The sequence below is a fragment of the Dermacentor andersoni genome, chromosome 9, assembly GCF_023375885.2.
Source record: "Dermacentor andersoni chromosome 9, qqDerAnde1_hic_scaffold, whole genome shotgun sequence".
NCBI lineage: Eukaryota > Metazoa > Arthropoda > Arachnida > Ixodida > Ixodidae > Dermacentor > Dermacentor andersoni.
In genome coordinates this window covers 62,213,820-62,357,998 of record NC_092822.1, presented here as the reverse complement: position 1 = coordinate 62,357,998, position 144,179 = coordinate 62,213,820, and the positions used below count along the sequence as shown (strand labels likewise).

Sequence of the window (144,179 nt, the reverse complement as noted above, 5' to 3'; positions counted from 1 at the left end):
ATCTTAATCATTGCAGGTCAATCACTGCAATAATCATTTTTCTTTATAATTTCAGAACAATGACAGGGCAGCAAGCAAATTTACGATTACACTTGTTCCACACAAGAAAAGCATTGGTGGCAGTCGGTAAGCAATCATATCACTATCACAATGGTAAATCAAGAACATATCAAACTGCTGTCACGAAACATAGCTAACAAATGGATGCTTTCTGAGAAGAGCCTGGTGAGCTGGTTTCCTGGAAAAGCCCAAACAATGCAACTCCTTAGTCATCTTGTAGGAGGCGTGGACACATATCTGTAACATCACCGAGATCAATGTCAAAACCAGCACAAGTGCTAACAACACACCCATACAAAGTTTTTTTTCCTTTGCATCATAAACATATTTAAGTTGGGGGCATGGTACTACACTTCACAACTTATTATTTGGGCCGGGTGTCAATAATTTCAACCCAATTAATCTGTACTTTTTAAGTCGAAGCTTGTGATTTGTCAATACAGATACACTTTCAAGAAAAAAAACTTGCTATTTGAATTCACAGATGGCTTTAATACTATATGTGAATAACACTCTGCGCAAATGGACATATAAGCATGTCTAACTCTGTCAGCAAACCGCGATGTTTTTCTCACAAGTGATAGTTAAGCGTAGCCACACTCCTGTTGTACAAAAATGCATTTTTGCATACAAGGCAGTAAAGTTGCCTAGCATTACTCATTTCAACCCTTCAATTTACTTTGAATCCAAACTTTCTTGCAAGATTTTCCTTCATGCAAGTCCATGCTTGAGCCTTGCTGGAAATTTATAGCACAGGAACAAAAAACAAGGTGTCGGGACGAGTTCTCTTTCGCTTCTTGCCAGTGCCTTCAATGCAACCAGCTGTCGACTCTGTAAAAAAAAAAGTAAAAAAAAGGCAGTGTATGTTTTTGTTCTGCGTCACGCCTACCCCCTTGTTCAAGCACTGAAGGAAAGTAAGATGCCTCTGGTTAGACAGAATGCTGCACACACGTGTGTTAAGTCGCACAAAGCGGAATAGGCAAACAAAACATTTAGAGCGATTTCGTCACAAGTGCAGCACACATGTGCGGCCACAGTCGAAGCATGTTTCCTTTCTAGCTGTTGAGATAGTGTCAGTGCCAGCACTTGGCCAAGCTTGGTCATGTGAACTTAATTGAATAATCGTGACAAAAAAATGTATTGCAATTAAGCCTTTAATTGAATCAGAAGGCCAATCAATCAACCAATTGCCCAGCCTTACTTAGTATGATCTCATATTTATCACTAACCATTATTCATGTATTGATGTCAAGCCTACTTCATAAGATTGAAATACATACATACATACATACATACATACATACATTTTTTTTAATGCATGAGCGTTGCTGCTTTGAACCAAAATTTATACCTGACAATAGTCATAATCCCAATGGCTCCTTCTGCAAACACCTATGGTGTCACAATGCTCCTGCCAATAGTCATTCAGCAGCTCAAAATTTCATTGGCAAGTACTGATGAAGGCTCTTCTACAGTCCCTGAACATGACATCAATAAACCCATACATGACCCCTCTCTATAAGAAAAGTAGTCTCCAAAAGAACAAACTCCTGTCACAGAGCTTGCAGACTGGAGAGAAACTCTCAATGCCACTGTTGTTCAAATTATTTCTGTTATGTCCACTCTGCATTTTTAATATGTCAAAAATGTGCCAAAAGCTTGCATTTGTGAAAAAGACTACAGAACAAACTATACAGCTGATGCTAAAGCTCCCTGTACCAGTTGGAATGAACTTCTACAGCGTGTTGTGGTGTGGTGTTGTGGTGTGTTGGCATTGTGGTGTTGTCTCCGTTCCATCCTTGTTTGCTGGCACTAAATATGCTTTCAGTTTACCAACACGCCCAACAAATGGCAATGCTCTAGCCTTGGGATGACAAGTCTAGCAAGCTTGGTAGAAAAGATAAACAAATGCCTTCCCAGTGACTGCACTTTGCGAACTGCGATGTTTCTTCTAGAGGATAGACTGGGCCCTGATAATCAGCTGGATTGCAGGTGAAACCACTTTCAATCTGAGTCCAACATTTGAGATCGGTCACACATGTGCGTGGCCTCTTGTGTGGTTTACCCTCAATGCCAAGAATACACACGCCTGCACGTGTTAAGAACTGTCTTTCCTGACATAAGCATGGCAGCAGCATATATGCTGTGTTGGAAGGGTACTGGTGAAAAATTCTGCCCTGGTGTTTTTCTCATGTCTGATCTGCATCAGGTATTACCAGATAATTCAAGAAAGTAATCTACAATAACAGTGAAGCTAGGTTGACAGCCCTGTATACAGCTTCATGTTGCACAAAAAAAAATACTCGACATTGTTTAGGGTAGATAAAGTCACTGCAAACGAGACAATCGTAAGACAAAAATCAGAGAATTCAAAGACTGATGTCAGATACAGAAATGCCGGAGAGTCGATAGACACAGATCAGTAGACTTGGTAACACTGTGTATAAAATCATTGAAGTGCAAATTTTTAACACTTTATTCAGACGTATTATCCTCCATATATTGAGCTATTAAAATCATCAGGTTAAAGAGTGTTAGCGAGTCTAAACTGCTTGTCTAATTGTTTTTCTTAAACGAGGCATAGCAGCTAAATGAGAGACACTGAGCTTGCCTGAAGACCTTTTTTTTTTCCCCTTTGTGTTTATATCATGATCATAAGAAAAAGTTGCCTTCAAGTAGGTTATGTGCAATGCAAAAAAAAAAATCCACAAAGATATAGACTCAAAGAATTTGTTACACGTGTTTCATTCTAAATTTAATGTTGGAGAGTGATATAAAACACTCAAGAAATTGTTCTCATGCAATAAAATGTCCTCAAGAAATTATGCAGCAGATATAGGAGCTTAATCAAGTGTGAATGTGACTTCCTTGAAGATGACCCCAGATCATGGAGCACCATAACACCACCTTTACTCAGAATACTCAGGCACTTGTTTGGTAACCTGCCACAGAATACACATATCTCCCACCTAGGTCCTTGACTGGCTGCTACCTGGATGGTACTTAATGAATGAGGTGCTGTTAGTACACATGGGGGACCTAGTTGTATGACTGAAAGAGCACACTCACATGTAACCTACAGCTCCTGATTCACTAAAATGCACTAAACAATAGTACAGTTGATGTATGGCATAAAAAACATCTAAAAAGGCACATTTGTGGTGGCACTTCAAAGTTGTAAACAGAGGCGAAAATGAAACACATCAATTTTGTGATGATCACAACAATAAGAACCATTCATTCATGGCATCTCCAAAGAACAATATATGAAACATGTTTGCTGAAATAACGAAAACCATGTTGGCTTTTCAAACTGGGGGAAAGAAAAAGAAAAAAAAAAAAGATTGTAGGATGATTGGGCAGTACTACAGTAGTGACAATCAAAACCAGTAAGGCAAAAAGTGAAAACAAAAGCAGCTTAAAGAACAAAGTTCACAATTGTCACATAATATACAATACATGCCAGATAGCACTGTATTTTGTTAGATTCGGAACTGTCCAATCTTTGTACGGTAGCTGCAACCCCTTGGGTTGATCGCATTGCTGCATTGCTTTCTCTGAACACCATAAAATTCAATATTAACATGTGCAAAACCATGCATTGCTAACATGCCTGCACAATCATGTAACAATAATCGCAAGGCTAAATGATTCATAATAGAAGCACTATATCAGGCCACATTTGCCATAAATCACTCCAACTTCTCTCCCTTCAGAATAATTCTAAATAACCCCTATAATTTCAGGCAATGCCATAAAACCTAATTAAAGAAAATGCACGCGATTGTATGACTATTGCAAGTGGGAGCAAAACGCATCTTCAGTGTTTCTTGCACATGTGTTACTTTGGGCACATAAGTATCAAGCGTAGTGGCCCAATATATTCTGCTAAACCTGTATGAGAACAAAATGAGAGCCAACGTTTAAATAAGCAAAGCTTCTGTACATCACCACCTGACATTTGTTGCATGACATCCACTAGTAGAAGAATTTTGTTCCAAGAGGCAAGGGCAAGATTTCCTCTCAGGGACAATTATTTATTAATTTTTTTATTTATACAAATACCTGCAGTGCCCAAATTAGGCATTATCGTAGGGTGGGGTGACAATATGGGTAAGGTACAAAGTTAAGTGCAATCAAAAGAGGCATACGACAGGTGGTGGGTTTTCAAAAAAGAAACCCACGCTGTTGCACTGGCGTCAAAAAAAAAAAAAAAAAAAGAGTAACAGTGACGATACACTCTGAGCCCAGAAAAAAAAAAGTATAATTCAACAAAAGCTCATTATGGTATTTGGTCAGCTGTAAGATTATGCAAGACACTAAGCGAGTAATGTGTGATTGCATCAAGTGGGCGGGCACAGTGGTATACAAGGCGCAACTTGAGTTTGTGTTCACACTGCAACCCCGGGCAATGTGAATTGCTACTGACAGAACATACAAGGTATGCATATAGTACCTCAAGTCATGGCACAATAATGATGTTGTGTGATAAAGCAAATCTAATTCATTCATTCTGCTCCACAGGGAAAAAAAATGGGTTTACAAGAAAAGTTGGGCCAATACACAATGAAGAAAGGTCACTCTGTTGGGTTTGACTAAATTCAGGCTGTGAGCACATGCACTGGTGTCAAGTGTCACCACTAACAATGCATGGCCCATACATAGTGGTGACACAGGTGACACATACAAAGGTGACAGAGGGCTTGAGCTAAGTATAAGTACAATACACAAGACAAGTGATATGAGACGCCTTCTCTGCTCCTGCCATAGACATAGTGGCGCAGCATTGTTTTCATAAGTAGTAAGTAAAGATATGATTAAATAATACGTAAGTCGAACCCGGATATATTGAACCTGCATAAAATAATTATTGTGTGCATCAACCAGATGTAAAATCCCCTTAAAAATTTTTTATATTTTTATTTATTATCACTAAAATATTGGAAAACAAGAGAGGACGAAATTGAATGCGCAAAAGTGCATTATGTCAGTGTCATGTGCAACAAGCTTGCTTCTACTGCAAACAACAAACTTGCTCAAGTTGCCACACTTATTAGATTAACTCACATCTGGAGCAATGCATGTTTCTTTAAATATGTTCCGATATCAAGCTCATTAAATGACATAGATATGAAAACATTGCTCAAAGAGTGAATAATTCACATTGCGCAGAACCACTGACATTATCTGTCAACAACGCACAATCTAACTGTTACAATGTTGGCAAACAGTGAAAGAAAGGACTGTGGCAATGACACTCGCTGCAACTGCAGAGACTCCTGGTCTAGAGCCTGCAGCGAGAATAAGAGTCACATCATGTCAGGCAAGATGTTCCTGCTAGCTTCTGAAACTCTGGCTGTGGCTTCGGCTGTGGCCCCGGCTTTCATTTTCACTAAAGCTGTGCTTAGGTGTCCTTGGGTTTTCTTCAGGGCCAGGTTACAGTTATATGAATATAACCTGGCCCTCTACTTCAACAGAAAGAAATCTAACATATTCGTTTCTTTATTGCGATGATATTCATAGATGTAGCTCATAAGTGAAATCAGATGCAAGCTGGTAATAAAGATCTCACCCCAACTCATGATTACAACCTGGGTCCGTAATAGCTGTATCACAGAGAAATGTCGGATGCTTCAGGTGAAACACGTAAAACAGCATCGCACAAATACATGTGAGAGTCTCACGCTATGCTGGAGCTCTCATTTCAGTTTCTTTTTTTTTTTTTTTTTCAGCTCCTCGTTTCAGTTTCACTTGTTTCTCATGCTATGCGTACAAGATGGCAGGTTAATCGACAGCAGCAGAATATTCCTGGTGCAAAGCCGGGCCTTCAGTCTCAGCGATTAAACATCACTAGTGTGAAAATGTATAGAAAAAGTAAAGTGAACAGACTAGAAAGGAAATGTGGTCGGTTAAACTTTTTTACATGTGCAAGCCATCTGCTTCAGGCACACAGCATTCTCCAAATATTGAAGGCAAGTAAACACAATTAAGTCGAAGTGAGGGGAAAAAGACTGGAGGCTCCACAGCTGTGTCATCAAGTGCAATGCCTACAAACACCAGTCATACGAATGATTGAATGTTTACGGAAGCAATGCTTAAAACGTGGTATTCACTGCTCAGAATGCACAGGATCGGTGAATTCTGATTTCTGTTTGCTCTTTCTATAGCACTGTTAAAGTAAGTTCCACAACTGTTATCTTGTGGCAGGCATGGTAGATATCAAATGTAAATGCAATGCAACGTGTGTAGGAGCTTAACATTTGTTTAGAATATGATAATAGATGATTATAAAATAAAAGTTGCCGTCCAAAACTCTCATTCGAATAGGCAGCAACTCATATGCATGGTTCATTGAACCAGTAATCCGCAGTTCTTGTTTCTCGCGTTACCTTACCCATACTCAACACCGGAGTTTGCACAGCTTCGGAAATGAAGGCAGATGCCACGAGCATGCTTCAAGGCAGCAGAAACTGCTGCCGCGCTCCATCAAGGCTGTGAGCCAGCAAACGGACCTACAGTAGCATACTTCCGAATGGTGTGAGAACTCATTTGTGCAGCTTTGCTGTCTTTCATGTGTAAGTTGTCAGATTGGCATACATATGTGGTCTTTCTTTTTATGAGCAGGTCTGATTCATACATAAACAAGTTTGATATGTTACATGGTGTTGTAGGAGCAAGCTAGCACCCAATTTTAGCTGAATCATTCCCAGGGTGCCTACTAAATTGACATTTCCAAATTCCCCGAGTTTCCCAGCTTTTCCCTGAGTGCCTTTGCAAAATTTCCTGAGTGGCACAGAATTTTGTTTTATGTCAAGGCGGGCTGACATCATGTGCCCGATGCTGTCACTCTCTAGTAAGCATGTTAAAAAAAAAAAAACGACTTAATCCAGTTTCTATAACAAGGAGTAGTGCTTATTTTATTCAATAAGAAAACAGAAAGGGGGGGGGGGGGGGGGGCCTAGTGAAATGCTCAGCAAATAAAATACCTGCGAAAAAAAATTTTTAAACCTTTTGTGAATCGAGTCTAACGTTCTCAAATACGAATAAAAAAGGAGACTCATACAGAAGCAAATATTTTCGAATACGAGCTATTTCTTTCAATTGATTACAAGCTCATTGGTATGATGGCCGAACTCTGTCACAAGTGAGATTCTCTCTCAACAGCTGATAAGTCACCGTCAACTGCCCAGACATACTCTCAGCCTGTGCATAACGCCTCAGTGTTACATTTTGCTGCTCGAAAGAGTTTATTTTGGTTTGGATGAGGGACACCTGCATCTCGGCATTAGCCAACACTTGTTTTTTGAGCTCAAGCTCCTTTAGAACGGCGGCAGCATGCTTCCTCTCCCGTTCATTCCACAATGCGTAGGTCCTTTCTGTTCCTGTCTTCCTTCCAACGAACGTTCGCTTCACGAACCGTTTTAACCATCCTCTTTGTCAGTTGCGCAGTCAATGTACGATGTTTAGTACTCCCTAGGCACCGCAAAAACATCCGAAAGATCAGGCAGTTCGACAAAATGAATGCATGTCTTTTACTGCCCTTAAGGGCTAAATACGCCACAAACACATCCGAAAAAGCTCTGAATGCCTGCTAGTACACTTATTATGCATAACGGTGCACATACTGTGACTAGAGATGGAGAGTGCACGGGTGTATAATTTAAGAATACAGACCACCTCCCGTGCGTGACAATTGCCCCTTCCCACGCTTACGCTTCACCACAATACTTTTGCGCATGCTTCACCATGTAACATTACTGTACTAAGGCGAAGATAACTTTCAAAAACCTGCATTGTGTAATGCGCCGTGCTTTCCGAGCTTCGAAGTAATAGTGAGGACGACAAAGGCGGAGTCGCATTGCTGACAGTGGCGAATTCTTTCAATGAAAGACATGGTACCGAACAGCAAGAAGCTTAACAGCGAATGTCGAAGCAGCTAGGCCTAGCGCTGCCGTGGTGGTGGCACCTACGGCGGCAAGCAGATCTGCGCGCGAGAGCGCTGTTAGAGGTGACGAGGTAATCAAAATGGCGGCGGTGGTGGCTTTGTTTGATTAATACCATTTCAGACCTGCAGTCACGGCAAAACGTCCGCAGCATCGGACGGCGAAAAGTTTTTGCGCTCGAAATTTCAGATGTTCTTATAGATTGACTCTATGGGTTACATCGTGATGCCAGGAAGCTGTCCGAATTATCGGGCATCTGGAAAGTCTGTCGTTGACTGTACACTGGCAACTTCTCCAGCCGACGACACCGCGTCAACGTACATTTGTTACGCTTCCTCTTTGTTAATTCCGCCAGCATTACCGCGAATTTCATTACCTTTCAATAAAATTACACCTAATTTTCTCTGATAGAAGCACAAATTCCCTGAGTTTTTCCTGAGTATTTCCAGACTATTCAAAATCCCTGAGAATTCCCGCTTTTCCCAGTTGGTAGACACGTTGCTTCCACAACTACACGAAACTGGCCCTAGATGCTTTTGTTAAATTTTTTCCTTGATGAGGTTGTTTGGTATCTGGTGTGACAAAAATAAAAGATATATATTACCTTCAAAACAAAGATAGAGGCTAAAACAGTGATGCATGAGTCTCAGTAGTGTGGAATCAACAGGGCAGCCCCGATAGCTATGGCATACTGTTCAGAGCATCCATGTTTATCATTCTCCTGTCACCGGCTAACAGATGCTGAAACGTTATTGCCCTGTTGAAGACGCACCCTGCATTTTTCAAATCATTCTCGATTGTTGTAGCCGATTCTATCTTTTGTCTATGTTGTCACAAAAGCTTGTGCAATCAGATTTTATGCGTGACATGCATAGTGTTGTACTTTCTGGAAGGTACGCAAGCACCAACAATTACACTGGAACCTTCAACGAGTCCCGTACAAATAGCCAGCGCATCTGACCCATAGATAAAACTTGAGCAATCAATGGGTTTACTTGTCACTATTGTTCTCCTTGAGTGCAACTTGTTTTTGTGGGCACAGGCGATCAAAGGGTTTACTCATCACTGTTGTTTTGCTTGAGTGTAACTTGTTTTTGTAGGCACAGGTTTGCCCAACAAAGCATAAGTTCTGGTAACTCGCCGTTGCGACAAGGTCCAATTCATCGCCGTCATGACATGACACTATTACCTTGCAAGAGCCTTTGTTTCTCTTGCAGTAAATCTGAGGGAAACATGATACTGTCACTAATTCATGTGAGCCATTTGACACTCACATACCCTGCGTACCACCTTGTTTATCAGTCCACAAGTCTGAATATCTTGACAGCTGATACCGGCTAGAGGCAACACTGATATAAGCTTATATCAGAACATGACACCGCCAAACATCCCTGATGGCCTCTAAAGAGTTCCAGTGCCCACTTGCTTTTCGTTGCCTTGGTGTGAAAATGTCAACCAGTATTATGGGGTTTGCTTATGCTTAACCACAAGTCCAATGCTGTACATGTTAAGCTTGAGAACAAAGTCTGCATAAACTATGCATTTCAACTTTACGACATTCAGTTGCCACAACGATATCATCTGTAATATTCATTTATTTATTTCACGTTCTGTCAACCCCTCATGCGATTATAACAGGAAGGGCAAGTACGTAAGGTTTCACGTAAGGTTTAGAAGGTTCAGTACTCCAGCCTCCATGACGATAAGGGGGTTTAGTATGCTATTAATGGTGATGTTGACTTGAGGTAGTTTCGCATCATCAGTTGTGAAGATAGAACAAAAATAGTAGTGAATTAGTGATATCTCTGTTAGTTTTGGGCGACACCAGGATTCACTCAATGCCTTAGGTTTAAGGTAGTTCAAGAATTTGCTCGGTGAATTTCTTAGAATTCCTTGATATGTTTGAGCAAAACTTTGACTTTGCTGTGTGTATATTTTAAATTTCGTGAGCCATGGATAGCTAGGGTAAGATTACTTCGAGATGAAGGCTTAGGTGCAACTTTCATCGATTTTCTTAAGTGTGCGACCTTACGGTTGGCATGAATGATGTCACTTGAGATCCAATTAAGGGTTGTGCTTCCTTGTTTTTTTTTTAACATGAGAAGGTACACGTCTGGTCACACAATGAAACACAATAACTTTGAAACTATGCCACAACATTTCAATGTTTGTGGTGGGACGTATGGAAAGTTCTTCAAAGGTGGTAAATTCGTAAGATGGGTGGTCGATTATACTGGTATCATCTGCTCTACTGAAGTCCAGGTAAGTGATGCGTGGCTGGGAAGAAAATCTAGTATTCTGAGCAGACACATAAATTTTATGATCAGGCATGCCATTGATGAATTCACGCTACGTTTGGTCTAATGGGAAATGATGGCTCAGAAAAACTAAATCAAGTGAGTCTGAAGTAGTTCCTTGAACACATGTGGGCTCTGTTACAATTTGGCTGAGATTCAATGAAAGCATGAGATCGAAAAGCAGAACGACACTTGGTGAGTGGTGTTAAAATGTTTGTCAGTTAACTCCAGGAGGGTTCAAATCCCAGAGAAGTATTAGTCTATCGCCATCAACATCACATGAACATCAGATGAGGGACTGCGATAGAAACATTGTGTAACATGGTAGTTTTGTTGTATTAATAAGTTCGTAAATAAGTCATTAAAAAATAAGCACTTGAGCTAAATTATTTTTACAATTTTTTGTTCACTTTTTTTCTTTGCTAAATTATTATCTTATGTGTAGTCTCTAACATTATTTGCACAGTCGTGAACACATTTTAGGCGAATAAACGTTCAGTGCAAGCCAAACCTTTATTACAGTACCATAGACGTGAAGTAACATCAAGGTACCTTTAATTAAGGTAATTCTCACATACTGTGGTGACAGACTTTCATTTAGGTAATAGTACAAGAAAAGCCATGGTTGAGGGAGCTGGAAACCTCTCATGCAGCTTAGAAGTCAGCCACTGCCATAAAAAGCGATTATTTAGTCGATGTACAAAAAAAAAAAAAACAGGCATGCCTCTGACCTTTTAAGACCTCTTCCCTGTGTGACAAGACATGTGGTACAAGAGACTAGACTTGCATAAAAAGGATGCACTGCAGTGCATGCAGGGAAAGGGACGCTTTCCTCTGTGACATTGTACATGTTTTTTTAAGTAGCAATTCTGAGAGAATGCATCCGGACATAGGTGGCATTGGTAGGGGCGCTCGCCTGCATGGCTGAGGGCGTGCCGTTTGAAGTGGGAAATGTTGGCGAATCTGCTCGAGCATTGGTGGCACCGGAAGGGGCGCTCACCCGTGTGGATGCGTACATGCACTTTCAGGTGGCAATCCTGAGTGAATGCGCTTGGGCAGAGGTGGCACTTGAAGGGGCGCTCTCCTGTGTGTGTGCGCAGGTGTTGCTTCATGTGCGACATGTATTCAGTCACGTAGGGGCACAGCTGGCAGGAATACCCCCCATCACGCACGGACGCAAGTGACTGGTACTGCTCCTGGGCTCCCAAAGGCAACAAACCTGCAAATTCAGAACCAGCAGATGAAGGCGACGCAAACAATGTTCACCACACTTGACAAAACTGGACTGCTACACTTGGCAATTGAAATTGGTTAAGGCACTTAATAGGAAAATGCATGAAAACCTTGGACTACCCAATCCACATACTATGGTTATGGCAAGAGCGCAGTGATGCAATAGATATTTCACAATCTCCTACCTCTATGACATATATTACTACCCGAATAATACAAATCTTTCTATCAATACAGTCAGATCTGGCATGCAATTTTGATATGTTATGCTTAAATAGTCATACTACTTTGCTTACGTATAACACTACATTACACACATATTAAACTAATAAATAGATGTTTTTTCATACAAAATAAATACAATACAGCATAACAAGAGCATTAGTGATATTTGAACACATAATAAAGCATACAAAATGAAATATGAATAAAATAATTTAGCATGATATGAAGAAAAGCAAACAAACAAAAAGAATAAACACAGAATTTATACAGCTTAGTAGAATGGCACCCCATTTGCTGGTGGTGGAGAATATAGCTGCATTTCTGTGCGTTAAACAAATGATTGTTTCTGCAGTGAAAACAAATGCTGCTGCCATGCTGGAGATAACTTATCTACAAATTAGTTTTTCTCAACATCACTGTGCTAGCAGATCTGTGTGGGCAGGCACAATTTCGTCCCACGTGTTACCTTGATGAAGCTACATTCTCTACCAGTACATTGCAGTGCCTTCTTTCTTTACCCCGATGATTATAATGTGGTGACTGCAGTAAAACATGTTCATTTCTTCCAGAATTCCAATAGTTGAACAGGGCAGGAGGAGGACTGGAAATTTCACTTGATGCAAACAGTCACATCATCATTGCATTGTTAAATCAATAATAAATCAAACTGCTATGTCATGTAACAACAGGACAAACTGGCAAATGCTTTCCAAGAAGCTCGCATAATCTTGAACACACTGTAGGAGGAATCGACAAACCCTGTAACAACACAGAGATCATTGTTAAAGCCAGCATGAATGCAAACCGCACACTCACACAAGCTTGTTCTTTTGTATCCGTAAACTTATTCAGGCTAGGGAAAGAGTGTTACACTTACCGATATAATGAGGTCACATTCAAGTATTATAATTATTCACTCATGCAAAACATACTTAATCGAACCAACTTCCCAGGCTTTATTTATCTAAAGCTGCAGAGGAAAAATTTTAAAGTTGATAAATTTGCAGGAATGAGAGAGTTGGCACATATGGCGCCGCAGTTTCAAGAGTGCATTTTGTTATTTACTTGTTACATCACAGATTAGCAAACAAAAATATAATGTGTATTTTAGGAGAACCAACACTTATTAAATGTTTCTTTGTGCAGCTGTGATCCCATTTTCAGCAGAGCCCCATAGAAAGAGCGCCAAAGCTCCCATCATCCGCACAGCCATGAAGTCACAGCACCCTTTAAAAAAATTATCAGACAGTGGCATCAAGTTTCCCTCATACTATCCGGAACTCTAATGTGAAGAAACTAGAAACCTATCAGTGCATTGTTACTGTACAGTAAAAGCTCGTTAATTCGAACCGCAAGGCGAAGCCGCTTCAGTTCGAACTAACGAAAGTGAAGGAGAACAACAGTAACACAGCGATTTGGAAAGAGTAGGGCATGCCAGAAATTTGGCATGCCCTACTGTAGGGAAATTGGCATGCCCTACTGCCCTGTGTCAGAAAGTAATGGTGTGTGCCGTGGGGACACGCCATCTTCAAGTTGGAGCTCTGGGTCCGACTGTGCCACACTACTGTTGTCCACCGAAACAAACGTTAGCCGAGGCTTAACACCATCACAAATAATCGCGATGGCCGGTACCTCCTAAGCTTAAAACAGACGTACGCAACCGATGAAGACTGCCGAGACAAAGACTCTGAACATGTGAAGTGATAGTGATCTAAAGAAAGGAAGGCGAAGGCCCTGATTCGTCGGTTCTTGATTGCAAGCGCAGCTGCGACGCACTTGATTCGCTGTTTTTTGGTGCTTGCCGCGCCATCTGCCGCACAACACTAGCAGCTACACAAGATTTGCAACGCCTCCAAGGGTCGCGACGGGCAAGAAATCTCGGAGGTCACGTAGAATGTAGAGGAGGCAGCCGTGGCTGCCTTCTGGCCGACCCCACCATGGATAGATTTTTCCCGATTTTGCCTTCTCTAGGCGTACTCTACGTTCCGGAGGTGACGCAGCCTTGTGCGGAGGCAGTAGGCGCATTTCTCTGGCTGTGTGCCAGGCGCCAAGCCACCGGCACGGTGGCGTGTAGTTCGAATTATCCGTGGCGGAACCTTCTCGCGTTCGAATTAACCGGCTTTGTCATACAGACTTCTGTGGAGCGTGGCTGGACAAAATCGTACAGTGTGAATTATCCATAAATTCGAATTATTGAAGTTCGAATTAACGAGCTTTCACTGTACATAATATGATCACAAATGAGACATAAGAGACTGGCAATCCTCAAGGGACCCACAATGAGAAAACCACAAAGCACAGACAGAACAGGAACGCGACGCAAACAATATGTCACAGGCTTGAGGGAACTACAGTGATGCACCTGGACATCAAGAAGAATTGCCACATTACTCTGGTTACTTGGGCACAAACGGGAGTAGCTTCTTCCTGTGGCTTGGGGTCAGTGGAGAAAGTGGACGTTTTGCACGCTTCACAGGAGTGTCCTGCGAAATGGCTTCATAGCGGGACATGGGGATGGACAAACACAATCGTTCAAACACACCCAAGCTTATGTGACTGTACACGCATGCGATTAGACGTTCATTAGGATTAGATCTAGCATGGAGGTGAACTTATTCGCTTGATGTTCTGTCGCGATGAGGCAGACTTCCTCGATTTGTTGTGCACCCATCTGCGTATTACATTGGTAGTACTTCAGCTAGCTGACATTGATGTATGAAAGGTGCAATAAATGCCCTTGTGAGTGTTTGCACTACTGTGTCGTCTTTCCTTTGTCCCAGGAGCACGCTCAAGACCCCACATGTCACTTGGGCCGATTATCCACTTGAATTGCCGAGTACTGTATACTTCACACAAGTTCCTAATCTCTATACATAATTGACTGTACTGAATACATACAAACTCCTGCTGGCAATACATAGAGGCTGCATTTAACATGCCATTTTGATATTGTGCGTCAATGGACAAAATTACTTTGTAATGTACTGCTGCAATGTGCAATTGCATTTATAACTACATATACTATTTTACTGGGATGGCACTATTTATGAAACGCAGCAAAATATACACATTCCAAATATATGAGTGAACATGAAATATGAATATGAAAGAGCAAGAATATAAATGAACACAAATAATATTAAAGAAATGAATTCAAATATGAACACAATATAATGGTACCACATTTGCTGATGGAGTAGAATACTGCCATATTTATATGCATTACAGAAAGAACTGTCTCTCCTTTAGTGCACTTTATATTTCTGCATTTTTCTCTTGTAGTAACGAAAGCCAAATGCCACTACAGAATACCAAACGTAACCCATTCATCAATTGGTTTTAATTCCACTGTCACTACCACACACACATGTAAAACTGTTGAACAGATCTCTGAATACAAGCACAATCGTGCCCTGTGTATGACCTTGACATTGCAATATTTTTCTTTACCCTGATGATTACAACGAATTGCAAAAAAAAAAAGGCTACTTTTTTTTTTCGCAATCAGAATGGACTAAGAGAGCAGCAAGAGAATCAGCTTGACACTTGTTCCAGACAACAAACGCGTAGGTGGCAGTCAGCCAGCACAGTCACATTACCATCATAAATGGAAATTAATGGTGAATCAAACATCTGCGATGTAACAAGGAATCCAAATGGGGGCTTTCCGAGAAGAATTCAGTGAGCTGGATTCTCGGCAAATTCTGAACAATGCCGCTTCTTGGATGCTCTGTATAGACATGGACACATCTGTAACACCACAGAGAACAATGTTAAGGCCAGCACAGGCACTAAAGAGACACATTAATTGTGGATGGATTGATCAGTCCTGCTCGATATAAGCTCATTCAGGTTTGTCACTTTGTTGAGTAGCCTATCCAGCTTTCACGTCACTTTTTAGTTTTGTTAGCTTGTAGACCTTAGATATATTTAAACTATAAATTTGATGCATAACCATGCAGTCGAGAGTCAAATAGACAATACACAAAAGTCTGTAAACAAGCTTTCCCACAGAGCCAACTTTTACTGACTAAGATGGCCGTGTTCCTGCTAGTTGCTCTGTTAAAGCCAAAACAGGGGTTTTGAAACATTAGACGATGTGCAGAATGGGCAGTGGTAGGAATGATGCCGCTAACGAGCATGTTGATACTTCAATTACAATTCTAGCCCGAGGTCCACCATCTTGGTTACGTCAAAGAAGGTGCATGAATTGCACCTACAGGTTTTGCATATTACCTATTGCATGGCAATATATTCTGTTGCCTGTAAGAGAGAATCCATTTGAATATGTAACAGTGTTCGTAACAACCAAATGTCACTGCCTGGCAGTGCTGCCAATTCTAGGGAAGTTTCCCAACATTTTTCTAGATTCTTGCAAAATGTGGCTGTCAGTTTGCCAATATTTCTGTAATGATAAAATTTTGTTTATGCTATGTAAACAGACTGAAAATTTTAAACCTAACTTATTTTTAAGGTTATCTTTAAATAATCAAATAATGTAGTCACTGGACTCAAGCTGCAAAGATGTTGCAGTGCAAGTTATGTTAACAGGACGATGAGCCCTGGACCTCCCAAGAGATTGTAACAGTGCCAAAACAGTGTACACTTCGCAACACCAATATGAAAGGTGCGACTATTTTTTTTTAATACCTTGTAGTGATGTAGCATCACCACACCTGCACACTTGCATGTAATTTGCAGCAACGCACAAGATACACGGCTAATTTTTACTTTTCTTCAAAAGAAGAACATGCCCAAGCACAAGACCACTGGGCCTCTATCCAAGATTGATCAGCCTAGAGTAATTTCAGGTAAATTTTAGTACATGCAAGTGTACCTGGCTGCCTAGCACAAAAATCACATTGTCGTGCCCTGCACCAGGTATATCCTGTCTGCTTACGCCAAGATCTGCCCGCGCCCCTTGGTATGGTGTTACAGCATACGTTTGTTTCACCAGTTAGATAAATATTCCATTTAGAATGCACAGACATCGACAGCCCATCTAGAGGTACAAAAGCAAAATCTCTGTAGCACTACTTCGTTAAAAGGCCCAAGGCACCCACAAACTGTTGTTCACTGGATGAAATGCGTTCATTACACTGCTGTACGATAAAGAGTCAGTTCACATGCTGATGCGAAGGTAATTTGCAAGTGGCTGAAACCAAACAGGCCGTCAAATCAGCACTTTCAATGTTTCAATGTCATAGCACGAAATTTTCCTTCATTTGGACAAATTTCCCTATTTTTCTAAACAATGCATAATATCCCTAGATATAGGAACATTTTTCCACAGCTTGCAGCATTGCATATTCTGGAGAATACAAGCCATACTGAAGTCCCGAACTCATCGAATATTATTACAGATAACATTTTTACCATTTGTGAAACAAATGAGCGCACTCACACTGGAAACAAGCTTCACTTTGCTTGCATACACATACCAGTGTCACCTAGCAGTTCTTAGAACCAAATTGTAGTTGACATAAAACAAGTGAATAAGTATATTCATTGCAGTTCACTTGCAAGTGCTGCTATGTGCATGCGAAATACAGCATATGTTTAAAGGGGCCATGACGTGGTTGTCCAACAGTTCTGTTTGTATTTGTAAAGAAGAGTAGAGGGCCCAATATGGTTATACATGCAAAGAAACTGCGCTCCCTGCACACATTTTAACCAGAAATTTCAATTTGAAATCGCTGCTTGTCAACTCCTCCCATTGATAGCAACTGCCATTTTGGCAAGGCTTTGTGACATCAGGAACTGAGGGGCCATCTCTATGTCATCCACTTTGAAGCAGTTCGAGACATCAGGCATCTTTCTCTGCATGTTATAGCACCCAACGGCATAGCAACATCACTGTTGAAATTGTACCCACAATTCCTTCACTTGCGCAATAAGAAAGCAGTAGCAAACCAGAGATGCGCTGAGACACAACACACATGCTAAAATGAAATAATGCATGGCAATCACTTCCGGTGTTTACAGTTCACAAAAGCATGACCTTCGAGACCGGCTCCTGTTATGCGAGGGAGCCGTATCTGGGGGTGCCCATTCATTTCGTAACCACTCAGTGTAAATTCAAATACAAATGTTCTATTACACTGAATGCACAAAAGTTTTGCCAGCTTGCTGTGGGATGCATATGGTTTAACACGCAATGCATAATTTAAGCACAAAAATTTGGTGTCACAGACCCTATAACGTAGAGTGTCACACTCCTCATCCAAGTTCTGCACCAGTTGGAACTTGGAGCACAAAACAATGCAAACCCAAGGTCTCATACTTCAAGTGTTTGTTTGTCCAAAGCACATGTGACAAAAATGGGACATTGTAGTGATCAGCATGGTTTCCAGTTTGCCATCCTGTCTTCTGCAGATTTTTCTATGTGAATATGTGCCAAGAAAAAACCTGGCCAACTTGACATCACTAAACGTCACTGATGGTTTTTTGAGGGTTTGATTGCTCACTAGTGCATGTTGTTGCCAGTTTTGCAAATGCTAACCACTGCTTTGGGGTTTGCTTATGCCCAGCCACAACTCTCATAAGAGATATTTTAGGCTGGAGAACAAGCTTTGCTCAAAGGAGTACTGGCACAAAATTTTTGAGGCTCTGTTTTTTGAACTTAATTAGTAACTACTGACCAAGTAATGTCAAAGAAGCTCATTTGCTTAAGTTGTGGGAGATACGTGGTTCTCCTCCGTACTCTTGGGACAAAGGAACGACAACACAGTAGTGCAAACAATCACAAGGGCATTTATTGCACCTTTCATATGACCAATGGCTGCTAGCCGAGTGGCTATCCACAAAACATGCCGATGGGCGCGCGACAAATCTAGAAGTCCGACTCACCACGACCGCAAAGCGAGCAAATATGTTCGCCCCATGCTGGATCCCAACGCCTGGTCGTTCGCGTGTAGTCACGCCAACGGTGTCCAAGGCGGCGACGCGAGACGGTCTCGCAGAACCATGGATTGGCGCGCGCGCGCGGTACGTCCGGCGCTGTTCGCCGACCCGCCGGGAAAGAGGGTCGCTCCACCCGCGGCACGGCACGTCCGTGCTGCTTGCTGTCTCCAACCCAAGAGGCCAAGCGCCTTCCCTTTCGGCGCCCGAGTAACCCCGCCGCGACAGTCGCGCCATCTCTCGCACCGCGCTTGTACCACGCCGCGGGCGCCAGGCCACGCGAGCCGTGCGGGAAAACAGCATATCAGGGGATGCGCTATGCGGGAAAAACATCAGGGGAGGCGCGAGGGTCGCGCAACCCCACATCCCCCCAACCTTAAATCACTTCTTATTCCGGCGAAACATGTGACACGGTCTAACATCAACACGTGCTTCGCGAACAAGGTGGTACATGCAACAGTGGCCGCGCCGGGGAAATGTCCACACGCTGTCCATAACATGCGAGCCGACTGTCCTTGGGTACACCGCTGGCGTCCGCCGGTCACAGCAGCAGCTTTGCGACTCGACGGCACGATCCCAGGCCAGGACTCCGGAGACGACGACGCAGCAGTCGGTACGAGCAAGCGTCGCTCGCGCCGACGCGCCCTGCTGGCAAGAGCCGCCGTAGCTGTCGGTGACCGCTGGCTCCTTTGTCCGCCGCCGAGGGTTGTGAGCTGGATGCAGGAGGCCGCCGAAGTCGCTGCGCCGAACTGGCCACAGCATCACCATCGCCCGGGGTGACTCCAATGACGCTGCGTAGACTCAACACACTCGGCAAACACTACAGTAGTGCAAGGGAGAGGAATTCTGCATGCGCATCGCCCACGTGGTACGATGTTCAACTCTGCTAGTAAATGATCGGGCAGCTACTCAGATGCTAAGTTCACGTGAACGAAGCTCGCTTTCTTGAGTCGAACGAGTAATTTCAATTCGTGCGAGGCTAAATAGAATGAGGGGAGCAAATTGCAACGCCTCAACGCCACGGTCCACCAGGTTGTGTCCCTCCACGTGCGACAGGCAGCTTCGTAAAGCCTTAGGCCTAAAGCGTCGCTACTCTGACAACAACCGGCATCCAAAAACAACACCAAAAATGGGCGCAAAACAGGCAGCCGCGAGGAGACGTCAGCTCTGTGAGGTGGTCCTACTCCGCTCGGTGCACACAGCATCCGAGTTGACGGCGCCCACCGTCCCAGACGGTGTCGGAGCGCCCGGTGCCAGGCCGCAATACCAGTCAGCCCGTCGTGGCACCCGTGGCCCGCGGCCACCCGGCTCCCAGAGCCGCGACTTCATCCGAGTCAAAGAGATAGAAGAAGCTATTTACATAAGAAATTCGGACCACCCACGAGGCTTCCGTACTCACTCGCTTCAGGCTTGCCACTGCTCCGCGGGCACTCAGCCTCGCTCTCCCAGGATGCAGACCACGTGGCTCTCGTACCGACGAATGTCATTAAAAAAAAAAAAAACACTTGCGAAAAGGCTTAGCATGCTGATAAGTTCAAACACACTACAGCCACCGTCGCCTCGCTCAAGAAAGCACGCCGCCGACGCTAGCGATCAAAATCCACGCTAGGCCTACGCTTCGGTTCAAACAAAGGTCTTGAACGAAGCAACACTTAAAATTATCGTCCGATGCCCCAAGAGGTCCACGTTGGGCAGCCAGATGTGGGAGATACGTGGTTCTCCTCCGTACTCTTGGGACAAAGGAACGACAACACAGTAGTGCAAACAATCACAAGGGCATTTATTGCACCTTTCATATGACCAATGGCTGCTAGCCGAGTGGCTATCCACAAAACATGCCGATGGGCGCGCGACAAATCTAGAAGTCCGACTCACCACGACCGCAAAGCGAGCAGATATGTTCGCCCCATGCTGGATCCCAACGCCTGGTCGTTCGCGTGTAGTCACGCCAACGGTGTCCAAGGCGGCGACGCGAGACGGTCTCGCAGAACCATGGATTGGCGCGCGCGCGCGGTACGTCCGGCGCTGTTCGCCGACCCGCCGGGAAAGAGGGTCGCTCCACCCGCGGCACGGCACGTCCGTGCTGCTTGCTGTCTCCAACCCAAGAGGCCAAGCGCCTTCCCTTTCGGCGCCCGAGTAACCCCGCCGCGACAGTCGCGCCATCTCTCGCACCGCGCTTGTACCTCGCCGCGGGCGCCAGGCCACGCGAGCCGTGCGGGAAAACAGCATATCAGGGGATGCGCTATGCGGGAAAAACATCAGGGGAGGCGCGAGGGTCGCGCAACCCCACAAAGTGCATGAACGTTGTTTAGTTATAAGCTTGTATGTCACGCGACCAGTCGTGGTTTCAATTTAGAAGAACACCTCATGCCCCGTGACATGCGAGGCACGCCTGGAGACATCAACGACCATGTGAGCATGCAGACCTGTGACACACGCAGGCACACCATCTACCATGTCATCTGTACTCCTGTTTTGACTGCTAGTGTGGTGCTAGTTCGGCGGGAACCCTGTGCAACTGCTTACTCTTGGCAGTTTACCGGGTAACCGGACAGGCATATGGAAGAAACAATGCTGGTAGCAACACCTGGTGATCCTGTGTCTGACCAGAGAGCATGCAAAATTATTATTCCAGCTTACATATTCTAACTGTTGGTATAAAGCATTGGTAGTGACATTACACAAATCCTTTAAATAATGCCACATGTAAATACCCGAAAAAACACATAGAGAATAAGCACAGTCAAAGAAAAAGAAAACAAGATATTGGCATAAACTTTTTCAGATATAGGGGTGCAACACCAGACAGAAACCTGGAAGTGAGCTTTGCCCCAAGCCACCTATGGCTTTGTTTGGAATTTGTAAAGGTAGCGCTTATCATCTGTGAACCATAGCTGTACATTCAACTTGTTTTACATCACATGTGTGACACCAATGCAGCTGGAAATCTTGCATCGGTCGGTCTCCCCTGATTGGGCTTTCAAAAGAGAGTCCCATGCCAAACTTCTTCCTCATTCTGCATTCCTGCTCTAAATGAACAAATGATGCTTGCTGCCAGTCATGCGGTGTTGGCCAAAGACATTTAGTCAGAAACTTTGTACTCAATACCAAAACTCGGCAAGAAATAAAAAAATTTTTCAATATGCTGTCTGTAGGCAACACGCATCAATAAAGGATTAACATATACTTTTATGATTTCCTTTCAAAAACAACACTGATGCAACAAATCAATTTTTCGTATGCATTGTAGTTGGACAAATCATCACAAGATGTCGCTACTATGAGCTTTGCTACTGCTGCCAAGAGCTCAGTAACCTGTAATGAAAACAGTGCTGAAATGTCTTCCGAATGGCAAGACAAGCCAGTGACGTCGGAATCACTGAAATCAATCACCGAAACTCATGACTTAATATTGTTTACAATGAGGACTTATGCTAATGAGCACATCGATTGGAGCTGCACTTTCCAATTCATCACTCGCACATACTTCAAAATTAAATAAAAGGCGTTCTAAGCTGCACTTGCTGTTGATACTTTACAGATGATACCTATGAGCTCACAGGAATGGAACCAACTAATTATTTAGAATTAGAATTTTTGTGTCAGTACCCCTTTACGCTTTGCATTTAAGCTTGTGAGCAGCTCAAGAACATTTCAACTGCCACATTGGTTTAGTGTGTACTACTAGAACAGTGTGTAACACGCATAGGTCGGATGACTAAGTGGATACTCACTCACTAATATTTTTGTAGGCTATGTATTCACTCGCATTTATTGGCACTGACTCACATTCCTACTCGTACGTACAGACACTCACTCGCATTCATGATGACTTCCATTCACACTTACCAGCACCCACTCACATTCATACTCGCATCAGTTCTCACTGGCACTCGCCCACAAGCTAACGTTAACTCACATGTGCCGACAGTGACACTAACTGGCATTCACATCTACTCAAACCCGCCAGTCCTCGCTACTATCCATACTCACATTCTGTGAAATCAGTGCAGAGAGAGAAACAGTCAGTGAGCTCACAAGTGAGTATGCCGACCTATGGTAGCAAGACTCTTGCTGTATGAAGAATTGAACAAAACAAGCACTTGAGCTAGGACACACAATTATATCAAATATGACTATCAAAGTTCCCTATCACCATTGTGCTGATAGATTTGTGCGAAAGATGAGCATGTTAGAGACATACTATCATACATATCACCTCTATGCTTGTTATATGACCTGTGATCAATAAACATGGTGAATTCTTTGATGGTGAATGGAGTAATTGGTAATTCTGGTTTGTGGCCAAGCTAGTGAAGCCCGAGGCCTGTCAGTCATTGTTAATAAATTTGGTGGCTTTCCAGACGTGCAAGCATCAAGACATGTAGACGTGCAGTAACAAGTAGTGCAATGACATGGTTATGGGTAAAATGCAGCAATGTACAAACGTGACATTTTGCTTTAAACTTGAGAGAAATTCATGCGAATGTCATAACATTTTGCACCAAGTGTACTGAAACAGTGCTCAATCTAAACAGTGAGTGTACAAGTGGCACAAGCACTTTCGTCAAGGTCGGGACAACATGAAAGGCATGCAACAGCCAAGGCAACGTGAATGCTGAACAGCATCCCACAGGCTGTCTTCCCCTAAAGTATGTGAGAACACTACACGCATTCACAAGAGTGCTTAACTATGGGAAGTGGTTATCTTGTATGACGATAAGCTGTATGTTTACATACATGTAATGCCTTTCCAATAAATAAATCATAAAGTCAACCAATCACTGTATTTATTGATCACAGGTTGTATTATGATGGAGCAAATGTAAGTACAAGGTGTACTTCAATATAAATTATACTTGCAATGAAGATTTAGTTCCAAGAAAGAATTATTTACACCACTGTGGCCACAGTTTAGCCGAATCAACATTAAAAATAAGCCAAACCTTGAAGTTCTCAGCCCAGCTATGAAGTCACAGCAGCATATAACGGACAGTTGGGTCGCATTTCCCTTTAAGCAACATTCTATGAAGCTCTGTGGGTGAAAGGGCCAGAACCCTCTCTATGCAGTATGGACACCACATAAATCATTAATTGGTTTTTCAACAGGAAACTGTGTGCTCTCAACAATTAGAGCTCCCTGTCTGTCTGACAAGCATGCAGTGTAAGAGACACTCCTTCCATGAATAGGAAGCAGTGCAGTGGGCACAGGGATATGGCCACTCTCCCGTATGAGTGAAGACACGTTGCTTGAGGTTGGAACTGAGCAAATGTGTTTGGTACGGGTGGCACTGGAAGGGACACACAAAATCCAACTCCTACAATGTTGGCAACACTGAAAAAGGGGACTGTGGCAGTGACAATAGCTGCGACTGGTGTTGAATATTATGCTCCCCAAAAGAAGAGAAGACGACGAAGTGAGAAACGAGCGTGGAGCCGAGCGCGCCTGCATTTTTTTTAGTTGTTTTTGCAAGCGTCGAATAAAGAAGACGTTCTCTACTTCGCCTCCGCTTCCTGCTTTTCAACATATGGTGCCGTGACCAGGATATCAGATCTACAGTTGAAGACCCCTGACGATGAAGCGAGCTAACTGAAGAGGACGACCGAGCGACGCGATCAACGCGACGACGCTGCGACGGAATCGAAGAACGATCCACGTCATCACGAGGCCTACCATTCCCGACGTGACGACATGGAAAGACTACGACGGAAGCGTGCTACCGTGCGAGCGGCGGTCACCAGGATCATCAACGACATGACAACTCTTATGCAGACGGAACCAACGCCATATGGTGAGCTGACCGACCATCTTAACCTATTGAAGATAAAGAAAACTATGCTTACGGACCTTGATAACCAAGTAGAAGAGCATGTTACGGATGATAACCTTGAGGATGAGCTTCAAAGCGTCGGACAGTATCAAGAATCTATCGTCCTCGCGAAATCCCGCGCTGAACGCATTTTATCCGCTCAGCAAACAACGGCTGCGCACGCATCTCACGATGACTTTCATCAAGCACGCGCACACGTTAAGCTACCGAAGCTCGATGTGCCGAAGTTTCATGGTGACCCCATTAAATGGCCAGAATTTTGGGATCAATTTGAGTCTACTATTCACCAGAACCGATATATTACCGACGTAGACAAATTGAAATATCTTCGGAGCTACTTGATGGGTAAAGCAGAAGGTGTCATCAGCGGCCTGTCGACAACTAACGAGAGCTATAGCACAGCTATAGAACTTCTCAAAGAAAGATTCGGTCAGAAGTCACTGATTGTTAACGACCACATGCGTCGCCTTCTAAACCTACGTAAAGTTCGTTCTTGCAAAGATTTCGAAGGGCTTCAAAGGTTGCATGAAGAAGCGCAGACTCGCGTGAGATCCCTGCATAACCTTGGCGTCGAAGAAAAAGAATATGGAGTGCTTCTGAAAACTGCTATAATACAAAATCTTCCGCAAGAAATGGTACTCCGTTATAATCAGCGCATCTTGTCTTCGACGAATACAGGCGTTACTAGTGACAGGCTAAATGAAATGTCTGTTCTTCTAGACTTCTTGAGTCTTGAAGTAAGAAGCCGGGAACAGACTATAATGATGACTTCTGACAAGAGAGAACAAGCTTCAACCGCAAAACGACAATCCAATGAGCATTTCCAAGGTTCTGCATCTATGCCAACTGTGAAACTGACTCCAGAGAGTTGTATATTATGCGGAGACAAAAATCACTCGGTGGATGTTTGCACGACGGAACTAACATTAGACGAAAAGAAAGACAAACTACGCAAACTAGGGTGTTGTTTCCGCTGCGCTCGACAATTTCACAAAGCTAAGGAATGCCGAAACTGGAAGAGATTAAGCTGTGCAAAATGCAGGGGGCGACATATCACCACAATGTGCGACCCAAAATGGAAGCAGAAGAATACGGAAACGCAGACAACTGTTTCCAGCTCGTCAACAGATTCACCAAAGTGCACAGTTCTTCTGCAGACCGCACAAGTTTGGGCTCTGGGCACTGGAAGCAAATACTTTGTAAGAATGTTGATTGATGGTGCCAGTCAACGCAGCTTCATCACGGAAGAATTGTCTAGGAAGCTGAAAGCCACTGTGTTAGCCGAAGAGCAGCTCACAATCTCGGGATTTGGAAACGTTTCGGCACCGCGGAAATATTATCGAAAAGTACGAGTCACGCTGCATAGCCAGTACGACTCAAACTCACTAGAAGTAGAGGCGATAGAAGTTCCCAAAATATGCAATGACTTGTCAGCATTGACAGATACAAATGTGCTTGCAAAGTTGAAAAGCAAGAACTTACGTTTGGCTGACGTCAACGCAGTTCAGGTCTCGCCTGAGCCTGGAATAAGCATCCTTATAGGTGCCGACTATTACTGGCAGCTTGTCAGCGGAAGAATTCATCGACTGGACGACTCCTTGACCGCCATCGAAACTATCATAGGATGGACACTTCATGGAGATACCAGAAGTCCACCTAAGTTCTACAAGCCGGAAACCGTAAGGAACTTCAACATATGCCTAACGGAAGCCGATGTTTCCCAGCAACCGAGGTCTTCCTGGGAAATAGAACATCTGGGACTGACTAACAAAGACAGACTTTCGAAAGATGACGAACACGTCCTGAAGAACTTCGTGGAAACAACTATTAGAAACAATGGTCGCGATCAAGTTGAACTGCCGTGGCGCAGCAATTGTTCCCAGCCTAAAAATAACTGGGATATCACGTTAAAGAGGCTGGAGTCCTTGCAGAGAACGCTACATCGAGAACCAGAGTTTCAGAAGGAATATGACACTGCCATTAGGAGCTACTATAACAAAGACTACGCTGAGAAGGTCACAATGGACAGTACGAGTGAACATATCACGTACTATATGCCACACCGAGCAGTAGTGCGACGCGATAGAACTACGACTGAAGTACGGGTGGTATCCGACGCCTCTTCTCATGCTTCGTACTCGCCTTCACTTAACGACGTCTTGTGGACAGGGCCGAATTTGAACCCCAACATCCTCGACACACTGCTGAAGTTTCGCAGCTTCAAGATTGGAATTTCCGCCGACATCGAAAAAGCGTTTCTTCAAATATCGCTGGCTGAACAAGACCGAGACGCGTTTCGTTACTTCTGGTTTGAAGAAGGGTCTTCCAATATTGAAGAATTGCACATGACAAGGGTTCCTTTTGGCGCCTGCAGCAGTCCCTTTCTCCTTGCTGCAACTCTGCGACACCGCTTCCAACTAGTAGAAGTCAAATACCCTTCTACTGCCAAACTATTGAAAGATCTTCACAGACTGGCGGCCACCAATAGTACGTCGGCTACTGAAGGACAGTCATGGAATTCTTGGACCGAAACTATCTTCTTCAGGAGTCCAGAAAATAAAGAAGCCGATACAGAGACAGAGACAGCGAAAAGAGAAAGCGATGCCATGAAATTAAGAAAGGAGGATACGGAACTTTTCAGATTTTGTCTAGCGTGGTATGATTTGTATTTAGTTGTGTGTGAAATATGTAACCAAGTCACAAAACCATGGGCTCTACGAAATCACTTGGAGCAGCGGCATGGGAGCATTGACACCTTTGGTCGGGGTGACCACACTGCTGACACGTCCGTGCTCCACCAGGCGGGTGGAGGGAAGTCGTCGAGGCACAGCTCCTTGTCATTGTCGTCATCATCGTCGTCTTCAACGTCATCGTCTTCCGCTCCGCGATACTCGAGCGGGCCTGCCGGGCGCCCGTCGTCAACAGAAAAGGCTCCATCTGGGTCATCACTGTCAGGGAGGCACAGCAGTACTGTGGAAAGGCTAAAACGCAACGACCACACACTGGCCCTGGTTGTCCGGGTGCAGCGAATGCCACTTCCAACACAGCCTGAAGCCATGGCCGCCCTAAACAGCTCGCCAGGCCATCAAAAGGAATTACCTTCACCCCAGCAGCCACCACCTTACACCCCTGGAGGGCTAGGACTGCTGCCTGGGCCGGGGCCAGTGCAGGCCAATCACATGCACCCGACGCATGCACCAGCAGCACGTCAGCAATGGTGGCTGCGATGGCTTCCACTGCGGCACCTACGCCCATTAGGAAGACACCTGCCAGCAAGGGTTCTACCACGAGCACAGAAAAGTGCTCATGGTGCCAACGGCAAAGTTCGCTCATGCAAAGTGCGCACTTCTAGTGGCAACACGTTGAGGAGACTGGCACAGATGCGGTACCACCTAGAATCTGCTGGACAAGCTCCGTCTTGAAAAGAAACAAGCACACGCTAATTGTTCGGCCGGGAGCTGTTGAATATTATGCTCCCAAAAAGAAGAGAAGACGACGAAGTGAGAAACGAGCGTGGAGCCGAGCGCGCCTGCATTTTTTTTAGTTGTTTTTGCAAGCGTCGAATAAAGAAGACGTTCTCTACTTCGGCTCCGCTTCCTGGTTTTCAACAACTGGGGAGACTCCTGGTCTAGAGGCTGCAGCGAGAATATGAGCAACATCATGGCGGGCAGGATGTCCCTACTAGCTGTTGTAACACTGGCTGTGGCTTCGGCATGGCTCCAGTAATCATTTTCACTAAACCTGTGCATGGAGGCTTGATGGGCAGACACTTGCATTCCTTGAAGTCGCCAGACTTCTCTGAGAGAGTTTCCGAGCTGAAGAAACACTGGCTGCACCTGCGAGAACAATCCAATTGGTGGCATGTGTAACATGCCAACACCTTAACACCAGCAGAAACTTTAGGTGCCAGACAAAGTACAGACAACCTTTCCAAAGCTGCTGCAACCTTCTCTTTTTCTTTTACTAAAAATGAAAACAGGCGTCATTATAACACACTTACTCCTGGAAAACACACCCACACATTCTTCATAAATGCGCTCTTCTGCGAACAGACTTAACAATCAATATATAGTAGCTAATTATTTGCCCATATCCACGAAACTTCTTTTAAAGGCTGTCTGCACGTGCCATCAACAGGGCAATCGTCTGATTACCATGCTGATCACTATAGTGATTAGTGGGTGCCAAAATGCCAGCAAAAAGAATGCTCCAAGTAAAGTATTTGTAATAAAAGGCTTTTATCTCCCAGAAACGTCTTTTAATACATGTTAAGCTCCTGAGTTATACAAGCAGAAATGTTTTAAAAAAACCTTCCCGCAGTTATATATGAGCAGCAAGTGAGGTGCTGACTTTGAAATAAATAATCACCCTTTCATCAAGCATATAAGTTATTCATGATGAAAGTGAAACCATAGAAACCACTTCCAAATGTTCTTTGCAAAATTCCACTGCACATATTAAACTGTACAGTGCAGGAGTTCTCAAACTTTCTGGCATTGGGGAACCCTACCAGCTTTCCCATAGTGCTGCAAAACCTTTCCTTTCTCCCTCTTTCCTACAATACGCTTATACAGTACACAGGCTTACGCACCTGTTACACAGAAGCTTTCACTGCCATTGAGTTTAATGGCAGTTGACACCAAAACTGCCATTCCACTAAACAGCACCCTGCTTGCAGGGGCTCCTGAGAAACGGCCTTGGATGAAATTGCCAATGCAATGGCCCCAGAAGCCAGATGAAATTTCTGTGCCTACGAATACGAAGCACACTTCCGATTTTCGCAGTCATGAAAAAAAAAAATTACATGTGCACACGTTACCTTCAAAGAATGGAAATTTGCTGTCGCCCACGCCTCAGCTAACCACCTCGAGAGTTCGTCCTACGGCGCGCCGAAGTCTCGGGAAAGCCACAAACATGCCCTCACCAGCTGTACTGCCATGCGGAGTTGTGTTATTGTCATGCTTTCTCTATGTTATTGTGTTGCGCCGCCTCGTGATGCACTGACGGTAGGCTGTTAACAAAGCAGCATGTGCGGTTTTGGTTTCGTATCTGATTTCAAACAATGACTCCTCGTTGTTTCAACGCGCAGGCAATTTTCTAAGCCATTTTCTTGAATAAAACAAAAAAAGTTTATTGCTATAGGGTGAATACGGCAGGTGAGCTGCCATGCATAATCTGGGCCTTCCTGCTATATGCAATAATTTCATTTGTCTGCAGATATTTTGTTATCATATCCAGTTTGATCCAGCATCAGTCATAGACATGGAGGAAGAAAAATACTTCCTCCATGGTTAACTCTATCCATGATCATAAAGGTAGTCAAAACATGCTCTCAGTGGAAAGTACTTGCATTGGTGTTCTGTGGTGGTACGTGGTACACCACTCTATGTTACCACCACAGAACACGAACTGGTACCACTGTGGTGCAGTCTTCCCATATGCCTGTTCCAGGAGCTGGCAACACGTTCGCGGTTGCCATGGCGGTTGCCTTGTCGACGGCGACGCGCCGGCGCACCTTTGAAACTCGTTCATGGAAGTGATGTTCTTTATTCTTTGGAAGTCATTTGAGATACTCAGGTGGTGACATGTGTTTGACGTTCCGTGACTTGCATGCGCCGCCGGACGAACTCGCGAAGTGGCTGTAGAGGCGTGGGTGACAACTTCAGTGGCTGTCTTTGCGGAATTGTTGCAGAAAGTGTGGCATGTCAAATGCAATCGGCGGCGCACGGACGACATGTGCACCGACGGTGAAGTAGCTGAGTCGGGTGGACATTGTGTGAATAAATCTCCATTCTGTGAAGGTAATGTATTTACGCTTCATTTTAAAGCGAAGTTCATTTTGCCTTCTTTGCCTGGTTTGGCGTGGCTGCCTGTATGCTGGGTGCTCTTTGGTAATGAAAGTACCGTATGAAGGTACCAGTAAACTGGCTGGCAAAGTTCTGTTTTCAAGCTGGCGGCTGGACGTAATTATATTTATTCAGTCGTGTTTTTTACTAGTTGTAACAACGTGTCATTATTTATCACTATTGGCGGCGCCTCCATGACACCAAAGCGGCAACGGGGACATCAAAGCTAGAACGTAGGTTGGGGCTCGCCGAGGCCTGCGCGTGCCAGGGGTGTACGCAACGGTAGAAAACGGTTGCATCACCTTGCTTTGCGTAGGCAGTCTCCTGGGGCTAATGCTGCTCGCAATAAATACTTTTCTGAATCTGAGACGCGTTGCATAACACTAGGGGCACTTTCTATCGCTGCAACGTTAGAAAACCGTTGCACAGCCTTGCTTTGCATAGGCGTTGCCGCTTTGGTGTCCTGGAGGCGCCGCCAATAATGCGAAATAATGACACGTTGTTACAAAGGTACTCAGGTTTTTCCTGAGTGCCTTTGCAAGATTCCCTGAGTGATGCAGAACTGTTTTATGTCAAGACGAGCTGAAACCATATTGCCCGATGCTGTCACTCTCTAGTAGGCATATGAAAAAAATTGGAAAAGAACGACTTAATCCTATTTGAATACTAAGGAGTAGTGTTCATGTTATGCAAAAGGAGAATAGAAGGGAGGGGTTAGTAAAATGCACAGCAAATAAAATGTCTTCTAAAAAAATTGCAAATCGAGTCGGACATCCTCAAATACGAATAAAAAATAGATGCATACAGAAGCAGATATTTTCGAATATGAGCTATTTCTATCAACTGATAGCAAGCTCAGTGGCGTGAGGCCCAAACTTTGTCACAACTGAGATTCTCTCTCAACAGCTCGTAGGTCAACCTCATCTGTCCTGTCATACTCTCAGCCCGCGCATGACGTCTGAGTGTTGTGTTTCACTGCTATAAAGAGTTTATTTTGGTTTGAATGAGGGACACCTGCATCTCAATATCAGCCAACACTTCTTTTTCTTTTTTAACTCAAGCTCCTTCAAAACGGCGGCAGCACGCTTCCTTTCCTGTTCATTCCTCAATGTCTAGGTTCTTTCTGTTCTTGTTCTCCTTCTGCCACTCGTTCGCCCCACGAAACATTTGAAGCATCTTCTTGGTCCGTTGCACAGTCCATGTCTGATTTTTCGAACTCCCTAGGGGCCGCGAAAACGTCCGAAAAATCGGCCAGCTGGAAAAAATAAATGCATGTTATTTACTGCCCTTGAGGGCTCAAACTGCCTCAGGCACATTCGAAAACACTCGGAAGGCCTATTGGTACACGTATTAGGCATATCAGTGCTTGTACAGTAACAGGAGATACCGGATGCACGCGTGTATAATTAAGGAATGCATACTGTGTCCCATGGCAATAGCCGCTTCCCACTCTTGTTATGCTTCATTGCAATGCTTTTGCGTGTGCCTCACCAAGTAACATTTCTGTAAAGAGACGAAGCTGACTTTCGGGAACCGGCATTATGTAACACACCGTGATTTCCAAGCTTCTAAGCCAATTGCGAGGACCACAAAGGTACAGTCGATGCCATTGCTGACAGCAGTGAATTCTTCCAATGAAAAACACGACACCCAACGGCAAGAAGCTTAATAGCGAACATTGAAGCAGCTGTAAGGTCTAGCGTTGCCACAGTGGTGGCTACGACTGCCAGCGGATCTGCGTGCGAGAGCGCTGGTTCGAGTTGGCGAGGTAATCAAAATGGCTGCGGTGGTGGCTTTAATTAATGCTGTTTCGGACCTGTGGTCACGAATCCTGTGGTCATAATCGAGCATCATAATCGGACCTGTGGTCATAATCGAGCATCCGGAAAGTCGGTCGTTGACTGTACACTGGAAACTCCTCCAGCCGATGACAGGGCGTCAAAGACGATTCATTACGATTCCTGTCTGTTACTCGAGCCAGCATTACCGCAACTTTCGACCCTTTCAACAAAATTATCGCTAATTTTCCCTGATAGAGGCACATTTCCCTGAGTTTTTCCAGACTACTCAAAATCCCTGAGAATTCCCAGTTTTCCCGGTTGGTAGACACCCTGATACATCGCCTTTGTCCTTGTGAAATAGCTTTGCATAGTCTCGCATGGTGCAGCCATCTGATTTGTAGTGCACAGCTTGCGACTAATACCGTGCATAAACATCAAACTTGCATGGCAATAAAGTTGTGGCCATTGTGGAGTATAAGCATACACATTACATGAGTTTATACATGTTGAATGGGATAAAAGTGTACAAAACAGTTCACATTGCTGTTATTTGTAAAGCATTGCATTAACCGCTTTATAAAGCTTCAAATCACATAGATTCCAAATTCTGTATTGGATCTGCACTATTTTTTCTTTTTCATGATTGCAAAAATCTGAAACCTGCTTTGCAGTGGAAACCTACATGGTAGGCATCCACCATGAAGGTTTTTGATTGTCTTTAATATAGTAGTCTCTATGACAATTTAGTCATGTAGCACTTTTACCTTTTGTGCTACAACCTGTGATGTTTTTATTCCAAGATTCCCCTTTATGTCACAAGTACTTCAGCAGCTTTTTAAAGGCAGTGTCTTGCATATTAAGTTACCCCCACTTTTCCATATCGAGTCATGTAGAGCCTTGTCATGGGCTAATCCCAAAGATAGCACAGTCTAAAAATGTAGGCCTGTTCTTAAAGGCGCAACTGCACCCACATGATTGTCGAGTCAAGGTGACAAGCAACAGGTTTTGCCATCGCGGAGGGCCCACTGTTGCTGTCGCTTGTCACATTGCTGGTTTTTGGCCAGCCAGAAAATTTCGCTTGTTGCCTGGAAATCCACTTGGTGACTTCCCCCATGGACAGCGAGCACCCAGTCTGCCTACTTCAATCTGAATTTGCTCTTGAAACTTGCGTTCTGCCGTGACAGCAAAAATTAAATAATAAGATCGGCCATCGCTTCATCTCATCTCACACTGAGGACAGGGTATTGGCACTGTCTTGTCAGTATTATCGAGATAGATGGTTTGTTTTGATGCTGTTAGGCTTGAGATTCCACCAAGAGTGGCAAGTGCTTAAGTTAATATTGCTCACGAGATGGCAGCCATGGCATGTCACGCTGTTTGCATGGAACGGATTTCCATTGGCAATGACAGCAAATTAAAAGTGGATCTTTTACAGCATGGTTATACCACCGGCCTCGCGGTACATTTGAAATCTCTTTTCGAGCACACTATACTAGTTATTTGAACAACAATGTAAATTTGTTGCTGCTTCTTTCTCGATGTTGCATGTAACGTGGTTGCTCCGCACTGTGATGCGACAGGGTCTGCCTGTTGCATCGCTTCTATATTACATGCATGTGGTTGCTGCTTGAGGCAGTGCACTCTAATGCTGTGCTCATGTCTTTGTGCAGTCTAATTGTGCAGTCTACAAATGTGGGTCTTTCCTGTGGGTATGTGCAGTTTAAAAAATGTGGCTTGGTCTCATGAGTATGGGCACTCTAAAAACGTAAGCCAAACCCTAGGAAAGTACAGTAAAAAAAAAAATTGAGCACTTGAGCGCTCCTCCTACTCCCTTCACGCAAGGGGTGACATGATATGATGCTGTGCGCATTGACGCCACCAAGTAATCGCCCCCTACTCACTCAGGAAGACTGTCTTTGATCACCATCAACTAGAGGTTGAAACACTTCCTTTTTCCACGTCTACCAAACTTTTTTTGGTAACCATTTATTTTGCGTTTTTAGATATTTAGTCATACAGCAGGCATTCTTTCTTGAAAGCTTGTTTGAAACTAGATCCTAAAGTTGTTGAGAGGGTAGTCATGCTGCTGTGTTTAAAACTGATCCTTTGTCCATGATAGTTACGCGACTTTCTTGCATAGTTGGCATAGGCATGGCACCTAAATATGCCTAAATAAATATTCCTGCTGTAAAATATGTGTGACTGTGTCTAAATAATCAATATTTAATTTGTATTTGATTTGTATATAGGGAGTTCGATATTCATCTACCTTTTTAGTAAAATGTTTGGAGGCTTTATTATGCTCATTTGATTTTGCTTTTTCACAACAGAACTTGGCAGAATCTTTGGAATTTGCTTCAGTGGGTAGCGATGCTAGCGTTTTAGTAATAAATGGTTTAGTACATTGTTTGGTAGTGCTCTACTGGATACAAGCTTGCCACATACATTTATTGAGCCGCAGTCATTTCGAAACAGTGGATGCAGCAATGCTTCCATCTTTTGTGAGCATCTGTGGAGCAGCTCATTCACCTGGCGATATTTTTTTTTATATGCTTGCTTTGTGGAGCATTACACCAGGTGCATTTCCTGGCAGAATTTAATAGCCTGTGGCATAACAGGAAAAATAAAATTATTGATCTGGATTACTCAAACAGGCAGGCATAACTGTCACAAAATATCCAAATGCATCATAACTAGCAGAATTTTACTTCGGCATGCATAATGCAATTTATGAATTGAAGCCAGTGACTTCCCAAGTACATGCACTTGGAAATTAAATTCAAAACTATTATAAGCTTTCAGATGAGCACTGTCAGTTCTGGGATATAAATGCACTGTTGTTCCATTTATATTTTTCACAAAATGCCTTTTGTGCATTGAAACCCAAAAATTACTGGAACACCAATGTATTTATTGGCACAATTCAAAAACACATATATCAAAGCTGGTGCCAACCTCAAAGTTTGTTTGAAGCAGATATGCTTTCCAAACCCACTGGCTACAATTTGTAAATTGCAGTGTACACCATAAAGTAATTAGGTTGAAAGATAAATGGGAAAGGAGGGCAAACATTTATTAATTTCAATTGCTCATGTAAATAATGTCTGCGTCTTACAACAGCCAAACTCAAGAAACAGAATTCTGCTACATGCCATAGGCAATGTTAAAATAAAGCAGAGGGATTGAAGTGCTGCGCCAATAGCACCAAAACACTAACTTCGAATGAAGTTGCTAAATTTTGCACAATGTTCGTGTTCAGAGACAATCACACAGCCATGTGTTGGCTAGCATTTAGCCCTAGAAGCCAAGCTGACGCAATCCGTTTCAGCGTCGGCATCATTGGAATGTAGGTGTGTTTGGTGGCACATTGTAACTTGGCCACAGGAAAACAAAGGTTCTTTGTGCTATACAATGCATTACGAACGTTCTATATGAGTCTTAAGCGTTTGCGTAATATTTGGACCAGTGGAAGATTATTTGAACTGTTGTGCCTTTTATAGGACAATCGGGAAAGAAAGCTGCACTATTAGCTGAATGAAAAGTTGTGCGGTCTGTTATTATACATATTAGGGCTCGCTTACACATCCTATTGGTAAATCTACGTCGATTAATGGCAGACACCCTGCGTGTAACGTTAAAATATATTTCTCACATGCACCGTGTCTGGTTACCGGTAGGTATGGTAGTGCAGCATACTGAAAAACGAGCTGCTTGCTTTCATGTAATTTCTTGACCAGAAATGGAAACCATATTCATCAGTCAGATTTGCACTCCGGGTGCTCTGTATTCTCCACAACGACATAAAATCAGGCTTTTGTAGCTGAAAAAGGCAAACCGAGGATGAATAATTTCAGTTTCAGTCTACTGTAGCTGCCAAATGTTGGTCATATAACCAAAATGTATGCAACAACAGTCTGTATGACTGAATAAATAAATAAATGGCCAGAGAGTCAGAAATTGAGTCAGAAGATTTGAAGAAACCATTGTTTGGCATTCAATATATTGGTCGCCATTTTATATTGACTTTATGGCACAGCCATAATAAGCGAGCTTGCGCAAAATATTGGTCGAAGACGCTGATTGGAAAGCCAGTGAATACATTTTTTCCCTTTATTCTTTTCATAAGTGTCCAAGTTTTCTTTTTCTTTTATTTCTTCTTGCGAAGGTATGTGGAATACTGGCAAACATGTAATGACCAACAAAGTAACTTCACATTTATTCTGTGGTACTCTGCTATGCCAACTGAATGTCGCGAAAGATTAAAAATTTAAATGAGGGACTTAGGCAAACGGCGTTCATTATATGTTGATGGGTGTTGTTCGTGGTTTTCACAGTCAGTATTTATTGTTAATTGTGCATGAATACGTCTAATTAGCTAACTGTATAAACTAATGTAATTGACAAGATGTCAAAGAAAAAGTTGTGGAGGATATTGAAACAAAAGTGATAACTGCATTTATAGCAACGTAGGATTTGCACTATCCAACATCCTTATCCACTGAGTTTGGTACGTAATGTTAGCTAATTAAAATTAAATGTTAGTTTGCTTGTGCACATTGAAAAAAGAAGGAACTCTTGTCTAGCATTAACAAAATCCTATCAACATGCAATTATTGCAGTTGCGTAAGTGCCTTGGTTGTTTTTTAATGCAGAAGCATTATATGGCCCATTACGCGAACATCAGCAGTGGCGGCGTGACCGAGCAATGGTACCAGAAATGGCCGACGGTGCAAAGAGTAAAAACATGTCAAAGACATTCTTATTGACATCAAATTTTTAAGGGAGGTTCCTGTAAACAAAATAAATTGATGCCTTTGAAAAGAAAATTTGGTATGCTTCGGTCTAGGTGGGAATCGAACCCGGGCATTCGTGGTGTAAGACAAGCATGCTTCCCCTACGCTAGGGTGACTCCACGGTTCTGGCTGACTTAAGGTATGGACCAGTGTGTGCATCATTGCACATGTCATGTTGCAGCCATCCGGCTGACTAAAGGCGTGCTTTGCTTAGTTCATGCATCATTGGGCACTTGACAGCGCAGCCAATGGGAAGAAGCTGGCACCATGTTGTGAGTGTATAAAATGAGTGCACTGCCTCCCTCTTGTCACTTGCCTTTCGGAGTTCATCGGTAATGTGCCTACTGCAATGGACTCTTGCCGCTATGTCATGAGTGCATAAAATGAGCCGGTCTGTGGCCAATGTATATGCAAGTACACATGCCGAATCAGCAGAAAGAACTTTAATGCATGTCGAAAACATTTCACCAAAGGGACTGTAATGCATCCACATTCCAACACGTAAGCAGTCTGAAGTGTCTCTGCCAAATTTTTTTTTTTTTTTCTTGGCCACATTTAGTTGGCAGATCTGATATGAAACTTAATGGGGGTTTCTGATGAACTCACATAGGTTTTCTTTGTTGGGTGTATCACATTTTACAGCGAAACTGTTAGCCTCTCGTTGGTCGGCATTTCTTGTGTCCTTGTCCGTCAGCGAAAATGTGGGCCGATCTTGGAAGTAGTGCAATACCGGGATGACCCACAGTGGAGGTGGAGCATGCATCAAGCAGGGACTGCACAAGCTAGGCACGTTGGATTCCTCTCTTTCAGTTTCTCTTATAACATCAATGAACCTTTATGCGTGAACAGTACACCAAGGGCACAGAGGTCGTGTGTGGCCAAAATTTCGGCACGCACTTGCACCATTCACTGTACATTCTGTTTTCTACTGCATGTCATAATATGCATAAAGCTGCACTGCCTTCCTTGCTGTTAAAGCCCTGTCTGCTTTTTTTTGCAGTGTCAAGGGAAACCAGTGCCACATTGCTGTTCATCATTGTGAGAAAGAGGTGTTTGTGCAAGCGGTGCAGCTATGCTGTGAAGAGCTGTTTCAACATGCCGGGACGTCTACAGATGCACGCAGGTGAGAAGCCGTACCGTTGTCAGCACTGTCCATGAGCCTTTGCGCATGCGAGCAATGTTTGCCACCACACACTTGGTCATCAGTACTGATAGACATTCAGTCCCAGTTACAAATTTAAAAGGCAAGATGAACTGCTGCAATTCATGTACTCACAAAATTAGATGGTGAGCCAGCACGGTGCATTATAATAAGAAGGTAACCTGTGCTTTTTACAAAAGGGACATGTAATAGGTGTACTCTGTTGTGGACTAGTATTACTGGTACTAGGATTAGTATTTACTAGTATTACTTGTTCAGGTTCTGTAAGTTAATTCTATTTTAAGGGACACTAAACAGAAAGCTATGTTGAGCTGCACTAGCAAACTAGTTTTCTAGAACGAGATAAAAAGCCACTCTTTCTTTAAGAAGATGCTTCGTAAGTAAGGAAAGATGGACAAAAATAGAGAGACAGGTGGCGATGTCATCTTGAAACCTTGAATTTACCGAACCAGCAGACCGTGGCGTTGCAGATTTTGATTTTGTCTTCTCGTGTATTTTTTGCAAGAAATATGGACTGCATTGTGTTTGAAAGGAGTCGAACAATGAAATTCGCTAGTTTTGAGGATGCCTTGTTTTGCCACAGTGCCCAAAATATAAGAAACTACTTTGTAACCAGTGATATCACACTGATGTGTTTGTGCTGAGCTTTTATCACAAAAGTTTTAAAATTGCAGTTTGGCCTTTCTTTATGCTGTAAACAAATTCTTACTGCATAATTAATGAAAATAAGAAGAGGTCTAACAGACCACTTTCTAACTCCAAATTGGTCTAGTGTTTATCTTTAATGCCACTTTAAGGTAACACCACAAAACAAGCATTCTGGGTTGGTCACAAAGTGTTAGGTGCCATAGTATGTCCAAGTGAGACTGCCCCTCCTTTTGCCGCAGCAGCTGCATGTGCTCTCTTCACAACTTTTTTGATACTCAAAACATGCTTAAAGAGTAAGCACTAGTTAGTGCATATATAGCTATGCTGTGCATTTTTGGAATTGAGCAGCATGTTACATAGCAAAACGTCATTAATACAGCATAGAATTCTTATAAATGTTGCAAATTCCTGCTCTATAAGTGGTACTGCAGTATAACCAATCAGCCCCATGTCCGGCAATCGAAACATATGACTGGGATGTGCTCTTACTTTCTATGGCGAGGTGTTTCCTCTGCTTTGCAAGGGCCACAAAGCCACCGGGAAGCACTTTCTTGGCTCCGTACCAAACCGTAACCTTGGCCACTGCCGAGACGGCATGGTTACGTTGTGGGAAGCGTGCCCTTAATATATGTTCGTACCCGTAGGCGAATACTTGGAAATCTGGCACGAGATCACAGGCTCAACTGACAGCAGTATGTGTGAAGCGCGGTCCGCGGACAATCAGCCAGCAACTACTGCGAACATGTATAGCAAAACCTTGATGCGCGTGTACTGGTAGAAAGTGCGAAAGCTCGCTTGTGGACAACGTTTCGAACTGAATTTGCGAAATGCAGTTTAAACTGACAGCATTGGGGAGTCAGTGTTGCATACAATATCTGCACTTTTTAAAAACACACATTGCGAACCGGCAACATAATAGACACTCGTGACCTCAACCAATTTTTGTGCAGAGCTGGAGTGGGGAAAAAAAAAGGAATTGATATTACAAGCGGCTGAAGCAAAAGGTTTCTCCGTCACCTAGGCTGTCCAGGCAACCTGTTGCCTAGGCGCCTGCTGAGCCAGCATGTTGCTGCCGCATTCTAAATTTTTTAATGTTTGTTAATTCGCTTGCTTCGCGCCTCCTCTTCCCCCTATGCATTGCCCTCGGCCGGTGCACCTCTTCGAGAAATGCACTCATTGCGTTCCTTGTCTGTGGGATCTTCCAGCGATCTTGTTATCGCTGGTATTTTGTATTATGCGGCTCTGCTCTAAGTGGTATGCATATACATTGAGTTCAGTGGGAAGATAAACAGAAGTTGGAAAAGACCACTGTATATCTACTCCTGCACTATAAGCGGTTACATTATAAGTGGTCTGAGCTTAAAACATACTAACAGTTAAAACATTTTTGCGATGAATCCCTGACCCAATCTTTTTAGAGCCTAATGCATTGGCTGACCGTTAAAAGGAACACTAGGGAGAAAAATGATTTCTTCGGTATTAGTAAATCACCCTTCCACAATGCCAAAAACACCACTCTTACTGCGAGAAAATGTTTTGTAGGCCAGAAAAGGGGTAAAAAAAAGAAAGGTAGTGACACCACTATGAAGTTCTCACACCAGCCCGCCGTGATGTCATAAATTTTGACATCTGCTAGGGCCTAGGTAATTAAGATTGACTAGACTGTCTTCTAAAGGAGCCAAAGACTGAATACGGCAGGATTTGGGGATTTTCACTGAGTGAACACCGCCAAGATATGAAAAATTACTTTGAAATCCGTGGCATCACACTAACTTACTACCATTCAGGTTTTGGCATGAAATTCAGAAAATGAAACTGCGTCCTTCATTTTCTCTTCTCATAACCCATCATCGTGAAATTAACAACAACAGAGTTTTCAAAGGCTACTTTATCAGTCTAAACTGATTTTTTGTTTCACTTTAGTGTCCCTTTAAGCTGTAGTGCCTTCTTGTGTGACTACCGGTTAGTGGGTCCCACAGTCACTTTTTGTCGCATAAAGGTTGACTGTGCCACCTCAACTTGCGGTGTGACCAACACTATGCTGTACCGTTGGTACAGAGCTCGGTCAACCAATGATTGCCAGTTTGGCGTGACTGCGCCAATGTGTATACAGATAAGCATTTGGAATGAACAAAGGTGTGGTTGCGGTCTCGGCAAACAATATAGCCACCGAAGGGTGCACCAGCAAACAATATAACCACTGATGGATGCGCCAGTATGACTTATTGCCACCAACCTTATTGCGATAAGCATCTTCAACTATATGCTTAGCAGCGCGTGTGGCGCAGTCTGTAGCGCCGTTGTAAGCCTACTGCATGCTTTAAATAGGCTATTGGCGGCGAGGAGTTATGGAGTCGCCATCTATTGGAAGCGCCTCGCTGGCGTAGTATGAGGGATCACGCAGCGCGCTCTTCATAGGTTTTGCTGTCAGCGCTCACTGAAAACGCCACGCGCGAGCTCTCCTGGACATTTCTGTAAGCTAGTACTTTCGAAACGAGGGAAGTTTTTTACTGTCTAAATAATAATCTTGGGCAAACTGAAAGCACAGAATCATTTACAGACGCTATCTCTTTACCGAATACGTACAGTGAACGCCACTGCGCGCGGTCGCCTCGATGGAGTCTCCCGAACCGGCTTCTTGCGTGAAAGGTAGCCACACGCTGTGAGTAAACTATGTGAAATATATTCTTAGAGTGGGCTGTCTGTATAACCAAATGGGGCATAACAGAGTGAAGCCTCAATGCAGCGATCGCACGGGTTCGCAGCGACCGACTGCACGTCTGCATGCATGTCCGCGCACAATGTTTTGCTTTCGCTGTGAGCGCATTTTCGCACCGTGCCATGAGCTTTAGGCCGCAGAATATGAGCATTTGACAGTATACGAGCAACCATTGTTGCGTGGGTGCTATCAGAGCTGTTCAAAATAATTTCATTGTAGAGACTTTGATGCCTACGGGGACTGTGATGTGCCGTCGCGGCGATTCAATCCTTTTTTTTTTTTTTCTAAATTCTTGGACGTTTCCATATTATTTCTCGAGTTGCGTCGCACTGTATGTTCATCGGTGTTCTCAGCGTGCGATTCCCGCTGCTTCTTTTTTGTAATCCAGTGCATTAATTCATAACACGTACAAACATGACCATATGCCATGCCTTTTTTTAATGTGCGTCTTACCGCTCCCTTTCCATTCCAGTGAACTTGCCATTATCTATAGCATCGAAAAGTTTATAGACCAGACCGTCATGACATTAGTCGAGCAGCGTACTCGGGCGAGCGTCTCAGTGCGCGTTTTCCGAACATCGCAGACCTGGTGCCGTAGCAGAAATCTTCCTCGCGTCTGTGCTTGCTGCATACCCGAGTTGTAGCCGATGATTGTTTGCCGGTTTTACGTTTCGCGAGCCAAGCTTCACGCAGCTTCTTGTCCTGCAGCTACGTGTGAATAAGGCTGACACTGGGCTCCGTTGCGTACGTTCGGCACTGCGGCACTGAGCAGTAGCCTACCATGTTGCGCGCCTTCAAAGGCAGCCACTACCTATTCTAGTGCTTTCAAGCGTTGTAAAGGAGACGCTCGAAGCGGGAAAATCTCGTCACTAAATGAGGACCGCAGCGTACTAGGGAATTATTCCTGTGACACTCAACTTGCTCTTTTCTTGCACGACTTACGTTTAAACCTAGATCGTCACATCCCGACTGACACAATATTTTTAGATTTCGAAAAAGCATTCGATAAGGTCCCTCATGGTCGTCTCTTAATAAAGTTATCGCGTCTTAACATTCATCCTTGTGTTCTAAGCTGGATTCGAGGGTTTTTAACTAACCATGAGCAATTCGTATACGCTAACTCACAGTCTTCATCCTTAGCACCCGTGCTTTCAGGCGTACCTCAAGGTACCGTACTTGGTCCCCTCCTTTTCTTAATATACATCAATGACCTACCTCGTAATATTTCTTCTCATATCCGACTCTTCGCTGATGATTGTGTGGTTTACCGAGCAGTTACTAACCCCAGCGACCATTTGGCGTTACAAAATGACCTATCGCGCATACAAAACTGGTGTACCACATGACTCATGTCATTAAATGTAGCTAAAACCGTGTTAATGTCTATTCATCGTCGTCGTAATTACGATATCCCTAATTATAGCATCAATAACACGCAGATTGCAACAACGGATTCATTCAAATATCTTGGTGTGTATATCTCGCGTGACTTAACTTGGACCTGTCATGTTAACCACATAATAAACTCTGCTAATCGTACTCTAGGTTATCTACGCCGTAACCTTTTCCTCGCTCCTCCCTCTATTAAACAACTTGCTTTTCTAACCTTTGTGCGGCCCAAGCTTGAGTATGCCGAAGCTATTTTTGACCGCCACCACAATAACCTTATTAAAGCCCTCGAGTCGGTTCAGAACCGTGCGACACGATTTATCCCGTCAACTTATTCACACAATTCAAGTATCTCGGCACTAAAAGCCCAAATAAACCTACCCTCTCTAGCCTCACGCCGTAGAATAGCCCGTCTTAAACTTTTTCATAAATTCTTTCATTCCTTGCCTTTTGACAACCCGTACTTAAAAAGAGCACATCGCATTGCCCGCACCAGTCACTCTAATACAGTATATCCCCCACAAGCCCATACCGTTACTTTTCAGCAATCATTTTTTCTGCGCACAACACGAGACTGGAATGGCCAGCCCGCCGAAGTTGCCACTATCATCGACCCACTTGCATTCAAGCGACTCATCGAAAATATCCCTTTGTAATTTGTAGTATCTATCTTTGTCACTAACTCCCCACTCCCTCATGTAATGTCTCAACAGAGACCTTTGAGGAAATGAATAAATGAATAAATAAATGAATTTAAACTCTCGTTTTCAGCTCGCTTCAGCGCTCTCGAAGCAGCCGACCCGGCTGCTATGTCCATGTTATCCCTAATAGCATGTCACGTCAACGGTGGCGCCAGCTTTTCCAGTGGTGGAGCTCGAGGCCAGTAATCCAAAAGGGCCACCATTCTCTGCCACCTCTGAGCGCGACCGCATCAAGTGCATGTTGCTTGCAGAAATGAAAGGAGCCTGCTGTTGATGCATTGCTCGACAAGACATGCTGCAACCATGCACAGCCAGGAGCGGTATGAGCACAAATAAATGTTGCTGCACAGACGCTCACACGAAAAGCAGGTACTGATGCCATTGGTCTGCTGGCAAACACGCATGTGTATGGTATGGTACAGAGGCGCTATTCTCGGGTGATCACTTCCAGAGATACAGTCAGGTGATAACTTCCAGAGAAATGTCCATGTGTGAAACAGGTCTATGTGTGATATGTCTGGGACATTCGTGGTAGGATATCAGAAAGTGGATGTTCGGCGGATGTTCTATTTGTTTCCAAAATGGTGCACGGACATTGGAACATGATTCGGATGTCCTACAGGCAAAATATTTTCATGGCTCTGACGACACTGGGGTTTGGCAGAGTAAGTGTGCCTTCATGTATGGGAAGTGTATGGTGTGCAAACACTGCAGAATCTTATTTACAGCATCATTGAGCACTGTGCAGCTGTCTGGAAAAAGAACAGCTAGTGCTCATGCATAAAGCCACTTCACATAATTTGTGACATAACAGACTGAGTGCACAGCTTCTTTAGAAGTGTGTGGCACTGTTAGGTAATACGATTACAGCCTACGGTCTTCAGTGCATCATTTACAGCTAACCGCAGTGTTTGAGCAGCACGCCTGACTCCTTGTAGCAAACTATACTCATTCACACTTTTCATCATGCTTCTTTGAGCACCTTCCATGTGCCAGGAGTGGCAGTGTTGCTGGTCCTCTTCACTGAGAAGTGGGGCAGCTTCAACTACATTAGCGCCATTAGCAGTTGTAGCACTATGTATGCACCTTACTTGGACAAAGATTGTTGTTAGCGTGTTCATCACTTTTGCTGCCACGATTGCAGCTGTGCGCTGCTCAAACAATTCTTTCATGGCTAAAGGCTGAAAGATCAGTTTACCATTGACGAACCATTTATTTTAAAGACCATGTGGTCCAATCTGGAGGCGCAATGAAGCTTGAAGTAAAGCGTGGCTTGTTAACATATCTCTTCATCTATCTTGTAATCTGTATCTATCTTGTATTCTGGTTTCTTCTTACGTCATTGCTTTTGTAGGGCACGCTGCTCTTCCTCGGTTTGCACAATACGCGTCCTATCCATAGCATGGCCAGAATGCAACTGCTGATAACATCACTAGGCAATGTTGACGTCGCAAAGAGGTGCACACATTGAACTTAGCTATATCGATTTCTTGGTCTATGCAAACTTCTTCTATGCATTAAGAAAAAGGAAGCTGAGCCATATACAGCTTCATTGTAGAACTGCTGGAGTGGAGGGAGTGCCCGTCAAGGGAAGCTGCCGTGTTGCCATCTTGGGGGGGAGCAGAAGCATGCCAGTTGCCACAGCTTATGTGTTTTGGGTCGTCGTATCTTGCCGTGCGTGGTGCTGTGTGGATCCTAAAATGTGCTAGTGCGGTCGGGTGTATTTAGATAAGTTTGCGTACAAGCGGTTCACATGTTACCTTCTTATTTAAATAAGGTTGCAGATTAGCATTACCTTGCTCTAGAATAAAGAAAAAGTTCACACTTTAGGCTAAAAGGAAATGACTGCCACCAAAATTCCTAGGCCCTCCATGCAATGAGGATGCTAAAGCGCCGGTAACCTGATAACGAAGATAATAATGAATACACATGTTTGTTGCATGTACTGCTATTTCTCATGCTATATTTTCAGTTTTTAATTGCTGTTTGTTCTGACAGGCTTCATGATTGGCCAATTTCTACACTGCAAAAAAGGAGACGAATAAACGCTAATTATTGTGTGAATTTTTTTCTACTTTGCGGCACCTGCATATTCGTGCCGATAAAATGGAAAAGTGCCTTATTACTTGGATATCTGCGATCAGGAGACCATCAGTATGGCTCGCCTTATAGCCCACAGTGTTGCATTAGAACTTGAAAATCCGTTAAGCAATTAAAAACCACTGGAAAAGTGGGCAAACATTGCTGTGAAGCTCTTGGCAGGCAACTTCTTTTCACCCGCAAGATGGCCACTGCCAGCTTCACCCAAGCCTATAGGCCGTTATACGTGACTTCCATTTCAGCAGTTTTTCTTTAACCTCCTTGGGCATAACCAGTGCCTCCTCTATTTTTTTTTTTTGTGCTGGTTACGTTGCGCCCATTTCCATTGGTGTCCTATTTGACTGCATGGTGGCACCACCTTATTACCCTCTCCCCGCGATGGCGCCTGCGGCGCGCTACACCCATTGCTAACCCATGCATTGTTTTTTTTATTGTATCTTTTTTATAGTCTTTCATGTTTACGAGTCATCCATATTACCATATGAGAGCATAGTGCAAAAAGAAGCATTCAAATATCTGTCTTCCATTATCTCGGAGCATCTGAAGTGCTCTGCTGATGGCGGGAGCCCGAGTTAAGAATAAATTGAATTCACAGGAGTAGGTGAGAAAGCAAAACAATGATTTAATGACATAGGGACAAGAGACACTTGTGGAACAAACATGTATGAACCACTAAAACTAAACAAACATGGGCGCGGATCAGTTCATTGTAGAAAGTGGCGTACAAGCAACAGGTGCATTGTTTAGCCATCAGAGCTTTCAATACTTATGAGACAGAGGCTTGTTTTCATAAAGCCTGGCTACTGCTTTCTTGTCAGTGAAATCAACTGCATAGCTTGTGAAAATCGCCTTCATGAATTTCTTACAAGTTCTTTTAGTTTGTGCCTGTTGCTTTGGCCACAACAGTCACAAAGCAGTGTTGGCAAGACAACGATAATGTCAACACTGTACATTAAACACGTCTCCAAGGGCTTGCGCAGGGATGTGCGACCTGAAAGCATCGTGTCCACAAACCTCTTCAGGGCATGTAGAACACGCATCTACTCAGTAGTGGGGTAGCACATACCTCTGTCCTGGTGCAAAATCAAACCGTCCGTTGCACTAGAATTGCTTCCTTGCGATCACGCAGCGCTCACACTCAATCTTCTCGCTCACAAAGCGGGATATGTATCCTGCAACAAGGGAAATCGCTGCAATGTCTGGCATTGGAAGAAAAGCTTTTGGTGAACTGCACTGTTCACGCAGTGTCTGCTGCACTAGTTTCACTAGCACATTTTTTATTCATGTGCTGCCTGTCTTACTGCTCCTGATAATGTTGCGTGAGGAAAAGAATAAGCTTGAAGTATGTATGTTACTGGTGTGCGAATCAGTGACGATTCCTGTCTTCAGCATCTTCTCAAGTCCAGTAACAGTGCTGAAGCTTCTGACATCCAGCATGTCATTGCACCCAGCACTGCACCGAAGGGTCTTAAAGAGCTATTCTATGGGGTCACTTGAAAATTTATGTGTCAGTACAAACTTTAATCCTCTCTCCAATAAAAACCTAATGCATGGAACGCTAGACACAGTGTTGAATACCAGGGTGTGGTATATTTCTTGCACCAGAAAGTTCTGCTGCACGCTTGCCAATTTCAAAACAAGCTCCAGCCTGTGAAGTCTCGAGTCCTCTGGATCAGAGAACTCCTTGGAGCCTGGGTAATTTTGGTGACTATGTTGCTGGCAATTGCTGACATCCATAAGAATGAACCATTTGCATATGTTCTTTATGAACTCCACAGTTGGTCCGACGCTGGCAAACTTTGCGTCACATGTGTGCCCTGCACGGTCCTTCATGAAGGACAAAGCTGCTGTCACGGCAGGTGACAATGGCTGAATGACAGGCTTCACTCACATTTTTTCTATATTTGATGGAAAGAGGTGTTTTCTCATTCTATACTGACCTGTACAGTACCCAGAAGACTCGGGAGTACTCCATTCGAAACAATAATGAACAGGATACAGAAACTCCTCCTATAACTAGCGATGAGGTCAGAAGGGCCTTGCAAGACATGAAACGAGGAAGAGCGGCAGGAGAAGATGGAATAACAGTCGACCTAATCAAAGATGGGGAAGATATAAAGCTTGGAAAACTGGTGGCTATTTATACGAAGTGTCTATCGACTGCAAGAGTCCCAGAAAACTGGAGGAATGTAAACATTATACTAATCCACTAAAAGGGAGACGTTAAAAAATTGAAAAATTATGGACCAATTAGCTTACTCTCAGTATTATATAAAATATATACCAAAATAATCTCCAATAAAATAAGGTTGACACTGGATTTTAGTCAACCAAGGGAACAGGCTGACTTCAGGAAGAGATACTCTACAATGGACCACATCCATGTCATTAATCATGTGATCTAGAAATCCGCAGAGTACAATAAGCGTCTCTATATGGCTTTCATATATTACGAAAAAGCATTTGATTCAGTAGAGATACCAGCAGTCATAGAGGCATAACGTAGTCAAGGAGTACAGAACGCTTACGTAAATATGTTGGAAAATATCTACAGAGTTTCTACAGCTACCTTAATTCTGCACAAGAAAAGCAGGAGGATACCTATAAAGAAAGCGGTCAGACAGGGAGACACAATCTCTCCAATGTTATTCACTGCATGCTTGAAAGAAGTATTCAAGCTGTTAAACTGGGAAGGCTTAGGAGTAAGGATCGGCAGCAAATATCTCGGCAACCTTTGATTTGCCGACGTCATTGTTTTATTCAGCAACAATGCAGATGAGTTACAACAATTGGTTGAGGAACTTAACAGAGAGAGTGTAGGAGTGGGGTTGAATAGTTACATGCAGAAGACGAAGATAATGATGAACAACCGGGCAACGGAACAAGAGTTCAGGATTGAAAGTCAGCCTCTAGAGTCTGTGAAGGAGTATGTTTACCTAGGTCAACTAATCACAGCGAACCCTGACCATGAGAAGGAAATTCACAGAATAAAAATGGGTTGGATCGCATACGGCAGACATTATGAGCTCCTGACTGGAAGCTTACCGTTATCATTGAAAAGGAAGGTATACAATCAGTGCATTTTACCAGTGCTGACATATGGGGAAGAGACTTGGAAACTGACAAAGAAGCTTGAGAACAAGTTAAGGACCGCGTAAAGAGCGATGGAACGAAGAATGCTAGGCATAAATTTAAGAGACAGAAAGAGAGTGGTTTGGATCAGAGAGCAAACGGGTATGGACAATATTCTAATTCATATTAAGAGAAAGAAATGGTGCTGGGCAGTTCATGTAATGTGCAGATTAGATAACCGTTGCACCATTAGGGTGACGAAATGGGTACCAAGTGAAGGGAAGCGCAGTAGAGGATGGCAGAAGACTAGGTGGTGTGACGAAATTAGGAAATTTGCGTGTGCTAGCTGGAATCGATTGGCACAGGTCAGGGGTAATTGGAGATCGCAGGGAGAGGTCTTCGTTCTACAGTGGACATAAAATAGGCTGATGATGATGGTGGTGGTGGTGGTGTTTTCTCATGAGAAAACAGACTGGCTTAGGATCCAGCCCTGTTGCATATTGTAGAGGTCCTTTATGCAAGTTGACGAAATTTCACCATCCTTTCTAAATTCTTTTGACAGAAACTGTGATCAGATGTTTTCTATGATGGGGCTCTGATCAAATGCCTGGAACAAACTTCACCTTGGATTGGTAGGATCAGATACTCAGGTTTGCAGTTGGCCACACTAATACTTCCATTGCTGCAGCGTTTATTTTATGGTTGTCAGTCACCACTTGAGCGATTTTAAATCCCAGTTCTTCAGTCTTTCTGATGACATGCTTCTTTGTTTCCGCAGGTAGCTCACCAGTGCCGGCCCTCATGAAGAAGTATCCTTCCAGTATCCTAAACCTCGCATGTAAGCCACAGAGCAAAAAGCACAAGAGTGAGTTCGCCAGTTCCCTGCTTTCAGGCGCCTACGGAACGTAGTTGAGAGCCCCCATGCCAACATCTCCGAGGAAAACATCTCTTTGCTTGTTGTACTCAAGCCTCTGCTTGATCCACATTTCATCTGTGACAAGGCTGCACATTCTGGCACGTTCTATCCCGAGGCATTCCATTTCAATACTCAGCCTTTTTTTGACAAGTTCACTGAAACCTACTTTACCTGCAGTACTTTCTAGGTATTTTTGAAGTGTTGTTCTGCATGGAAGTACAAAGAGCTCAGTCCTCAGGTATTCATATGATTTCGTGGAAAGGTTGTAAAAAATTATGCACTACTGTGTAGTGGTTTCGGACCACATCGTTTACAATTATTGTTGTGGGACAAGATAAGCTCCAAAGGGTGTAAACCTCTTTAAGAGTGTTAGAAGACACGATCGGTTGCGTGCTTTGTATGCATGTGCTTGTCAAAATGGCCAGACCTGGTGAGGGGCGCTTGAAGAGCTGTTGGGTGACAACCATGAAATACATAAAAGAAAAGCTGGACTTGTTTGATGTACCAGGTGTTTGCATTCTCTTCTCTGGAACGGTACCAAGTTTGCATTTAGTGACCTCGGACGACGTTAAAGTGGCTTGTATTACCTTGTGATCAGACAGCTTGCATTAGTCGTTGGCAGGCTGTAAAATGCAACATTTGTTTACAACATAACAAGTGCAGGGAAATTACTATATTTGGAAGCACTTCTTACTTTATTGCTTGCCTCTAACCAAGAATAATTTACATGCTTGTAGTAGGGAAATTTCTTTTTAGTTCGAGATCGCCAGCATACTTCTTGCTGCTCCTGAAACTGCAGGAATCTAAGTGATAAAAGATGTTACGGAAGATCAGGGCCTGTGTTCAGAAAACTTCTTGCTCGGAGCATTCATTCTTTACTGGTGCTTGGGTATTTGCTAATAAGGAGGATGATCAGCGTGTTAACTACACAACCACTCTCTGCATGGAACTCACAGATAGCACTTAAGAGAAGTTTTAAGAATATAAGCAAATGTCCAGGTAGCATGCATTTATTGTTTGTCAATATTGATCATCTTACAAGCGCATATTCATGAGGAATATGTGGATGTGTTTTTCAGAAGCATCTATGTTGTAATGACATCTTTCTTCATTTTTCATAAAAGACGAGGAAAAAGCTCGCATCAGCTGTGGGAAAAAGTTTTCTGTGGTTTGTCTAGCAAAGTTTCTGTTGGTGTTAGGTTTTGGCATATGTAAAACTGCCTAGTGGTCTTTTCACGCAGATACAGCCAGTGCTTTTACAGCTCCCAAACCCTGTCCGAGCAATTTGGCTACTTCAAAGAGTCCAAAGGCATGCCCACCAAACCTCCACAGCTGCATACACAGCTTTGGTAAAGGCGACAAAACTGCAGCCAGAACCACAGCTGAAGCCACAGCCAGAGTGGCAATAGGTACCGCTGCACAACCTGCCACAAGACTTGCTGCCACAGGCATTCTGCCTGCAGCCTGCCAAACAGGAGTGACATGTGATATCAGTGCATGTGCATGCAGCTTAACTTTGTAATCATGCCTTCATGACTAATCCTTCTTTGATGGTTTTATATTGTCGGTTTTATATTGTTGAGGTGTTTCTCCTAAAAGACCTCGTAGATTTCCTTTGTCATTCTACAGCTTCATTGGACTATGGCCCGAGTATACATGTACCTTGTACGTTTTGGCAATGTGCAATGGATGAACTCAGGCTTTCAATATGCACATACTACACAGTGTCCTGCAAAGTCTTATAGATGGCCATTTCACCCATCCAGCTTTATTAAGTATACTTTCTTTTTTTTCATCGTTCAGAAAGTCTATAGACAAAGTTGTTCATGAGATGAAGTTTTCCAGCCACCTCTTACTGGTGACTCAACTTTTACCAGGACAAGCAGGGATCTGTGGCCAAAATTGTGCTAATTAGACCAAATGCTAATTTGGCCAAGTAACATGTGCAAGAAACACTGAAACATACGTATTGTTTCCATGAGCAATAGTTGCACCATGAAGTGCTTTTCTTTCTTTAATTAACTTGCATTGAATTACTTGAAGTAGTGGTTCGTTAGAATCATTATCATGAATGAGAAGTTAGGTTTGTTTTTCAAGGCAGACATGGTCCGTTTTTGTCTTTTAGCATTACTGTTATCATTACACTATCGTGCTAGCATATTAGCAGTGCATGGTTTTGCAATTGTCATGAATTTATGGCATTAAGAGAAAGCAATTCAATAAACCCAAGGGGCCACAGATACTGCACAAAGATTGGACCTTTCTGGATGCATAAAAAGACTACATTTTATCTGGTTTCACGTATAAGACTTTCTTGCATTGTGTATTGTATCCCAAATGTTAACTTTGTTCCTTGATCTGCATTTGATTTCACTTTGCACATTAGCGATTTTCATTGTCATCACCGTGGTACTGAACAATGTACCTAGTGTCACTCTCCATTTGAACTTTTTATATGTTTGGGAGGTCAGTAATGTTAATGTTGGTTTTGTAAACATGTTTGGTATACTTTTCTTGTGTTAATGTGCCAGGAATGTATGGCTCTTATGCTCTGTTTCTAGTAAACATCATATGGTTCATTCCAGCCTCTATTGTATAACTTTGAAGTGCTTAAAGAAAATGGGCCTTTCTAGTTGTTTTACATACTATACAGTGAGTATACTGTGTTTTAGTGCATTTTAGTGAGTCTGTAGCAGTAGGATACTAGTGGCTGTGCACTGGCAGTCAAACTACAAGCGTCCATGCGCACTAATGGTGCTTCATACTGTATGTACTATAGAGGTAGCAGTCGATGAAGGACCTAGGCGGAAGATATGTGGATCCTATTCTAAATTGACAAAGTACGACAAGTACTTGTCTGTTCAGAAAAAAAGCCATAATAATAATAATCTGTTTCATGTTCAAGAAAGTCATGTTGGAATTTGACTAAGCCCCTATATCAACTGCAAAATTTCTTGAAGTTGTTTAGCTGCTTATAAAGAATATTTAGGTGCTGTTTCATATCATTCTCCATGTAAATTTAGAAACATATGATACTATCCTGCATTGTTTTAAATTCAGGATTCTCTGTTTAAGGCAACGTTCTTGGCTATCATAATATAAGCACAAGGCAAAAAAAAAATTCCTTCAGGCAAGTGCAATGTCACTGTTTCACAATGTCGCTCATTTCAGAAAAAATTTCGCTAGACTTGCCAACGACTGGCAATAGCACTATAACCTAATGAGTTTATTTGATCAGAGAAATGTAAAACTATGCCACACAGCTGCTTCAAAAATGGCTCGCTACATGTAGGATAACTTCTCTGAAGAAAGTGCTAATAATTTAATCTTGACTGAATACATTATGCGAATAAGAGAGCCAGAATCTGCTTTTCAGCATTGACTCCTTTTTGGTAGCCTGTCCAGACAGTGACAGTTGAGTTGCATTTCTATTTTAAGAAGCGTTAGGTGACCCAAATGGATGCTCCAGTCCAGGCAACCCAAAATATTGCATTGTGATATGACTTTTAACTGCACGATTGCAGTATTTAATTGTGTAAGGCCCGTACCCCCAATTTGCAGTGTAAAAATTTAGAAATAATTGTTTTACTAAGCATCACGGGAGATCATATGCATGAGCTCAAGCAGTGGCTGCAGGTATGTCGCAGAGTTTGGTTCTGTGGGGGTAATCCGGCAACATTTACTACGAAAGTCACCCAAGTTGTGTGGGAGCTTTCCAGACAGAACGGTGGAAGGTTACATGTGGGCATGAATAAAGCTCCCAACTTTTTTGCAGAGCACAGCTTAGAATGATATCGTTGTGGTGTCAAGGTCGTGTGTGTGGCATCTGCACTTTACGACAACTCGTGACGCAAATCAGACTTAGCGATGAATAAAAAGGATATGCATGAAATGCACCTGCAGCTCCGACCATCACAAGATTTCAAGTAAAGATTTCTTTAATGTAGTACGACAAACACCGAGTAAACATCCGTAACGAAATTGTCTGTGACTTAGGCGGTCTAGAAAACTGAATCAATTTTATCGTTGCAATTAGTTTCTTCTGTCTGCCTGACTATGGTTGCATTATTTCGCATAGCAGTGACCGCAGATTGATGCTTCAGTGAGTAGCAATAAACTTGCCTCATATAAGGCATGCACCCTGTGATATACATACATATATTTATGCGTAACATATGTAACATGTCTAAAAGGGCATGTGACATATATTGGTGCACGTGTGCACGTGCTTCTCGATAAGCGACAGACTTGTTATTAGGGGCGCGATCAGAGATCTTTGTTCGATGCGCGTTCTATTCGGTTGTTGCAACGTCACACAGTGGCAGTATGCAAAATTTCTGAGCACGGGGCAGAGAGAGCAGCCAATCGGTAAGCGATGAACTCCCCGGAAGTTTACTTCCCTCGTTTGTCGTCTGCTTGCAGACAGTATACTACAAAATGAAATGTTTCTCATCTTCCAATGAATCAAAACTTTATCTAAAAAATGTATTTCTTTCTCCTCAAGCTTGAACACGTTTTCAATTTGTAGCACGTGTGACTACTACAATTTATAACTATTAGTTTCTCTGTGTTGTTCCTAGGTGTTGTCATGCAAAGCAAGAAGAAAAAAGAAACTACGGAAGCAGTGGCACACTTTTCAAGAGGCAGCAACAACATTCAAGTGGCTCGCTGGCACTGATGATGGGGTCGATTTCGCTCTACAACCAACGCACTATCTGTTTCGAGAAAGGAAAGCGACACCGGAATTCACTTTCTTCCATTTCTTCAAATGCATTTCGCACCGCCACCCGATGTTCTTCCTCCTCGAGCAACGCCAGTGCAACCACCTGAGTTCCCAACGCAAGCACCATTTTCTTCAATTAAACTATGGATTGGATCCAAACATGCCATTCCGCAGCCGTAGGCGCCAGTTGGATCCAATCCAATCCACCAGACGCGCCAGGCAAAGCAGGTCTCGTAATGAGCGTATGATCACTCCAAACTTCCCAACTCCCATAGACTTTGGCGCCTAGCAGACGACGTGCTCGGGTGCACGATCATTGACAGGAGCGAATCGTTATTTTGACGTCACCAGAAACGTGGCCGAGCCCCGCGGCTGGCGACGGCGGCGCGGAATAGGCCAATCGCGCGCTCAGGTAACCGAATGAACGTGATGAACATTGATCACCGATCGTGCCCCAAAACTTCATTTTCTGGTTTCTTGAGGTTCTGTTTGTATACATCCTCCATTCTCCTTTTATAACGTCAGTTTGTAACATTTGTGGGGGCATACTTTTACGCCTGAATGTGAAACCACATGAGAGGTCTTGCATGTAGATGACCAATTTCAAGAGTAGGACTGTGATTGGAAGGTGTTTCATCTACACTCAAGCTGGTTATCATAGTGCAGCCTGTTTTCTTCTGAAGAAAACCTTGCAGTAAGCAAAATGAAACCAATGAGAAGGCATTTGAGTTTATTTTTTTAGCAAGGTTACTGATGTTGTCATTCCAAGTTTAGAGGATGTCGGGCTGAAAGCTCTCACATTGATTGGTGGATCGGTTTTACATTGACATAAAAATATAGACTACTATGGAAAATACATGCACAATAGCGATAATCAGGCATAGTAGTGACAGTGCTAAGCTGCATTTTTAAAACACAGTATGATTCATAATCAATAATAATGCTTTAAGGCATGGCTAGGGTATTCTGGCCAACCTCGATCTTTTGCACGTATGCTAGACTTTACTAGAATATGTTCAAATGGGCACAAATAACAGATGTGCATTAAGTCAAGCATGAACCAATTAAACATAATGCAGCAGTGTTGCAATCTATGTGAAATTGAGAGTATTGCTAGAAATATTGTTCTGTGTATACATGTATATTTCATCACTTTCTGCGCTACAGGTATGTACTTCTGACTGTTGTTTTTTTTCAGCCTACTGACAGTGACACCTGTAGATGTTTGGATATACTGTGTATCTATCTCATTGTGTCAAGCGTTGACCGCAAAAAGTAATTCTCGTGTGGACCTGTAATGCTTGCAGAGCATCTTTCCACAAGCACGGTGTGGAAGTTCATGCCAGCTAGCACATGAAACTTGTTCATAGGCTGTAACTAGTGCTGTGGTCTTGTGCATTTCAGCATTATAAGTTGACTTTCTGATAAATGCAATGTTTTGGCAAGTTTCTGACAACCGAAAAAAACAAGCATAGAAATCATAATAGAAATGAAATTGAATTACAGTGACATGGAGGAGTGTTTCTGTCCAGGCTGCAAGCTCAGTGACAGCAGTTCTGGTTTCATGGGTCGGACTCCTGTGCCGATTGCGCTAGTTTTATGCAAACGCAAATTGCTGCAGCGAGCACAGAAAATTTAACGGAATTTCACCATGCTGCACCAGAACGGCTTTGGCGCGTGTGTGCCCTGACAGTGGTTGCGAACAGCGAGCGGATTCATTCTCCGAAAAAGAGTGCAGCCGTTGACGTTCGGCACTCTGCGCGACGGCACTTACTGCACAGTTTCTTGTTATTTCCACGCTTAAAACACTGGATTTTTTCTTGCTTCTGGCAAGCGGCCAGCACACGCATGATCCCTCCTGGCTGTTGATATTTTAGGAATGGCCAGGGCAGCTGTATGGTTGTATTCAGAGTGTACTAGAATATGCTTGAGCGGGTCAAGTGGCGCATAGCTCCCTGAGGTGCCAAACAATGAAAAGTAGGGTGATGGCGTGGCGAGCGAACTAAATATTAGAGAGGCCCGTGCAGCGGGTTGAGCGGGTGGGCTTCTCTTTCCCCAGGGCCGATATAACGTAAAATTATTCCAATCTATTTTTATACCCATCATGTGAGGCCTTAGTCATTTTGACCGATTCCAAAAGGGTAATGGCACATTTAGAATAAAAAGAGATAGTAATACCATTATGGTATTGGCGGCGAGGAGTTACGGAGTCGCCACCTATCGGAAGCGCCTCGCTGGCGTAGTATGAGGGATCACGTGGCGCGCTCCTCATAGGTTTTGCTGTCAGCGCTCACTGAAAACACCACGCGTGAGCTCTCCCGGACATTTCTGTAAGTACTTTCGAAACGTGAGAAGTTTCTTACTGTCTAAATAATAATCTTGGGCAAACTGAAAGCACACAATCGTTTACAGACGCTATCTCTTTACCGAATACGTACAGTGAACGCCACTGTGCGCGGTCGCCGCGATGGAGTCTCCCGAACCGGCTTCTTGCGTGAAAGGTAAGTAAACGCTGAGATCAAACTATGTGAAATATGTTCTTATAGTGTTTGTATAACTAAATGGAGCGTAATAGAATTGAGCCTCAATGCAGCGATCGCACAGATTCGCAGCGACCGACTGCGCGTCTGCATGCTTGTCCGCGCACTGTTTTGCTTTCGCCGCGTGCGCGTTTTCGCACCGTGCCATGAGCTTTATGCCACAGAATATGAGCATTTGACAGTATACAAGCAACCATTGTTGCGTTGGTGCTATCAGAGCTGTTCAAAAGTAATTTCATTGTAGAGACTTCGGCGCCTACGGGGACTGTAATGTGCCGTTGCGACGATTCAGTCTTCTTTTTTTTCTTCTAAATTCTTGGACGTTTCAATATTATTCCTCGAGTTGCGTCGCACTGCATGTTTAATCGGTGTTCTCAGCGTGCGATTTCCCACTGCATCTTTTTTGTAATCCAGTGCATTAATTCACAACACAAACATGACCATATGCCATGGTTCTTTAAAATGTGCTTCTTACCGCTGCATTTCCACTCCACTGAACTTGCCAGTATCTATAGCATCGACAAGTTCATAGACCAAACCGTCATGACATTAGTCGGGCAGCGGACTCGGGCGAGCGTCTCAGTGCGCGTTTTCAGAACATCGCAGACCGGGCACCGTAGCAGAAATCTTCTCGCGGCTGTGCTTGCTGCATACCCGAGTTGTAGCCGATGACTGTTCGCCGGTTTTATGTTTCGCGAGCCAAGCTTCACGCAGCTTCTTGTCCTGCGGCTACGTGTGAATAAGGCCGACACCGGCCTCCGTTACGTGCGTCCGGCCCTGCGGCACCGAGCAGTAGCCTACCATGTCGCGCGCCTTCAAGGGCAGCCACTACCTATTGCAGTGCTTTCAAGCGTTGTAAAGGAGACACTTGAAGCGGGAAAATTTCGCCACTAAATGAGGACCGCAGCGTACGAGGGAATTTAAACTCGTTTTCAGCTCGCTTCGGCGCGCCCGAAGCAGCCGACGCGGCCGCTATGTCCACGTGATCCCTCCTAGCACGTCACGCCGACGGTGGCGCCAGCTTTTCCAGTGGTGGAGCTCGAGGCCAATACCAGAAAATTAAGCATGAGGTGGTTTGGAATTGCCCTGGTCTATTATGTAGAAACGTTCAAAAATAAGTCGCAGTTTCACCTGAAATGCGAAGCATTGACTACAATAGAAAATTAGTTGACAGCTATATAAAGTAAGGTTAGTAGTTTTATCAGTCGTGTAAACTTGTAACCACTCGCTCACTAACTAAATTAACAAGCAAGTTGCCACGCATGCACAAGCAAATGTGAACACATCTCACACAATCACCTTGCGCCCTCGCTGTCAAGACGCTGAAGTGAGGATGCTACCTTGCTCGTGCCTGCACCCGCGCGAGATTGAGCTGCCATCGTTGGCAAAGCCTCGCAGGCTTTCACTCGCACACACGACGTGCGGCGACGACATTGTCATCCTTAAGCATTATCCGGAACATCACAGTAGCGCCGACTGCAGAAGTGCACCTGAAATGTCCATATAATTGCTGTCGCTATAATAAAACGCAGCAGTTCCTAGCTGGCTTCTTTGCACAATCTGTTGGTGAATCTCGTTTCCATGCAATTCACCCACACTGTCGAGACATTAAAGAAGAATCCATTTATAAAAAATGTCAAAGGCTACTTTTCGAAATTTCGGACTCATTATTGCAAAATGCATGTTTTTTTGCGGTTGCTACCACTAATTAAAAATCTACAGGCACTACTACCAGAATTTGCATGCACTAGTCGGTTTCAGTATCAGGGTTCTCTGCGTCAAAATTCAGCTTTAGACGGTGCTTAAGACAGTTGCAGAGCAGTGCGCCTGTTGGTCTATTCTGTTTTGTCGTGGTTTCGAAGTGCACCGTGGTATTTCATTATTCCTCCGAAATTCAGATTGGCCTGCTCCAAACTGCTTCCACAAGAAATGGTATCTGTTCCAAATTGCTCCAAAATGAAATTTAGTTTGCTCCATGCTGCTCCAAAAGAAATTTTATGTGCTCCAAACTGCAGTTTTACTTGCTCCAAAAATTGCTCCAGAATGGCTTTGGGCAGACCCGCCCCTGTGGTTTAAATACCAGCGTGTCTAATAAGGAGTGTTGTCCAGCATTTAAGCTCAGTGACAGCAGTTTATCTTTCTTTGAGTACGAGTGTGTCTCCCAAGGAATGACATATCAATATTGCCTTCAGTGGCTGTAGAAGAGCCTTCACCAGTCCTAACCAATTAAACTTTTGTTAGTCGGAATGAGCATTTCCAGGAGTAGTGGGACACTTAGTGTTTGGGGGATGCACCATAGTGATCAACACTGTGGGTGGATAGAAATATATGTTTGAAACAGCAAGAGGCTTGCATTACAAAAGTGTAATCCAGTCTTATGAAGTATGCTAGGCACAAATGCATAAATTATTCTTTGTAATAGATATACAAGATCCTCATACGTTAAGTGTAGCACCGTACCTCCAGCCTAAATATGTTTGTCAGTACTACGGGAAAAAGTTTGTCTGTGTTGCTAGTGTTGTGTTGGCTTTGAAAGTTACCTTTGTGCTGTTACAGATGTGTCCATGGCTCCTACATAACGGACAAGAAGTTGTGTTTTTTGGACTCTACCAGGAAACAAGCTCACCAGTGTCTTCTCTGAAAGCATCCATTTGTTTTCTCATTTATTCAACATAGCAATTTGATGTAGAATTGATTTACATTATAACATAGATATGAATGCTTACATAGTACCACCAACACTGTCTACTTGTCTGTGCCAAATGTAATTAATGGCCAGTTCATTTGCTTACCCATCATTCTACTGAAATTGTAAAAAACAATGTTTTGTTGTGCCGTCTGATATGTAATTATCAGTGTTAAGAAATAAAGACTGCAACTGTACTAGCTGAGAATGTAATATATGCATAGTGTGGATTTGTGCCGGTTTTCATAGATCTGTTCAATAGATCCTGCAAGTGTGGTTTTGTCAGTGACACACTAAATTGCAGGTAAGTTACCTTGAGTACCTTATAGTTTGATTTTGCTTTAGCTGATGAATGGAATAGGATCATGGAAATAGATCATGGAAGATGCTTGCATATCGCTAATAGAGAGAAACAATATTTTTTTAATGCACAGAAATGTGGCTGTATTGTCCTCAACATGAAAATGTGGTGCCATTTGGCCTTCATAGATGCTGTGTTCAATATATTTTGGGTTTTGCATGTTGTCGTATATTTTTTTTATTATAGCATCCTTCATTCACATTCATCTATAATTTCACATGCTTCATGTGTTCATATGTCAGTTGATGCTTTTTGTGGTGATACGCTGTATAAATTTTATGCTAAACAAACATGTCATCCTTAGTTTAATAGATGAGTGCATAATTTTGTGTTGAATAATGGTGCTTCTATCACAAGGGCTGGGGAACATCGGAGGCTGCACGTAATGCAGCGTTACATATAAAATATAAATTGGCTATTTATGCATTTCCATGCATGCCAAATCCAACCTCTGTGAGTTGCTAGCAATGGTTAGTACGTATTCAGGATAGTAATATAATGATAGAGAGATAGGAACTTGTGCAAAACTTGTACTGCATCCGTGCACTGGTGCCATGGCGGTAGTATGTGGGCTGGCTAGTCCAAGGTTATCATGCATTTTGCTTACAAGTGGGACGATTCTTCTTGATTGTCTTGCTTAGCACATTAGTTCTATTAAATATATGTCACATTTTGTTCCCATTGCTTTCCTGTGCTCACTGCGACTTTGCGGGTCTCTTGACATCAGGGTCCCTGGAGCAGTACCAATCGCTCGTGTCAGTGCATGGCGGGCTACATTCCTGCCAGCTGTGCCCTTACAAGACCAAGCATAAGGGGAGCATGAGAAGTCACCTGCGCACACACTCAGGCGAGCGCCCTTTGGAGTGCCACCTCTGCCCGGCCACATTCGCTCAAAATTGCGACCTGAAACGGCATTTACGTTGCCACTCAGGCAAGCGCTCCTACCAGTGCCACCTGTGCCCGAGCAACTTCACTGTCAGTTCGCACCTGAAACGGCATTTACGATACCACACAGGAGAGCGCCCCTACCAGTGTCCCCTGTGTCCACAAGCATTCACTCAGAGTCACGGCCTGACAAGGCATATGCACTGCCACACGGCAACGCTTCCCTTCTCCTGTGTTCACTGCAGCGCCTCCTTTTCACAGCAATGCAGCCTCTCCAGCCACATGTCCTGTCATCCAGGGAAGAAACTCTAAAGGTCTGGGGCTTGCAGCTTTGTTTCTAGTTTAGCCAATTGATTCTTTTTAATAGCAGTAGCTGATTCCAAAACTGTATTGAGAGATACCTGGGTACCTCAACCTTAAATATCTCTTGCAAGGTTACCTAGAGGGAAGTTGACTCTACTGTCTAATAGAATGTCTTAAAAAGTGCTTTCATGTGACTTCATAGCTATGCCAGCGTATCAAAGGTTCACTTTTTGCCTTGAATGATCATTGGCCTAAAATGTATCCATAACTGTGAGAATGATTTTCTTTAAGTTACGCGTAATGTATGAAGCTAGCGAACAAATAGCTGCAATTCAGACCGGGCTACAATAATGTGTGCCAAATCAAACATCATCAGATCGGAGATAGAGTTGACATTTGATGTAAATATATGCTTCATAGATGAACTGCTGATGTTGCCATAACAACCTCTCGTTTAATAATACAGATGATCTAGCATGTTACACACTATTTTAGTGCAGGCTAATCCATTATGGCAGTTGTAATGTTGTCAAGCTGTTCACATGCTGCAGTGCATAGTTTAAGCACAGTTTCTTTTTAGACCTTGAGACGTGCAGCATCAGACTTGTGGTAGAGCATAAGACTGGTTAGTATTTGCAGATCAAGTCAACGATATGACGAAGTGGGCACTAGAAGTCTTGAGAAGCCATTGTTGTTGTTTAGTTATGTCATGGGTGTGAAACATTTTACACATATGTATGGTCCTTTCTTTTCTGATAAAAACTGACAATTCCGAATATTTACACCCTGAACAATATACATGACAATCTCGTTAAGCCTGATTTCTACCCAAAAGTTCCTTTTTCGTTAAGGATAATAAGTGTAGGTGTTAAAAATTACAGGGCCTTGTAAGATCTCTCGTAAGAGGTCAATGGCAAAAGCCTACTCTTCCTCCTCTTATCATTCGCCTATTTCTCTTTGCCTCTTCTCTTTCTCTTCTTTCTTTTAGCCATTACTGCTCACTACTAAGCATTTTTAGTCATTTGTAATCAATTGTGGTCATTACAAGCTGTCGTTAGACATGTTGGTCATATAAGAGTCATTAGTTGTCGTTACAAGTCATTTCAGTGTATTATTAGTCATTACTGCTCACTACTAAGTATTTCTAGTCATTTGTAATCAATTGTGGTCATTACAAGTCGCCGTTAGACATGTTGGTCATTCTGGAGCTATCAGCAGTCATGATTAATCATTACTAGTCATTATTAACGTCTACCACTCTCTGTTATAACATTATCATTCTTATCTGTGTTTAATCTGTCTTCATATGGCGTGATGACGCTTCGGCGGACACTCCAGCGGTCAGGTCTGATGACACAAACTTCACCGTGACCCTACAAAGGCTTTCACCTTAAAAACTAAAAAATGCTGCGCACCTTTTGCGAATAAGTGGTCAAGATATATTAACAATTCCTATGTTATTAATGTATGAATACAGTATACACCTCATTTTCGCTTAAAGGGACACTAAAGCAAAACAATAAATCAGTTTAGACTAATGAAGCACTGTTTAAGAACCCTGCAGGCAGTCATTTAAAAAAAGTTCTTTGATTATTAGATGAGAAAATGAAGGTCCAAGTATCAGTATTTGAATTTCACGCCGAAACCCCAGCGCCGGTACGTCAGCGTGACGTCGGGGATTCCAAAGTATGTTTTTGCATTTGGGCCACGTTGGCTGAATAAAGGTTCCCGAAACTTGCCATGTTCAATATTTGGTTCCTTTAGAACACAATGTAGTCAATCTGTACCGCTATATATAATTAGTAGGCCCTAGAAGATGCCATCAAAATCCAAGATGTTACAGCCCCCAGGTGCGGAAACTTAAGTAGGCGTCGCCACCAATATTTCGTTCTTGCGCTTTTTCTGGCTTACCAAACATCTTATTGTAAAAGTGGTGTTTTTGGTGTTGTAGAACGGTAATTTACTGATGCAGAAAAGATCATTTTTCACTTTAGTGTCCCTTTAAGTGCAAGTGAAAACGCATACATAGAAAAATAATGTTTCAGCGCTGTTGACATTGAATGTTTTGTTGCCTTTTTTAACATCATCTTGGAGCATTTTCTCGTTTACTGGACTTGGGTGTCAGCTAATTACGATAGTTTTTGTCGCGGTGATAGCACGATAGGTCATAGGATGCCACTCCCAGACAGCATTTAAGGGGGGAGGTTTGGGACCAAAATCACTATTTTCGTCAGAAATGCATATTTTCTAATTTTCTGTGTTTTGGATTTCTGAGCACATGAAGAGGCTCACTGCGAAGTTGGGCTATTACCTGTGCTATAGAAGAGGAGAAAATTAGCTTTTTTACCTAAAAGTTGCATGCATTTTGGCACGTTTTAATGTCTTTGAATCAATTTTTCGCTCTTCACCCTTTTTAGTCTATTCGCACTTTTAGGAAAACTGTGGTTTTGAAACCATACTTCAGGTACTGCAAACAGTATCGTCATAATCGTTTTATTCCCATTTATCCCGTCTTTTTCATTCGCAAATGAATGTCGTCAACCTAACAACATCGTGATGATGATGATGATCCTCCTTTATGGCTCGTACTCTCAGAGGTCCAGGTGTCGGGTGAAAGGAGGTAACTTGAGAAAATTGTTATCTGAAGAGGAGAAACCAAAGTTATAAGGAAAAACCACAGGAGATGCTGCAATCACCACACTAGTGCGAGAGCGAGTAGTAATGCTTACTAAATGGAAATGGTTCTTATCAAGGAAAGAGCAAAGGCAATGTTATTATGTATTCTACTTCTTATTCTCTTTTTCCGTGGTGGTGTAACCGAGCAAATGAGCACAACAGTGAAAGATGAAATAGCTAACGCAGAGCAGCAGATGGTAGACGCGAACCAGGAACGGCAGAGAGATGGAGACCAAAAAGAACAGCCTTTTCAGTGATGTGTACACAATAAGCCGGCCTGCTCCTTTTGTACTTTACTATGGTCGCATCAGCTATCGCTTGCTGTTGTTTGGTTTGCTTGTTTTGGTCTCATTCTGCATGGTTTTGATTCTCTTGGATTGCAATTTTTTTGTAATCTGTTTGTATGCACAACTTTTCTTCAGAAGGAGGCATAAACTTCCAAGCAGCTGGTCCTACCCTGCAATATGAGGTGCCCAGACCATGTTTATTCAATAAATTTAATCTAGACTTTTAATTTTTAGAATAGTTGCTTTCCTAAGGCGATACACTCATTTACTAAATAGGACATGCACGCCTTTTTTATGTTTGTGTTACGGTAATCAAATTTACTATGTCTTCTAAAGACAAGAAGACAACGCCGTGCTGACTAGTGGTATGTCTGTTCAACATTTGTTGACCTTTCAGCACAGCATCCCCTCCTAAGTCAAGTTTTGAGATTACAGTCAAACGGGCCTTTATAATGAAATGCTTGGGACTAGCCAAATTTTTTGTTATACAGGTCACTTCATTATAGATTGCACACCGGACAGCTCGCTGAAGCAGTGTAAGCATATTCAGCAAAAGTAAATCTTTATTTATAACTAATTCTAACAATACTTAGTGAATTTACTCACAAATTTTTTCCGGCACACTTAGTTCCATGAACTGTATAATTGCTGCCGAGAAAACTGCAAGGATGTTTGTGGCAAGGTCAGCAGTGAAATTCTTGGTTATTGTTCTCCAGGCTCTTCACGACTGCTGTCTTTGTCAACTTTCGCCTCCATCCGGTCTTTCATGGTTGTGATGATCTCGGGGCCAAGTAAATCACCACGTCGGTTAAAATATTTTAGTAGAGGGTGGAGGGAGGGGGTCTTCCATAGTTACTAACAGGGCTTCAAATCTCCGTTCAGTGGAGGGGAGTCCTTGTAGGCCGACGACCAGTACAGTGTGCACACACACACAAACACACACACACCCTCACTCACACACACACACAACAGGATCTGGCAGTGAAACAGGTCAAAGAACGGAAGCATGTAAGAAAAATACCAGGATATTACTGCCGTTTTGGTCTTCACTTCCATGGAGTCGGTCCTCGTTCGAAACGTCAGTAGCATCCTTGCCGTTTTGGTCTTCACTTCCATGGAGTCGGTCCTCGTTCGAAACGTCAGTAGCATCCTTGTATTTTTCTGTACATGCTTCTATTCTTTGGATGAACCATTTTGCTGTGCCAGGTGCTTGTATTTGCTTCTCATGAATAGTACCAAGTTTGTATTTAATGACCTCAGATGTTAATGTGGCTTTTATTACTTTGCAGATGTGATCAGACAGCTTGCATTAATTGTTGGAAGGCTCTGAAATGCAACTTTTGTTTAGAGCATAACATGTGCTGGGAAATTATAAACCGAATATTTGGAAGCACTTCTTACTTTATTGCTTGCCTCTCACTAAGAATATTTTACATGCTTGTAGAAGGGTAATTTTTTTTTACCTTCGAAATCAGCAGCATACGTTTTGCTGCTCCTGAAAGTGCAAGAAAGGTCCTGAAGTCTGTTTTGTATACATCCTTTAATCAGAAGTTGAATTTGTGGCGATAGATATTGCAGAAGACCAGGCTCGTGTTCACAAAACTTCTTGTCCGGAGCATTCATTCATTTATTGGTGTTTGGGTTCTTGCTAATAACAAGGATGATCAGTGTTTGAAACTACACAACCACTCTTTGCATGGCATTCACAGATAGCACTTTAGAAAAGTTTTATCAATATGAGCGAATATCCAGGTAGCATACATTTATTGTTAAGTCAGTACTGATCATCATACAAGTACGTATTCATGAGGAATGTTTGGGTGTGTTCCTGAGAAGAAAGTATGTTGCAATGACACCTTTCTTCAATTTTCACAAAAGGCAGGGAAAAAACTCATATCAGCTGTGGGAAGGAATTGTCTGTGGTTTGTCTAGCGCTTAAAGTTTCTGTTGGTGTTAGGTTTTGGCATGTGTAAAACGCTGCCAACTGGGCTTTTCATGCAGATACAGCCAGTGCTTTTACAGCTTCCAAACCCTGTCCGAGCAGTTTGGCTACTTCAAAGAGTCCAAGTGCATGGCCACCAATTCTCCACAGCTGCATCCACAGCTTTGATAAAGGTGGCAAGCAAGATCGCTACCAGGACCACAGCTGAAGCCACAGTCAACTTGCAATAGCTACCAGGCACGACCAGCCACAAGACTTGCTACCACAGGCGTTCTGCCTGCAGCCTACCAAACAGGAGTGATATGTGATATCAGTGCGTGTGCATGGAGCTTAACTTTGTAATCAAGCCTAGACGACTAATCCATCTTCGATGGTTTTATATTGTCGGTTTTATATTGTTGAGGTGTTTCTCCTAAGAGACCTCATAGATTTGCTTTGTCATTCTACAGGTTTATTGGACTATGGCTCGAGTATATGTGTACCTTGTACGTTTTGTCAATGTGGAATGGGTGAACCCAGGCTTTCAATATGCACATACTACACAGTGTCCTGCATAGTATTATATATGGCCATTTCACCCATCGAGCTTTATTAAGCACACTCTCTTTTTTTTCATCGTTCAGAAAGTCTATAGACAAAGTTGTCCATGACAGGAAATTTTCCAGCCACCTCTTACTGGCGACTCAATTTTTTCCAGGACAAGCAGGGATCTGTGGCAAAAATTGTGCTAATTAGACCAAAGGCTAATTTGGCCAAACAGCATGTGCAAGAAACACTAAAACATACCTGTTGTTTCCATGTGCAATAGTTGCACCATGAAGGTCCTTTATTTAATTCGCTTGCATTGCATTACCTGAAATAGTGGTTTGTTAGAATCATTATGATGAATGAAAAGTCAGATTGATTTATCAAGGCCGATATGGCCGGTTATAGTGATTGTCTTCAGTGTCGCTTAACATTACAGTTATCATTACACTTTGTGCTGGCACATTAGCAGCGCATGGTTTTGCAAGTGTCATGAATTTATGGCATTAAGAGAAAGCAATTCAATGAACCCAAGGATCCACAGATACTGCACAAAGATTGGACCTTTCTGGATCCATCAAAAGACTACATTTTATCTGGTTTCAAGTATAATACTTTCTTGCATTGTGTATTGTATCCCAAATGTTAACTTTGTTCCTTGATCTGCATTTGATTTCACTTTGCTCATTAGTGGTCTTCATTAATTGTCATTACCATGGTACTGAACAATGTACCTAGTGTCACTCTCCATTGGAACTTCTTATATGTTTAGGAGGTCAATATTTATGTTGGTTTTGTAAACATGTTTGGTATCATTTTCTTGTGTTAATGTTCCATGAATGTATGGCTCTTATGCTGCGTTTCTACCAACCATCATATGCTTCATTCCAGCTTCTATTGTATAACATCGAAGTGCTTAAAAAAGTGGGCCTTTCTAGTTGTTTTTCATACTATACAGTGAGTATACTGTGTTTTAGTGGATTTTAGTGAGTCTGTAGCAGTATGTTACTAGTGGCTGTTCATTGGCAGTCAAACTACAAGCGTCCATGCGCACTAATGGTGCTTCATACTGTATGTATCATCGAGGTAGCAGCCTAGGTGTAAGATATGTGTATCCTATTGTAAATTTACAAAGGATGACAAGTACTTGTCTATTCAGAATAAAAGCCATAATAATAATAATCTGTGGTCATGTACCCCGAAATTCAGACAACAAATGCATGTGCACTATGCAATGATTTAGCGAATTTACCTCACATGCTCTGGCGATGTCCCGCGTTACACAGCGATGAAAACAACACTTCTTCACGTTGGGATGCGATCCTACACAGCCCCAACCTCGAAGAACAGTTATGGGCTGTCCAACGGCCCCGGGCCCACGACGCGGCGGAGAAACTCGGCCTCTCTGTCCCGACGTAGGAGCGGCCCGCTGCGCGCTAGTGCGCGCCCTAAAGGACCCTAATAAAGTTTTTCATCCATCCATCCATCCATGTTCAAGAAAGTCATGTTAGCATTTGACTAAGCCACTATATCAACTGCATAATTTCTTGGTTCTTTAGCTGCTTATAAAGAATCTTTTTAATGCTTGTTCATGTCATCCTCCATGTATATTTCGAAACATACGATACTATCTTTCATTGCGTTAAGCTCAGAATTCTGTATTTAAAGCAACGTTTTGGCTATCACAATAAAAACACAAGACAAAAGAAATTGCCCTCAGGCAAGTGCGATGTCACTGTTTCACAATTTCACTCTTCAGAAGAAATGTCGCTAGACCTGTTAAAGACTGGCAAAAGCACTATAACCCAATGAGTTTGTTTTATCAGAGAAATAGGAAACTATGCTGCACAGCTTCTTCAATATGGCTCAATACATGTAGAATAATTTGTCTAAAGAAGTGCTAAAAATTTAATCTTGACTGAATAGAATATGTGAATATGAGAGAGCCAGAATCCCCTTTTCATCACTGACTCCTTTTTGGTAACCTGTCCAGGCAGTGACAGTTCAGTTGCATTTCTATTTTTAAAAAGTGTTTGGCAACCCAAATGACCCAAATGAGTGCAGGCAACACAAAATATTGCATTGTGATAAGATTTTTAACTGCACATTTGCAATATTTTATTGTGTAAGGCCCGAACCCCCAATTTGGAGTGTAAAAACTTGGAAATAATTGTTTTACTAAGTGTCGCAGAAGAGCACGTCCATGAGCTCAAGCGGTGGCTGCGGGTGTGTCACAGAGTTTGGTTCTGTGGTGGCAATCGGGCAACATTTACCACGAAAGCCAACCAAGTTCTTGTGGGAGCTTTCCATACAGAACGGTGGAAGCTCACATGTGGGCATGAATAAAGCTCCCAACTTACTTTGCAAAGCACAGCCTAGAATGACATCGTTGCGGTGTCAAGGTGTATGTTTGGCATCTGCACTTCACGACGAGTCGTGATGCAAATCAGACTTAGCGATGAATAAAAAGTATATGCATGAAATACACCTGCAGCCCCGACTATCACAAAATTTCAATTAAAATTTACTTTAATGTAGTGCAACAAACACTGAGCAAACATTTGTAAAGAAATATTCTGTAGCTTAGGCAATGTAGAAAACTGAATCAATTTTTCCATTGCGTTTAGTTTTTTCTGTCTTGCTGATTATTTTGAAATTTTTGTGGTATGGTCAGTTTTGAAGAACCTGTCAGTGACAGTAAATATGTTCATAATCGGCCACCTGGTTGCTATATTTTGCATAGCAGTGACTGCAGCATGAGGCTTCAGTGAGTAGCAATAAACCGGCTTCAAGTAAGGCCGGCACCCAGTAACACTTGCAAAAAAAGTTTGTTCAGCGACTCGTCTGGCAGTTGTCTAAGTGCTTATTCTTAAGCATTTGGCTACTTACTGATCTCTATGCAGCTGGCGTCATTATCAATGTTATGAAACTTGATTTGATGAGCATAAACCCTTATCAACCCTCTTCGGTCGTTGTCAACCTTATCAAGCATGATCAGACACTTATCAACTTTATTCTGTCCTTGTCACCCTGGATGTCTAGCGAAGTGTATTATTATATACAGTGTTACCAAACCTATTTCATTGGATGTTAGAACCTCTGCGGCATTTCTGGGTCTGACAAGAATTTTGAAATTCTCGGATAATTATGACTTGGGGGAGGTGTCTTGTTATTTTATGGCTTTATCCACTACACTTTTAATGATGTTGAATATATTGAAGATGGAAAACATGAAATGCATACTCGGCCGTCGAGTAAGCTCCATTATTATAGTACATCACATTCTTGCATTATGTGTTAACTATGTCCGAAATGACAGATCACATGTGAGAGGTATATAAGGATATGTTCTTTTCCCTATGTCTTTCCATCTCAGCGTATACAACGTAACATGTGTATATAAATATCGCTTAAGTTAAATGGCAGCTTAAGTGGAACACCTTCTAAGATGGGTGGTTCTATGTTTGGTTAATAAAAAAAAACTTTTTCTTTTTATCAAAACGAAAACTTTCGTAACCCTCTGTAAACAAAACCACAGAAACAAGGTCTAAATGATTTTTTCAAAAGGACGCAGGATTTGAAGTACATTGCTGAAATGGCTGTTTATTATCCAGAAAGCCATCATTAAAGACCGGTGTGAAGGGATCATATAGACAAAATTCATATAGATTTTTAACACACTGTGCAGAGTTGGCTCGACAGCATCACAGCAAGGCCACTCACCCCATAGGCAGCCAAAATAAGAGCAACCCGATTTCAGATGCCCAACAGTGTGCCGTTCGATACCTTGAACTTCCACCGTACGACTGCATGTTATTCGGTAACCTGCTGGAGCAGTGAGCTATGTTTTGATGTGTCTATGGTACCTCCTCAAAAAAGGAACTAGCATAGCCTTGTCAATCCAATAGCTGTCTACCTCGCCCAAACCAGCGCATTAACTTACCGCTATTCACATATTTATGCTTGACGTATCTAAAATGGTTAAGAGTGCACATGACATATATTACTGCACGTCTGCACGTGTTTCTCAGTAAGCGGTACACTTGTTAATCAGAACATCGTTCTCTGGTTTCTTGAGGTCTGTTTATTGAGGTCTATTGTATACAACCTCCACTCTCCTTTCATTAAAGCAGTTCTTAACATTTGTTTGTGGATACTTTTATGCCTGAATGTGAAAGCACACGAGAGGTCTTGCATGTAGATGACCAATTTCAAGAGTAGGACTATGATTGCAAGGTGTTTCGTCTACACTCAAGCTGGTTATCGTAGTGCAGCCTCTTCTCTTCTGAAGTAAACTTTGCAATAAGCAAAACGGGGCCACTAAGAAGGCATTTAGGGTTTATTTAATTGCAAGCTTACTAAAGTTGTCATTCTAAGTTTAAGGGATGTCAGACTGAAAACTCTCGCATCGATTGATGAATATGTTTTAGGTTGACATGAATATATGAACCACTATGGAAACAACATGCAGAACAATGATAATTCGACGTAGTTGTGATAGTACCAAATTGTATTTTTAAAATACTGTGTGATGCATCATCAATAATAATGCCTTAAGGCACATCTAGGGCATTCTGGCCAACTTAGATCTGTTCCAGGTGCACTACATTTTTCTAGAATATGGTCGAGTGGTGACAACAGATGTGGCACATTTAAGCCAAGTGCAAAGCAATAAAACATACTGTAGCAGTGTTGCAATCTGTGTGAAATGGAGAGCTTCGCCAGAAATTTTCTTCTGTGTAAACTTATATAGCGTCGAATCTTGATAATTCGAACTCGAAGGGGTCCGAAAATTTGTTTGAAATAAAAGAAGTTCGAACAAAAAGAAGGGCTTGTTTTTGAGATATTCATGCATCATAGCCCGATGCGCGAATGGGGCAAATCGTGAAATATCGCAGTGAGCAAGCACACAGTGAGCGAGGACCACGAAACTGCCCATGCTGGCCAACGCGAGCTTCCCGATAACTGTAGAAGACGAAACTTCAAGGAGCAGGCTAAGGTGGCACCGGGTCAGCAGGGCTGGTGCAGGATTCTTTTTTTCACCCTAGTGGCAGCAACGCCAGTAGAGGTTTGAATGTACTGTGCGTCTCATTGTCTCATGCTTTGACCATGAAAAGTACTTCTCACGTGGCCCTGTAATGCTTGCAGAGCATCTTTCAACATGCACAGTGTGGGAGCTCATGCCAGCTTGTACATGAAACTTGTGCATAGGCAGTAGCTGGTGCTTTAGTCTCATGGATTTGAGTATTGCAAATTGGCTTTCTCGTAGTGAAAGTTCCTGGCAGATTTTTTGACATGCAAAAAATATATATAAATCATAATAGAAATAAAATTGAATAACAGTGACATGGGCGAGGGTTTCTGTCTAGGCTTCAAGCTCAGCCACAGCAGTTTATTCTTGTTTTGAGTACCAGCATGTCTCCTTACGAGTTGAATATCGCTGTTGTCTTCACAAACTTTTGATTGGCTGAAGTGGCATTGCCAGAGGCATTGGGACACTTGGTGTTTGGACAGTGGGTCATGATAATCAAGACTATGAGTGGATAAAAATTAAACAGCAGTAGGCTTCCATTACAAAAATATATCGCCGTTTTATGAAGTACGCTTGACATGAATCCGTGAATTATTGTTTGTAATAGATATACGAGATTCTCATATTAAGTGTAGGATTGTGCTCCCAGGCTAAATATGTTGTCAGTACAATGAAAAAAGTTTGTCTGTGTTGCTAACATTTGTGCTGGCTTTGATTACCCCTGTACTGTTACAGACGTGTCCATGGCTCCTACATAACACACAAGAAGTTGTGTTGTTGGGACTTTGCCAGGAAACAAGCTCACCAGCGTCTTCTATGAAAACATTGTTTGTTTTCTGATTTACTCTATGTAGCAGTTTGATAGAGAATTTATTTACATTGTGACATAGATATGAATGCTTGCATACTACCATCAACACTGTTCACTTCTCCGTGCAAAGTGTAATTCATGGCCAATTCGTTTGCTAACCCATCAGTCTACAAAAATCATAACAAAACAACGTTTTGGTGTACCGACTGATATGTAATTATCAGTGTTGTTCTCCTCAACATGTAAACGTGTTGCCATTTAGCTTTCATAAATGCTGTGCTCATGATATTTTGGGTTTCAGATGTTTTTTTTATTTTATAACAGCATCCTTCATACATATTCATGTTCAATTTCATGTGCTTCCGGTGCACATATGTCAGTTGATGCTTACAAACTACCATCAACACTGTTCTCTTCTCTGTGCAAATTGTAATTAATGACCAATTCGTTTGCTAACCTATCATTCTACTGAAATCGTAAAAGAACAACAATGTTTTGGTGTACCGACTGATATGTAATTATCAGTGTTGTTCTCAACATGCAAATGTGGTGCCATTTAGCCTTCACAAATGCTGTGTTCATGATATTTTGTTTCACATGTTTTTTTGTTTTTTTTATAACAGCATCCTTCATTCATATTCATGTTCAATTTCATGTGCTTCCGGTGTACATATGTCAGTTGATGGTTTTTTTTTGTGTTACATTGTATAAATTTTATGCAAAATAAACATGTAATCCTTAGTTAATCGGTGAGTGCATAACTTAGTGTTGAATAATGGTGTTTTTACACAAGGGCCAGGGAAGGTCAGAGGGTGTGCATAATGCCGTGTTGCATATAAAAACTAATTTGACTATGCATAATATCTTAAATTGCATGCCAAATCTCACCTCTATGTGTTGCCAGCAGTAGTTAGTACGTATTCAGGATAGTAATATATTTATAGAGAGATAGGAACTTGTGTGAGACATTTACAGCATCAGTTCACTCGTGCCATGGCAGTAGCAGGTGGGCTAGCTAGTCCAAGGTTATCGTGCATTTTGCTTACAAGTGGAGCGATTCTTCTTGATTGCCTGGCATAGCACATTAGTTCTATCAAATATGTGACACATTTTGTTCCCATTGCTTTCCTGTGCTCACTGCGACTTTGTGGGTCTCTTGCCATCAGGGTCCCCAGAGCAGTACCAGTCGCTCGTGTCAGTGCATGGTGGGCTGCGTTCCTGCCAGCTGTGCCCTTACAAGACCAAGCATAAAGCGAGCATGACGAATCACCTGCGCACACACTCAGGCGAGCGCCCTTTCAAGTGCCACCTCTGCCCAGCCACATTCACTCAAGATTGCCACCTGAAACGGCATCTGTGCCACCACACAGGAGAGCGCCCCTTCAAGTGCCCCCTGTGCCCGGAGGCATACACTCAGTGTAGCAACCTGACACGGCATATGTGCACCCATACTGGAGAGCGCCCCTACCTGTGCCCCCTGTGTCCACAAGCATTCACTCAGAGTCTCGGCCTGAGAAAGCATATGCACTGCCACACGGCAACGCTTCCCTTTTCCTGTGTTCACTGCAGTGCATCCTTTTCACAGCAAAGCAAGCTCTCCAGCCACATGTCCTGTCATGCAGGGAACAAGCTCTAAAGGTCTGGGACTTCTCAGCTTTGTTTCTAGTTTAGCCAATATTTTTTTTTTTTTTTTTAATAGCAGTAGCTGATTCCAAAACTGCATTGAGAGGTACCTGGGTACCTCAACCTTAAATATCTCTTGTAAGGTTACCTAGAGGGAAGTTGACTGTACTGTCTATCAGAATGTCTTAAAAAGTGCTTTCATGTGACTTCATAGCTATGCCAGCGTATCAAAGGTTCACTTTTTGCCTTGAATGATCATTGGCCTAAAATGTATCCATAACTGTGAGAATGATTTTCTCTAAATTACTCATAATGTAAGAAGCTAGCAAAGAAATAGCTGCGATTCAGACCGGGGTACAATAATATGTGTCAAATCAAGCATCATCACATCAGAGATAGAGTTGACATTTGATGTACATATATGTTTCCGAGATGAAGTGTTGATGTTTCCAGAACAATTTCTCGTCTAATAATACAGATGAACTAGCATGTTACACACTGTTTTAGTCAAGGCAAATCCATTATGGCACTTGTAATGTTGTCAAGCTGTTCACAAGCTGCAGCGCATAGTTTAAGCACAGTTTCTTTTAGACCTTAAGACTTGCAGCATCAGACTTGTGGTAGAACGTAAGCTAGCCATATGAGACTGGTTAATATTTGCACATCAGGGCAACGATATGACCGATTGGGCACTAGAAGTCTTGATAAGGCATTGTTCTTGTTTAGTTGTGTTACGGGTGTGAAACATTTTGTACATATATATGGTCCTTTGTTTTCTGGTAAAAGCTGATGATTCCTTATTTTTACACCCCGAACAAAATATATGACAATCGGGTTAAGCCTGATTCCTTCCCGAAAGTTCCTTTTTCGTAAAGGATAATAAATGTAAAATTAGATTACATTACTGTTAAAAATTACAGGGTCCCGTAAGATCTCTCATAAAAAGTGAATGGCGAAAGCCTACTCTTCCTCCTCTTATAATTTGCCTCTTTGCCTCTTTTCCAAGCAGATCACCACGTCTGTTAAAATATTTGAGTAGAGGGGGGGGGGTGCAGGGGGGGGGTGTCCTCGTAAGCCAGCGACCAGTGCAGTGCACACACACACTCACACAATCTTACGAACATGTACGAGGTGTGACACAAAAAAAACGAGACTGGTCCAACAACTTATTGTGCTTACTGAATCAGTTCTCTGTGACATTATCACTTTCAAAGTAGTCCCCTTCAGCATTCACGCACTTCTGCATTCGGTGCTGCCATTGCTGGTAACAGTGCTGGAACGAGGTTTTTGGAAGGCCCTTCAGGAGATTCTCCATTTTTGCCTGAACCTCTTCAACCGAGATAAAATAGGTTAGCTTTAAGCAAGATTTAACTTTATGAAGTAAAGCAAAGTCGCATGGAGCCAAATCAGGTGAATAAGGAGGATGCCCCATCACAGTAATGTTTTTGCTGGTCAGAAACTGCTTGACAGATCGGACCGTGTGTGCGGGTGCATTGTCCTGGTGCAACAGCCATCCATCATTCCACAACTGTGGCCTTTTTTTACAAATTTTTTCACAAAGACTTTTTAGTACTTCAATGTAGTAGTGTTGATTAACAGTCTGACCACTGGGAACGCACTCAATCATTACAATTCCATTAATGTCGAAGAAGACGATTAACATTGCCTTGAATTTTGATTTTGACATGCATTCTTTCTTGGGTCTTGGGGATCCTGGAGACTTCCACTGCATTGACTGGCGCTTACTTTCTGAGTCATAGGTAAAAATACATGTCTCATCACATATTACAACGGCTTCCAACAAATTTGGCTCGTTTGCAATGCGTTCTAACATGTTCGCACACACATCGTTACAGCACCGTTTTTGGTCAACGGACAGAACTTTTGGAACAACCTTCGCGCAAATCTTCGTCATGTGTAATTCGTCCATTAATATGCGTCGAACAGCTTTCCTATCCAAGTGAACCAACTCCGCCACTGCACGAACACTTAATCTTCGGTTACCACTGATCACATCACGAACTTTGGCAATGTTTTGGTCTGTAATCGCTGACCTTGGGCACCCAGCACGTTCATCACCTTCCACACTGTCCCTTCCGCCTGAAAACCGCTTATGCCATTCAAACACACGTGCACGAGACAAGGTTACATCTCCATAAGCCTCGGTTATTATTTGAAATGTTTCTGTGGCTGATTTCTTAAGTTTCACAAGAAACTTGATGTTGATTCGCTGTTCGGGTTTTACATGAGACATTTTCCCGGCAGAATGCATTTGCACATGTTCACTCAATGACGCAGCACTCCCAACTGCCGTGATCGGTTCCGTCGAAACTGGAGGCATGACTAGAGGAGGTGTGTGGGATTACGTCAGCAAAACAGTTGTTGCCAACCCCACTCTTTTTTCAAGCTACACACTTAGTCTCGTTTGTTTTGTGTCACACCTCGTATATATATATATATATATATATATATATATATCAGTGAAGCGTTGAATCACACTATCTGGGAGTGAAACAGGTCAAATAATAGAAGCAGGTAAGAAATATACCAGGCCTTCACTGTCGTTTCGGCCTTCACTCCGACGAAGGTCGGTCCTCGTCCGGACTGTCAGTAGCATCCTGGTATTTTTCCGTTCATGTTTCTATTCTTTGGTTGAACCATTTTGCTGTGCCAGGTGCTTGTATTTGCTTTTCATGAATAGTACCGAGTTTTTATTTAATGACCTCGGATTATGTTAATGTGGCTTTTATTACCTTGCAGATGTGATCAGACAGCTCCCATTAATTGTTGGAAGGCTGTGAAATACAACTTTTGTTTACAGCGTAACATATGCAGCAACATTATAAACACAATATTTGGAAGGTCTTACTTTATCACTTGCCTCTCATTAAGAACAATTAACCTGCTTGAGAAGGGTAATTCTTTCTTTTTCCTTCAAAATTCGCAGTATACTGCATGCTGCTCATGAAACTGCAGGAAAGTTTATCAAGTCTGTTCTGCTTGTGTACCATCCTTAATCAGTAGATAAATATGTGGCAATAGATGTTACGGAATATCAATACTTTTTTTACAAAACTTCTTGCCCGGAGGATTCATTCATTCATTTACTAATGTTTGATTCTTGCTAATGACGAACATGTTCAGAATGTTAACTTCACAACCATTCTTTACATGGCACTGAAAGATAGCTCTTAAGAGAAGTTTTAGGAATACAAGCAAATATCCAGGTAGCATGCATTTATTGTCATGTCAGTTCTGATCATCTTACAAGTGCATATTCATGACGAATGTGTGGGTGTTTTTCAGAAGCAAGTATGTTGTAATGACACCTTTCTTCAGTTTTCACAAAGGGCGGGCAAAAAACTGACATCAGCTGTGGGAAAACTTGTCTGTGGTTTATCTAGTGCTTAAAGTTTCTGTTCGTGTTAGGTTCTGGCATGCGTAAAACGCTTCCAAACCCTGTCCGTGCAATTTGGCTACTTCAAAGAGCCTGTGTGCATGCCAACAAATCTCCACAGCTGCATCCACAGTTTTGATAAAGTCGACAAGCAAGATCGCAACCAGGACCACAGCTGAAGCCGCAGCCAGAGTGGCAATAGCTACCACAGCACGACCTGCCACAAAGCTTGCTGCCACAGGCATTCTGCCCGCAGCCTGCCAAACAGGAGTGATACGTGATATCAGTGCATGTGTATGCAGCTTAACTTTGTAATCAAGCCTTCATGACTAATCCTTCTTCGATGGTTTTATATTGTCGGTTTTATATTGTTGAGGTGTTTCTCCTAAGAGACCTCATAGATATGCATTGTCATTATGCAGCTTTATTGGACTATGGCCCGAGTATATGTGTGCCTCGTACATTTTGTCAGTGTGCAATGGGTGAACCCAGGCTTACAGTATAAACACACTGCACAATTTCCTGCATAGTCTTATAAATGGTAATTTCACCCCTCCAGCTATATTAAGTATACTGTCTTTTTTTTTCATCATTCAGAAAGTCTATAGACAACGTTGTCCATGAGAGGAAATTTTCCAGCCACCTCTTACTGGTGACTCAACTTTACCAGGACAAGCGGGGATCTGTGTGTGCTAATTAGACCAAATGCCAGTTTGGCCAAGTAACATGTGCAAGAAACACTGAAACATACCCATTGCTTCCGTGTGCAATAGTCGCACCATGAAGTGCTTTTCTTTCTTTAATTAACTTGCATTGAATTATTTGAAGTAGTGGTTCGTTAGGATCATTATCATGAATGAGTAATCAGGTTGGTTTGTCAAGGAAGATATGGTTTGTTTTTGTCCTTTAGCATTACTGTTATCATTACACTATCATGCTAGCATATTAGCAGTGCATGGTTTTGCAATTCTCTTGAATTTATGGCATTTAGAGAAAGCGATTCAATGAACACAAGGGGTCGTAGATACTGCACAAAAATTGGATGTTTCTGGATCCATCAAAAGACCATATTTTATCTGGTTTCAAGTATAATACTCTCTTGCATTGTGTATTGTATCCCAATTGTTAACTTCGTTCCTTAAACTGCATTTGGTTTCACTTTGCTCATTAGTGATCTTCATTTATTTTCATTACTGTAGTACTGAACAATGTGCCTAGTATCACTCCCCATTCTCGCTTTCTTAAATGTTTAGAGGTCATTCATGTTTATATTGGTTCTGTAAACATGTTTGGTATACTTTTCTTGTGTTAATGTGCCATGAATGTATGGCTTTTATGCTGTGTTTCTAGTAACCATCATATGCTTCATTTTAGCCTCTATTGTATAACTTCAAAGTGCCTCAAAAAATGGGCCTTTTTAGTTCTTTTTTATGCTATACAGTGAGTGTACTGTGTTTTAGTGCATTTAAATGAGTCTGTAGTGGTATGTTACTAGTGGCTGTGCACTGGCAGTCAAACTACAAGCATCCATGTGCACTAGTGGTGCTTCATATTGTGTATGTGCTGTTGAGGTAGCAGCCAACGAAGGACCTAGGTGGGAGATATGTGTATCCTACCGTAAGTTGCGAAAACATGGCATGTACTTGTCTATTCAGAATAAAAGTCGTAATATGATTCTGCATAATTTGTGGTCATCTTCGAGGAAGTCATGTTGACATTTAAATAAGCCCCTATATCAACTGCATAATTTCTTAAGATTTTTCAGCTGCTTAAAGCCTGCAGGCACGTCTGCATCAGCAGGTGTTTGGTGTGTTGCTACGCCACAAACCAGAGCACATGGGGGTTGGGTCCTCCTTCGTTTAATTGTGCATGGCTTAGCCGTGTCCAGGGCAAAGGGCATCCTATTGTTTTAGCCGATGCTGAGTGTTTGGACCTTTAAGGCCCCTCGCAGAGACAACACACCCCTTTGGCCTCAGCTTCAAGTAGACAGCACCCCTGGACTGAACCACCTGGGGAAAATTGGTAGTTGCTCTCTCCTTTCCTTGCCTCATTCTTAGTCTTTCTGTCTTATTTTCAATCTTTCCTGTCTTCTACACACTTAATTTTACTTCCAATTTTCCAGGCAGCAAGGGTTAACCTGGTCTAGTTTATCATATAGAAATGACAAAGAATGAAAGTATCGAACTGGAGAGATGATATAGAATTCGTGGAACTGTTAAAACTGACCAACAAAGAGAGAATAAGGGATATTTGAATTTATAATGTAAGAAAGATTGATGATGCTGTAAAAAATGGACGCAGCAAGAAATCAGAGAGAAGAAAACTTGACCTAGGAGAAGCCAAGATGTATGCACTGAACGATATGCAGGGTAATAATATCATGAGCAATTTCGAAGATATAGTAAAAGTGGAAGAATTCTATACTGACCTGTACAGTACCCAGAATAGCCATGATACCTCTATTTGAAGTAGTAACGAACAGGTTACAGAGGCTCCTTCTGTAACCAGTGATGAAGTTGGAAGGGCCTTGCAAGGCATGAAATGGGAAAATGTGGCAGGAAAAGATGGAATAACTAGATTTAATCAAGGATGGAGGAGACATCATGCTTGAAAAGCTGTTGGCCCTTTATATGAACTGTGTCATGACTTCAAGGGTCTAAGAGAATTGGAAGAATGCCAGTGTTATTCTAATCCACAAAAAAGGCGACATTAAAGAAGTGAACAATTATAGGCTCATTAGCTTACTTCCAGTATTGTGTAAAATATTCACCAAGATAATTTTCAATAGAATAAATAGAACACTGGAATTCAGTCAACCAAAAGATTAGGCTGGCTTCAGGAAGGTATCATAATCATAATCAAATGGAAGAACAAAGAAATTTCAACTGAACATCTTTTCGTCACCTTTCCAACCAGTGTGCTGCTAAAAATATTAGAAACAGGATACACAAAAGTCCAAATCCGACCATACATCCCCAACCCCCTGAAATGTTTGAAGTGTGAGAGGTATGGCCACAGTTGACAAAGCTGCCACGGCCAACAAACCTTTCTGAGGTGCAATTTTCAAGATGACCCCAGAGATGACTGTAATAGCATACTCATCTGTCCAAAGTGTGACGGTGGACAAGCAGCTTACTCTAAAACTTGCCCCACCTGGCAGAAAGAATAAGATATAGTCACACCTAAAGTACAGGAAAACATTCCTTCCAGGAAGCATGAATACATGTATCCTTTCTTCATACTGAAATGTATGCTGATGCAGTGCATAAGGAGGCAGTGCCACAGCAGACGCCGGCATGCGCCCGACCCACATAGAACGTTGTCACAACAGCACTACCAGCCCCCTCGGCAACAGCAGCCAGTACTGCTTCACCGTCGCTGAAGCAGAGTCCGTCGACCTCCGGGTTGGTAGGCTCCGCTGTTTCGTCTCTTGAGGTGAAGGCTTCACAACGACCACACCGCTCACAAGAATGGATGTCTGGCACCTCTCAAGAGGCAATGTACACTACCATAGGGAAAGACGCTACTCCTAGTGAGGCGGCGCAGCCAGCTCTGAAGGACTGCCGTGAGTCCTAGGGTTGCAGTAGGAGACAAGCCTCGCGTTACGGCACCCGGGAAGGGCCCTCTAAGTGAAGTGACCTTAACCAGTCTTCTTGAACACACAGCGCAAACTTCTTTTCAACATGGATAATGAAATTTTACAACGGAATGCCAGAGCTCTTGAGAACCTTGGTGACGTTAAAGAACTTCAGTGATGAAGTTCCGGAGCCCTATGCAGTTGTGGATATTTTAACGAGCATCGTAGTACCATGTGCGGAGACTTCTGATGCGAGAGGGCGCCTCATAGAAAATTTCCTGGTCTCCTCAGGTGTATGCTTACTCAAAAAGGAGCAACCTCCTGCTCTCTACAGCCTTGCACACAAAGCATTTTCCTCTATAGAACTAATCATATCATCGAGTACTCTTGTGCCGTATCTGGAATGGAGCGTAATTGGGAACCCATATGGAAGCGACCACTTCCTGATTCTTTTGAAATGTACAAAACAGGAAGAATGCTCTCCACATGCTCCCAGGTGGAAGGTCGATATAGAGAAGCTACACGGGGAGCTCACACACAGTATACAGCGAATGGGATCATGTAATGAAGTGGCATGTACAAGTGGTGATAGGGTGTCAGCCTATCTTGCCATTTAAAAGCTTGTCCGAATCGGGACAAATATCCGTGATGCCTTTGTACATGAAAAGATTTTCTTATCAGTATTTTTAGACATGGAGAAACCATATGACACTACTTGGCATTTTGGAATCCTTCGTGATCTGGCTGGAATTGGCACATTCTGTGTTTGAGTTGGTAACATCCTGTTCCATCCATTTACACAGGGTACTGGTGTACCACAAGGTGGTGTGCTGAGCTGTACTTTATTTATTGTCAAAATGAATTCGCTTCATACTGTCATACCACGTACAATTCTTTATTCTGTAGGTGTGGATGACATCCACATAGCTTGCAAATCACATAATTTTAGTATCTCGGAGCAACAAGTACAGTTTGGCTTATATAAATTGTCTAAACGGGTAGACGAGAACGGTTTTAAACTAAACCCTCAAATAAGTATGTGTGTCCTCTTCTTGAGCAAGAGAGGTATACTGCTGCACCCCGCGGTATATCTCAATGGAGAATGACTAGCTGTGAGCTGTTAACATAAATTTTTGTGTATCATTTTAGACTGGAAGTTAACTTTTGTCCCACACCTGAAGAATCTTAAAGCAAAGTGTCTCACGACTTCGAATCTGCTGAAGCTCTTGTCACACGCATCCTGGCAAAGTGATGGGAGATGCCTCATAAGCTTGTACAAAAGACTTATTGAGTGCTGTTAGAGCTCTAATAAGTCTATGAAAACAAAATTCAGTTATTTGATAATGAACTGTACAGCTTGTTGTGCTCAGCTTACATGGGCAACCAAGTGATCATAGTATGCTGGGTACCTGGCCATAGAGATATAAAAGGCAGTGTAGCTGCAGGCGAAAGTGCGAAAGTGCCATGTTGGGAGTTTGTGAATATACAGAAAGATGCATAGCTGTGCCCCCACAGATCTGGAGCCTTTCTTGCGCCATGAGTTTCGTAAAACGCCGGCAAAGGCAGTGAGGCGCTGAAGTGTTAAATAAGCTACATGTGATCAAGCCAAGAATGGGGAACTGGGTAACCGAGAAAACATAACGCAAAGAAGTGCTTCTTTGCTGGTTAAGGATGGCACATACCTATAGAGTAGACTCTTGAATCCTTTCTGGAAGCGATCCTCTGACATGTAACAGAGTTGGCGATGTTCTTACCGTCCTCCATGTTTGTTTCCAGTGTAAAAAGTACTTTCATCCTTCATATTGTGAGCACATCCGTCTTCACCCGGCATTCTTTCTGAGCCACAAGCCACTTTATGATTTTGAAACAGTCCTACAGTGTCTAGCTGACGTAAACACCGTACAGATAATTTGGGCTGGTTAGCTGTGGCGCAGCCTCGCCTTGCAGGCTTCAGCCGTTGCGCAAAATGTTTTCACAGCATGTGCCTCACAGTCCTCGACTTCAAGGAGCCTCTTGAGGCACTAGTGCTATTGTGCACGTTATATTGTATTATCTCTTCTTAATGGAACTTTTATGCACATAGCACACATTATTATCCATTGTCATTACTTTAATATTCGTATATGTTCTGCAAGTTACAGCAAATTGTTCTCAGGCCTTTATACAGCCACGGTACATGTACCATTTGCCACTCATTTTATCATTTCTTATATAATAGATAGACAATTCATTACCATAACACATAGTGCACTTTGGCCATAGCTGGCTCTTGCACCATTAAACCCCACATGCCATCATCATCACCTGCTTATAAAGAATCTTTTTAATGCTATTTCATATCACTCTGAAGTTAAATTTAGGCACATGTTATATTATCTTCGCATGTATTAAGTTCAGAATTTTGTTTGAAGGCAATATTTTTGATTATCAATAAAAATACAAGGCAAGAAAATTGCCCTCAGGCAAGCACAATGTGACTGTGCCGCAATCTCACTCATTTTGGAAAGAATGTCACTAGAACTGCTAAAGACTGGCAAAAGTACTATAACTGGATGAATTTGGTTTATCAGAGAGAGAGAAAACTGTATGCAGCATGGCTTCTTCAAAAATGGCTCAATACTCGCAGAATATAAATTTTTCAGAAAGTGTTAAAAATTTAATCTTGTCTGAATACAAGATGTGATTAAGAGAGCCACAATCTGGTTGTCACCATTGCCTCCTTTTGGGTAACCTGTCCAGACAGTGACATTTGAGTTGCATTTTTATTTTTTAAAGACTGTTACAAGATGCAAATGAATGCTCCAGTCTATGTCCACATTCGGTGTAAGCTCACATGTGGGAATAAAGCCAATAAAGCTACCTACTTGTTTTTCACAGCACAACCTAGATCAACAGGCTTGCACAGTCAAGGTCGTGTGTGCAGCATTTGCATTTTGTGACGATTGGTGACGCAAATCGGACTTAGTGATTAATAAAAAGGAAATGCATGAAGTGCCCCTGTGGCCTTGCCTATCACAAGATTTCAAGGAAAATTTAATGCAGCACAACAAACAGTGAGCAAATGTCAGCAAACAAAGTTTCTGTAGTTGAGGCACTCTAAAGAAACGTAATCAATCTTACAGTCGCAAATAGTTTTCTCGGTCTGCCTGTGTATTTGGAAATTTTTGTGGTATTGTCAGTGTTCAAGAAACTGTTCGGCTACTCTAAATCTGTTCATAGTTGGCCGCCTGGGGTGGTAATATTTTTCATAGCAGTCTGACCACAGTTTGAAGTGTCAGTGAGTAGCAATAAACATGCCTCATGCAAGGCCTGCACCCAGTAAAACTCAGAAAAAGAAATTATCGCGAGCGTTACTCGAGTAAATACAGTATGGGTCCAATTTATGGATTCAGATATCTCGAGGGCCAAGAAACTAAGGTTTTGCAATAGTTGACTGAACTTGGCAACCTATTCAACAGAAGTGACTAAACTAAATTAAATTATACCAATTTTCTTCCTTGTGATCGTCTACAAAGCGCATCCAATCTTTCTGGTATTTTGGCCAACTTAGATCTGTTCCATGTGCACTACATTTTTCTAGAATATGATCGAGTGGTGACAACAGATGTGGCACATTTAAGTCAAGTGCAAAGCAGTAAAACATGCTGTAGCAGTGTTGGGATCTATGTGAAATGGAGAGCTTTGTCAGGAATTTTCTTCTGTGTAAACATATATACCGTCAAATCCTGATGATTCAAATTCAAAGGGGTCTGAAAATTTGTTTGAAATAAAAGAAGTTTGAATAAAAAGGGTTTCTTTTTGAGATATTAATGCATCATAGCACGATGCACAAATGGTGCAAATCGTGAAATATCGCAGTGAGCAAGCACACAGTGAGTGAGGACCACGAAACTGACCATGCCGGCCAACGCTCGCTTCCCAATAACTGTAGAAGACGAAACTTCAAGGAGCAGGCTAAGGTGGCACCGAGTCAGCAAGGCTGGCACCACCGGCGCCAGCCCCGCCTTATGATTTTTTTTTTTTCACCATAGTGGCATAGACGTCTGTAGAGGTTTTTCAGTGTACTGTGCGTCACATTGTCTCATGCTTTGACCACGAAAAGTAATTCTCACATGGCCCTGTAATGCTTGCAGAGCATCTTTCAACATGCACAGTGTGGGAGCTCATGCCAGCTAGTACAGAAAACTTGTGCATAGGCAGTAGCTGGTGGTTTAGTTTCATGGATTTCAGCATTACAAATTGGCTTTCTCATAAATGCAAGTTCCTGGCAGATTTTTTGAGAAGCGAAAAGAAAATATAGAAATCATAATAGAAATAAAATTGAATAAGAGTGACATGGGCGAGGGTTTCTGTCTAGGCTTCAAGCTCAGCCACAGCAGTTTATTCTTGTTTGAGTATCAGCGTGTCTCCTTACGAGTTGGATATCGTTGTTGTCTTCACAAACTTTTGATTGGCTGAAATGCATTACCAGAGGCATTGGGACACTTGGTGTTTGGACAATGAGCCATGGTGATCAAGACCATGAGTGGATAGAAATTAAACAGCAGTAGGCTTCCATTACAAAAATATATTGCCGTCTTATGAAGTACGCTTGACATGAATCCATGAATTATTGTTTGTAATAGATATACGAGATTCTCATATTAAGTGTAGGATTGTGCTCCCAGGCTAAATATGTTGTCAGTACAATGAAAAAAGTTTGTCTGTGTTGCTAACATTTGTGCTGGCTTTGATTACCCCTGTACTGTTACAGACGTGTCCATGGCTCCTACATAACACACAAGAAGTTGTGTTGTTGGGACTTTGCCAGGAAACAAGCTCACCAGCGTCTTCTATGAAAACATTGTTTGTTTTCTCATTTACTCAACGTAGCAGTTTGATATGGAATTTATTTACATTGTGACATAGATATGAATGCTTACATACTACCATCAACACTGTTCACTTCTCCATGCAAAGTGTAATTAATGGCCAATTCGTTTGCTAACCCATCATTCTACTGAAATCGTAAAATGCAACAAGGTTTGGTGTACCGACTGATATGTAATTATCAGTGTTATTCTCCTTCACATGTAAGTGTGGTGCCATTTAGCCTTCATAAACGCTGTGTTCATGATATTTTGTTTCACATTTTTTTTTAGTATAATAGTGTTCTTCATTCATATTCATGTTCACTTTCATGTGCTTCAGGTGTACATATGTCAGTTGATGCTTCTTTTTGTGTTACATTGTATAAATTTTATGCAAAACAAACGTGTAATCCTAAGTTAATAGGCGAGTGCATAATTTAGTGTTGAATAGTGGTGTTTCTTGCACAAGGGCCAGGGAAGGTCAGAGGGTGTGCGCAATGCCGTGTTACATATAAAACCTAATTTTACTATGCATAATATCTGAAATTGCATGCCAAATCTGACCTCTATGTGTTGCCAGCAGGGGTTAGTACATATTCAGGATAGTAATATAATGATAGAGAGATATGAACTTGTGCAAGACTTGTACTGCGTCCGTGCTGTGGTGCTATGGCAGTAATATGTGGCTTGGCTAATCCAAGGTTATCGTGCATTTTCCTTACAAGTGGGGTGATTCTTCTTGATTGCCTGGTTTAGCACATTAGTTCTATCATATATATATGACACATATTGTTTGCATTGCTTTCCTGTGCTCACTGCGACTTTTTGGGTCTCTTGCCATCAGGGTCCCTGGAGCAGTACCGATCGCTCGTGTCAGTGCTTGGTGGGCTACGTTCCTGCCAGCTGTGCCCTTACGAGACCAAGCATAAGGCGAGCATGAAGAATCACCTGCGCACACACACAGGCGAGCGCCCCTTCAAGTGCCCCCTGTGCCCGGAGGCATACACTCAGTGTAGCAACCTGACACGGCATATGCTTTGCCACAGGGGAGAGCATCCCTTTTCGTGTGTTCACTGCAGTGCATCCTTTTCACGGAAAAGCAGCCTCTCCAGCCACATGTCCTGTCATGCAGGGAAGAAGCCCTAAAGGTCTGGGGCTTGCAGCTTTGTTTCTAGTTTAGCCAATTGATTGATATTTTTAATAGCAGTAGCTGATTCCAAAACTGCATTGAGAGGTACCTGGGTACCTCAACCTTAAATATCTCTTGTAAGGTTACCTAGAGGGAAATTGACTCTACTGTCTATCAGAATTTCTGAACCTTGAATGATCATTGGCCTAAGATGTATTCATAACTGTGAGAATAAGTTTCTTTAAGTTACGCGTAATGTATGAAGCTAGTGAAGAAATAGCTGAACTCAGACCGGGCTACAATAATGTGTGCGAAATCAAACATCATCAGATCGGAGATAGAGTTGACATTTGATGTAAATATATGCTTCATAGATGAAGTGCTGATGTTGCCATAACAACCTCTCGTTTAATAATGCAGATGATCTAGCATGTTACACACTGTTTTAGTGCAGGCTAATGCATTATGCCAGTTGTAATGTTGTCAAGCTGTTCACATCTTGCAGTTCATAGTTTAAGCATAGTTTCTTTTTAGACCTTAAGACGTGCAGCATCAGACTTGTGGTAGAGCATAAGCTACCCCTATAAGACTGGTTAGTATTTGCAGATCAAGGCAACGATATGACGAAGTGGGCACTAGAAGTCTTGAGAAGCCATTGTTGTTGTTTAGTTATGTCATGGGTGTGAAACATTTTACACATATGTATGGTCCTTTCTTTTCTGATAAAAACTGAAGATTCCTAATCTTTACACCCTGAACAATATATATGACAATCTGGTTAAACCTGATTTCTACCCGAAAGTTCCTTTTTCGTTAAGGATAATAAGTGTAGGCGTTAAAAATTACAGGGCCTTGTAAGATCTCTCGTAAGAGGTAAACGGCAAAAGCCTACTTTTCCTCCTCTTATCATTTACCTATTTCTCTTTGCGTCTTCTCTTTCTCTTCTTTCTTTTAGTCATTACTGCTCACTACTAAGCATTTTCTGTCATTTGTAATCAATCCTGCTCATTACAAGCCATCGTTATACATGTTGGTCATATCAAAGTCATTAGTTGTCGTTACAAGCCATTTCAGTGATTATTGGTCATTACAGGTCATTACTAAGCATCTTTAGTCATTGCTAATGAATTGTAGTCATTACAGTTTGTCGTTAGACATATTGGTCATTTCATAGTCATTACTGGTCATTACAAGTCATTTCAGTGTATTATTAGTCATTACTGCTCACTACTAAGTATTTCTAGTCATTTGTAATCGGTTGTGGTCATTACAAGCTTTCGTTAGACATGTTGGTCATTTCATAGTCATTACTAGTCATTTCAAGTCATTATTGGTCATTTCAGTCATTACTACTAATTTCTAGGCATTTCTAATCAATTGTCCTCATTACAAGCCATCATTAGACATATTGGTCATTTCGGAGCCATCAGTAGTCATTATTAGTCATTACTAGTCATTATTAACGTCTACCACTCTCTATTATAACGTTATCATTCTTTATCTGTCCTTAATCTGTCTTCATGTCGCATGGTGACACTTCGGCGGACACTCCGGCGGTCAGGTCTGCTGACACAAACTTCACCATGAGCCTAGAAAGGCTTTCACCTTAAAAACTAATTAATGCTGCCCACCTTTTGTGAGCAAGTGGCTTAGATATATTAATAATTTCTATGTTATTAATGTATGAGTACAGTATACACCTCATTTTCGCTTAACGTGCAAGTGAAAACTGGCATACATAGGAAAATAATGTTTCAGCTCTGCTGACTATGAATGCTTCGTTGCTTTTTTTAACATCATCTTGGAGCATTTTCTCGTTTACTGGACTTGGGTGTCAGCGAATTGCGATGGTTTTTGTCGTGGTAATAGCACGATAGGTCATAGGGTGCCACTCCCAGACAGCTGATAAGAGGGGAGGTTCACGGCCAAAATCACTATTTTCATCAGAAATGCGCATTTTCTAATTTTGTGTGCATTCTGAGCACATGAAGAAGCTCATTCCCAAGTTTGGCTATTATCTGTGTTATAGAAGAGGAAAAAACTAGCTTTTTTACCTCGAAGTTGCATGCATTTTGGCACGTTTTAAAGTCTTTGAATCAATTTTTCTCACTTCACCCTTTTTTAGCCAATCCCACTTCTAGGAAAACTGTGGTTTTGAAACCATACTTCAGGTACTGCAAACAGTATCGTCATAATCGTCTTATTCCCATTTATCCCGTCTTTTTCATTCGCAAATGAATGTCGTCAACCTAACAACATCGTGATGATGATGATGATCCTCCTTTATGGCTCGTACTCTCAGAGGTCCAGGTGTCGGGTGAAAGGAGGTAACTTGAGAGAATTGTTATCTGAAGAGGAGAAACCAAAGTTATAAGGAAAAACCACAGGAGATGCTGCAATAACCACACTAGTGCGAGAGCGAGTAGTAATGCTTACTAAATGGAAATGGTTCTTATCAAGGAGAGAGCAAAGGCAATGTTATTATGTATTCTACTTCTTATTCTCTTTTTCCGTGGTGGTGTAACCGAGCAAATGAGCACAACAGTGAAAGATGAAATAGCGAACGCAGAGCAGCAGATGGTAGACGCGAACCAGGAACGGCAGAGAGATGGAGACCAAAAAGAACAGCCTTTTCAGTGATGTGTACACAATAAGCCAGCCTGCTCCTTTTGTACTTTACTATGGTCGCATCAGCTATCGCTTGCTGTTGTTTGGTTTGCTTGTTTTGGTCTCGTTCTTCATGGTTTTGATTCTCTTTGATTGCAATTTTTTTGTAATCTGTTTGTATGCACAACGTTTCTTCAGAAGGAGGCATAAACTTCCAAGCAGCTGGTCCTACCCTGCAATATGAGGTGCCCAGGCCATGTTTATTCAATAAATTTAATCTAGACTTTTAATTTTTAGAATGGTTGCTTTCCTAAGGCGATACACTCATTTACTAAATAGGACATGCATGCTTTTTTATGTATGTGTTATGGTAATCAAATTTACTATGTCTTCTCAAGACAAGAAGACAAAGCCGTGCTGACTAGTGGTATGTCTGTTCAACATTTGTTGACCTTTCAGCCCAGCATCCCCTCCTAAGTAAAGGTTTGTGATTACAGTCAACCTGGCCTTTATAATGAAATGCTTGGGACTACCAAAATTTTTTGTTATACAGGTCACTTCATTATAAAGATTGCACACTGTACAGCTCGCTAAAGCTGTGTAAGCATATTCAGCAAAAGAAACTCTTTATTTGTAACTAATTCTAACAATATTTAGTGAATTTACTCACAAATTTTTTTTGGCACACTTAGTTCCACGAACTTTATAATTGCTGCTGAGAAAACCGCAAGGACGTTTGTGGCAAGTTCAGCAGTGAAATTCTTGGTTATTGTTCTCCAGGCTCTTCACCAGTGCTGCCTTTGTCAACTTTCACCTCCATCCGGTCTTTCATGGCTGTGATGATGTCGGGGCCAAGCTAATCACCACGTCTGTTAAAATATTTTAGTAGACGGAGGAGGGAGGGGGTCTTCCATAGTTACTAACAGGGCTTTAAGTCTCCGTTCAGAGGAGGGGGGGGGGGGCCTCGTAGGCCGGTGACTAGTACAGTGCACACACACACTCACACATTCTTATGCACACGCGCACATACACACACACACAGATATATATATACATATATATATATATATATATATATACGCAGGAAAGAGACGACGAACTTTTTGGAAGACTTCCTTTACTTAACGTTTTCGGCTGGTGGACCAGCCTTCGTCAGAGTAGAGTAGACTATATATATATATAGTAGAGTAGAGTAGTATAGTATATAGTAGAGTATATAGTATATAGTATAGTATAGTATATAGTATAGTATATAGTATATAGTAGAGTAGAGTAGACTATATATATATATATATATATATATATATATATATATATATATATATATATATATATATATATATATATATATAGTATGCACATCAGTGAAGCATTGAATCACAGGATCTGGCAGTGAAACAGGTTAAAGAACAGAAGCACGTAAGAAAAATAACAGGATATTACTGCCGTTTCGGTCTTCACTGCCTTGGAGGTCGGTCCTCGTCCGAAACGTCAGTAGCATCCTGGTATTTTTCCGTACATGCTTCTATTCTTCGGATGAACCATTTTGCTGCGCCAGGTGCTTGTATTTGTTTCTCATGAATAGTACCAAGTCTTTATTTAATGACCTCGGATGATATTAATGTGGCTTGTATTACTTTGCTGATGTGATCAGACAGCTTGCATTAATTGTTAGAAGGCTGTGATATGCAACTTTTGTTTACAGCATAACATGTGCAGGGAAATTATAAACCGAATATTTGGAAGCACTTCTTACTTTATCGCTTGCCTCTAACTAAGAATAATTTACATGCTTCTAGAAGGGTAATTCTTTTTTTCCTTCGAAATCAGCAGCATATATTTTGCTGCTCCTGAAACCGCAAGAAAGTTCCTGAAGTCTGTTTTGTATACGTTCTTTAATCAGAAGTTGAATATGTGGCAATAGATATTGCAGAAGATCAGGGCCTGTGTTCACAAAACTTTTTGCCCAGAGCATTCATTCATTTAATGATGTTTGGGTTTTTGCTAATAACAAGGATGATCAGCAATTTAACTACACAACCACTCTTTGCACGGCACTCACAGATAGCACTTAAGAGAAGTTTTATCAATATGAGCGAATATCCAGGTAGCATACATTTATTGTTACATCAGTTCTGATCATCTTACGAGTGCGTATTCATGTCGAATGTGGCGGTGTGTTCTTCAGAAGAAAGTATGTTCTAATGACACCTTTCTTCAATTTTCACAAAAGGCAGGGAAAAAACTCATATCAGCTGTGGGAAGAAGTTGTCTGTGGTTTGTCTAGCGCTTAAAGTTTCTGTTGGTGTTAGGTTCTGGCGTGTGTAAAACACTGCCAACTGGACTTTTCACGCAGGTGCAGCTAGTGCTTTTACAGGTTCCAAACCCTGTCCGAGCAATTTGGCTACTTCAAAGAGTCCGAGTACATGCCCACCAAACCTCCACTGCTGTATCCACAGCTTTGATAAAGGCGACAAGCAAGACCGCAACCAGGACCACGGCTGAAGCCACAGCCAGAGTTGCAATAGCTACCAGGGCACGACCTGCCAGAAAACTTGCTGCAGCAGGCATTCTTCCCGCAGCCTGCCAAACAAGAGTGATATGTGATACCAATGCATGTGCATGCAGCTTAACTTTGTAATCAAGCCTTGCCGACAAGTCCTTCTTCAATGGTTTTGTGTTGTCGGTTTTACATTGTTGCGGTGTTTCTCCCTTGCTTTGTCATTCTACTGCTTTATTGGACTATGGCCCTAGTATATGTGTAACTTGTAAATTTTGGCAATGTGCAGTGGTTGAACCCAGGCTTTCAATATGAACATACTACACAGTGTCCTGCATAGTCTTAGATATGGCCATTTCACCCATCCAGCTTTATTAAGTATACTTTTTTTTTTTTCATCGTTCAGAAAGTCTATAGACAAAGTTGTCCATGAGAGGAAATTTTCCAGCTACCTCTTACTCGTGACTCAACTTTTACCAGGACAAGCAGGGATCTGTGGCCAAAATTGTGCTAATTAGACCAAATGCCAATTTGGCCTAGTAACATGTGCAGGAAACACTGAACCATACCTGTTGTTTCCAGGTGCAATTGTCACACCATGGAGTGCTTTTCTGTCTTTAATTACCTTGCATTAAATTACTTGAAGTAGAGGTTCATTAGAATCATTATCGTGATCGGGAAATCAGTTTGGTTTGTCAAGGAAGATATGGTCCGTTTTTGTCCTTAAGCATTACTGTTATCATTATACTATCGTGCTTGCATATTAGCAGTGCATGGTTTTGCAAGTGTATAGAATTTATGGCATTAAGAGGAAGTGATTCAATGAATCCAAGGGGTCACAGATACTGCGCAAAGTTTGGACCTTTCTGGATCCATCAAAAGACTATGTTTTATCTCGTTTCAAGTATAACGCTTTCTTGCATTGTGTATTATATCCCAATTCTTAATTTTGTTCTTTAAACTGCATTTGATTTCACTTTGCACAGTAGTGAGCTTCATTATTTTTCTTTACTGTAGTACTGAAAAATGCGTCTAGCGTCATTCCCCATCCTCATCTTTATTTATGTTTGGGAGGTCAGTAATGTTTATGTTGGTTTTGTAAACATATTTCGTATACTTATGTGAATGTGCCATGAATGTAGGGTTCTTATTCTGTGTTTCTAGTAACCATCATATGCTTCATTCCAGCCTCTATTGTATAATTTCAAAGTGCCTCGGAATCTGGGCCTTTCTAATTTTTTTCATACCATGCAGTGAGTGTACTGTGTTTTAGTGCATTTTAGTGAGTCTGTAGCAGTAGGTTACTAGTGGTTGTGCACTGCCAGTCAAACTACATGTGTCCATGCCTGCAATGGTGTCTCATACTGTATGTACTGTAGAGGTAGCAGTCGATGAAGGACCTAGGTGGAAGATATGTGTGTCCTATTGTAAATTGACATAGGACGGCAAGTACTTGTCTATTGAGAATAAAAGTCATAATATGATGGTGCATAATCTGTGGTCATCTTCAAGGAAGTCATGTTGACATTTGAATAAGCCCCTATATCTACTGCATAATTTCTTAAGATTTTTCAGCTGCTTAAAGCCTGCAGGCACGTCTACGTCAGCAGGTGTTTGGTGTGACACCACAGACCAGAGCACATGGCGGTTGGCCCCTCCTGTGTTTAATTGTGCATGACTTAGCTGTGTCCAGGGCAAAGGGCATCTTATGGTTTTAGCCTATGCTGAGTGTTTGAACCTTTAAGGCTCCTCACAGAGGCAACACACCCTTTTGGCCTCAGCTTCAAGTAGACAGAACCCCTGGACTGAACCACCAGGGGAAAATCGGTAGTTGTTTTTTTCCTGTCCTTGCTTAGTTTCTTAGTTTAGTCTTAGTTTCTCTGTCTTATTTTCAATCTTTGCTGTCTTCTACACACTTCATTTTACTTCCAATTTTCCAGGCAGCAACGGTTAACCTGGTCTAGTTTATCCTATAGAAATGACAAAGAATGAAAGTATCAAACTGGAGAGATGAGATAGAATTCGCAGAACTGTTAAAGCTGATCAACAAGGAGAAAATAGCGGATATTGAAAATTATAACTTAAGAAAGACTGAGAAAGCAGTAAAAAATAGACGCAGCATGAAATCAATGAGAAGTAAACTTGGCCTAGGACAGGCCAAGATGTATACACTGCAATATAAGCAGGTAAATATCATCATCAGTTTCGAAGATATTGTAAAAGAAGCGGAAGAATTCTGTACTGCCCTGTACAGTAGTACCCAAAGCAGCCACGATACCCCAATTAAAAGTGGTAATGAACAGGTTACAGGGGCTCCCTCTATAATTAGCGATGAAGTTAGAATGGCCTTGGAAGGCATGAAATGGGGAAAAGCGGCAGGAGAAGATGGAATAACAGTAGATTTAATCAAGCATGGAAGAGAAATCTGCTTTAAAAGCTTGTGGCTCTTATACGAACTGTCTCATGACTTCAAGGGTCCCAGAGAAATGGAAGAATGCCAACATTATACTAATCTACAGAAAGGGAAACAATAAAGAATTGAACAATTATAGGCCCATTAGCTTACTTACAGTATTGTATAAGATATTCACCAAGATAATTTCCAATAGAATTATGGCAACACTGGAATTCAGTCAACCAAGAGAACAGGCTGGCTTCAGCAAGGGATATTGTACAATGGATTACATCCACGTCGTCAGTCAGGTAATCGAGAAATCCACAGAGTAAAATCGCCTCTCTCTATAGCTTTCATAGATTACAAAAAGGCATTTAATGGAGTAGGGATACCAGCAGTCATAGAGGCGTTATGTAATCAAGGAGTACAGGAGGCTTGCCCAAATATCTCGGAAGATATCTACAGAGATTCCACAGCTATCTTAATTTTTCACAAGAAAAGTAAATAGATACTTATAAAGAAAGGGGTCAGACAAGGAGACACTATCTCTCCAATGCTGTTCATTGCATGCTTGGAAGAAGTATTCAAGCTGTTAAACTGGGAACGCTTAGGAATAAGGATCACCAGGCTAATATCTTGGCAACCTTCGGTTTGCAGATGACATTGTCCTGTTCAGCAACACTGGGGACGAGTTACAACAAATGATTGAGCACCTTGACAGAGAAAGTGGAAAAGTGGGGTTGAAGATTAATATGACGAAAACAAAGATAATGGTCAATAGCCTAGCAAGGGAACAAGAGTTCAGGATCACAAGTCAGCCTCTACAGTCAGTGAAGGAGTATGTTTGCCTTGGTCAATTGCTCACAGGGGACCCTGATCATGAGAAGGATATTTACAGAAGAATAAAATTGGGTTGGTTGTGCATAGGGCAGACATTGTCAGTTCCTGACTGGAAGCTTGCCACTATTATTGAAAAGAAAAGCGTACAATCAATGCATTCTACCGGTGCTAACATATGGGGCAGAAATTTGGGGGTTGACAAAGAAACTAGAGAACAAGTTAAGGTCTGCACAAAGAGCGATGGAATGAAGAATGTTAGGCGTAACGTTAAGAGACGGGAAGAGATTGGTGTAGATAAAAGAGCACATGGGAATAGCCAATATTTTCATTGACATTAAGAAAAAAAAGTAAAGCTGGGAAGGTCATGTAATGCGTAGGTCAGATATCTAGTAGACCATTAGGGTAACAGAATGGGTGCCAAGGCAAGGGAAGCGCAGTCAAGGACGGCAGAAGAGTAGGCGGGGTGATGAAATTAAGAAATTTGCAGGTGCTAGTTGGAATCGCTTGGTTCATTACAGGGGTAAGTGGAGATTGCAAAGAGAGGCCTTCATCCTGCAGTGGACATAATGTAGGGTGATGATGATAAGTTTATCCTACCTTGGATTTATTGTATGAGGTTATAGTTGCCATGTACAGCTGGCATTTGCATTTGCTTCAAATTGCATAGCATCCCCTTGCTGGGCTTGGTGGTGAATGGCTAGCATAGGCACCGAAATTAAGTACATATGTACGGATATATTATTCCTTCGCACATGTGCCTGATCGCCCTCTTACCGAAAGAGGGTGCACCGAAGAAATATTGCAGTCTTTGGCCAATTAAAAAAAAAAAACCTTCCCAAGATTTCATGTCATTCATAGTGAAAACCCTGAAAAGATCGTCACAATGGTATCACCTTTCACTGTTGAGAAATGTCTCACCAAAACGATTGATCCCGGCTACAAAATCACAAAAATTGCGACCGGCGGCCTCTTGTTTGACGTCCGCTATAAACAGCAACATTACAAGCCCCCACATCTGGTCTCCATCAGTGATGTGAATTTCACAGTGGCTCCACATCGTCTCATGAAGACAAGTGGAGCGAGTGATTTCAGACAATGTTCTGTTGAACCTAAGCGAGGAAGAGCTCCTAGAGGGTTGGAAGGAACAGAACATTACGGTTGTGAAAAGAATCATAATTTAACGAGAAAAGAAAGAACATTCAACTAGATGTGATCGTCACCTCTGCAACCAGTGTGCTGCCAGAAATTTTTGAAACAGGGTAAATGAAAGTCCAAGTTGGACCATATATCCCACACCCTCGGAAATGTTTGAAATGTCTAAGGTATGGCCACGATTGCCAGGGTCGACAAACCTTTGTGAAGTGCAGTGTTCATGATCACCTCTCAGATGACTGTAATGGCCCACTCCTCTGCCTGATCTGTGACGGTGGACAAGCAGCTTACTCTAGAGCTTGCCCCCACATGGCAGAAAGAATAAGATATAGTCACACTCAAAGTATAGGAAATACATTCCTTCCAGGAAGCATGAATGCACGTGACATTTCTGCGCACCGCAAGGTATGCTAGGTGTGTAAGGAGGCAGCACCGCTGCAGACTCCGGCATCCACCTGGCCCACAAAGAATATGGTCACAACAGTACCACCAGCCCCCTTTCTGACAACAGCCACTACTATTTCGCCACCCTCCCTGAAGCAGGGCCTATCGACCTCCGGGTTGGCAGGCTTCATACCTACATCTCTCGAGGCGAAGCCTTCACATCGACTGCACCGCTCACAAGAGGCGACGTCCAGCGCCCCTCAAGAGGCAATGGACACTACCGTGGATGATGACACTACTCCTAGCCAGATGGCGCAGGCAGCACCAATGGGCCGCCGCGAGTCTAGGCACCATGGCAGTAAAGACAAGACCCGCAATACGGGGCCCGGGAAGGACCCTGTAACCTAAGCGACTTAAACCTGCCTTCTTAAACGCACAGCACAAACTTCTTTTTAACATGGATACAGAAATTTTACAAAGTAATGTCGGGGATCTGCTTCGGAACCTTGATTGCATTAAAGAACTCCGACATAAGTTTAACCCAGAGGTGGTGTGTGTTCAAGAAACACACCTTAAATCTACGCATACAAACTTTCTCCAAAAATACGGCATTTACCGCAATGACTGCAGCGACACTGTCACATCGTCTAGCGGTGTTGCAATAGTATTGGATAAGGGAGGTGCCTCTCAGCATTTACAGCTGCAAACGCCCCTTGAGGCAATTGCAGTTCGAGCTGTGCTGTTTTATAAGGAAATATCAATTAATTCCTAATGTATATCCTCCCTTGTTCCCAACTATTGTGAACAGACTTCCTGAACTAGTTACACTGGGAGCATAGCGCAGGAAGGACGATCGGCAAAGACTAGATAGGACAAGCTCTAACCCTATCTAGTCTTTGTCGATCGTCCTTCCCGCGCTATGCTTCCAGTGTAACTATGTATAACCAACCAGTCCAAGCCTACACTCTTCTGAATTCCAAAACTATATGGATAAACTTCTGGAGCCCTATGTCGTTGCAGGAGATTTTATTGTGCATAGTACCCTATAGGGGGGAGTCTCTCGTGATGTGAGAGGGCGCATATTAGAAAATTTCCTATTCTCCTCAGGTGCCTGCTTACCTAATAAAAAGGAAATTACTTTCTACAGCCTTGCACACACAAAATTTTTCTCGGTAGATCTAATCGTGGTGTCAAGTACACTTATGCCTTATATGGAAGGGAGCATTATTAGGAAACCATATGGAAGCAACCACTTCCTGATTGTTCTGAACCGTACAAAACAGGATAAATGCACTCCACATGCTCCCAGGTGGAAGGTCGACTCAGCCAATTGGAAGCGATACAGAGAGCTCACATATTTGACCTTGGATGACATCTGTACACTCAATATTGATGAGGTAGTGGCGTAACAGCATTTCTAATCGATGCAGTGTCAATATGTATGCCAGAAGTGAATGGATCACCTTCAACAGATTGTGCTCCCAGGTGGAATGACAAGTGTAGGGAAGCGTGCAAAAAGCAAAATAAGGCTTGGAGTCGCTTTCGTGATTCACCAACAACACAAAACCTTGTCAGATTTAGCAAGATAAAGGCTCAAAGTGGAAGAATGCACCGCTGTGCCAAAAGGGACAGCTGGCAGAAAGGCATCTGTAGTATAAATTCTTATAGAGATGAGGGAAAAGCCTGGAACAGAGTCAACAAATTAAAAGGCCGGCAATCTCAGCCTCTACCTTTGGTAAATACCCTAGGAGACACACTCAAAGAACAAGCTCATAGTCTAGGTACACATTTCGAATATATTTGCAGTTCTTGCCTCAACTCGTAGACATTCTTAAGATATCATCAAGATGCAGAACAACTGTCTCTCGGTTGAAAAAGCAGACAGACTGAACCATATGATCAGCCATTCAACATGGTCAAGTTTCAGGATTCACTTAACTTCTGCGAAGATTCAGCTCCATGAACCAAATGAATACTTTGGCATGATCAAACACTTAAACACTCAAACTCAGAAAACACTTCTCTCAATTTTTAACTCCACATTTAGTGGTGGGTAAATCCTGGCTACCTGGAAGGAGGCAATAATAATTCCTATTCTCAAAGAGGGCAAGGACCTGACTTCGGCCATCAGTTATAGGCATGTAGCCCTATGCAAACTCTTTGAGAAAATGACTAACTGGCACCTGATCCATTTTCTTGACAGCAACAAAACTCTAAATTTCTTACAGTGTAGTTTCAGGGAAGATACATCCATGGTAGATCACCTTGTCCACATCAAGACAAATATCTGTGATGCCTTTGAGCACAAACAGTTCTTCTTAACAGTATTTTCAGACATGGAAAAAGCAAATGACATCACTTGGCATTTCGGTATCCTTCATGATCTGGCTGGAATGGGCGTCCGCGAGGCAACTTGCTGAACGGGATTCAAAGTTATCTCTCGAACTGCACATTGAGTGTTCGAATTGGTAACATCCTATCTTGTCACTTTACGCAGGAGACTGGTGTACCACAAGGTGGTGTGCTGAGCTGTACTTTATTTATTGTCAAAATGAACTCGCTGCGTAGTGTCATCCCACAAACATTGTTTTCTTCTGTATTTGTGGATGACATTACAAATAGGTTACAAGTCATGTTATCTTGGTATCCGCGAGCAACAAGTATAGGATGGCTTAAATATAATTTGTCTAAGTGAGCGGCCGAGCACTATGTTAAATGAAACCCTCAAAACAAGTATGTGCATTCTCTTCTCAAACAAGAGTGGTACACACCGGGATAGATCTCAGTGCGGAACGACTATCTGTATGCGTGAACATAAATTATTGGGTAGTATCATATTAGACTCGAAGTTAACTTTTGTCCTGCACCTGAAGAATCTTAAAGCATAGTGTCTCAGTCTATGAATCTGTGCAAATTATTGTCACGCACGTCCTGGGAAATGACTGTAGATGCCTCATAAGCTTGTACAAAAGTATTTATAAGGTCACACCTTGAGTATGGAGCCATATAGTCTATAATGCTGCTAGGCCTTATGTATTGAAGATGTACAATCCTATCCACCACTTGGATATCCGCCTTGCTACAGGTGCCTTCAGGTCTAGTCCTGTACAAAGCCTGTACGTTGAATCTAACAAATAGTCTTTACTTCTAAAGGGCATTGTTAAGCTTTTCCTACACCTTGAAGGTAAAATCAGATGTAGATCGATCATCCATGTCATTCAGTTATTCACAACTTGTAGCCACTAGGCCTGTTCTGTCCCTCTGGTTGATAGAACTGTCAGAAGGAACAGGCGCCCATCTTCTAGAGAATGTGTTAATGGCTCCTACTCAGCTTCCACCACCTTAGAAGTAGCAGACTATCCACTGACACCTCTTTCGTAGAAATAGAGGCACTTATACATTCACATTTTCTTGAACTTCAAGAGAAGTATTCCTGTACTGAATTTTTTACAGATGCTTCTATTTCTCCAGCTGGTGTTGCTTATGGAGTTCTAGTACCATCATATTTAATATCCGGTACATCCATATACAAGTATTTTTCAGCGGAAGGAGACATAATCCTCTCGGCAGTTAAGCACATAAAGCAAATGAATCTTACAAAAGCGATTGTGTTCGCCGAGTTATTGAGTGTTGTTAGAGTCTACAAAAACAAAATTCAGATTATAATTAAATGTACAGCTTGTTATGCTCAGGTTACATGGGCAACCAAATGATCATAGTATGCTGGTTACCTGGCCATACAGGCATAAAAGGCAATGTAGCTGCAGACAAAAGTGTGAAAGTGCCACGTCAGTAGTTTTTGAATAAACAGATAGAAACATATAGCTATCCCCCCCCCCCCCAAGATATGAAGCCTTTAATGCATCGTGAGTTGCGTAAATACTGGCAAATGCAGTCGGGTACTGAAGTGCCAAGTAAGCTGCATGTGATCAAACCAATAATGGGGAACTGGGTATCTGAGAAAATAAAACACAAAGAAGTGCTTCTTTGCAGGTTAGGGATAGGAAATTTTTATGGAATAGACTCCTGGCTCCTTTCTGCAAGTGATAATATTTTAAATTGCATGCCAAATCTGACCCATATGAGTTGTCCGCAGTAGTTAGTATGCATTCAGGATAGTTGCATATGTATGGAGAAGTAGGAACTTGTGTGAGACGTGTACTGCATTAGTGCACTGGTGCCAAGGCAGCAATACGTGGATTGGCTAGTCCAAGTTTATCATGCATTTTGATTACAGGTGCTTTCATTCTTCTTCATTGCCAGGTTTAGCGCATTAGTTCTATCAAATATATATGACACATTGTTCGCATTGCTTTCCTGTGCTCACTACAACTTTGCGGGTCTCTGGCCATCAGTGTCCCTAGAGCAGTACTAATCTGTCGTGTCGGTGCGTGGTGGGCTGCATTTCTGCCGGCTGTGCCCTTACAGGATTGAGCACAAGCCCTGCATGAGGACACACCTGCGCACACACGCAGGCGAGCGCCCCTTCAAGTGCCCCCTGTACCCGGAGGCATACACTCAGAGTAACAGCCTGACATATGGCATATCCACTGCCACAGGGGAGAGCGTCCCTTTCTGTATGTTCACTGCAGCACATTCTTTTCGCAGTGAAACAGCCTCTCCGGCCACAAGTCTTGTCATGCAGGGAAGAGGCCCTAATGGTCTGGGGCTTGTAGCTTTCTTTGTAGATTGACCAATTGATATATTTTTTTATGGGAGTTGGTGATTCCAAAACTGCTTTGAGAGCTATCTGGCTCCTTCAACCTTAAATATCTCTTGTAAGGTTACCTAGAGGGACGTTGACTCTACTGTATATCACAATTTCTTAGAAAGTTCCTTCATGTGACTTCACAGCCATGCCAGCATATCAAAGGCTCACTTTTTACCTCAAATGAAGATTGACCTAAAATGTGTTCATAACTGTGAAAATAAGTTTCTTTAAGTTACACATAATGTAAGAAGCCAGCAAAGAAATAGATGCAATACAGATTGGGTAACAGTTGTATGTGCCAATTTTTTTCTGTTTCTTACAAACTTATTATCATATTGAAGCTAGAGTTCACATTTGATGTAATTTTTGTGCTTCCTTGATCAAGTGCTTATGTTGTCATAACCTCTTGTTTAATAATACAGCTAAACTGACATGTTACGCACCGTACGTCTTAGTACAGGCTAGTACATTATGGCAGTTGTAATGTTGTCAAACGGTTCACCAGCTGCAGTGCATAGTTTAGGCTCAGTCTGTTCTGTACTTTAAGACATGCATCATCAGACCTGTGGTAGAGCGTAAGCTAACCCTATAAATCTGGTTAGTATTTGCACACCAAGACTAGGACATGAGCAAGTGGGGACTAGTTGTCTTGAGAAGCCATTGGTGATGTTTAGTTATGTCACGGGTGTGAAACATTACATGACGCATATGTAGGGTCCTTTGTTTTCTGGTAAAAGCTTTTACACCCTGAACAAAATATATGAAAATCCGGTAAAGCCCGTTTCTCCCCAAAGTTTACTTTTTCGTAAAGGATAATAATAAGTGCAGGTGTTAAAAAACTAATGAATGCTGCCTGCGTTTTGCTAGCAAATGGTCAAGATATATCAATAATTCTTATATTAGTATCACATGAATATAACATGCACCACATTGTCTCTTAACATTCCAGCGAAAACCGGCATATATGGAAAAATATTTCAGCGTCGCTGGCACTGAGTGAACAAAAGCTTCTTGCTTTATTTTTTTAGTACTTCCGTTTACATGAGTACAACATTGGCACATTGCATTGGATGTCCCAGACAAAGGACGCATGTAAATGGTTGTAATGCGCTAGGAAGCAAATTAATGCACTGCTGACATTGTTCTGCATTGCAAACGGTAGCTGTGACGTTGAGAGGATGTTTACCCAACTACGTTACATTCAGAGAATGACTTCTGATTCGTCTAGTCGGTAATGTCGTATTTTCCGGCCTATAACCCGCCACCATGTATAACTTGCACGGCCACTTAAGCAGCCAGGGGAAAAAAATCCTTGCATATAGCCCATGACAATTCATGGACGCACGATCGACTCACCCACGTTGTATCTTCCGCCAGCGACTCTGTTCTACCCCCCCCCCCCCCACTCCCTCTTAGGGGGTGCCGATAATCTTCAGCGTCCCCTGCGCTTTAAAGGGCAGCCATCAAGCTCAGCTCATCGTGATCCGGGTTCTAGTTCACCCGTGCCGCGTGCACTATTTCCTAACTACTAAACGCAAAATTGCTACTCCTAACGAAAATGAAGGAGGGGAGAAGAGAGCTTCAACGCTCAGGGGTGGGGAGAGGGATAGTTTACCTAGGAGATAACGAAACTTTGAGTGGCCGAAAACCTTGCCTTGAGTTGGGGCTTCACGGCGGAGCGCCGCGCGCTGCCTTTAAGTATGGCTTCGCGGCAGCAGGAGTAACAGTGCCGTGAAGCCACACCTCAAGTCAAAGTTTGCATGTAATTCGCAGTCCAACTTTCTGTTAAATTTTTGGTGCGTGTTGTACGCGCAATAGTACGGTACAGCAATGTTGTTTCAAGAACATATATTGAGAACCAGTAACATCAGACTACAGACAAGGGCAAAAGGCTGAACAAGTAACGTCTACACACAGAAATGTTCTCAGTGCCTATATGATAGTGCTCATGAACCAGGGCTTGTGGGATAACGAAAAATGTCACACCTCCTGTGAAGCATGCTCGTGTGTACTACTTTTTGTACTTTTCTTTCTCTGTCAAAAAAAGTGCAGAGAACAAAGTAAAGAAGGGCTCACTAATCCCATCTCTGTTTGTTGCTTTTGGTAATTGGATTTCGTTTAAATGTATTAATTATACCTGACAACAAGGATGTGTAGAGATGAATTCGTAACATAATTAGTGAGCTGCTTTATTTACCATTACATATTCACGTGAGTGATTTCACTTCATTAATTATAATATTTGTGTACAAAAGGGGAGACCATTGCTTGCGTTAATCGTTACCAGATGAATCCAAAACTTTTGGCTGCAAGATAAAACCCACAGTTTCTCCCCAGTTTTTCTCTTTAAAGATAACATCTGATTTCTACCTTAGGAATTTTAAAAAAATGTTAAACCTGAAAATGATGGACCTTTCACATATGCTGCAGTCAGTGCACGCATAACAGCACCTGCAAGTGAAATGCTATGAAAATACTTGTTCAGCTTTAGTCTGTTGAGTGTGATTTACTTTTAAGAGCTGCTGAGTGGCACTTTGATGTACGTGCAAACAAAGTAGAACTTACTTGTAGTGTCAGTGTTTGCATTTGCTTTTCAATGATAGGCATCAGTGCTGTATTTAATGACCGTGGATCACTTCATTGTGGCCCATTTTTTTGTTGTGATGTAGCCAGTCAGTTTGCACAAACTGCTTCATAAGAAAGTCTTCCAGTGTCTGCTTTCCATGTGACATTTGGAGTGAAATTATAACTAGAATATTTGGAAGCACTTCTATACTTATTTATACGGTTTGCCTCTCGTCAAGACTAATTCATATGTTTGATAAAAGGGTGATTTTTCACTTATTTAAAGATCAGCAGCTTATGTATACTAGTCGTTCATGTAACAGCTGGAAAGTTTATAAAGTCTGTTCTACTTGTATACTAACTTTCATGAGAAGTTGCATGAATATTTGGCAATTGATGTCACTGAAAGATCAGGGCCCGTTCTCACAAAAATTTCTTCCTGGAGCATTCTTTCATTTGCTGGCACTCAGGCGCCCACTAATTACGATAGTTCTTTGTCTGGTAATAGCATGATTGATCATAGGATACCAATCCCAGAATAGAACTTATATGGTGGGGTGCGGGACTAAAATCTCGATTTTCTTCAGAAATACACATGTTCTAATTTTGCATGTTTTGGATTTCTGAGCATGCATATAAAGAAGCTCATCGCAAAGTTTGGTTATTATCTGCACTATAAAAGAAAGAAAATTAACCTTTTTACCCTGCATTTGCATACATTTTGGCATGTGTTGAGATCATTGAATCATTTTTTTTTTCTAAGTTCACATTTTTTAGCCAATTTGCACTTTTAGTAAAACTATGATTTCACAACCCCAAAGGCGAAAACTGTTTGTAATTTGTTTCTAGGCTGAAAATTTGTGAGCAGCAAGACTATGGACATCCGGCTATCTAAATTGCCCCTATAGAACAAGTATAGATTTCTTATCTTTGATTTCTTTGTTATCGTTGTAGCAAAAAAAAATTTAGTTTTGAAGTACGTGATATGGTTTCTACAAAAGAAGGCATGAAATTTCAAGCAGCTAGTTCTATACGGCAATATGGGGTGCGCAGAACATACTTATTCAAAACATTTTTATCAATCTTTCTCATTTTTAAAATGGCAGTTTTCCTAAGGTTACATATATACTCATTTGCCCAATGGAACATGCATAACTTCTTTTGTATTTGTCCTAGAGCAATCAACTTTACTATGTCTTGTACTAACAAGAAGACAAAGCGTCGTACCGAGTTTCATTAAAAGTGGCGCATGTCGGTTGAGAAGTTGACCTCGCAGCTTCGCATTTTGTTAGTTTTGTTATTATGTACAGTCAAACAGGACTTTATAACGTGGTGCTTGGGACTACCAAAGTTTTCGTTATACAGGTCACTCCTTTCTAAAGATTGCATATGATACAGCTCGCTAAAAGTAGTCTATACACATTCAGCTAAAGAAACTCTTTATTTAGAATGAATTTAAACAACACTTGGTGAATTTACTCATTAAGTTTTTCTGGCACACTTAGTTCAGTGAACTGTACAATTGCTGCTGACACCACCACAAAAAGGTTCGTGGGAAGGTCAGCTGCGAAACCTTGTTTATTCTCCGGCTTTTTACCGCTGCTGCTTTTGTCAACTTTCACCTTCATCCCGTCTTTCATGGCCGTGACGATGTCGGGGTCAAACAGATCACCATGGCTGTTAAAATATTTTGGTTGAGAGCGGAGGGAGGGGCTCTACCCATAGAATAAAGAACCAACTGCTCTACCATAGCTACTGCTAGGGCTTTAACTCCGTTCAGTGTAGTGGGGGCTCCTTAAAGGCCGGTGACCAGTACAGCGTGCGCTCACGCACACATGCATATATATATATATATATATATATATATAACCTCGGTAAACCTTACCCGCTTAAACAGTAGTTTCGTTTTTGAAGTAAAGTGGAATCCCCGACTCAGCGCCATTGAACACAATATGTTTTGTATCCGCGTAAACGGTACCAGCTTATTGCATACTAACACGTAGTGTTTCCACTTTTCGTCGGGCAAACGCGGCGGTGCTTCATCTCCATCGGGCGGCCCGGCAGAACAACAAGCCTCAGAGATCTAAACAACGGCCTCCAAGCGCCCTGTGTGTTTGCGCGTGAAGCCACATCAACATCAACATCATTTCGGCGCCGTTCCAGAGAGCGGAACCGGCGTCCGTTCTTTATTCTATGGGCGTCCTGTAATCTGTGGTGTAAGCGAGGACTCGCTTCATGCCGAAGCTCGGATAAAAAAAAAAGACGTCGAGTGTTCCGCATAGAAGAAAAATTGGACATCGTTCGTGTTGCCGAAGTGTCGCCTAGGGACAGTGATAAGGATGACACGGAAAGCGACAGCACGGGCGATTCAGGCCCGACAGTGGCAGAAGCTGCGCGTTACGTCAGCCTCACGAATGCAATCGTCGCGACGAGAACAGCAGCCCGCAATGAAAAGGTGCCCCGCGATTTCTGCAACGCTACCGCGCCCGCGCACGGAGAATATGCAACACTAACGAGTAATCTGCAATGCGAGTGTTTGTCGAGAAAAGGGGGCTGGTTGAATAGCTGGCTCGCAGCTTCAGTAAGTTTGAGGCCGCTGTCGTCGCTGCTAGACCGCCGCGGCTTCAAAGAAAAATAGCACTCTTGTCGCGCGAAGTAAATAAATACTGCATGTTTTTTGTCTTCCGTTTTTGACAGGTAATTAAGTGGGCGATCTCATGCTATTTCGGTTAAGCAGTACTACCGTTTAGTGCGTACCTTTTCCGAGCTCCGGCCAACTACGGTTTAACGAGGTTTCACTGTGTGTGTGTGTGTGTGCGTGTGTGTGTGTGTGCGCGTGCGTGCGTGCGTGCGCGTGTGTGTGTGTGTGCGCGCGCTTACATATATAAACATACACAGGGAAATGTTGAATCACGATATCTCCAGGATTTTACTGTTGTTTCGGCCTTCACTACGACGGAGGCCGGTCCTTGCCCGAAACGTCAGTAACATCCTGGTATTTTTCCTATGTGCTTCTATTCTTGTGTTGGAATTGCTTGCTGTACCAGGTGTTTGCATGTGCTTCTCATGAATAGAACCTAATTTTTATTTAATGACGTCTGGTGACATTGATGTGGCTTGTATTACCTTTGTGATCAGATATGCTGAGACAGCTTGCATTAATTGTTAGAAGGCTGTGAAATGCAACTTTTCTTTACAGCATAACATGTGCAGGGTAATTATGAACAGAATATTTAAAAGCACTTCTTACTTTACCACTTGCCTTTCGTTAAGAACAATTTACATGCTTATAGAAGGGTAATTCTTTTTTTCTTTTGAAATGGGCAGCATACTTCTTGCTGCTTCTGAAAACGCAGGAAAGTTTCTTAAGTCTGTTCTGCTTGTACACCTTCTTTAATTAGAAGTTGAATATGTGGCAATAGATATAGAATAAGGCCTGTGTTCACAAAACTGCTTTGCTCAGAGCATTTATTCATTCATTTACTGATGTTTGGGTGCTTGCTAATGTGAGTGATCAGTGTGTTAACTACACAACTCTTTGCATGGTACTCATAGCACTTAAGAGAAGCTTTAGGAATACGAGTGAATATCCAGGTAGCATACAATGATTATGTCAGTATTGACAATCTTGCAAGCGCATATTCATGAGGAATGTGTGGGTGTGTTTTTCAGAAGTGTTGTAATGACACCCATCTTCAGTATTCACAAAAGGTGTTGAAAAAGACTTGCATCTGCTGTGGGGAAAAGTTGTCTGTGTTTTGTCTAGCACTTAAAGTTTCTGTTGGTGTTACATTCTGGCATGTGTAAAACGCGGCCAACTGGACGTTTCACGCAGGTACAGCCAATGCTTTTGCAGCTTCCAGACCATGTCCGAGCACTGTGGCTCGTTCAAAGAATCCAAGTGTATGCCCACCAAGCCTCCACAGCTGTATACACAGCTTTGGCAAAGGCGACAAGCAGGACCACAACCATGACCATAGCTGAAGCCACAGCTAGAGTTGCAATAGCTACCAGGGCACAACCTGCCTCAAAACTTGCTGCCACAGACATTCTCTCCGCAGCCTGCCAAACAGGTGTGATACATTATATCAGTGCATGTGCTGGCAGCTTAAATTTGGAACCGAGCCTTGAAGAATAATTCTTCGGTGGGTATCTGCCTAACCTGTCTTGTAAACCACCTTTTTTTCCTGTTGAGTAGAATGAAGGTTAAGATTACTCAAGTTCTATACTGTAGAGGTGTTTCTCCTAAGACACCTCAGAGATTTGATTTGTCATTATACAGATTTATTTGGCTATGGCTTGAGTATATGTGTACTTTGCACGTTTTGTCTGTGTTCAATGGGTAAACCCAGGCTTACAGTGCGAACATAATCTAGTTGCACCCTCTATACCACCTTGCTTTCAGTCCTCGTGCAATAACACGTAGCACACTTACATAGTGTCCTTCATAGTCTTATAGCTGGCCATTTGACCTAATAAGCTTTTATGAACTATACTTTTTTTTGCCTGGTTGAGAAAACCTATAGAAAGTTGTTTATGAGAGGAATTTTTACACCTACTTGGAACTTTCTTACGGGTGACACACGAGCAAGAAATAGCACTTGTAGTGCGGATGCTTTGCTCGTTTAATCGCTAGTGGTTTGGCAGATACTTAACAGGACAAGTGGGGATCGGTGGCTAAAATTGTGCTGACTAGACCAAATGCTAATTTGGCCAAGTAACAGGTGCAAGAAACACTGAAACATACCTGTTGTTTCCACTTGCAATTGTCGCACCATGAAGTGCATCTTCTTTGATTAGCTTACGTTGCATTACCTGAAATAGCGGTTTGTTCAAATTATTATCCTGAACAAGAAGTCGGGGTGATTTGTCAGTGTCCTTTGACATTACAATTATTGTTACACTATTGTGCTGGCATGTTAGCAGTGCATGGTTTTGCATTTGTTGTCTTGAATTTTATGGCGTTAAGAAAAAGTGATTTAGTGAATCCAAGGGGTCACAGCTACTGCACAAAGATGGGATGTTTCTGGATCCATCAAAAGACGGTGTTATCTGGCTTCAAGTATGATACTTTCTTGCATTGTGTATTATTTCCCAATTGCTAACTTACTTCCTTGAACTGCATTTGTTTTCACTTTGCACATTAGTGATATTCATTAACTGTCATTACCGTGGTACTGAACTATGTACCTAGTGTCACTCTCTATTGCAACTTTTTATATGTATGGGAGGTCAATGTTTATGTTGGATTTGTAAACATGTTTCATATACTTTTCTTGTGTTAATGTACCCATGAATGTGTGGCTCTTATGCTGTGTGCTTCATTCCAGCCTGCATTGGTTCCTTGAATTGCATTTTTTTTTTTTCACTTTGCACATTAGGGATATTCATTGTCATTACCATAGTACTGAACAATGTACTTAGTATCACTCCCAATTCTAATCTTTTTAATGTTTAGGAGGTCTGTAATGTTTATGTTGGTTTTGTAAAAATGTTTCATGTACTTGTGTTAATGTGTCTTGAATGTATGGTGCTTATGCTATGTTAACCATAATATGCTTCGTTCCGGTCTGTGTTGTATAACATTGGAGTGGCCCAAGAGATGGGCCTTCCTGATTGTTTTTTTTTTTTATACCATACGATGATTGTACTGTCTTTTAGTGCATTTTAATGAGTGTATAGCTGTACGTTACTAGTAGGTGTATACTGCTAGTCAAACTACAAAAATCCATGTGCAGTAAAGGCATCACATACTGTATGTACCATTGAGGTAGTGGGCAATGAAGGACCTAGGTGGAAGATATCTGCTTTCTATTGTGAGTGCCATAGGACGACAAGTAGTTGTCTGTTCAGAATAAAAGTCATAATATCACACTGCATCATCTGTGGTCATATTCAAGGAAGTCATGTTGGCATTTTACTAAGCCCCACTATCATCTGCATAATTTCTTAATGTTGTTTAGGTGCTTAAAAATATTTTAAATGCTGTTTCATGTCATACTCTATTTAAATTTAGAAACATATTATACTATCTTTGATTGCATTAAGTTCTGGATTTCTTTTTAAAGCAACTTTTCTGATTATCATAATATAAACACAAGGAAAAAAAAAAGGCTTGCACTCAGGCAAGCACAATGTCAATCATTTCAGAAGAAATGTGCCAGAACTGCTAACAACTGGCAAAAGCACTATAACCCGATGAATCTGGTTTATCAGAGAAATTGAAAACTCTATACGGCACGGCTTCCTCAGAATTGGCACCTTATATGCGGGATAATTTCTTTGAAGCAAGTGTTAAAAATTTAATCTTTACTGAATATAAAATATGAATAAGGGAGCCAGAATCCACTTGTCAGTATTGACTCCTTTTCAGTGGCCTGTCCAGGCAGTGACATTTGACTTGCATTTCTATCTTCAAAAATGTTACGGAACTCAAATGGATGCTCCAGTCCAGGAAACACAAAATATTTCATAGCGATTTGACTTTTAACTGCACAATTGCAGTATTGTGTAAGGCCCGTACACCTAATTTGGAGTGCAACATTTTGGAAATAATTGTTTTACTAAGCGTCACAGAAGAGCATGTCCATAAGCTTAAGCGGCGGCTGCGGGTGTGTAGCTGAGCTTGGTTCTGTGGGGGCAATCAGGCAACATTTATCACAAAAGCCAACCAAGTTCTTGTGGGAGCTTTGCGGACAGAACGGTGGAAGCTCACATGTGGGCAGGAATAAAGATCCCAACTTTTTTGCAAAGCACAGCCTAGACTGACAGAGTTGTGGAATCAGGGTTATGTGTGCGGTATCTGTACTTCACAGCGACCCATGGTGCAACTCGGACTTAATGATGGATGAAAATGAAATGGTTGAAATACACCTGCGGCCGCGGGCATCGCAACATTTCAAGTAAAGTTTACCTTAATGCAGCACAACAAACACTCAGCGAATATCGTAAACAAACTTTCTGTGGCTTAAATGTCATAAAAAACTTAGTGAATCTTTCTGTAGCAATTAGTATTTTTCTTTGTGCCTGATTATTTGGAAATATTTGTGGGACTGTAAGTGTTCAGGCAACTGGTCGATGATTGTAAATGTGTTAATAGTCAGCCTCCTGGGTTTGCATAATTTTTCATAGCAGTGATCACAGTTTTAGGCATCAGTGAGTGGCAATAGACCTGCCTCATGCAAGGCCTGCACTAAATAAAACTGAGAAATATGAGCATGAGCATTACACAAGTAAATAAAGTATGTATACAATTTATGGATTCAGTTATCGCGAGGACCATTCTGCGACAATTGACTGAAGATCTTGGTGACTTATTCATCAGAAGTGAAACCTAAATTAAGGGTATACCAAAGGGGACTGTTCAGTCTGGTCTTAACTTGTCGTCCATGTAATGTTGCACACAGTTCTACCAAATCGGCTGATCCCTATATATATAGAGCCCCTGCAACATTTCTGGATCTGACAATAATTTTGAAATTCTCAGACATTCATGACTGGGAGAAGTGCTATTTTTTCGTTTGCTTTGTCCACTCCACTTTAAGTAATGTTGAATATTTTGACCTTGGAAAACATAAAATGCATACTGGTGTGTCAAGTCGGGCCTAAATTTCAGATGGCCAACAGTGTGTCATTCGATTCTTTGAATTTCAACTATATGACTGCATGTTATTCGCCGACTGGCTGAAGTAGTAAGAGCTATGTTTTGATATGTCATTTGTGCCTCCTCAAGACAGAAACTATCATAGCCTAGTCAATCCAGTAGTTGCCTACCTTGTCCAAACCATGGGATTAATTTGTCGCTATATTCACATATTTATGCTTGACATATCTAACATGTTTAAGAGAGCCTATGACATATGTTACTGCACCCGTCTTTCTCAGTAAGCGGTACACTTGCTAATCAGAACATCATTCTCCAGTTTCTTAAGGGTCTGTTTATCGAGATTCTGTTGTATACAGCCTCCATGCTTCTTTCAGAAAAGCAGTTCTTAACATTTGTGGCTGCATATTTTTACGCCCGAATGTGAAACCACATGAGAGGTCTTGCATGCAGACAACCAATTTCAAGAGTAGGACTATGATTGGAAGGCATTTCATATACACTCAAGCTGGTTATCTTAGTGCGGTCTGTTCTCTTCTGAAGAAAATGTTAGTCAGCAAAATGGAGTCAATGAGAAGGCTTTTGGGTTTATTTTCTGGCATGCTTACTAAAGTTGTCAATGCAAGTTTAGAGGTAGTTGGGCTGAAAAAATGCTCTCACATCGATTGGTGAATCTGTTTTACATCGTCATAAGCATAATAAACCACTATGGAAAATACATGCAGGATAACAAGAATTAGACGTAGCAGCGATAGCGATAAACTATTTTTAAGACACCGTGCAATGCATAGTCAATAATAGTGGTTTAAGCCACAGCTAGGGTATTCTGACCAACTTAGAACTGTTGCATGCGCACTAGACTTTAATAGAATATGGTCAAGTAGAACAAATAACACATGTGGTGCATTTAAGTTAGGCCCAAGCCAATGAAACATACTGTAGCAACGTTGCGATCTGCGTGAATTGGAGAGCTTTGCCAGGGATTTTGTTCTGTGTAAACGTATATTTCATCACTCCCTATGCTACAGGTGCGTCCTCATGACTAGCTTTCCCACGTTGTGACAGTAACACCTGTACATGTTTGGACATGCTGTGCATCACATTGTGCTGTGCTTTGGCCATGGAAAGTAATTCATGTGTGGTCTTGTGATGCATACAGAGCATCTTTTAACTAGCATAGTGTGAAAGTTAATACCAGCTAATACAAGAAGCTTTCGCATAGGCTGCAAGTGGTGCTGTACTCTCCTGCATTTCAACATTACAAGTTATCTTTCTGAATGCAAGTTTTTGACATACGAAATAAATCAGAAGACCTAACAGAAATAAAATTGAATAACAGTGACATAAGTGTTTCTGTGCTGGCTGCAAGCTCAGTCAAAGCAGTTATTCGTCTTTGAGTATCAGTGTGTCTCCTAAGGAGTGGGATATCGATATTGCCTTCAGTGGCTGTAAAAAAGTCTTCACCAGTGCTAACCAATGAAACTTTTGTTCGGCTGAATCAGCATTGCCAGGAGTAGTAGACAGTGTTTGGGGAATACGCGATGGTGATCAAGACTGTGGGTGGATAGAAATTTGTGTTTGAAACAACAATAGGCTTGCATTACGAAAACATAGTCCAGTCTTGTGAAGTCCATTTGGCATGAATCCATGAATTATTGTTTGCAATAGGTATACGAGATCCTCATATATTAAATGTAGCATCATGCCGCCAGCCTAAATATGTTTGCCACTAAAATGGGAAAAAGTTTATCTGTGTTGCTAGTGTTTGTGCTTGCTTTGACAGTTACCTCTGCACTGTTACAGATGTGTCCATGGCTCCTACATAACATACAAGAAGTTGTGTTGCTTGGACTTTGCGAGGAAACAAGCTCCCCAATGTCTTCTCCGAAAGCATCCATTTGTTTTCTTATTTACTCAACGTAGCAGTTTGACATACGATTTATTTATGTTGTAACGTATATATGAATGCTTATGTATTGCCACCAACGCTGTTCACTTCTCTGCGCCAAGTGTAATGGCCAATTCGTTTGCTAACCCATCATTCTACTGAACTCGTAAAAAACAATAATGTCTTGTTGCACCGACTGATATGTAATTATCAGGGTAAAGAAAAAAAGACTGCAAATGCACTAGCAGGGAACGTAATATATGCATAGTGGGGAATTGTACCTGTTTTCAGAGCTCTGTTGAATAGCTTGCGTGTGCGGTTTTGTCAATCACAGGCCGAATGGTGGACAAGTTACCTTGAGTTTTTTTGTAGTTTCATTTTGCTTTTGCTGATAAATGGAAAAGGATCATGGAAATTAATTATGGAAAATGCTTGCATTGCACTAGTAGAAAGAGAGAATCTCTTTAATGCACAGAAATGTGGCTGTATTCTCCTCAACATGATAGCCAATTAGCCTTTAGAAATGTTCTTTTCATACTTCTTCTTAGTTTCAAAATTTTTTTTATCATACTTTCCTTCATTCATATTCATCTTTCATTTCATATGCTTCATGTGTTCAAATGTCAGTTCATGTTTTTTTGTGTTAGACTGTATAAATTATATGCAAAAAAACATGTAATACTTAGCTTAATAGATGAGTGCATAATGTAGTGTTGAACAATGGTGTTTCTTGCGCAATGGCATGGGAAGGTCAAAGGGTGCCCGTAATGCAATTTTACATATACAATGTAAGTTGATTATTTGAACATAATATCAAAATGGCATGCCAAATCCAGCCTACATGTATTGCCAGCAGGAGTTAGTACATACTATTCAGGATAGTTACATATGTATTGACCATTGTCACGGTGATACGTACCTTGGGTGTTGCCATGTTTGATCACGTGGTGACATGTTCATTGCTTGCCTCAGCTGCCTCTGTTGTTTCTGTGTTTACAACGAATCTACATGACGCCAATATGGCTCTGCAAACCTCTGTTTTGGAAGATATCAAAAAAGTTGATAGGGTGGATGACACGCGAAACTTTGGCTACAGCTTCAAAGAACATGTAAGCGCTTTTGGTGCTCGTTACACTCCGTCCAAACGGCACGAGCAGCGTATACGGTGCATGTATTAAAAACAGGGCTCAAAATGTATTCCAAGCTATCCTAACTTTCCGCTTATGAATTCAATCTGTGTCGGTGTATTTAGCTCTTCATTCTTTATTTTGTAAATACAGTCTAAGCTCATTACTACGGACACACGTATAACAGACTTTCAGATATGACAGACCATATGTCAGCCTTAGCTTGTTCTACCTATTTTATTGCAACGAAGTTGGCTTGTAATGGACCGAATGGACTATAGGTTACAGCAGACAATATTAGCGGCAATTTTTTTTCACAATTGGGCATGTAAAACATACTTTCAGCCATCGACATGGACTGACAACTGACTTGTGAGGGTCAGCCTACGATCGCGGCTCAATATCACTCCCACGAGGGAAGAAGGCAGGGTGGGAATGCGCCATCTTCGTTTGCGTGCGAGGCACGAGGGGGGGGGGGGGGGCGGTATCTTGAAAGCGAACTGCAATGTGGACAAAGTGCTCACCCGTGCGACCGCCGAAGCAATCTGCGATGTGGACCAAGTGCGCCCAATGCCGGTAGCTCTGTATGTGCTATGCTTTTGATGTTAAGTTCACGTTGAAGCAAGAGAAAGCACAAAGGTCAATTCGCTCGCTGCTGCTGCCGCACTTGCCTTGCCTATTTTGACATCGCAATCAATGCTTCGCCTTTCAGGCGAAACTGCGACTTTTTTGTTTGTGTTTTACTTTGGAAGTTCATCACTCAGGCTTTGCAATAAAGTTTTTAGACATTGCGACGAAAGTTTCAGAAGTGAGTTATTTCGTATATTACTGACTTTGAATAAAACGGACAATTGTCGCATTATCAGGGTCCGTTGTAACAAGAGTTGACTGTACTTTTAAGCAGCGGCTTGTTGCGCTTGTGACTCAGTAATGTTCCTCGGGCAGTCACTATCGGATTGTTGATTTTCTGCCTGATCACTTGTGGGTGTGCTCAGCTGCAATAGATTTGTTCTTCCTGGGCACAAGGCTTGTAATGTAGATGTTCTGTATGTTGTAATAGCTTGTAACAAATACGTGTTATCACTCGTCACTCGCCTACTGTGTGGATGGTTATGAAACATTCAGCTTCGAACATTGGTGTGCTGTTGGTGTAGTTGTCGTCACCCATGCTTTGGCACATTGATTCAAGTGTGTGCCCATTCACTTAATCTTGATACATGGGCAATAGGGTGAGCGTAAGTTTGCATGCAAGTTGGGGTGATTGTAGATAATGTGCGAGAAACTTACTATATGCCAAGCGGTGTTACTCCCTTTGTCACCGTATAACGAGCGGTACTCATTTGTGCAGACTCTCCAGGGCTGAAGTTCTTTTCTTGGAGGTTAGTGCTACAATGCTGGCAGATGAGCGAATTTTTTTTATCCTCTAGGGAAGCCGTGTATCACAAAGAGCTGGCAACATGGGCAGTCCTTAGGTAGCTGTGGCCCATGAACTTGGACACACAGATTCATTCCATTTCTTAATATGCTAGTTACAGTTCTTACAGCCAGCTATATCATTAATTCCACCAATTCATATTTTTCATTACGAACAGAGCATAGTACATTAGCAAAAACCCAGTTGCATTTCTGGCAGCTGGTCGCACAGAAGCAGAGTGGAAGATGTAATTATTTCGTATTCATGCACTTTCGCTGAGGCAATGTACGACGCGCTGCCAAAAGTGCAATCTCATTTCTCTTCTTCGTAAAAAGGGTCAACAGAGAAGTAGGAACTTGTGTGAGACATGTACTGCGTCAGTTCACTGGTGCCATGGCAGCAATACCTGGGTTGGCTAGTCCAAGATTATCATGCATTTTTATTACAAGTAGGGTCATTCTTCTTCATTGCCAGGTTTCGCACATTAGTTCTGTCAGACACAAGGCGCATCGTTCGCATTGTTTTCCTGTGCCCACTGCAACTCTACGGGTCTCTTGCCATCAGGGTCCCTGGAGCAGTACCAATCTCTCGTGTCAGTGCATGGCGGGCTGCATTCCTGCCGGCTGTGCCCTTACAAGACCAAGCGCAAGTCCCGCATCAGGACACACCTGTGCACACACACAGGCGAGCGCCCCTTCAAGTGCCCCCTGTGCCCGGAGGCATACACTCAGAGTAACAACCTGACACGGCACATGCACTGCCACAGGGGAGAGCGTCCCTTTTCGTGTGTGCACTGCAGCGCATCCTTTTCGCAGCAAAGCAGCCTCTCCGGCCACATGTCCTGTCATGCAGGGAAGAAGCCCTAACGGTCTGGGGCTTGCAGCTTTCTTTGTAGATTAACTAATTGATCGATTCTTTAATGGCAGTAGGTGACTACAAAACTACATTGAGAGGTATCTGGTTTCCTAAAAAAAGTGCCTTCATGTGACTTCACATCTCTGCTGCAGCATATCAAAGGTTCACTTTTTGCCTTGAATGAGGATTGGCCTAAAATGTGTTAGTAACTGTGAGAATAAATTTATCTAAATTACATATGATGTAAGAAGTTAGCAAAGAAATAGATCTAATTTAGACTGGGATACAGATGTAAGTGCCAAATGTGTTGTTTCTTACAAACTTATCACCACATTGGAGATAATGTTCACATTTGTTATAATTTTTGTGCTTCCTAGATCAAGTTCTTCTGTTTTAATAACAACCTCTTGTTTAATAGTACAGCTAGACTGACATATTACACATTGTTTTTGTACAGGCTAATCCATTATGGCAGTTGTAATGTTGTCAAGCTGTTCACAAGCTGCAGTGCAAAGTTTAATCACCGTTTGTTCTCGACCTTAAAACGTCCAGCTTGTGGTCGAGCATAAGCTAATCCTCTTGACACCTGTGCTCGTTTGTCTTTCTCAGGTGACTGCTTTTCACCATCTAACAAATGTTATTGCGTAGTGCGGGAAGTCCGCTGTCTGTTGCCACCGAAACTTGTGTCACCTAATTGTGTGCGCGAAGTGAATTGCGTAATACTCTCGGAAGACACGCAGGAACCAGCAGCTAATCTGGAACATTCAATGACTCATGTTAATAGCCAACACGCTTGACCCCGCTGATCAGGTTTCACCGATCATCGAGTGTGTTTGCCACTATCATTGTGCTTTGAGTGTAGCCTGTGTTTTTGGGCACAGGTTCGCCCAATGAAGGGTTAGTTTTGCCATTCACAGTTTTGCTACTGTGTTCTTGACCGGCACTACCACATGACACTATAACACTGGTTAGCTTTGCACACCAAGGCAATGACATGAGTAAGTGGGCACCAGAACTCTTGAGAAGCCATTGTTGTTGTTTAGTTATGTCACGGGTGTGGAACATTACATGACACATATGTAGGGTCCATTGTTTTCTGGTAAAAGCAAATCATTCCCTATTTTTACACCCTGAACAAGATTATTAAAATTTAGTTGAACCTGATTTCTCCTCAAAATTTACTTTCTCGTAAAAATAATAAGTGCACTTGTTGAAAAGCTAATGAATGCTGCCCGTCTTTTGTGAGGAAGTAGTCAAGCATACACCTCATTGTCTCTTAACATTCAAGCGACAACTGGAATACATAGAAAAATAATATTTCAGCACAGCTGGCATTGAGTGAATAACAAAAGCTTCTTGCTTTTTTTCTTTTTTAGTAGCTTCGTTTACAAAAGTACAACATTGGCATATTGCATTGGATGTCCCGGACATAGCATACATGTAAATGGTGGTAATGCGCCAGGAAGCAAATTAACGCAGTGCTGACATTGCTCTGCATTGCAAATGGTAGCTGTGATGTTGAGAGGATGTTTATCCAACTAACTACATTGCATTCAAGGAACGGTTGCTGATTCGTCTAGTTGATACTGCCGTATTCTTCTGCGTATAACCCACCACATCCCCACTTAAACAGATCACTAAAAAGCAAAAGAAGAAAACCGCGAGTATAGCTCGCAGCAATGACTGCATATAGTAACACTCACACCTTTGCAAAAACAGTCTTCATTCACGGACGCACTGCTCGCCCATGTTGTTTCTTTGGCCAGCTGCTCTGTTCCTCACCCCTCTCCCCCTTCAGCGATGCTGATAATCTTCAGCTTCTCCAGCACAGTAAGGGCAGCCATGATTGTGCACTATTTCCTAACTACTAAACTTAATATTGCCACTCGTAAAGAGGATGAAGGAGGGGAGAAGAGAGCTTCAATAGCCAGGGAGGGGGGGGGGGGAGTTTACCTAGGAGATAACGAAATTTTGAATGGCCGAAAACCTTGCCTTGAGTTGTGACTTTATGGTGGCATGTTTAAATATGGCTTCGCGGCAGTAGGCACGGTGCTGCTGAGAAGCCACACCTCAAGTCAAAATTTGCATGTAATTTGCAGCCCAACTTTACTGTTAAATTTTTGGTGCAGGTTATACACGCATTGTATGGTGCAACAATTTTGTTTCAAGAGTATAGAGGACCAGTAAAATCAGACTACAGACAAAAGGCTGAACAAGTAACCCCTACACACAGAAATGTTCTCAATGCCTAGCTATGATAATGCTCATGAACAAGGGCTTGTGGGGTAACGAAAAACATTACACATCCTGTGAAGCATGCTCGTGTGTGCTACTTTTTGTACTTTTCTTTCTCTGTCAAAGAAGTGCAGAGAACAAAGTAAAGAAGGGCTCACTGATCCCATCTCTGTTTGTTGCTTTTGGTAATTGGATTTCGTTGAAATGTATTAATAATATCTGACAACAAAGATGTGTAGAGATAAATTCGTAACACGATTAGCGAGCCACTCTATTTGCCATTACATTACTGTGTGAGTGATCTCGCTTGTTTAAATAGAATGTTTGTGTTCAAAAGGAAAGACTGTTGCTTGTATTAATTGTTTATAAAAGGTACCAGAAAAATCCAGAACATTTAACTGCCAGATAACTGAACTCCCAAAGTCTGGTCCTACATCTGGTGCCCAACGTGGGGCCAGATGTGGGGTCTCAAACATGCTCTTTGGACAAAGAAATGACAACACAATAGTGCAAGCAATCTTAAGGGCATTTATTGCACCTTTCATACAGTAATGCCTGCTAGCCAAATTACTGTCCATATAACATGTCGGTGGGCGTGTAACAAATCGAGGAAGTCCGAGTCACTGCAACCAGATAGCCAGTGAATATGCTTGGCCCCCTTGCTGGACACCAACGCCTAATCCTTTGCACGTACGGTCACGCAAACAGTGGAGCATTCATACAATCATGTTTGTCCTTTCCGGTGTCCTGCTCCCAAGCATTTCACAGGATGGTCCCTCAAACGGTGGGCGAGCGCGCGAAATGTCTACACAGCTCCTCAACTCCAAGCCAAAGAGGCAGGCTGCTTAAATTTAGACAACAGTGACATTGATTAGCATTGATGTCCAGGGGTCAAGCTCAGTGGCAGTGCTTTATTCTTGTTTGAGGGCCGCTTTTCTCTTAATTAAGGTGTGAGCTTTGGCTTTAATAGATGTCATGTTTGGTGACTGTTAAAAGAGTCTTTACCTGTACTGAATGACAACACTTTAGATTCATTGAGTGAGCATTGGCAGGAGCATTGAGGCATTTGTTGTTTGAAAGAGGAGACAGTTTGATCAAGACTGAGTGTATACAGAAGTTAGCGTTCAATACAATGATGCTCTCTTATATATATCAGATCGTAATTTGTTGTGAAGTGTAGCATCGTGCTCTCAACCTATATAATTTTTTCCATACAAGGAAAAAAAGGTTGCCTGGGTGCACTGCAAGTGTGCTGGCTGTGACCATTATATTTGTGTTGTTACAGATGTGCCCATGTCTCCTAAAAGGCGTCCAAGATGTTGTGTTGCTCAAGCTTTGCCAGGAAATCAGCTCACCAGCTTCTTCTCAGAAAGCATCCACTTGTTTATTCTATTACTTGACACAGCAGTTTGGTTTGGAATTGATTTACCATTGTGACTGATGCAACTTTTTACTGATGGCCACTTAGGCTTCTCTGCTCTGGAACAAGTGTAATTGCAATCATTATGCAAAATAGAAGTGAGGCGTGCAGACGGGACACAAGAGTAGAGAAATGGACAACACGAACGCCGACAACACGGCGTTCGTGTTGTCCACTTCTCTACTCTTGTGTCCCTTCTGCACGCCTCACTTCTATTTTGCATAATGAGTCCTTACCAACTAGCTCAGCTTTCTGTCATTCTAAGCTTCATTTGTAATTGCAAGTTCACTCGCTGCGCTGCCATTTTAGTGAAATCATTAAAAAAAGGTTTTATTTCAGTGATTGATTTCTAATCATTAAAATAAAGTGAAGAGACACTTCAATGTGCTATCAGAAACTAACATAAAGCTTGGAATTTTTCCTGTCTTAGAGATTTGTTCAATAGTTGTTGAATGTGTGGTACTCTCCGGCACAGAAACACTAAATGGTGGTTAAGCTACCTTCAGTAATTGGTAGTTACATTCTGCTTTTATTGGAGGAATGGAAAAGTGATCATGAAAAATATTTACAATGCACTAATAGAGAGCAACAATCCCTTGTTTGATTTATAGGAATGCGACTGTGTTGCCATCCCCCTCTGCGTTGCCCTCCCCAAAGAAATGCGGTGTTTATCCTTTTTCTTTAGTTTCACATGTTTTTCATGCTCTTCTATATTAATTCCTTTCATGTGCATATATCATTCATGTTTTCAAACATCAGTTGATTCTTTTGTTGTGCTGTATTGAATAAATCCTTCTACATGAAATTAAAAAAATGTGTAATGCTTGGTTTAATAGGCAAGTGCTAATGCACAGTTAAGTATTCAAGGTAATTTTGACTGTTTAGACATAGTATCTAAATTGCATGCCAAATCCTACCTCTTTGTGTTGCGAGCAGGGGTTTGTATGTATTGAAGATAGTTATTTGAGAATCAAATGTTTTATTTCCAACAAACATTGTTGGGGGTCTTCCAGGTGAAATGCTGTGACATACAGCTTGAATGTGCCTGAAGCCCCTCACATGGCAGCAGGGAGTCAACATTTGAAACACTGATCTATTAGGATGTACAGTTACAATGGGTCACATTTACATTAATTACAAAAATCACATTTCAAAAATAACTTTGTGAAATACACTCTAATTTGATTTTGAGTTGAGCTACTTATGATAACATTTTATTTCCCAAATTTAACAGTGAAGGTAGTGTGTTTTTTAGCAACTGCATAAGATGATTTGTGCGCCTGTATGGTACTAACCACCTGTCTTCGCTGCGGGTGCGCACATCACTTTCACATTCAAGTCGTGACGCATGTTTTAAAAAGGTTTTACAATTTTCGGAGCCGAAGAAAAAAAGAATACAGTAGCCAGTATTCATAAAGGTTAGTTACTCGTATTATGTTATATTTATAAAAAAGTTGCACAGTAGAAAGGAAATAAGGTACATTCTCTACATGTCGAAGTGCTTGTTTTTGAAGTTGGAGAAGTGCTTGAAGATTACGTTTCGTGGTGGTAGCCCACAAGCGCACAATAATTCAGATGCGATTCAAACAAGGCATATTATATCTGCGACATTACTTTCCCCGGAAAAAAATGACAGCAACGGGATAATACACCTGCGGCAGATGACAATGATTTCATAACTAGTTCAATGTGATATGTCCAGTTCATATCTTCTGGAAACGTAATGCCCAATACTTGATATTTGGTCAAAGTTTCAATGGGCGCATCATCCAAGAATAATTCTTGATTTAAATAAGACTGCCTGCCTCTTGCCTTGAATAACATGGCCTTTGATTTGGAGCTATTAATTGTTAGAGCGTTATTATGAGACGAACTAGACAAATTGCGAAGGATACTGCGAGATCTCTAACATCTCTGAGATCTCTGTAACAGATCATCAAGATCATTGCCCGAGACAAACAGGCTTGTATCGTTGGTGTATGGACGCTTCACCTACTATTTCGGCAATATCATTTACATAGATATTAAACAAAATTGGGCCCAAAACGCTACCCTGGGGCACTCCTGATTTAATTTCCCTATAGCAAGAGCAGTCTTTTTCGATCGCAACACACTGCATCCATGCAGACAGATAAGATTGAAACAACTGACTTGCCACGCCACGGACACCATATCCTTCTAGTTCATTTATTAAAATTTGATGACTTAAATAATCAAATGCCTTGCTATAAGCAATAAAAATATGCAATGTTAGTTTTCCCCCATCAATGTTATTAAATTATTATCTCTTTTTGATGTAACAAACATCTACCTTGTCATTGCACTGTTGCTTCAATTGTAATTAATGAGCTGGATAGTCAGAGGTTATCACATACTTCACCTACAACTGCGGTGATCCTTCCTTTTGAATGCCAGGTGCTGTGCTGTCAGTTTCAAGTGCGTGACACATTGTTTGCATCGCTTTAAGAAGCTCCCTGGGACTTTGCAGGTTCCTTGCCATCAGGGTCCCTGGCACAGGATCGGCCTCTCCTGTCCGTGAGTGCCCAGCAATATTCCTGCCAGCCGGGCCCTTACAAGACCAAGTATAGGACGAACACGAAAAATCGCCTGTGCCCACACACGGGCGAGCGCCCCTTCAAGTGCCACCTCTGCCCAAACACATACACTCAGAAGTGCCACCTGAAGCATCACCTGCGCAGCCATACGGGCGAGCGCCCCTACCAGTGCCATCTGTGCCCGGAAGCATTTACGCAGAGTAGCCACCTTACACGCCATCTGTGCTACCACACCAGAGAGCGTCCCTTTCCCTGCGTGCACTGCAGTGCATCCTTTGCACAGAAGGGGCACCTCGTACGCCATCTGTCTCATCATTCATAAAAGAAGCCCTAAACATCAACAGCACACAGTTTCCTATACATAAGCCAGTTGATTTATATTATATTTATATATTTATTTATTTATTATTTATATATTTATATAGCGCCTTGTCCGTCGTACATGTTGTTCTTTTAGTCCGCGTCTTTGTAGCGCTCTTTTCATCAAGTATATTTTGTGGCAGTAGGTACTTTTTTTTTTCACTGCGAGGAAAGGCTTCTGGCTCCCTCACCCATGCAGTTTCTTAGAATATTGCCTAGAGGGAAATATGGTCCCACCATCCTCGAGATATTCTTAAAGGGTGCTGTGACTTCATGGCTGTGCTCGGAAATGGAAGGTTTGGCGTATTTTGAGTGGTGCTTGGCCTAAAACATGGCTGCAGTAGTGGAAGTAAGCATTCCTGGGATTGAAATCTTCATTGGAAACATAATTTCTCCTAAAGTACACCTTGTGTTTACTTTCTTAATTCATAACATAGGAACTTGGCAAAGAAAGCAGAAATGTATGATACAGATGGGGCCATATGTATTTTCCCATCTTTATGTATTTTATTTATTTAACAATACTGTAAACCCTCTTGCAAGGGTCCTTACAGAGAGGGTTATCGAGAAATATAAAAGAAAAAAACGTGGAATAATCACAAACACAGAATATGTTGGAATCAGGCGGCGCACTCGCACAGATAGCCGTCCAGAGTTTGTTTGAATTGAGACAGATCAGTATGTTCCACAACATACATCGGTAACTTGTTCCACATACCACGTTGGGGAAGAAGGAGTAAATTTATCAACATAACAATTGTGCTTATGGTGTGATTCACATTTGATATAATTATGCTTCCTAGCTTGAGCATATACAGGGTGTCCCACGTAACTTTAGCCAAACTTTAACAATATGCAAATGCCATGTAACTGGATAGAATCAAGGTAACGTTTTCCATCACTTGGAAATACTCAGATTATTTTTTGCATTCTGGCTGATTACATAATTAGTCAAATATTGTAAGATTAAAAGTGTCAAGGAGAAAATTGTAGAGCAACATGAAAAACTCCCAATACAGCTTCCTTTTGCTCAATACGTGCAACATAAAAGCGTTTTTCTGAGTGTGAAAGAAGCCCGCAAATACGAGCAAAGCGTCTCGAGTGACCAGTCGTGTGGCAATGCCCCACTCTCAGAAGTGAGGACATGGAGGAGGCGATTTGCCCACCCACTTTTCGAAGCCGGAAATGCGGCACCTGGAGACCGGACCAAGATCTCTCGAGTCTACAGAAGCTCACTAGAAGCCCTGATAATGAGGGTCTGGCCTCTCCACCAGCTGCATGCACAGCCTCGGCCACATTGGATTTCCAGGGCACTCATCACCGGTATGTATATAGCACACAAGGGTCTATTTGATTCCAGAAGGCAAAGTTCCCTGCCTTTACGCATCGGCAGTAGTCGCATTGGCAGAAGCTTTAAAATGTATTTAATGAATAAAGGGAAAATCAGACATCCACCCGTTCATAGCAATTGCTACAAAGGAAACCCATACGGGTTCCTCGAAAGAAAAGCCTCATAGTTGAAGAAAAATTTGTCCTGGTCCAGGACTCGAACCCGGGACCACCGCCTTTCCGGGGCAGCCGCTCTACCATCTGAGCTAACCAGGCGGCTAGCAGATGGCAGGGTGAAGTCGAATTTGTCGACAACACGAAGCAAAGGCAAGAGTTTGACGTAGTAGTTCTGCAGAAACCCGCAAGGTGGATTTCCCTCTCCACCTTGCGGGTTTCCGCAGAACTACTACGTCAAAATGTATTTAAGTGACGTCGCTTTCGTGCAGATGTGAAGTTGTCTGGGGAGCCATGCGGTGCATGAGACGCTGCTAGAGTAGTCAGTAAAATCTCTGCGCATCACCGCACATCACCCTGTTCACGACCGACGCTTTAGACCCACTTGATACATTGGCGCAAGCCGAAGGTTGCCGACGCATGCCAGTGGTTGGGCCTCAATGCTGCCATTGAAGTAAGGAAGTAAAGCAGGTATTCTGTAGTAAGGCTTTAGCCAGCAGCAGTGATATGCACGTTTTCGCGCCGCTGCTTATCTGAAGGTGGCTCAAGGGGTTTTATTGCATAATTCACAGGAGACATTTGATGGACCACTTGTTAGGGACCCTGGTACTTGGAGATGAGTTTGGGTGAAAGTCCACGGCTGGCGACAGGTACCCAAAGCCAGACTAGTGAGTCAGGAGCATAGGGTGCAGGAGAGGCAGGATCAAATTACCAACGGCGCTTCTGGTGCTGGTCTTCCAAAGTAAACATGTGGTCAAACTCAGTGGCAGGTCGGGGGCGGGGCAACCTCCCCCCCTTTCACCTAGCTCTTTCAACAGATTTTTCGGCACGTAAAACTTTTTAGGCTGCTGTGGCGACCATCGCAGTCCACGATGAGTAACGCACCCCTCACCTCTACCTTTTCGTTAGGCACGAAACTGGCTAACACAACCGCCGTCTTTGTGGAAGCGAGCTAATTGCTTTCTCTCCACCTTAAATTTTGCCCCTTCAGAGAGTACAAGGCCGTTTAAATAAGCGGGGCCATCAGCGCGGCAGCAAGGAGGGAGCCTTCCCTTCTCGCTCCTTTACTCAGAGACACGTGCTCCTTTACTCTGAACTGCTGTGCTAGGAGTCCATACTAATACGAGTTGCCTTTCAGTATAGATGGATCTGGAAACTGTTCAGTGTCATTCAAACTCACGTCTTTCATTGCACAGAGTGTGCTTTACATCTGATCAATAGCCTGGCAAGGGAACAAGAGTTCAGGGTCACCAGTCAGCCTCTATAGTCTGTGAAGGAGTACGTTTGCCTAAGTCAATTACTCACAGGAAATCTGGATCATGAGAAGAAAAATTGCAGTATAAAAATGGGTTGGAGTGCATACGGCAGACATTGTCAGATTATGACTGGAAGCTTACCGCTATCATGGAAAAGAAAGGCGTACTATCAATGCTTTCTATCGGTGCTAACATATGGGGCAGAAACTTGGAGGTTGATAAAGAAGCTCGAGAACAAGTTAAGGACTGCACAAAGAGCGATGGAATGAAGAATGTTGGGCTGATAATGGGGGTCCTTAAGAGACAGGAAGAAAGCGATGTGGATCAGAGAACAAACGGGGATAGCCGATATTCTAATTGGCATTGAGAGAAAAAAATGGAGCTGGGCAGACCATGTAATGGATAGGTTGATAACCTGTGGACCATTAGGGTTACAGAGTGGGTACCATGAGAAGGGAAGCGCAGAAAATCCACAGGCGCAAACTGGAATCGGGTGGCACAGGACAAAGGTAACTGGCGATTGCAGGGAGAGGCCTTTGTCCTGCAGTGGATATAAAAATAGGCTGATGATGATGATGATGAAAAGAGACGCACAAGTCATCTTCAGCGGCTTATATAAAACAAACAAATTGGCACCGATCAACTAGCGCAGCGACCAAGACGCGAGTTTTTTAAGTTATCGTGATAAATATTTCTTCTATGTGGACTACAGAGGGTAAAATTTATGACAATATTTTTTGTGAATCACTTAGTAAAGTTTCAGTGCACTGAAACCCAAAATTAACATTTATTAGACATGTTAAAAGGGCATCCACATTTGTGGACAGAAGTGAACGTAAAGCACTCGGTGCCCTGTTTGTGGACATAAGTTGGGGCTGTGGAGATGTGGTGTGTCCTTCCTCCGTGTTTCACGGCACATTATCTCATGGATTTGTTTCAACCTCGCCTCATGAGATTGTGTGTGTGTATATATGTCCTTGTATGTATATTTGTCCGTTTGTCCTGTGTACAATTTAAACACACATTACTGTATGTTAGTGCATTTCTGACACTGTCTTTTGTATATGTATTCTAATTGTATAATCTTTAAGTGTACTCTCCCCCCTTACACAATGCCTCTAGGAGCTCGTAAGGTATCTTTAAATACATTACACACACACACACACACACGCACACGCACACACACTGGAAAAGGCACAGTCCTCGCTGAAGACATATGATGGGCAATGGCCTAGGTGGAGCAGTGCTAGTACTGCTTGTGGAGACAACTGTGCTGCAGTCACATATTTTCACGAATGGATACTTTAGTGGACTGAAGATTTTTGATTGCTTACTTCAAGAGAAAAAGTTCATGCCTAGAAGATTAAATCCAAACCGCACTGAGGGCACTGCTATAAACCTTCCCAATGACAGCAAAGTAAGCCGTGTATAATCGACCTCCCTCGTGTGTCAGAACAGAAATGTGTGTCTGGTCAAATGGAAAGATAACAAAGGCATAAATTCCTTTTCCAGTGATGTCCGAATAGACCCCATGCCTTAATGCCAATGCTGGTCAAAGGATGAAAAGAATAAAAAAAAAACATAGTACTACACCTGGGAAGTGTATCGGAATACTACAGTTAAAACTTGACAACCATGTTCAAATTATTTCACTGAATCGGGAAGTTCGGAAAATCGAGTAAGGAATTTCGTGGTCCTTCAAAATCTAAAATTGTAACGTAGTGGCACCCATAAGGCACCGTGGCATTGTATTTGCTGTTAACACAGGCCTGCGCATGAAAAAAGTCCACGAAAGCAGCCCAACCATCGCCACCCCTAATGCCATCTAGTACATAAGAACGCTAGCGACTGCTGAGTCTGTTGTTCCATGCATGGATACGGCATGCAGCTTCATCAAAATAAAGCTATGGCCATGACTAGGGTGCCTAGATGTTTTGATTTGACAGCGTTAGAGCGTCAAAATTAGAAAGAAACCACAGCTTTCTCTTACTCATTTATTTCTGGAAAAGCTTCATTTAATTGGGTTTAATACAAGCTGGTTTCATTAATTCAGGTTGATGACAACAAAGAACCTTATGGATAGTTGCCGGGGAATGGAAATTTCTTCGTTAGATCGGGAACTTCGTAAAATTGGGTTTCGTTAGCTCGAGTTTTAACCATATAACCAATTGATGAGAGGAGCGCACCTCAGCAACAATTTTCTGATCCCCTATTGCGAACTTTGCTTTTGTACGCCTTCGTTTTTTTGTCGTTTCCCTCCACCAATCCTCCAATCGTCCCCTTCGGAGCGCTGCCTAGGGCGCCTCGATACAGGGACGGACATCGAGGCACCTAGCCCTCTAGCAGTGCCGGCCATGCGGGGCCCCGTCACTGTAGTGCACATGGAGCAAGGAAACTACTCCGTGCATAGAGTTACTAACTGGCCTCCGTGGTCACGGACATGTCGCGGAGGAAGGAAACTCGGGAGAGGCCCTGACGTCACTCTTTGTGAAGCTAAAATGAAGACGGAAGTTGGTGTTGCTCATGGCGTGCTCCGCCTCCCGGGCCAGCTCTCCACTCTTGCTTACATTTCTCGCGAAACCACGCCGCGCAGCGCGCAACCGGGCTGCTGGGACGCGAGCGCTCTGCATTTCTAAACAATCGTTAGCACGTTAGCGTGATTCCGCCAAAGAGGGCAAAATTTCCCGCGGATATTCCTTCGTCCGTTGCCACTGCCGTGGCGCGGTACACTGCGTACAGCGCTGCATGCGCGTTCATTTCACCAACTATAATTCCTCCTGTCCCGCCTGGCCACAGCAACATCCGGGAGAGCACGGTCCAGATAACGCAGCGCAACAAAGCACGGACACCAACGCAAACCTGCCCGCACGGCGCCTTTGCAACTGTACGAAACCTACGGAGCAACACGTGTGAGCGCACAGAACCATAACAAAGCCGCCATTGTGGCCCGCTACAGCAAAAAAAAAAAAAAAAAAAAAAAAAACACTACGTCAGTTTTTTCACACTTTTCTGCTAGCGCGCGGAGAGGGTAGGGCCTCTCCCACTCCGTGGTAGTGCAGATGTTAAAGTGCCGGGCCCCGTCACACTAGTTCAGATGTTAAAGTGCCGGGCCCCGTCACTATAGTTCAGATGTTAAAGTGCCGGGCCCCGTCACTGTAGTGTAGATGTTAAAGTACCGGGTCCCGTCACTGTAGTTCATAGAGTTTCTCAGTAGTAAAAAAAAAAAAAAAAAAACTGTTTGTTGCGCTCGCCTTCGCGCGCACCGTTGGTTCTCTATTCTATGTCCATGGCGTTGGCCGCAAGTCATGCGCAAGCGCTTATTACGGGTGATGGTTACGGCACAGAACGGTTGCATAAGCTGCAGTTGCCTGGAAGCCGGGGCAAGCGGCAACTGTAACATACTAAGCAGGGAGTGACGTAACTACACTTTTTTATGTAAAAGAATAACCCGCCTAGCAACTGATTTCATTTGTGTTGTCATTGCGCAATGGAAAGGCCACGCATAGTTAAGACTCCCAAAAAGCAGCGTGAACACGATGAGCGGCGACAGGAACAGCAACGTGAATATGCACAACGGCGTCGTGCTCTGGCAGGCAGAACACGGCGGTTCATGCCCAAAGCAAGCCACGCACAGTTAGCACGCCCGAAGAGCAGCACGAATGCAATGAGCGACGAAAGGAACAGCAACATCAATATGCACAACGGCCAACGGCGTCGTGTTCAGGCTCGGCAGGACCCAGTTCAAGGCTACGTCACATTGGTCTATCGGTTCAGGTGATACACAGCTTCGCTGGCCAACCACCGTGAAACGGCAGCTGGAAGGCTTTGAGTTTGAGTTTCCGAATAACAGAATTATGTTTCTCGTATATCCGAATTACAATCCGATGCTATCACGTCTGCAGCTCGTGCATAACTCGTACTTTACGCATTTTTCTTACGCATTTTATTCTTAAACCTTCGTTTAATTCAATATTCCACTTGCGCTAGGCGGAGGGCCTAAAGGAATGAGGACATGTGCTGCACTTCGTGACACGTGCGTGCGAGCGTCACGTACGTCGCTTGTAGTCGTGGCAACGCCGGCAACAGCTTCTCTGTTCATCCATTTTGGCAAAGTCGAACGGCGGCGGATATATATATATATATATATATATATATATATATATATATATATATATATATATATATATATATATTTCTTTTTTTTCGTGGATCATTGTCGTGGATTTGAGGCACGCTTCTTATTTCTTATCATAAATGGAATGCTCATTAGATTTCGGTGCACAATATTGTCGAATTTTGAGCCCATATATATTGCGAATACGACATTTCCTGGTATATATTTCCTTGATAAGTAGGAAAGTGTGTAATCAATGCATTATTCCCGCACTAACGTACGGAGGTGTAAGCAGCACGAAAACGAGCCATTTAGCGCACGATAGCAACAGTCTTTCGCCTTCCTGCTGTTTTTGTTTATGATGCAAGTGTGAATTAGATATATCAAGGATATAATTAAGGAAGTTGCAGGCGTATGATGTATTTGGCTGGTACACAGTAGGGGCAAATGTAGAGATCTCGTCAGCCTTGCACAAACATAAAAGCTAACGACATTTTGGTGCATGTCTTGCTTTACCACAAGTGCTGGTAAAAAACATGGGTTTTCATAGATTCTGCATGTGAGAATGGGCTACCTTTTGAGCTCACAAATATATTGCTGCAGATTTATTACAGCTGTAGTGATAAATGTAATAGCTGTGGGTTGGAACACTGGGCTAGCATTAATTCAGTGTTGGGTACTCTAAATTCTATGTTACCCTAACCTTGCAATGTGTGGGCACATTGTCTTTATTTTTTTCCCTGTATGTGCACGTTCAGTCCTGGAAGCGAGGGACGAAGCATACAAGCGTACGGAAATCAAAGAACCTTTGTTTCTTTTCTGAAGGCTCTTATATATCGTGCCCCAGCCTTTTGTGGTGCCCCCTTATGGCCACTGTGTACAACGCTCACAAGTAGTGACCTCTACATCACCCCCCTCCTTCCCTCCCTCCCATTTTACATATTATGAGGGAGGTCTCTACAAGTCCAAATTGTTGTGGCAGCTTCACTGTACGACTGCTGCGAGTGTGCATTGCCATTTTTTTGCTGTGTCTCCTCTGTCCGCAACAGTACTTACTGCAGCTGACACGACTTCAGAAGGGACAAGCTGGGAATGCAGTTGGGCTGGACTCGCTTCTGGTAGTTCTGATCCTCAAGTCCCTTGGTTAGTTTGGGGTACCAGATGTCGACGGTTATCCTGGAGGACACCTCTCTATGGGCGTCTTCATAAGGTAAGACCGTGGATGCTGAGCCAGTAAGAGCATATGACCATGGCAGCCAGTGTGACTGACCCACACATTGTCTCCTGGCTTCAGTAAAACCAGTGGGCCTGATGCATGAAAGGGATAGTAGTCTGTTGCTTGCCATGTCTTGTTTGAAAAGTCCTTCTTGAAACCTGCGTGACTGGGCAATGACACACCAGTTGTCCCGGTAGTCTTGGAAGGCGAGTTAGCAGTTTCCTACCCATCAGGGCTTGAGCAGGAGAAGTGCTGTTGCGACCAGGCATGTCACAGTAAGACAGCAAGATGAGGTTGAGGGATCGGGGCTTTTGGAGAGGAGGTCTTTCACCATGCGCTATGCCTCTCCATTACTCTGGAGGTACCTTTGGCTGCGCATACTCTGCGAAATTGTTGTACATAATAAACAGCGGTATGTTGTCGGTCTGCACAATGTTCGGGACGCCAAAGTGAGCAATGCAGCTCTTGATTGCTGAGATGACTGCCTGAGCCATGGTTGAACGCTTAAAGATCACTTCGAGGAACCAGGAATGATGATCAGGAAATAATCACACCCTCTCAATTGGAGCATATCAATGCCAAGGCGCTGCCACGGCTTGTTGGGTATAAGAGTGGGCATCACAGGCTCTGAATGCTACACTCAAGTCTCAGCACATTTAGCACATTAGATCACAAGTGCTCAACATGCATGCAGTTAGGCCACCAAACAGACTTCCTGACCCATGCTTGACAGCGGCACAGTCCTTAGTGCCCCTTGTGTAAGAGAGCGAAGTCTCTCTTACATGATGCGATGACATTGTAGTGGAAGTGATATTTCGGTCACATGCGACGGAAATTGCAGTTGCAGGCAACTACTCCCCCCCCCTCTGTGACTGCTGATCGCTACAATTTTTATCTTATTCATTTACAGGTGCTTTATTGTTTTCTTTCTCACAGTTGGTAGAGAACACATTAATATGTGTATGTCACTGCCAGTTGTTAGCTGACTGAGTGCTGGCCTGCACGCATGCGTAATGTGCTTTTTAGCTTCACAAAAAGGATGCTAGAGGGCACTGAGATACAGTTCGGTCCAACCTTCACTGTTCTAATTACTTTTGTCTGCACATGTACATCAGACTTCATCATACAGTTTCAAACACTTCGTTTTTTGTTATGTTATGCAAAAGCTACCCACTCTGCTGTCTGCATTTGAATGACTGCAGGTAGTGTGCTAAAGGGACAGACAACCACTCAAAACATGAACCAAGATAACCCCGCTGAGGGAAAGAGTGCCTATCGTATTGGTTAAAATGAGCCATTTTCTTTCTCATTAAACCTGGATTTATATTTTAAATTCTTCACTAAAGGTCATGAAAATTATCCTTGGTGCTCTACACGGCAAAAACATGAAGATGCATAAGAGGCCTGTCACGTGACCTTCTATTAGTGTACATCGTTCCTGGTCTTCTTTATTAGTAGTAAAATTCAGTACATATTTTTTTCTGTTATAAGCTTTTCTAACTTACAATGTGCAGATAGGCCTCTATTTGTAGTGAGTAGAAAAGTGGAACTGCCTTTGGCTTCGTTTTGGATAACTTGGTTTGGCTCGTCTATCGAAAGAATAATGCGATGGGGCCAGCCAGCCACGACGTAGGTTTGTAAATGGGGAAAAATGGGGTACAAACATAAGAAAGGTCTGCAGCATCATTGCAAAGCTGTACCAGCTTTTTATATTTAAATGTGGTTGAAAAGGTCAAAATGTAGGTGGTTGACCACAGTTGCGCTTTCTCTTGTGAAAGCAGAGCAATGGACGGCTTTCGCAGTTTGCGACACGGGCTATCAGCATTGCTCTCACTTCTAAGCATTTCTGGACAAGGGACTCTTGTATTTTAGAGGCTGCTCGGATCGAAAAATTCCATTTTCAATATATCCATGTGCTTTTGCAAATAACCGCTGCAGGTGTAAATGCTACCGAGGGTGAACTTTGCGTTGCATCATGAAAAACTAGGTCCTTAAATATCAGTTGTCAGTCCCTTTAATGTGTGTACATAGCATTCATCAACATTACTGTTGAATAAGGATTGTGTCATATAAATTGTGTGTTTGTGGCCAGCATTTCTTGGTATTCTCTTTAAAGCAACTTTAAAAGCTTTTGATAATTTGTGCGAAACATTCAGGTGTGAATAGCGCTGGCTTGTCCAAGTGGCCATGAATAGATTGGTGCAGAAAAGTGTGTGACAAGCACTGTCTGCATTGGTCCTCATGCTCGATTCCTTCCTTCCTTGTTGTCCTGCCTTTTCTGTTTCAGTTTAGTGGGCATAGGCTTGGGCTGTAGAACTCTTGTAGCACTAGGGAGAGCTTTTGTTTAAACGATGGTTGCCTCTGTTTTCAAAGTGCTGAGTTTTCAGTGTGAATATCTGTTGTGTTTTCATATCCTAGTCAGTCCAAGCCTACCTTACCTATGCCAGACAGCTTCAAAAAGGCATTAACTCGCAAAAATTCCCAGTAGTAATTCTTGAGTGCTTGCTGCCTTGCCCACAAGACATTGCTTATCTGTTAGCTCCACCCATGCCTCAGTTCATGTCCAAACAACACACTTAGGCCCACCATAATCCATGGACAGCTCTTCTACACCTAACATGTTGATGTTCTTTAATGACTGAATCACATTGGGGAGGCTCACTTCACCAGTGTCCACACTACTAAAGCACAAGTTCACCCATATCTGAAGGAACCGTTGCCACAATGTGACATGGATGACAAATTCTACATTCCAAAAGAAGAACCCTTCCGCCATTGTAAGCTGCCTGTGCATTTGACAAGACCTTGAAAACAAAGATGTAGGTAGCTCACAGAAGATTGCCTCCACAGTCTCATTGTACCAGCAATGTCCATCTTGATATTTCATAGGGTCATTGTAACAAATGGCGACGAAGACCTTCTTATGCAAACACAATCGATAGTCATGTAGACAAGTTTGCTTCTTGTGCAGCGCAGCATTGCAACTAACTATGGGGCTGTTTCCTAGATTTACTGCTGCTTTTTCCCAAAAGCAGCAATATAACTCTCTACGAGAACTACGAGAAACTTGCAAACAGCCATTGTTACCCATCAGAACTACAAGAAACTTGCAAGCAGCCACTGCTACACACCAGAACCACTTTTGAGGACCAAGATGCTCAATGTTGACATCACCTTGACTTCCAGTATGCATAAACACAACATAAATACTTTGAGGAAAGCACTTACATAATCAGAAGTCAAAATTCATACATTTTCCATTCAAAGGAGTTGTAACAAACGCATAAATAAAGTAAATTTGTCATGAACAGCAGTGACAAAATAGCATTTCCTGTCAGGTGCTGAAAAGGGTGCAGGGTATTAAGGGGGCCCTCGAACACTTCGTAAGCCACCATTCGGTCACGTGTTGTGTAGTAGACATTTGGAACCATAAATGCAACAAGAATGGCAGCATTAGGTGTATACAGTCCAAAGTTATTCAGCCGAGAAATATCAAAGTACAAGAAAAAGAAATGCATGCCCTCAACTAAATTTTGCACGGTCTTCTGTTTGCATTTCTCTCAGCCATTGATGTGACCCCTTGTTGCCAATGGTAAGAGCCCGAAGTGCCTACGTAGTGCAAGTTCGCAATTCATGGTTGTCTAAATGTTCTATGTAAATGGACTCTGCTTACTCCGCTGTGCTGATGACACTGTTACCGTGGTAAAAAAAAGTACATATGCGCATTCTTGCACATTGCATGTTTTCCAGTACTGGTCGAGCAACCTGCGACTGAGCACAGTCTCCTATCTTCAGTTCACCTATAGTTCAACGCAGCAACACGAACAACAACAACAAAAAAAAGTATGCAGCAACATTGATGCACTTAGGTGAGAAACCTGCACCACATCAATTGGCAGTGCACGAAATGGGCCTACCCATTTCGAAGCCAGAGAGAAACTACAGTGCGCATGCTGAGCTGCGAGGGTGAGCAACGATCTCGGTACTGCCGCAGCCAATCGCGTGCCCCCCCCTCTCTCTCTCTCTCTCTCTTTTTTCTTTTCGCATGCGCATGGAGTTGTGTCTGAGGAGTTTTTGGCGTACAGGCAACAGACGGATGAATTGGCTAGCCATATACAGTTTTGCTGTAATAAATTTGCAGAGTAGTAACATTCAGTACTTTTGCCCAGACTGCAAGGTCAGCAACAGCAGTTTATGCTTATTTGAGGAGCATTTTTCTTGAGTGTTGAGCAAAGTATTCATTAGATGCGACATTACGTTACTGTAAAAAGCCTTCAATCGTCCTCACCCATCGTATTTAATCCACTGAATGAGAGCAGGCAAGAGTGTTTCAACAAGGCGCCATTCTGACAAAGACTGGGCCGATAGAAATTTCAGTTAAGAAGAAAGTGTTATAAGCTTATGAAGTAGGTTTTGGCATGATTAAATAATTTTTATTACTAGATATATGACATCATATTTTATTAATATGTGTAGCACTGTGTCCTTAGCCAGAATATGCTTATGGATACAAAGGGGAAATGTTTGTGTGAATGTGTTATTGTTTGATCTAGCATTGACAGTGGTCTCTGTGCTGTTACAGATGTGTCCATCGGTCGAGTGTTGAAGATGTACGCTTTGGACTTTGCCAAAAATCCATCTCACCAGCCTCTTGAAAAGCATCCACTTGCTTGCACCATTACATGACATAGCAGTTTCATTCGTTATGGATTTAATGTTGTGGTGGTGATGTGAGTGTGTTTACTGAATGCTGTCTTTGCTTCGTTGGTTTCCAACTAGTGAAGCTGCAAATTTGCTGTCTGGCTTATTAGTCTGTTTGGAATCATGAAAAAAAAAGCACAGGTTTATCGCAATGTCTGAAGTTGTAATCATCATGGTAAATAAAGAAAGTCACTGCAGTGTATAGTACTAGTAGAGACTATAGTTTCATCAATGTAACACGTGGGATGGAATAGTCCGTCTTTACAGATATGTTCAATAGAGTACACATCTGAGTGAATGTGTCACTGAGAGAAAATAATTTTGTAAATAAGTTACCTTCAGCACTCTGTTGCGGCATTTTGCTTTCTCAGTGCTGTGTGATTAAAGTTAATGTGAAAAAGGTGTACAGTGTTTATAACAGACAGATGCACACAGATATAGCCCCATTTATTACTCTGCTAATGTTGATTTCAAGTACATTTGGCTTTTATGTTCCTTACATTCTTCTACTACCGCAGATGCATTACTTTATTATGTGGTTTATCCTGTAAACCGTTGTCTATGTCTGTCTCTGTTATTTGTGTTGTAGTTTCAAATCAGTGCATTCATAACATTAACATCAACCAATTAGCTTCATTTATTTCTATGTTTGCAGTGCCACATACAAAGAAACAATGATTTCCTTGATGCACAGAAATGTGGCCGCATTCTTTTCCACCATCAAATGAGGTGCCATTCTCACTGCTATGAATGTTTGTTCTTGCCCTGTCTGTTGTATTCTTTCATGTTCGTTTATTTTTGTGTGTTCGTTCTCTATATCGATTGTTCCTCTTGCTACGAGGTCGTGGGATCGAATCCTGGCCACGGCGGCCGCATTTCGATGGGGGCGAAATGCGAAAACACTTAGATTTAGGTGCACGTTAAAGAACCCCAGGTGGTCGAAATTTCCGGAGTCCTCCACTACCCCGTGCCTCATAATCAGAAAGTGATTTTGGCACGTAAAACCCCATAATTTAATTTTGTTCCTCTTGCTGTGCTGCATGGTTTAAATAGTGTGATGTCTAAAAAGTGGTAGTGTCTGTGACCAAAACATGTTAGTCTGTCACCAAAGTATGGGTCCTGGTTGGCATGGGCCTGTGCAGTGCATTTGTTGATGTGCACCTGGGCCTACTACTTTTGAGCTTAGGTTGGGCTTGGACACCAAGTTGGGTCCATAAGAGACCTGACATGTTATTTGCAACTCTGCAAAACTGGAGACTAAAAATTATGCAGGAACCATCGACAATGATTGTCATAGTGAACAGCCAGAAGCAGAAGGTGAATGCACGAGCAAACGATAGTTGCAACCCCCCTTTACCACACATACCCCATATTTCAGGCCCAGGCCACGTATGGGCCTGGCTATCTTAAATTGCTTGGCCAGGCTCGAGCCCTTAAAAACACATCCCATGCAGTGCTCTAAAACGATCACGAAATATGTTTCACAGTGCACTAATGGAGCAAAAGAATCCTTAGCTTTATGCACAGAAATGGGGCTGTATTCACTTCAACCTAAAAATGTGGTCCCATTCTAACCTGTAAAAATGCTGTTTATTCTCTTTCTTACATTTTCATTTTGTTTCCTATTAATTTTCTTCATTCGTATTCATATTTTATTTCGAATGTTTCATGGGCTCAAATATCAGTTGATGCTTTTGTTGTGCTGCATTGTATAACTTTGCAATGAGAGTATGTAACTCTTAGTTAAGTAGGTGAGTGTACATTGCAGTGTTGCACTACGAAGTAATTTGATTATTTAAGCATAATGTAAAAATTGCGTGCCCAATCTGACCGCCTGTATCGTTAGTACAGGTTTATGTGGTTATCTATAGAAAATTGTGTGAGACCTGCACAGAATCAGTGCACTGTTGTCACGACAGTAATATGTAGGTTGGGGGTAGTCCAAGGTTACCACATACTTTGACTAAAGTGTGGCAATCTCTTTTTCATTGCATGGTGTACAACACCAGCTCCATCAAGTATGTGACACATTGTCTTGCCTTCCCGTGCTCCCTGACTATACAGATTCCTTGCCATCTGGATCCCCAGCACAGTATCACTCGCTCGGGCCCCTGGAGCCACACCGGTCGCTTCTGGACGTGTATGGCTGGATGCTTTCCTGCCGGCTGTGCACTTACAAGACCGAGAACAGGACCACCATGAAAAGTCACCTGCGCATTCACACAGGCGAGCGCCCCTTCAAGTGTCACCTCTGCCCGAGTGACTTCACTCACAACTGGCACTTGAAAGAGCATCTGCGCACTCACACCGGAGAGCGCCCCTACCGTTGCCAGCTGTGCCCGGAAGCGTTCACTCAGAGTGTCCACCTGTCACGCCATGTGCGCTGCCACACGGCAGAGCGTCGCTTCCCCTGCGCGCACTGCAGTGCGTCCTTTTCGCGGGAAGACCATCTCAACAAACACATGTCCTGTCATGCAGAGAAGAAGACCTAGAGGTCAGGAGCTTGCAATTTTTCGTTTTTTTTAGGTGTACTGATTGAGTGTTTTTTTATGGAATTAAGTGATTTCTAAACTGCATTGGGGGGCTTCTGGCTCCCTCAACCTTAGAGTTTCCAGTAAGATTATCTAAACATAAGCTTGCTCCACTGTCTATGTAAACTTTTAAAGTGAGCCTTTGTGTGACTTCAGAGGTGTGCCCGAATATCGAAGGTTTTGGTCTACCTTGAATGTGGATTGCCTAAAATGTACTCAGGACTGTGTAAACAAGTTCCTTGAAAGTACAGGTAACGTCAATGCAGAAAAAAATTTAACATAGGCCTGCAATTGAGTCCTGGGCTCAGTAGCATGCCCTAAATTTATTTTCTTTTGTGTAGATTTATCAATGCAGCGGCGGTACAGTTGGCATTCAACCGACTCACTTTCAAGTGCTTATGCATTACTAAGCCTACAATCAATAACAGTTCGTATCAATCATTGTCTTTTAATACTTGCTTACAAACTTTTACATAATGCTGTTCTGAGCGAGTCAGTAACATTACAGTGTCGAAAACCCACATATTCACTACATTCTACCTCAACTGTATCCCATTATGCATACCCTACATAAGGACTAACTATGGATTACATTCATTTTCTTATATTTCTGCGGAACTATGGAATGCTTTACCATATAGCGTCACACCATCTACATTTCATTTATATAAGTAACCTGTTCATGTTCATCTACTTACAGTAGGTAACAAAAAAAAAAATGTTTTGTGTGCATTTGCAACAAAGCTACTGTAATATATAGTTTTTTTTGCTTTGTTGTTCATTTGTAATCACTTACGTTAAAGAACAGACTCCTGCCACAACTCGTGAAAGGGTTTTGGAGGGCGTATATAAAAATAACATGCCATTATATGTATAAGCAATTAAAAAAATTGCTTGATTGATTTGACATAATTGCGCATCCTAGTTCAAGTGCTTGTGTTCTCACAACTATTATTTAATAATACCGGATCATTCCACTCGAAATCAACCAGCATTTTTTTTTTCCACCATCAGGGATATAGCTGAAAAAATCTCCACATAGTTGATGAATTTAGAAACTAATTCTCGACATTTATATTTCATGCCAAAATTTTTCTAGCATTCTGGCAAATATTTATTCTTGTGCAGCTGAGCTAGAAGGCACCAATGAACATTTTTTTTCAAAGGCGTGTTGTATGATCCAAACATTCAGCTAGTGCTTATGGCAAGACAATGAGGTGGGGTGATTGCCAAAATAGCCAATTTTTCAAATATTTCAATATTTTGATTGCTTTTGGCACCAGGAAAAATGAGTAAATTATGAAATGTAGATATTTTTTTTTCCTAACAGGAAAATTCAGAAGGCACAAAAATAAATATATAATGGTAGCCCGGTTGACATACTATAAGCCAAAAAATATTTGAAGCTTGGAAGGCTTAGTAAATTGACTGGGGTGAGGGGGGTGCAAAAAAAAAAGAAATGCACGTAAGGTTCAATTTTTTTGCAAAAAGCTTAGTGTTCAAGGTTAAAAAGGTAGCCTTGGTGGTCGGTCTAAAAATAGATGTGGTATATCATTAGATAGCTGTTTATGTCTGCTATGTATGTGCGAATTTCCAAAGAGGTATTATTTTTGAAGCGCTTGTACAAGGATTGCGCAGACAGCATGTATATATGAAGCCTTGCCATCTAGCAAGGAGAGATTATTAATAAAAGAAGCCGGATAGACTATTTGAGCAAATTGTGACTTGCTTTCTTTGTCAATTTGAAGATAAGCGATGTCAATCACCACTGCCTTGACTCATCTATATATATATATATATCCATATTCACGCTATCAATCAGGTGATAGAGAAATGCGCGGAATGTAACCAACCCATATATATATAGCTTTCATTGATTACGAGAAAGCGTTTGATTCTGTTGAAACCTCAGCAATCATGGGAGGCATTACGGAATCAGGGTGTAGACGAGCCATATGTAAAAATACTGAAAGATATCTATAGCGGCTCCACAGCCACCATAGTCCTCCATAAAGAAAGCAACAAAATCCCAATAAAGAAAGGCGTCAGGCAGGGAGATACGATCTCTCCAATGCTATTCACAGCGTGTTTACAGGAGGTATTCAGAGACCTGGATTGGGAAGAATTGGGGATAAAAGTTAATGGAGAATACCTTAGTAACATGCGATTCACTGATGATATTGCCTTGCTTAGTAACTCAGGGGACCAATTGCAATGCATGCTTACTGACCTGGAGAGGCAAAGCAGAAGAGTGGGTCTAAAAATTAATCTGCAGAAAACTAAAGTAATGTTTAACAGTCTCGGAAGAGAACATCAATTTACAATAGGTAGTGAGGCACTGGAAGTGGTAAGGGAAAGATCTACTTAGGGCAAGTAGTGACGGCGGATCCGGATCATGAGACAGAAATAATCAGAAGAATAAGAATGGGCTGGGTTGCATTTGGTAGGCATTCTCAGATTATGAACAGCAGGTTGCCATTATCCCTCAAGAGGACAGTGTATAATAGCTGTGTCTTACCAGTACTCACCTACGGGGCAGAAACCTGGAGGCTTACGAAAAGGGTTCTACTTAAATTGAGGACAATGCAACAAGCAATGGAAAGAAGAGTGATGGGTGTAACGTTAAGGGATAAGAAAAGAGCAGATTGGGTGAGGGAACAAACGCGAGTTAATGACATCTTAGTTGAAATCAAGAAAAAGAAATGGGCATGGGCAGGACATGTAATGAGGAAGGAAGATAACTGATGGTCATTAAGGGTCACGGACTGGATTCCAAGGGAAGGGAAGCGTAGCAGGGGGCGGCAGAAAGTTAGGTGGGCAGATGAGATTAAGAAATTTGCAGGGACAACATGGCCACAATTAGTACATTACCGGGGTAGTTGGAGAAGTATGGGAGAGGCCTTTGCCCTGCAGTGGGCGTAACCAGGATGATGATGATGATGATGATGATGATATATCCATGAATGTGAGAATTGGTCTTTAACCTCGTCTGAGCACAGCAGCCTGAACACGGCACATATGAATTTTATGGCCAAGCATGTTCACGCTGTTGAGCAGCAGTAACACGCAACACAAGAAAACTTTCTTCACGCTCATGTAGTCTTGCAGTTGTAATTACGAAGGTGTTTCCTGCTTGCATTGTCTTATGAAAGTTTTTATGCACCAGGAAGCAAGGTACAAAGTGTCCTGCTCCCTGTATGTTGCACTGCATTTCTTTTATCTTTTAATATGCTTAAAATGATATTAATGCTCTTTCTGCATATACTGCAACTTAAGTGCAAATATTCCTCCTAATGAACTGCATGAAATGTACCTTTCAACTTTGCAGGACTCCCTGAGAAAATTAACACATCTTGGTATTTTATGTGCAATGCCTGTATGGTTCCCTTGGCACACACGAAGCACTCGCCTCATTACATTAAAGCATTTGTCTCTTGGAAATAAAACCGAGACCATAACTCCACTTCTATGTCATCTGCGTCAGACAAAGCCAGCTTTGTCTTATGTCTTATAGATATTAGTAGTACTGAATATAAATAATTGGCACCAGACTAATTAACAAATCATTATCTGATAATTAGGATGTCCAGGTGTTTAGAAAACTTTTTTTTGGTGTGGTATTCTTCAAAACAAGGCACCACACAAAGTGGCAGCTGGAACACAGATAGCGAGACTCCCTTTGCTGCTTTGGTCGATGCTGCTTGCTAGCACATATGCGGCAGAGTCGTGTTGGGTTCTGCTTCGCAGTAAGGGGGGTATCAGAGACAGGAAGTGGTGCGCTATCAGCTGTGTTGGATCTTCACCCATCAACGTGTCTCCTCCCTTTGGCTTCGAGTTTCCGTCATGGTAATTCTCAATTAGCTGGCAGACAAGTTCAAGTCGAAAGTCTGCCATGCTTCTTTTTATACCAGAGGCTGTCATTTGCAGTATATTGCTGTTGAGGTGAAAGAAGTACTTTTTGTAGCACTTCATGCTCTTCCTTGTGAGTGTACCGGTCACGATCACAACCACATCTGTCTTATACACAGCCCCCATGTACAAGTTGTACTTGGAGACACACAGGAATCTTTCTGCTCTCGCCCATCTTCCTGTCCAACTTCACGGACTCTACCATGCCACCCTTATGCTTCGTTGTGAGCATGAGCACTTCACGCTTGTCTTTCCAGCGGACGAAGAGAAGCTTGTCATTGCACATCTTGCTTGCTTCCCCTTCCAATCTTTTCTCGTCGCATGGGATACCCTTCATGTTCTTCCAGACTGTACCGCAAGCACTGTTCTTTTTTTGTGAAGGTAGGTGAACAAGGTGGGACTAGTGTACCAATTGTCAACCTAGAGAACCTGCCCCTTGCCCAGGTGCCTGTCCAATAAAGTGACGACAACTGATGCTCCATATCCCATCTCAGAGTCATTGATCTCGGTTGAGGATCTGGTGTAAACTACAATGTCCAGCACTAAGCCTGTCTTCACATCACAGAGCACGAATGGTTTCAGGCGGAACCTGCTTCCTTTGGATGGGATATATTGGGATATATTGTTTGAATGACAATTGCCCTTTGAAAAGCAGCAGGCTTTCATCTATACAAAGATCCTGATATGGTGATAGCGCCCTTTAAAAGTTTTTGCAAAACATCAGGAGAACCGAGCGCACCTTGTGCAGCCTGTCACCATGAATCTGTTCATTATTGGAGAAATGAAGAAACCTCCAAATGAGGAAGCGATTGCAACTCATCAACTTCGAGAATGCAGGCATACTCAAGAGGGGGTCCGTTGACCAGTACTGGGCAATGTTACCTTTTCTTGCATGAGCCATGAGAATTATGACTGCAAGAACTACATAAAACTCACATGGAGAAACATCTTTCCACTAGTGTATATGGGATCTGGCTGCCGGTGTCAGCGCAGCACGTACTTGGCGCTGAAAAATGTTCGTTTGACGCATAATTGCTTCCACTATGTCCAGCATAGAAGGATCGACATTTGGGCGAGTTGGTACTGGTTGAACATCTTGAAGGGGCAGCGCAAAAAGATGATGACAGAAGGCAGGAACACACTGGACAGCGCTGTTTGCGCTGCCCCTTCAAGACGTTCAACCAGTACCAACTCGCCCAAATGTCGATCCTTCTACAGTATATTTCTATTACATCGGGCTCTTTTACTCGTCCTAACAAAAAAAAGTCAGCGCTGTCCTGTGTGTTCCTGCCTTCTGTCATCATCTTTTTGCGCTGCCCCTTCAAGATGTCCAGCATAAACAAACTTTCAATAATCTCGAGCTCACTTGACACCA

At 42.4% G+C, this 144,179-nt stretch overlaps 3 protein-coding genes and 1 long non-coding RNA gene across 5 annotated transcripts in view; 3 read left to right on the top strand and 1 right to left on the bottom strand.

Moving 5' to 3' along the window:
* The window catches only part of LOC129384053 (uncharacterized), a 50,187-nt gene extending 21,866 nt beyond the window's left edge, over positions 1 to 28,321 (bottom strand). The window contains exons 1-2 of the mRNA XM_055069136.2: positions 28,231 to 28,321; positions 11,301 to 11,519 (exon numbers count right to left, since the gene is read on the bottom strand). Of these exons, the coding sequence (XP_054925111.1) occupies positions 11,301 to 11,421 (121 nt within the window). The 5' untranslated portion in view covers positions 11,422 to 11,519; positions 28,231 to 28,321. The remainder of the gene's footprint in view (positions 1 to 11,300; positions 11,520 to 28,230) is intronic.
* A 1,524-nt stretch (positions 28,322 to 29,845) lies between these two features.
* On the top strand, positions 29,846 to 50,373 carry LOC129384052 (uncharacterized). Its single transcript, XM_055069135.1, has 3 exons — positions 29,846 to 30,290; positions 37,910 to 38,032; positions 49,479 to 50,373. The coding sequence occupies exons 1-3, from the start codon at positions 30,224 to 30,226 to the stop codon at positions 49,607 to 49,609; spliced, it is 321 nt and encodes a 106-aa protein (XP_054925110.1). The 5' UTR covers positions 29,846 to 30,223; the 3' UTR covers positions 49,610 to 50,373.
* A 7,560-nt stretch (positions 50,374 to 57,933) lies between these two features.
* On the top strand, positions 57,934 to 120,802 carry LOC126528111 (uncharacterized). The gene is made up of 6 exons (XM_072284543.1): positions 57,934 to 61,118; positions 73,500 to 74,021; positions 86,679 to 86,798; positions 96,969 to 97,240; positions 107,953 to 108,190; positions 116,714 to 120,802. Exons 1-6 carry the CDS (start codon positions 60,746 to 60,748, stop codon positions 117,013 to 117,015), a joined length of 1,827 nt encoding a protein of 608 aa, XP_072140644.1. The 5' UTR covers positions 57,934 to 60,745; the 3' UTR covers positions 117,016 to 120,802.
* A 6,706-nt stretch (positions 120,803 to 127,508) lies between these two features.
* LOC126528568 (uncharacterized) lies at positions 127,509 to 138,516 on the top strand. 2 transcript variants are annotated; one of them, XR_011890006.1, is made up of 5 exons: positions 127,509 to 130,107; positions 131,497 to 131,657; positions 135,414 to 135,532; positions 136,246 to 137,093; positions 138,429 to 138,516. It is a non-coding gene; the product is annotated as an uncharacterized lncRNA (long non-coding RNA). The 2 variants fall into 2 exon arrangements; XR_011890005.1 differs by lacking the exon at positions 127,509 to 130,107 and having other exon boundaries at positions 131,019 to 131,657.
* The last annotated feature ends 5,663 nt before the right edge of the window (positions 138,517 to 144,179 follow it).

Bases quoted from the DNA above. Each gene is read 5' to 3' on its own strand.
- LOC129384052 (XM_055069135.1), top strand. From the start codon at position 30,224: ATGTGCACCGACGGTGAAGTAGCTGAGTCGGGTGGACATTGTGTGAAT. The intron at 30,291-37,909 runs GTAATGTATTTA...TTTTTTTTGCAG, and splicing joins TAAATCTCCATTCTGTGAAG to TGTCAAGGGAAACCAGTGCC. The intron at 38,033-49,478 runs GTGAGAAGCCGT...TTGTTTCCGCAG, and splicing joins ACGTCTACAGATGCACGCAG to GTAGCTCACCAGTGCCGGCC.
- LOC126528111 (XM_072284543.1), top strand. From the start codon at position 60,746: ATGAGAAGTCACCTGCGCACACACTCAGGCGAGCGCCCTTTGGAGTGC. The intron at 61,119-73,499 runs TCTAAAGGTCTG...TGTGACACATTT, and splicing joins CTGTCATCCAGGGAAGAAAC to TGTTCCCATTGCTTTCCTGT. The intron at 86,799-96,968 runs GCGAGCGCCCCT...TTCTGACAACAG, and splicing joins TCACCTGCGCACACACACAG to CCACTACTATTTCGCCACCC.